The sequence below is a fragment of the Natator depressus genome, chromosome 1 (genome assembly GCF_965152275.1).
Source record: "Natator depressus isolate rNatDep1 chromosome 1, rNatDep2.hap1, whole genome shotgun sequence".
In the NCBI taxonomy this organism is placed as follows: domain Eukaryota; kingdom Metazoa; phylum Chordata; order Testudines; family Cheloniidae; genus Natator; species Natator depressus.
This window is the reverse complement of record NC_134234.1, coordinates 312,307,893-312,452,071: the sequence shown is the minus strand read 5'-3', so window position 1 is coordinate 312,452,071 and position 144,179 is coordinate 312,307,893. Positions and strand designations below refer to the sequence as shown.

Sequence of the window (144,179 nt, the reverse complement as noted above, 5' to 3'; positions counted from 1 at the left end):
ACCTATACCTGTCTCTCCTACTGAAAAACACAAATTAAATGTGGACAGTACTACCTATTGGACTGTCCTTGCACTCCAGTTGCCTCATAGCCATTCCTAAGGTATTCCACTGCTTTTCATGACTATGATAAGGAGATTTGGAGTCCAAATCACAGCTATATTATGAACCCTTAAGGTCATGGCCATATTGTGATAAATATAATTTTTCTGATTTTTCAGAAGTGCTTAGCACCTAGCAGCTCATGATTTTGCTAGACACTCAAAATCATGGATTCATAGCTTATTACAATGATCTGTAACCCACCAACCCTCCTCCTGGTCCTATGACAACAGAGGTGTTAACAGGCCACTTTTCCTTGAATGGTGCCTTAGATTATGTGCTAACTAGTTATGCTAAACCAGTGGTTCTTAACCTTTACTGCAGCCTGCACCCCTTTGGTTCTCAAAATACGTTCTCGCACCCCTTATCAAAAATCGTTGAAGTAGGTCAGTTCTTTAAACCTAGATATATTTTTTGTTTGTATATTACAGTAATCGTTAAAAAATGTATAATGTTAATAAACACATAGGTTTCATGAAACAAAGTAGTTGTACTTACGTGTCTGTGCTTAATTTGTGTTTTCAATGATTTACCTTCTTAAAAAATCTGGCATGTCTCGCACCCCTAAGGGGTGTGTTCACCCCAGGTTAAGAACTACTGTGCTAAACTATCTACTTAGCTGTGAAACTCTGGGCAAGTCTAAAATTTTATTAAGATGATGTTTAAAAAAAAGTGAATGGTACAGAGTTTAAGCATAGAAGTTTCTGGTTATCAGGGAATAATATACAGATTATCAAGGGGTGCGAAGTTCAGTTTAAGATCGGATGGCGGAAGGAATACATAATCTGCAATATCTCCAATTGGGGGTAAAAGGTTAAAAGCTCAAAGTACAGACATTGAGATATGAGGGTATGTTGTTCATATAATGGCTATGTTCAGGTGTGGAGTATAATGAGTGGATATGATGATGAGGATGGATTGACCCTCATTTGGTGAGATTTAACGTTCAATGAGTTTATGGTTCTAGTTCATATGGTCCAACAGACAAAGTCTCTCAGTCCCTTTCTCGTTGTCGATGCACGATGTCGCTTTGGCTCACACCTCCTGGTACTGTTGGTGGCCTGTGATGTGTTCGGTGTAGATGTCCCTGGACCATTGGATGGTGTCTGAGACCATGAGGCACCGCATGAGCCGTGCATAGCATTGACCGATCTCGCAGGTCCGCAGCACACGCTCGTTGCAGGGGTCCCAGGAGCCCAGGGCTCCAACAATCAGGGCGTCCAGCTGCACCTCGTAGCCCTTCGCTCCCAGAGTGTCAGCAAGAGGAGTGTACTTTTTCCATCTTACGAGCTTGGGCTTCGCGAAAGGCCTGGGTCCTGTTCTCAAAGAAGACTGTGACGTTGACGAGGATAATCTTTTTCTGGGCCTCATCAGTGATGATGACGTCAGGTCACAGCTGGCTTTCGGAACTGGGGATGGCGCAGTTCACAGCGACCTCCCCCAGGCACGGTGCGATGGTTTTCACCAGGTGGTTCTGGATGGCGTTGTGGTGCAGTTGCCAGGCTCTGGAGTGGGGCTTGCAGCTTCGCAGGATGTGGGGCAGGGTCTCGTTGGAGTAGCCGCACTTCCTGCAACGCTTGTCTCAGTTTCTGTGGCTGACAGCTCCGTTGAGCGGGATGCTGTTGAGCTGGGCAGTCGGTGAAACAGGTGAGAAAGTGGTTGCTGGCGTCCCACTTGCTGGTCAACTCAAAGGCTTTACCCTGGTCCGGTTTACACTTCAGGGTTTCCATGTACAGCGAGTGGACGGCGGCCTTCAGGGTCCTCTCCAGCATGCCCCGGCGCTCGAGGTGACGATGGTATTGTCGTCGGACCTGATCTGCAGCACCAGGACTCCCAGCTCCTGGCGCTCCTCGCACCACTCCCAGCGGCAGCTGACACACTTCCCCAGGTGACGTGTGGCATTGCAAGCGCAGGAACACAGTGAAGCAATGTCGCCCCGTCCCGTCCGAATTCGCCATCCAGGGAGTCACTCAGGAAGGTGGCGATGTCTTGGTTGGAGGGGGCTCCGCTTCTTTATCACGCCATGCAGGGCATTTGCCACGATGTTCCTTACCATGGCATCGGGACACGTCAGAAAGCGGAAGGCGTGGGTGATCACTGCAATGTCGCACAGGTCGCCCATGCGAGGGATGTTGGCGCTGCCGTGACTGTGGGCGATGTAGACCAGCTCATTGCTGGATCTCTGGGGAAGGAACAGCTGCTTCTTCACTAGCTGAAGGACAGTCTTGTCTGCCTTGTTGAAGGGCACCTTCACAACAGCGGATCCCCTTAGGACAAACGAGATGCGGGGGATCAAGAAGGTGTTCAGGGTATTTATCTTCTGCCACGGTGCCAGCAGGGAGGTGACGATCTTGGTGGCATCCTGTAAGATCTCCTGGATGGTGTCCTTGGGTGTCTGCCAGACATGGAAACCCGTTGGCATGCCAAAGTGCTAATACACCTGCTCCTCTGCTGGGGGATGATGGGCTTGCCCTGGATCTGGAACCCCGTCACCTTCACCAAGTCCCTTTTGCTGCCATCAGTGTGGAGAGTTGCGCACTTCTTTGCATTAAAACCGAGCCCCATCCAGTTGGCAGCTTGACTTATGGTGTCTCGCATACCTTGAAGGCTCTCTCGGTCGTCCGCGGTCAGGACCAGGTTGTCTGCGTAAGCCAGGACACTCACCCTCTCACCGTGGAGGTTGAAGCCATCTGTGCCATTGGAGATCGCTCGCAGCAATGGCTCCATGGCGAGGTTAAAGATGATGGGGCTGAGGGGACAGCCCTGCTTTACTCCACTCCGGATGGGGATCTCAGCGGTCTCTCCTTCAGCCAAGCAGATGGTGGTGCTGCATCCCTCGTAGAGCTCTCGGATCACACGAAGGAAGTTCTCTGGCATCCCGAACTCCTGGAGTGTGGCAAAGATGCAGTGGTAGGGTCGTCCCGCTCGCCCTTCTTGTACACCACCACCATCATGGCCTTCTTCCAGGAGCTGGGAGTCCGGCAGAACTGCTTGCACTGGTTGAAGAGCATGGCGAGGACCAGGCAGCCGGGGTCTCGCTTTTTCAGGAGGCTGTAGGGGACGCCATCTTTCCCAGGAGCTGTGTTTTTTGTTTTTGAGAGTCTGGCCATCACTTCCTTAGGCATAAAGTCAGTCTCCAGGACACCTACGTCGATGACATGGGGCGGGGGCAGAGGCACTCTGGGCGCTATGTGATTGAATACATCATTGATATAGCTGTAGAGACGCTCAGACGGGATCGTGCAGTAGGACGAGGGCCCATCTAGGATCTTCCTTATGACCTTGGAGCGGTTCACACAGTACAGCTTTTGGATCCTGGAAGCCGCTACTGGATCGTAGCGGCGACTGGTGTTTCTGCTTCTGGCTCCCCTGGGGGCGGTGTTGTGGTTTGGAGCAGGCGTTCTGTGCGCAGGTGAGGCGTTCTGGTTCGAACTCCTCCTGGAAGCAATTTCCGCAGACAGCACTCGAGTGACCCTGTCTATGAGGAGGTCGAAGTCGTCAAAGGAAGCTGTCGCTTGTAGCTCCTCGGTCCAGGCGGTCTGCCACAGTGTGGCAGCCCTCACCATCGGCCGCTGGTCCTCAAGGTACTCAACCTCGTCTGGTGCAGGCTTTAAGCCTGCTGCGTAGCCGGCCTGCCGTCTCTCTCATGGGTCAGGATTCTCTTTGGTTGGGTGCTGGGGTAGAATCTCTGGCGGGATGGTGGCGTTGCTGGTGGTCAGAGAGATGCGGTCCGGCTCGGGGGTTTCTGGGACACTGCTGGTCCTTCTATGAGTGAACTGGAGGAGCTAAGGGAAAGAAAGAGGTACATAGATGAGACTTTCCGGGACACAGTAGATCGTCCCACCCCAGGTCTGACAGCCTCTGTGATGTTGAGGAGAAGGAAAGTCTCAGGGAAGAGGAACATCCAACTGGAGCATATGGAAATGATCCCATAGTTGGGAGCCTCCTTCCAGATGATGGTGTGTATCCTCTCGCATGGAGGATACCTCTCCAGAGGAGGGAACTCCAGTTACTAGGAAGAGACAGGTATTAGGGTGATTCGATCATTAGAAACATAGATAGCTCGGTTTGCAATGACCAGGAAAGCCACATGGTGACTTGCCCGCTTGGTGCGAAGGTTGCAGATCTCTCAAGACATCTATATAGACGTCTATGTAGTGCTGGGGAGGAGCCAGTGGTCATGGTACATGTAGGTACCAATGACATAGGGAAGGAGAGAGGTCCTGGAGGCCAAATTTAAGTTGCTAGGAAAGAGATTGAAGTCCAGGACCTTTGTGGTAGCATTCTCTGAAATGCTTCCAGTTGCACATGCAGGCAGTTGCACATGCAGGGCCAGGTAGACAGGCAGAACTGCAAGGTCTCAATGTGTGGATGAGACGTTAGTGTAGGGAGGAGGGGTTTAGATTTATTAGGAACATGGGAACTTTTGGGAAAGGGGGAGCCTATACAGGAAGGATGGGTTCCACCTAAATCAAAATGGAACCAGATTGCTGGCACTTAACATTAAAAAGGTTGTAGAGCAGTTTTTAAACTAAAAGCGTTGGGGGAAAGCTGACAGGTGCGGAGGAGCACGTGGTTTGGACAGAGCAACCCTTGAGGAGGATCTATAATGGAGATTCTCTATGTCCTATAAGGAGGAGAGGATGGGAGATGATAAAATACAGGTAGGATCTGATGAAAAAGAGTCAAATGAAAAAAAATCCCATTCATTTACATCACGTAATGGCAGACAGCTAAAAACTGACAAGTTTTTAAAGTGCTTATATACCAACGCTAGAAGTCTAAATAATACGATGGATGAACTAGAATGCCTTGTATTAAATGAGGATATTCATATAATAGGCATCACAGAAACTTGTTGGAATGAGGATAATCAATGGGACACAGAAATACTGGGGTACAAAATATATCGGAAGGACAGACCAGGTTGTGCTGGTGCGGGAGTGGCACTATATGTGAAAGAAAGCGTAGAATTAAATGAAGTAAAAATCTTAAATGAACCAAACTGTACCATATAATCTCGATGGATAGAAATTCCAGGCTCTAATAATAAGAATATAGCAGTAGCGATATATTACCACCCACCTGACCAGGATGGTGATAGTGACTGTGAAATGCTCAGGAAGATTAGAGAGGCTTTTAAAATAAAAAAACCTCAGTAATAATGGGGGATTTCAGCTATCCCCATATTGATGGGTACATGTCACCTCAGGACGGGAGGCAGAGATAAAGTTTCTTGACACTTAAATGACTGCTTCTTGGAGCAGCTAGTCCTGGAACGCACAAGAGGAGAGGCAACTAATTGATTTAGTCCTAAGTGGAGTACAGGATCTGATCCAAGAGGTGAATATAGCTGGACAGCTTGATAATAGTGACCATAATATAATTAAATGTAATATCCCTGTGGCAGGAAAAACACCACAGCAGCCCAACACTGTAGCATTTAATTTCAGAAAGGGGAACTACACAAAAATGAGAAGGTTCGTTAAACCAAAATTAAAGGGTACAGTGCCAAAAGTGAAATATCTGCAAGCTGCGTGGAAACTTTTAAAGACACCAAAATAGAGGCTCAACTTAAATGTATACCCCACATTAAAAAACATGGTAAGAGAACCAAAAAAGAGCCACCGTGGCTAAACAACAAAGTAAAAGAGGCAGTGAGAGGCAAAAAGGCATCCTTTAAAAAGTGGAAGTTAAATCCTAGTGAGGAAAATAGAAAGGAGCATAAACTCTGGCAAATGAAGTGTAAAAATATAATTAGGAAGGCAAAAAAGAATTTGAAGAACAGCTAGCCAAAGATTCAAAAATAATAGCAAAAAAAATTTAAAATACATCAGAAGCAGGAAGCCTGCTAAACAACCAGTGGGGCCACTGGACGATCAAGATGCTAAAGGAGCACTCAAGGATGATAGGGCCATTGTGGAGAAACTAAATGAATTCTTTGCATCACAGCTCAGGATGTGAGGGAGATTCCCAAACCTGATCCATTCTTTTTAGGTAACAAATCTGAGGAACTGTCCCAGATTGAGGTGTCATTAGAGAAGGTTTTGGAACAAATTGATAAACTAAACAGTAATAAATCACCAGAACCAGATGGTATTCACCCAAGAGTTCTGAAGGAACTCAAATTGAAATTGCAGAACTACTTTTGTAGTCAGTAACCTATCATTTAAATCAGCTTCTGTACCAAATGACTGGAGAATAGCTAATGTGACGCCAATTTTTAAGAAGGGCTCCAGAGGTGATCCTGGCAATTACAGGCCAGTAAGCCTGACTTCAGTACCAAGCAAACTGGTTGAAATTTCAGTAAAGAACAAAATTGTCAGACACATAGATGAACATAATTTGTTGGGGAAAAGTCAACATGTTTTTTGTAAAGGGAAATCATGCCTCACCAATCTGCTAGAATTCTTTGAGGGGGTCAACAAGCATGTGGACAAGGGGGGGTCCAGTAACATAGTATACTTAGATTTTCAGAAAGCCTTTGACAATGTCCCTCACCAAAGCCTCTTAAGCAAAGTAAGCTGTCATGGGCTAAGAAGGAAGGTCCTTTCATGGATTGGTAACTGGTTAAAGATAGGAAACAAAGGATAGGAATAAATGGTCCGTTTTCAGAATGGAGAGGTAAATAGTGGTGTTCCCAGGGGTCTGTACTGGGAATAGTCTTGGGCCTGGTCTACACTATGAGTTTATGTCAGATTTAGCAGCGTTAAATCCGAATTAACCCTGTACCCGTCCACACAACGAAGCCATTTTTTCGACATAAAGGGCTCTTAAAACCGATTTCTGTACTCCTCCCCAACGAGGGGATTAGCGCTGAAATCGACATCGCCATTTCGAATTAGGGTTAGTGTGGACGCAATTCGAAGGTATTGGCCTCCGGGAGCTATCCCACAGTGCACCATTGTGACTGCTCTGGACAGCACTCTGAACTCGGATGCACTGGCCAGGTGTACAGGAAAATCCCCGGGAACTTTTGAATCTCATTTTTTGTTTGGCCAGGCGAGCTCATCAGCACAGGTGACCATGCAGTCCCAGAATTGAAAAAGAGCTCCAGCATGGACCAAACAGGAGGTACTGGATCTGATCGCTGTATGGGGAGAGGAATCCGTGCTATCAGAACTACGTTCCAAAAGACGAAATGCCAAAATATTTCAAAAAATCTCAGAGGCTATGAAGGACAGAGGCTACATCAGGGACGCAACACAGTGCTGCGTGAAACTTAAGGAGCTCAAACAAGTGTACCAGAAAACCAAAGAATCAAACGGATGCTCCGGGACAGAGCCCCAGACATGCCGCTTCTACGCTGAGCTGCATGCAATTCTAGGGGGGGCCGCCACCACTACCCCACCCCTGTCCGTGGACTCTGATGATGGGGTACTCTCCACCATGGCTGAGGATTTTGCAGATGGGGCAGATGATGAGGAGGAGGACAAGCTTGGGGAGAGCACACAGCACACCGTTCTTCCCGACAGCCAGGATCTTTTTATCACCCTGAGTGAAATACCCTCCCAACCCAACGAAGCCGGAGAAGGGACCTCCGGTGAATGTACCTTTTAAAATATAATACATGTTATAAAGCAAGTGTTTTTAATGATTAAGTAGCCCTGAGGACTTGGGATGCATTCGTGGCCAGTACTGCTACTGGAAAAGTCTGTTAACGTGTCTGGGGATGGAGCGGAAATCCTCCAGGGACATCTCCATGAAGCTCTCCTGGAGGTACTCTAAAAGCATTTGCAGAAGGTTTTTGGGGACAGCAGCCTTATTCCGTCCTCCATGGTAGGACGCTTTACAACGCCATGCTAGTAGCAAGTGATCTGGTATCATTGCATGACAAAGCCTGGCAGCGTATGGTCCCGGTGTTTGCTGGCATTCAAGCAACATCCATTCTTTACCTCTCTGTGTTATCCTCAGGAGAGTGATATCGTTCATGATAACCTGGTTGAAATAGGGGAATTTAATTAAGGGGACATTCAGAGGTGCCCGTTCCTACTGGGCTGTTTGCCTGTGGCCGAAAAGAAATCCTCCCCGCAGTTAGCCACGCGGGGGGGTGGGGAGAGGGCATTGACGCTGAGCTGTTCGTGTTTGGCTAGCAGGGATCTTCCCTGATACCAGCCAGGCGGTGGGGGGAGGGGGAAAGCGATCATCCCAGAGAATTGGATGCGGGGGAGGGGGTTAGTTTGGCTTCTGTTGCTGCACGTTAACAGGAAAACATGGCCAACTCAACAGGCTTTGCTTGGTATGGGAAAGGAGGGGATTGCTGTTATGAAGGTTGCAGAAGCCAAAAGACTATGGCTTACCATGGCCGCCTGCAAGCTGAATTCAGTTGCCCAGCCCTGTGTGTGTGATCTCTAACACCAAAGCCACAGGCACTCAATATAAGATGCAAAATGCGACCTTGTACCAAAATCACATGTGCTATGTAATGTGAATAGTGTTGTTCACCGTGAACGAGAATAGCCATTATTCTGTAAAATGTATCTTTTTAAATACATCACTCCCTTTTTTTCCTCAAGCAGCTGCAAATGTTTCAAGCCTCCCTCCTCCATCCCAAAGGCTATCTCAGATAAGGCGGCAAAAAAAACGCACGCGTGATGACATGTTCTCTGAGCTCATGCAGTCGTCCGGCACTGACAGAGCTGTGTGGAGGGACACAATAGCAGAGTACAGGACAGTGGCCGATGAACGTGAGGAGAGGTGGCAGTAGAAAGATCAGAGGAGGCATGAGGCAACGCTGGGGCTACTGCGGGATCAAACGGACATGCTCCGGCGTCTGGTGGAGGTTCATGAATGGCAGCAGGATCACAGACTGCTGCTGCAGCCCCTGCTTAACCACCCTCCGTCCTCCCCAACTTCCATAGCCTCCTCACCCAGACACCCAAGAACACGGGGTGGGAGGCTCCGGGCACCCAACCACTCCACGCCAGTGGACAGCCCAAGCAACAGAAGGCTGGCATTCAACAAGTTTTAAAGTGATCTTTTCCTTCCCTCCTACCCTCCTCCCACACCCCACCCGAGCTACCTTGTGAGTTATCTCCCTATTTTTATAATCAATTAATAAAGAATACATGTTTTTTAAACGATAGTGACTTTATTTCCTTTGCAAGCAAGCTGTGATCGAAGTGGAGAGGGCGGGTGGCTTACAGGGAATTTAGAGGCAACCAAGGGGGCGGGTTTTCATCAAGAAGAAACAAACAGAAGTGTAACACAGTACCCTGGCCAGTCATGAAACTGGTTTTCAAAGCTTCTCTGATGCGCAGCGCTTCCTGCTGTGCTCTTCTAACAGCCCAGTTGTCTGGCTGCGCGTATTCAGTGGCCAGGCGATTTGCCTCAATCTCCCACCCCGCCATAAACGTCTCCCCCTTACTCTCACAGAGATTGTGGAGCACACAGCAAGCAGCAATAACAATGGGAATATTGGTTTCGCTGAGGTCTGAGCAAGTCAGTAAACTGCACCAGCGACCCTTTAAACGTCCAAATGCACACTCTACCACCATTCTGCACTTGCTCAGCCTATAGTTGAACAGCTCCTTACTACTGTCCAGGGTTCCTGTGTACGGCTTCATGAGCCATGGCATTAAGGGATAGGCTGGGTCCCCAAGGATAACTATAGGCATTTCAACATCCCCAACAGTTATTTTCTGGTTTGGGAAGTAAATCCCTTCCTGCAGCCATTTAAACAGACCAGAGTTCCTGAAGACGCGAGCGTCATGAACCTTTCCCGGCCATCCCATGTTGATGTTGTGAAATGTCCCTTGTGATCCACCAGTGCTTGCAGCACCATTGAAAAGTACCCCTTGTGATTTATGTACAGGTTGCCCTGGTGGTCCGGTCCCAAGATAGGGATATGCGTTCCGTCTATCGCCCCACCACAGTTAGGGAATCCCATTGCAGCAAAGCCATCTAGTATGACCTGCACATTTCCCAGAATCACTACCTTTGATAGCAGCAGCTCAATGATTGCGTTGGCTACTTGCATCACAGCAACCCCCACAGTAGATTTGCCCACTCCAAATTGATTACCAACTGACCGGTAGCTGTCTGGAGTTCATAGAATGATAGAATATCAGGGTTGGAAGGGACCTCAGGAGGTCATCTAGTCCAACCCCTGCTCAAAGCAGGACCAATCTCCCATTTTTGTCCCAGATCCCTAAATGGCCCCCTCAAGGATTGAACTCACAACCCTGGGTTTAGCAGGCCAATGCTCAAACCACTGAGCTATCCCTCTCCCCTGTGTAAGTTGCAAGCTTCCACAGGGCTATTGCCACTTGCTTTTGAACTGTGAGGACTGCTCTCATCTTGGTATTCTTGCACTTCAGGGCAGGGGAAAGCAAGTCACAAAGTTCCATGAAAGTGTCCTTATGCATGCGAAAGTTTTGGAGCCACTGGGAATCATCCCAGACCTGCAACACTATGTGGTCCCACCAGTCTGTGCTTGTTTCCTGGGCCCAGAATAGGCGTTCCACGGCATGAGCCTGTCCCATTAACACCATGATCTCCCAGTTGTGGGGGAACGCGGTTTGAGATAAAAGTGTGTTCATGTCCTCATCATCGCGCTGCCGTTGCCTCCTCGCCTGGTTTTTCAGGTGCTGGTTCCACATACACTGCACAATAATGTGTGAGGTGTTTACAATGGTCCTAACTGCTGCAGTGAGCTGAACAGGCTCCATGCTTTCTGTGCTATGGCGTCTGCTCCTGCTCGGGCAATCCAGTGAAAAGGGCGTGAAACGATTGTTTGCCATTGCTCTGACAGAGGGAGGGGTGACTGACAACACGGCTTACAGGGTTGGCTTACAGGGAATCAAAATCAACAAAGGGGGTGGCTTTGCGAGAAACAGAATGGCCCCCTCAAGGATAGAACTCAAAACCTCAAGGATAGAACTCAAAACTGGGTTTAGCAGGCCATTGATTTCACAGAGGGAGGGAGGAGAAAATGAATACAAAACAAATCTGGTCTATTTCTTGTTTTGATCCACTTCATCTATCTTTATACATCTTGCTGGCAGCAGACTGTGCAGTACGACCACTAGCCATCGTCATCTCCTGGGTGCTCGGCAGAAGACGGTGCAGTATGACTGCTGGCCATCGTCTTCTACTGACTGTTGATTAAAAGACAGTGCACTGCCGGTAGGACTGAATTGCCGTGAGACGAAACTTAAAAGGGAAATGACCTGTCTGAGCCACTCCCATGTTTGCCCAGGCGCCCCTGACCTCATCGAGGTCGGTTAAAAGAGCACCCTGGACTACGTCAACAACGGCTACCAGTCATATTGCACTGTCTGCTGCCAAAAGGCAATAAGCTGCTGCTGTGTAGCAATGCAGTACTGCGTCTGCCAGCACCCAGGAGAGACATATGGTGACGGTTAGCTGAGCGGGCTCCATGCTTGCCGTGGTATGGCATCTGCATGGGTAACCCAGAAAAAAAGACGCGAAACGATTGTCTGCCGTTGATTTCACGGAGGAAGAGAGGGAAGGGGGGCCTGATGATATGTACCCAGAACAACCCGCGACAATGTTTTAGCCCCATCAGACTTTGGGATTTCTACCCAGAATTCAAATGGGCGGCGGAGACTGCGGGATCTGTGGGATAGCTACCCATAGTGCAACACTCTGGAAGTCGACGGTTGCCTCGATACTGTGGACACACTCTGCCGACTATATGCACTTAGAGCATTTTTGTGGGGACACACACAAAATCGACTGTATAAAACGCTTTCTACAAAATCGACTTCTATAAATTCGACCTAATTTCGTTGTGTAGACAAGGCCTTATTCAACATATTCATAAATAATCTGGAAAAAGGTAAACAGCGACGTGGCAAAATTTGCAAATGATACAAAATTACTCAAGATAGTTAAGTTCCAGGTAGACAGCGAAGAGCTACAAAAGGATCTCTCAAAACTGGATGACTGGGCAACAAAATGGCAGATGAAATTCAATCTTGATAAATGCAAAGTAATGCACATTGGAAAACATAATCCCAACTATACATATAAAATGATGGGGTCTAAATTAGCTGTTACCACTCAAGAAAGAGATATTGGAGTCATTGTGGATAGTTCTCTGTAAACATCCACTCAATGTGCAGCGGCAGTCAAAAAAGCGAACAGAATGTTGGGAGTCATTAAGAAAGGGATAGACAATAAGAGAGAAAATATCATATTGCCTCTATATAAATCCATGGTATGCCCACATCTTGAATACTTCATGCAGATGTGGTCACCCCATCTCAAAAATATATATTGAAATTGGAAAAGGTTCAGAAAAGGGCAACAAAAATGATCAGGGGTACAGAATGGCTTCCATATGAGGACAGATTAATAAAACTGGGACTTTTCAGCTTGGAAAAGAGACGACTAAGGGGGAATATGACAAAGGTCTATAAAATCATGACTGGTATGGAGAAAGTAAATAAGGAAGTGTTATTTACTCCTCATAACACAAGAACTAGGGGTCACCAAATGAAATTAATAGGCAGCAGGTTTAAAACAAAGAAAAGGAAGTATTTCTTCACACAGCACACAGTCAACCTGTGGAACTCTTTGCCAGAGAATGTTGTAAAGGCCAGGACTATAACGGGTTCAAAAAAGAACTAGATACATTTATGGAGGATAGGTTTATCAATGGCTATTAGTCAGGATGGGAAGGGATGGTGTCCCTGGCCTCTGTATGCCAGAAGCTGGGAATGAGTGACAGGGGATGGATCACTTGATGATTACCTGGTCTGTTCATTCCCTCTGGGACACCTGGCATTGGCCACTTTCGGAAGACAGGATACTTGGCTCGATGGATCTTTGGTCTGACCCAATATGGCTGTTCTTATGTTCATAACACAGACCATACAACTTAATCCAAGACTTTCTCAATATAAGAACGAGTTCTGTGTACTAAATCTTGCCAATAAGTTTTTAATAAACCCCATTTGAAGCAAAGCATTGTTAAGATAAGAGGCAAAAAACAAAACAAAAAACTCTTTAGAATTTTCAAAACATATTTTTTCCAAGTCCCACATCTTAAAATAGCTTGTCTAAATACTGCTTGGAAGTCAAATGGTTTCCCAAAGAGCTGCGTTAAGTTTCTCTCAGTCTTTGCCATAATCAAGGCGCACGGATACTCCACTGAAATCACAGGGGTATGATTCAAAGGGACTCAGGGATTGAAGTACACCTGCTATTAATCTGCAAGGTGAAATTAGGAATGGCATAAACCCAGGCTTGAGTAGCTGAAGTCTGGGTGGTATCTAGGAGCTGACATCCAGCTACCATATGAAAGACTCCCTATAGAGAGGGGGTAACAAGGTGAATCTTAGGCTTTGTCTACAGTAGGAATTAGGTCGGTAGAAAGATGCTCAGGGGTGTGAAAAATCACTGAGTAACACAGTTAAACCAAACTAACCACTCGGGAACATAGTGCTGTTGGCATAGGTATTATCTTCACTAAAGGGCTACAGCCCTGGAGCACCCATGGAATCGGCACCTATGCCAACTGAGGAAGATAGGCATTCAACCACCTGAAGTTGTGTGCAGGGCCCGATTTGGTAGGTGTGCTCAAAAGGCTGCCAACCAGATTGTGTCCCTCAAGTAAGTTCACACAATAGCTGATGAAGGGAGGAGGAGGAGAACAACCACCTCCCTCACAACTTTTAGCGCAGTAGTCAGGATGTTGGAAGACCACTGGTTCAAGTCCCCTGTACTTGATGAAAAGGGATTTGAACAGGAATCTGCTACAATTCAGCAGTGTGCCCTAACCACTAGGCTATAGGATTTTTGATGTGGGGCTCCCTTAATCTTTCCCATTGAATTGTTTTAATAACATAATTGAATAACTAGGTCACAGAAAGTTAGAATGATGCCTTAGCCTAGTGGTTAGAGCTCTCAGTTAAGACATAGCAAATATTTTCTAGTGTAGAGGGGGTGATTTGAACTTGGGTCTCCCACAACCCAGGTATGTACTCTAACCAGTAGGTTATAACAGGCCTCCATCTCACACCTCCTTGCCCTCAGCTGTTTTGTGTGAACTCACCTGAGAGCTCTGATCTCATGGGAGGCCTCTGAGCTCGCCTACTGGATCAGCCCCTGCACATGCTAAGACAGCTGAATTGCCTATCTTCTCCCCCCACCCCCCACCCCCACCTTTTGTGAATCACAAGCAGGGACAGACACCTCTCTGCAGCCTAGACTTAGGTGCCGAATTCTGAGAGAAATGTGGTGCTTAGCACACACCCTTCTGGTCAGGATATCTCACTGGCTAGCTTAGGTGGTGGCTCCTCACCTAGGGTGTTTGCTGGGTGGATTCCATTCTAAGGTACCTATATCTTCCCATAGTATAGGAACCTACCTAACTCAGGCTTTGTGGATCACAGTTTTGTTCCTGTGATTTTCTAAGTGCCTACGCCCCTTTGTAGATCTGGGCCTTTGTCTCTTTACTCACTTGTTTCATTGAAGTTTTTGCAGTGAAATAGGTTTTTAAGACTATTACCAAGTCTTGGTTGCAGTTACAAGTGTTGTGGTTTCTTGTAAAGAATCACCTTTCTTGATCTGCATCACTAACACCTTGCCACCTGGAGCCTATTCTCCACCTTGTAGTTAACTCTTTTGTCTTCCACTACCTGCCAACAAATCGCTGTTTCTTTTTTCTTTGCTTTGTCTTATGAAATTTTTGTGTTGATTTGTGTGTGAGATGACATTTTTTCTCCTCCAGTTGAATGCTAGTCCTGCTCAAGCTCTAGGTCCCAGCTTTCCTCTCAGGCTTTTTATATATTCCTATTAGCTAGGAAAAAAGTTCTAGCCATTTCACCCACTGAGAGATGCAGCTATGTGCTTATTCTCTCTCTCGTTAAGTAGCAGATAATTTAAAGTGATATCCCGTTTCATTGATCTTTAGAAGGATTTCCGCAGTTTGGGTAGGGACAGTAAACAAACAGTAAAGAGAGCACAGAGATGCACCGGAAAGCTGGCATGCACAATAGAAGAACACAGAATGGATTTACAGTCTTACTATAGTACCAGCTCTACTATAGCTAAGTTTGAGAACAGCTTTCTGTTTAAAGGTTGACTTTTCTAAGTGCTCTAAAATCCATACGGTTACTTGGATTGCCTTGAAATTGGGTAGCTCATCATGCGGGTTCCAGGTAGGGTGATCCACAAGGGGTTCCAGATATACAGCCCCCACCCCAATACTTTTCTTAAGGTTGACAGATTCTTTTGCACAGACATAGGGATCAAACCAGGGATTCAAGCATACACAGGGGCCAGTGTGCCTCTATCCTAAAAAAATCTTAGGTTGCCTTTTAAACATTTAATCCAAATGAGTTACCTTTATCACCACAGGAGGGAGAACAAAGTCAAACCAATCTTGGATTTACAGCACAAACAGTTCCAAAACTGCCTCAACTGTCATTTTATACCACACCCTTGAGCGATGTAGTTATACCAACCTAACCTCCCATGTAGACAGTGTTATGTTGACGAGAGACCTTCTCCCACCAATATAGCTACTAACTCTCAGGGAGATGGATTAACTAGGCCTACTGGAGACGCTGTCCCATCTGCGTAGTAGCATCTTCACTAAAGCACTACTGCAGCGCAGCTGCACCGCTGTAGCATTGTATGTGAAGACAAGGCCATGATGTGAATAGCTGGACATTTACCCCAACTAGTGTATTGCACCCATTAAATCTTTCGGGGAGCAACATTGAAAACACTATTCAAACAAGTTTGGCACTCTCAATAGCTGCATGCCTACCTTGCCTAATGCTCAAGTGCCAAACAGATTATACTGCACGTGTATAGATAGATTGCCCAAGAGCTTTGCTACTCAGCCATGACTCACACAAGCTGTGTGGCTCAAGGGGACATCCACTGAATTTCAGCAACATTGAGGCACTGTAAATTCATATCCCACCTTGATCAGAAATCAGGTGGGTGTTGGCATGTTGCTACAATCTGCTTCTGTCAAAATAATTTTAAATTTGGGGAAATATCAGTTGAGTACAGCAGAAAATTCAGAAGCGGGGGGCGGAATGGGAACATCCATGGGGATGGAGTAATTCATATAGTTCAGAGCTATTGTTCTGGGCTCTGTTCATCTCCATGGGGTGTTCTCATTCATTTGAGACCATCACATTGAGATGAATGGGTCATTTCACACTCCTCAGAACCTCCTGTCCTTTCAGGTTTATCCTGTGCTGGGCATCTGGATATAGCAAAGCGGTTGCTGATTAATTTCATACAGTATTACAGCAGGGCACCAATTCTGCTACAGTTGAGGCCCTGCCTACACTGGCAAGTTTCTGTGCAGTAAAGCAACTTTCTGCACTGTAACTCCCGAGGTGTACACAGTGCCAAGCCACTTATTGTGCAGAAACTGTGAAGTTGTAGAGCTGTACAAAAACCACCCCAACGAGAGGCGTACAGCTTTCATTGCCAGGGCTACAGCACTTTGGTGCCAGTGTAGACACCATGGTTGATTACAGCACTGTGATTGGCCTCCGGGAGGTGTCCCACAATGCCTGTTCTCACCTCTCTGGTCATCAGTTTCAACTCTACTGCCCTGCCCTCAGGTTACCAACCGTCATCCCCACCCTATAAATTCCTTTGGAATTTTGAAAGTCACCGTGCTGTTTGCTCGGTGACGCGTGCAGTGGTCTCAGCGCATCTTTCCAGGTGATCATGTCTGCTCCACACACCAGAAGATCCCCTGCTTGGATCAATGCCAAGCTGCTGGACCTCATCAGAATTTGGGGAGAGAAGGCTATCCAGTCCCAGCTGTGCTCCAGCTGTAGGAATTATGATTCCTATGGACAGATTTCATGATGCATGACAGAAAGGGGCCATGACTGGGACACATTGCAGTGCAGGGTCAAAGTGAAGGAGCTGTGGAACACCTACCATAAGGTGCAGGAGGAAAACCGTTGCTCTGGTGCTGCACCCACAAGCTGCCGATTCTACGAAGAGCTGGATGCAAAACTCGATGGCAACCCCACCTCCATTGCGAAGGCCACTGTGGATACTTCGGTGGCTCGCGTGCCCGTTGAAAGTGGATCGAGCCAGGAGGAGAAAATCTTGGAGGAGGATGTGGAGGGGGCAGAGAATGGCGGAGGATGACTCGGAGGTCAGAGATGCATGCAGCCAGGATCTCTTTTCTACCCCAGAGGAGGCTAGCCAGTCACAACTATCAGATGTTGGCGAAGCGCAAACTGGAGAGGAGGTTCCTGGTAAGTGGAATCGCTGAAGCGAGTTGTTGGGTGAAGGAGAGTTGCAGAAAGCAAGCTTGTCTCCCACCACATGCCTAGACTGAGCAGCAGAACAGTTTTGATTGACTCCCTCACTTCACAGGAATCTCCCTCAGAGGTCTCCAGGAAACTCTCGTGGAGATACTGGGCAATTCGCTGCCGCAGGTTCTTCGGTAGAGCTGCTTTGTTTCTTGCCCCATTAACAGTAACTTTCCCGGGCCACTGTGCCGTCACAGGGGGTTGAGGACCATTGCTACACACAGGCAAGCCACACAGGGGCCAGGGCAGAAGCCACAGTCTTGGAGAAGACCCTCCCTTGATTCCCTGCTGACCCTCAGCAGCGAGATGTCTTCCATAATGATCACATCCTATGGAAAGTGTGGGGACAGTAACGATTATCTGGCCCCTCCTAAAGTGCTGGCCCATTTCCCGTGCAACACGGTGCGGGAAGAGTGATTTACTCTTCCCCTGGGGCTACTCACCATTCTGGGGGTCTTGTGGCTCCTGTGTGCTTGCTTGGGGTCAGCCAGTTAGTGACAGGTGGGAGAGTAATGGCTGTGTTTTAAATCACTGAATCAGTGTTCTCTGTGTTGCAAACAATACTACTTCTGTAAAATGTTGTGTTTAAACTTCACAGAGATGACGTTGGGAGCCCAGCCTCCCCCTTTGTTATCGACGGCTGAATGGCTTCACAGAATTAGAAAGTGGCCAAGAAGAACTAAGGAGGACTTTCTGCCTGATGATGTGATGCACTCTGTCATCAAGAAACAGGAATTGAAGGAGCGGTGGGATAGCGAGAAGAGGGACGGAAAGGAGAATGCAACAGTCCAGTATGAAGCCACGGAGCGGTTCTTAAAGGCTATGGAGTGCCAAGCTGACACGCTCCAGGCAATACTAGCTCTTCAAAGCGCGCAGCTCCACGCCCGCCCTCCCCTGCCGCTGTGGCAAAAGTCTTTCCCATGCTTTCCCCTGACACCGCCAACACACTCTTATCAACCTCCTGGCTCCAGCCTATACACGCTGCATTCCACTCCTACTCCCTTACAGTCCAGCACTGTGGACTCCCAATACCCACTGCACTCAACACCCATCCCTCTGCAGTTTGGATCTCCTCCTCCTGGGACCTTCCCTTCCCCTATTCCCCTCACTGCTGATGGGTTTTTTTGGTTTGACTCTCTCCTCCTGCTGTTTTTTTTTTAAGTAAAAGAATTGTGTTGGTTTGAAAGCAATCTTTAATCTATTAATTGAAAGCAAAAAGAGCCCTACAAAGCAACATACAATTATGTTAAACCCACACTCTGCATTGTCTGCACGTATCACCACCTAGCATTCCAAGCACTGCACTCCGAAGCATAGTAACAAATATGAGCGTCTTTCAGCTTCAAATTGCTGCCTCAAAGCATCCCTGATGCTTATGGCCCCGTGCTGCGCCCCTCTAATAGCCCTGGTCTCTGGCTGTTCAAATTCAGCCTCCAGGTGCTGAGCCTTGTTAGGATATAGATATTCAGGCCTGTCTGTAAAGGCCTATACTCTAAGAATGTAGGTTTATGTTTATCATTTAGCTAGTAATAGAGGTATACAAGAAAGAATCTGTGTAAGGGCCTTCTCTCACTGTGACAGTCTGAGGCCCTGTTCTTAGGCTAATGCCTTTGGCTAAGCAGCAGAGGCAGCCATAAGCTGGGAAGCGTACAGTCACATCCTCACATTCCAAACTAATCAATATGGAGCTGTTAGGAAGGTGATCTGATCTATCACCTCCAGAGAAAGGGAAGAGCCTAGAAGATGTAAAAGGAAATTTAGGTTGATAGTTTTTGTTAGGATATAGATATTCAGGCCTGTCTGCAAAGGCCTGTACTTTAAGAATTTAGGTGTATTCTTATCACTTGGCTAGTTCTAGAGGTATAAAAGAGAGAATCAAAATCACTGTCTGCCGGTGTAAGGGCCTTTTCTTACTGTGACAGTCTGAGGCCCTGTGCTTAGGCTAAGGCCTTTGGCTAAGCAGCAAAGGCAGCCATAAGCTAGGAAGCGACTGGTCACATCCTCACATTCCAAACTAGTCACATTGAAAGAAGGTGCTATTGGGCTGTTAGGAATACAATCCTGTCCTGATAATGCCTATCACCTCCAGAGAAAGGGAAGTGCCTAGAAAATGTAAAAAGGAAACAGCATCCTGTTTGGCAAGAACTCACTTATCAATACTGGGATGTGAAATCCTCACTTCTGTATTGTTTTGTCATTATAGTTCCCACTTTGCTATTGTTTGTCTGTATAATCTCTGTCTGGTTCTGTGATTGTTCCTGTCTGCTGTATAATTAATTCTGCTGGGTGTAAACTAATTAAGGTGGTGGGATATAATTGGTTACATAATCATGTTACAATATGTTAGGATTGGTTAGTTAAATTTCAGGAAAATGATTGGTTAAGGTATAGCTAAGCAGAACTCAAGTTTTACTATATAATCTGTAGTCAATGAGGAAGTGAGGGGACGGGGGGGTGCGTGTGTGGGGGAGATGGGAACAGGGAATGGCGGTGGAGAAATTGGAATCATGTTTTGCTAAAGAGGGGAGATGGGAACAGGGAATAGGGGTAAGGAAATTGCAATAATGTTTTGCTAAAGGGGGGAATGGGAACAGGGAATGGGGGTAAGGAAATTGGAATCATATTTTGCTAAGGGCAGGAATGGGAACAGGGACACAGGTGTAAGGCTCTGTGGTGTCAGAGCTAGGAAAGAGGATACTAAGGAAGGAAACTGGAATCATGCTTGCTGGAAGTTCACCCCAATAAACATCGAATTGTTTGCACCTTTGGACTTCGGGTATTGTAGCTCTCTGTTCATGCGAGAAGGACCAGGGAAGTAAGTGGGTGAAGGAATAAGCCCCCTAACAGTTTTGTCTGGTAAGAACTCACCTATCAATAGACACAGCTGGAAAACCCTTATGTCTTTATAGATGTAGTTGTGAAATTCTCACTTCTATATTGTTTTGTCATTATAGTTCCCACTTTGCTATTGTTTATTTGCATGGTCTCTGTCTGGTTCTGTGATTGTTTCTGTCTGCTGTATAATTAATTTTGCTGGGTGTAAACTAATTAAGGTGGTGGGATATAATTGGTTAGCTAATCATGTTACAATATGTTAGGATTGGTTAGTTAAATTTCAGTAGAATGATTGGTTGAGGTATAGCTAAGAATATTACTATATAAATTAGGGGCAAACAGGAAGTAAGTGGGGATTCGAAAATAAGGAAAAAGGAACTTAGATTTAAGCTTGCTGGAAGTTCACCCCAATAAACATCGAATTGTTTGCACCTTTGGACTTCGGGTATTGTTGCTCTCTGTTCATGCGAGAAGGACCAGGGAAGTGGGAGAGTGAAGGAATTAGCTCTCTAACAAGCCTCTGTGGTCCAGCCCTGAGTGAAGCTTTCACTCTTCCCTTCACAAATATTATGGAGCATACAGCACGCGGCTATAAGCATAGGAATATTGTCATTGGCCAGGTCCAGCTTCCCATAGAGGCAATGCCAGCGGACTTTTAAATGGCCAAAAGCACACTCAACAATCATTCTGCATTTGTTCAGCCTGTTGTTGAATCATTCCTTGCTGCTGTCAAGGTGGCTCGCGTGTGGCTTCATAAGCCATGGCATTAAGGGGTAGGCAGGGTCTCCCAGGATCACAATGGACATTTCGACTTCCCCTACGGTGATCTTCTGATCCAGGAAGAAAGTCCCTGCTTGTAGCTTCCTGAACAGGACAGTGTTCCGAAAGATGCGTGCATCATGCACCTTTCTGGACCAGCGTTAATGTTCATGAAATGTCCCTGGTGATCCACAAGTGCCTGGAGAACCACTGAGAAATACCCTTTGCGATTAATGTACTCAGTGGCTAGGTGGTCTGGTCCCAGAATTGGAATATGTGTGGCATCCATTGCCCCTCCGCAGTTAGGGAAGCCCATTTGTGCAAAGCCATCCACAATGTCAGGCATGTTGCGCAGAGTCACAGTCTTTCGGAGCAGGATGCAATTAATGGCCCTGCAGACTTCCGTCAACACGAGTGTAACAGCTGACTTTCCCACTCCGAACTGGTTTGCAACCCATCAGTAGCAGTCTGTCGTAGCCAGCTTCCACAGTGCAATCGTCACGTGCTTCTCCAATGGCACAGCAGCTCTCATTCTTGTGTCCTTGAGCTGCAGGGCTGGGGCAAGCTCATCACACAGTCCCATGAATTTGACTTTCCTCATCCGAAAGTTCTTCAGTCACTGCTCGTCATCCCAGACGTGCATTACGATGTGATCCCACCACTCAGTGCTTGATTCTCGAGCCCAAAAGCGGAGTTCCACTGTGGTCAGCACCTCCGTGAATGCACCAAGCAATCTCGTGTTGTAGCTACTATGTGTGGCGAAATCCATGTCGCTCTCCTCTTGCCTTTATAGACTAAGGAATAACTCCACTGCCACTCGTGATGTGTTGGTCAGAAGGAGCAGCATACTGGTCAACAGTTCGGGATCCATTCCTGCAGCCTGAAGAGGCAGGGCACGCAATACACACACCGTTGAAAGATGGCGCCACATGCGGACGGAAGCACAGGGATTGCTGGGATGCGAAGCAATGTATCACAGGGCACTGGGACAGGGCTCAGGATGCCCCGCAACCCCCTCCACCTTCCCACAACTCTTAGCAGCAGAAGAGAAAGAGGTGCTCTGTGGGATAGCTGCCCAGAGTGCACTGCTCCGAATACCGCTTCAAGTGCCGCAAGTGTGAACACACTAGTGTGCAGGCAGCTTACGGTGTGAACACACAACAGCGGTTTCCCTTCAGTGCTGTCTGAGTGGCGCTGTAACTCCCGGCGCTGTGACTCTGTCAGTGTAAACATGCCCTAAGATTGAGAAGACTTTTCTGATTAAAGGTTGAGTTTTCTAAGTGTTCTGAAATCTGCATGCTTAGTTGTATTGTCTCGAAATTTTCTGTCTAATAGGATTGCTGATATAAATTTGGGATCATTTGAGCGAGAGGTTCCTGAGATAAAAGCTCCCAGAAAAAACAGCTTTTCTTAAAGTTCACAGTTTCTACAAACTTTTTTGTGCACACCTGGCTTCTGAAGATGTAATGTCTTAATGGAACGGAAAGGGGTAGGTGACCTGGAATTGGTGGCGGGGAGGGTGTTATATGTTGCAGGAGATAGTTGCCGGGAGTAGGGGTAGAGCAAAGACAAGAGACACACACACACACCAGACTTCTCTCACGTGCTTAAAGTTAAAGTAACCACCATGTAATAAAACTGTCCAATGTTTTGGGACATAGACCATGTCATCGCCCCCTCCCGCCTGGCCCCCAGTGCCTCCCGCCCACTGGCAGCCCAGCCGATCAGTGCCTCCCCCTCCCTCCCCGCACCTTCCAATCAGCTGTTTCCTGGTGTGCAGGAGGCTCTGGCGGGGGGGGGGAGAGGGAGGAGTGAGGGCTTGGCAGGCTCAGTGGAGGGGGTGGGAAGGGGTGGAGTGGGTGTACGGCCTGTGGCAGAGCCAGGGTTGAGCAGTGAGCACATTGGAAAGTTGGCGCCCTGTAGCTTCAGCGCCCGGAATTGGTGCCTATACAAGGAGCCACATATTAACTTCTGAAGAGCCGCACGTGGCTCCAGAGTACAGCCATTGTCTCTATTCCATTATCACAAAGCATCAGGTGTTGAGCATAGGTGCCAACTTCTCCTGGCACCAGTGGGTGCTCAACCCCTCCCCCCCCGCCCTGACTCCACCCTGCCCCGCCCCCATTCCAACCCATTCCCCAAAGTCCCCGCTCCAACTCCCTGCTCCTATTGGACTTCTTCCCTAAATCCCCACCCCGGCCCTGCCTCCTCCCCTCTCCCTCCCATAGCTTATTATGCTGTGAAACAGCTGTTTTGTTGTGGCAAGCACTGGGAGGAAAAGCGGGGACATGACAAGCTCAGGGGAGGAGGCAGAGGCGAGCTGGGGCAGGGACCTTGGCTACTGGTGGGTGCAGAGCACCCACCAATTTTTCCCCATTGGTGCTCCAGCCCCGGAGCATCCACAGAGTCGGCACCTATGGTGTTGAGTGCATGCAATCTGTTTGTAGATGTCCACAGTTCTATGGCTAGTCCATAACTGTGTTCGCACAGCCTCTTCTCCCCACAGGCCTAAGTGAGTGAATACCTCCTGTGTACTCCTGGCAGGAGCATGTCTAGTATGTGGAGCTGACATGGTCAGTTGCACACAACAAGAGAACACTGCTAGATGAGCTGTCAAGATGTACAATCAAAAAAAGGAATTGCAAAAACACATGGAGGGCTTTAAGCAGAAGTTGGCTTTCAGCCTCTGTGACCCTCAGCAGTGGAGTTTACAGTTGTGACCAGAGCGATCACTGTCATGGAGTGGGACAGATGCTGTGGAGGACTGTCTGGATCAACATAGGTCATGCAGCGCCTATAGTTGCATTGTGTCAATCTCAGAAGGTTGACCATAGTTCCACATTGTTTGGGGAGGTGATTTTACTGAGTTGCCATAATGGAGTGGTTACATCAGCCAGAGACAAATTTGAGTGTAGATACATGCACAGAAAGTCAGCTTGAATTAACTAGGCCTTCCACTTCTTGAAATAAATCTGTTTATTGAGATTTAGCACTAGGGTTGAGGCAGAAACCTTTGTCATCTACACAGATACAGTATCATTTTTTAAATTATTATTTAACAATAACACCATACTGGACATGAGTTTTTTTCTACCCATGGTGATCTGTGAGCCCAAAGTTAAGAAAAGGGGGAAGTCTATAGCTGCCTCTTCAAAGACCAAGATCAAGAGATCAATATAAAAGCCTACCAAATTGTCACAGATTGGCCTGTCAGGACAGCAATTTAGAGCCCTTTGGAATTAGACCGATTGCATTAAAATAGGTGACCTATCAAAACATGTTTACTACCCTGACATGAGAGGTGTACATCAAAATTGAATTCCAGAGAGCAATGACAGGTTCATGATTAGACATCAAAACTTTGTAAAGCTCTCTCCAGGACAGCTGCCAGATGTATTTTGGATTACACCCCAAACACATAGTGAGGGCCTACCCAGAATGGGAGAGTGATGTATTGTAAAAATGCATAGGAAAGCGTTCTTAGTGCCAGCTGAAGATGTGTGTTCTGGAAATCCCCAAATGCTTGGTGAAGGGAGCAAAGTATCACAGTTGAGACTACTAGTCTGAACAAAGAACTCTCCCAAATTAGAGCTAGATTTATTAGGTATTTTACCCCCAAAACATGGTGAGCATAATTATTTTTGGCACACTGTGGATTACATCCGAAAACACATGATTAGATCATATTCAATGTAAGTGAAAAGTGTAGTGAGATCATATTTGTAAGTGAATAGTGAAACCATAACTACGTTGGATAATATGCATATTTGGGGGATGAATATATATGGTGAAGCTCTGTTTGTGGTGGGAGAGCGCGCTACTTGGGATCTGACCATGAACACAGGGCTTTGGCTAGAGTAAGTGATGAACATACCGCAGATTACACCCTAGCCTATGGATGGAGCTGTGCAGAGCGGGAGCCGTGCTCGGGGCCGGATTTAAAGCTCTCGTGAGAAGACACCTGTGAGCGCTCCCTATGCCAGATGCCGTCTGCGGATGAGACCCCGGGCTCAGCGAAGTTCCCCGTCCCCGACACTACAGCGGTGCTCCGGGCGCGTGTCGCCCTTTAGCAACCTCCACACTTGCATGAGGCGGGGAGAGTCAGCGCAGTCAACGGGAGCCCCGCCCAGGCCAGCTCCGTCAGGCGCCCACCGAAGCCCAGGAAACCCCGTAGAGACGGGGCCGCCGTGCGGTCGGTGCCAGCCGCTGCCAGCCAGGGACCTATTCTCACTCACCGCCCTCCTCTGCTAAGGAAGAGGGCGCGGCTCTGCGCAGAGCCTAGTAACCGTTCAGCGCCCCACACGTCCCATGCGCGCTCACGCTAGTGCCAGACCCAGAGACTCCTGAAACGGCCATTTTGCATCGCTTTGCCTGTACGACGACACGTTACGCGCCGTACGTGGTGCCGTTGAGTTTCGTTCCGCTGCGTGCCCCCGCCCCGCCCCCGCCCGTGGCGCCTGCGCGGTGTGCGCTGTGGCGGCCGAGCCGGGGGAGCCGATCAGCGTCGCGGCGGCGGCGGCAGCTGGAGACAAAGCGCCCGACTAATGAATGGGACGGTCCTGCTTGACCCTTCCCTTTAACTCCTTCGGGCCCGGCCAGGCGGCGGTAACTGGTGGCCTCCCGCTTCCGCGGCGGCTGACCGGCGAGGTGAGTGGTCGCGCTGTGGCGTAGGGCGGGGGCTAGAGCGGGGCGATCCGGTTCTCCCGCTCCCGGGGCTCCTACTGCCCCCACCACTGGCTGGCTCTGCCTCAGCGGCGCCAGTTCCCGGGTGCCCGAGCCGCTGGCTCTCGGGACTCCCCGCCGCCCTGTTCCGGTCAGGAGCGCCCACAGGGCAGCGCCGCCAGGCCGGGCAAGGGGCGTGCGGTGGCGAGGCACAGGAAGCGGGGGACTAGGCCCCTGGTGCTCGCTCGCTCCATTGTCTCCGAGGCCCTGGGAGGGGGCTCCGTTGGGGTGGGGGGTGCCCGGTACCGCTTCCTTGGGCGGGGCTCTCCCCAACCCCGGTGTCGGGGGCGCGGGTCTGACCTGCCCGGGGAGCTGCTGTGCTCCCTCCGCGGTATCCGGCAGGCTGGGTGGAGGGCTCCCGACGAGCCCTTTCTGGAGGCCCGGGGCCCGCTTCGCATGCATGGCAGCGCGCGACTTGCATTGTCTCCGTCCGTCGCTGTCCGCCCCGTACAGCGCCAGGCCAGCCCGAACCATTCTGCGCCCTGCCCGCCCAGAGGCCGCGGGAGGAACCGGGCCCTTCACTTGGGGGCGGGAGGAAGAAGTGACCATGTGGCCGGTGTGAACCCGATCTAAGATGGCTAAGAGTGAATAAGAATAGCCCAGGACCCCGCTAGGCAGGCATTGCGGTCTGCAGAGCTGTGATTGCTGTGTCCAGCTTCGTAACGCATGCTGGGGTGTGGGTTTAACGAGTAATGGGGAACTCCCTGCCCGGCGTACTGCATCTAGGTGTAAATGTGTGTAACGTGCTTGCTGAGATGGAAAGTGTGTGCTCAACAAGACACACCCCGCCCCCATGTGTGTGCGCACAAGCTGAGATGGAAAGTACGTCTGGACTCTCATACACAAACATACAATTTACAAACGAGACTGTAGACACCAGATCTAAATAATTGTTTTTGATGTGGACACTGGATTTTAGAGGAAAGAACCTCCATGGCTAGCATCAACAATAATATGGACACTATCTCTACTCCTCCCTCCTTTGAGGGACCCCAGTCCTCAGTTGGTATTCAGACAGAACTGCCCTTGGTTTAAAGAGAGACGTGTCAGTAAAGTCTGCAGAATTTGACTGTCATCTATTCCAATGCAGTTTTTAATATTAACTTTCCATTTTTTAACAACATCTTTAAAATACTTCAATATTTACATGTTTTGGATATTTATTACTTTTTTTAAAATAGCACATTGTAATAGAGTAGCAAACTTCCTTATTGCACACCAGTTCCATTATAATAGATGTGAGATATTTTGAAAAATATAGCATGCATGTGTACTAGATGACCTAAAATTGTGAAAATATTAAAGGTATGCAAGTTAAATTATGAAAGGGTCCTGTTGACACTAATGATAACCTGTAAGTGTTTTTTTAAAAGTTAAGTGCGCATTTCTTGCTGGATTATGATGCATAAAAAGGCCTGATTTTTTTTTTCTCCTTTCTCCCCCCCCCCCCCCCCTCATATTATTTGTACATTAGAAATAACAGGAATGTCAAATCTGGTCTTTCCTTGTTTTGCTAGAGGACTTCTTGGGGACCTCAAAGGTCTTTACCCGTCATGCCTTAACTGAAGGGATATGTTTACCGGATCTTTAATGAAGATATCATTTCAGCCCTCATTAAAACGAACTTTCTAGGCTTCCCTTATGCATTGTTTTAAAAAAAGGAAAAGGGGACACAGTCCCTTACTTTTTCTTTAACAGTGACCTATAATTTGAAGGGTGTGTGTGTGTGGGGGGGGAAATCTGCATCTGAAGAAGTGGGTTTTTTACCCACAAAAGCTTATGCCCAAATAAATCTGTTAGTCTTTAAGGTGTCACTGGACTCCTTGTTGTTTTTGTGGATACAGATTAACACAGCAACACCTCTGATACTTGGAGAATCTCTGTCAGCTCCCTCTTTCCCACCCCAAAAGTCATACCTATAGCCATGAAAATCACCATTTCTTTCAAATATTGCAAGGGTTGGGGGAGGGGAGGGATGTTATAACGGAAATGTAGTACTTTAAAGGTGGATGCAGAGGAAGAATAGAGCCTATATATCTTTTTATTTGTTGCTTCATTATGATGGATAAAGAAGTCCTGAAAGACATTCTTCTCCTCACCCCCCCCACCCACCCACCCAATTGATTTTAAGTTAGAGATAGGAGTCCTGTCTGGATTGGAAGACTGTTCATGGCTACCTCAGAGGGAGCAAGTCTAATTGACTTAGTATTAGAGTCTGAGAACTATCTACATTAGGATTTCTAATATTGCTAACACCCCTGTAGCCAAATAGATGTTGGGAACAGTGGGAGTTTTTCTGTGTAAATTGCATAATGTAAGCAAAACCTAAATTGAATGGAGAATATATGACACTTTGGCCTCACAAAAGACTGTAAGCTGAGCAGTTCAGAGGGGAAAATTTGTTTAAAATTTACTGTTATTAAAAACACCCGTTTAACTTCAATTGCTGACACTTTGGATAAAGGAAGATTTTGTTAGACTCAACATCTTCAATTAGTGTGAGAGCTAAATATATAAAAAATTTTATACTGTGAACTGAGATGACTGTCTACTTTGAAAAACTCACTTGTTTTACCGTTACCTTGTTCTCCCACCTTCTCTAGACCTGTTTTTTTTCCCACATCCACCTGTTCAATCTTGTCACAAATCAAGCTTGCAAGCTATATGGGGTAGGAACTGTATTCTTGTTACTTGTCTGTACAGTACCTAGCAGAATCAGGTCCTGGACCATGATTAGGCTCTGTAGGCAATACTGAAATATAAATATTAATGTATATCTGAAGCATCTAGTCCTCTAGGAAAACCAGAAAAGACCAGAGTTCACACTGCTGGTATTTATAAAATTAAAACAAAAAATAAAATGTCAGGGTCACCTATAGAGAATGAGAGAATCTGAGAAGCCCATTTTATTTAAAAAAAAAAAAAAATCTCTAAGGGTGGTTTGATGTTGTAATGCATGGGATCCTCCAACCAGATTTTCTTAACTAGATACTACATAAAAACCCATAAAAATGCTTAGATTGTTGGGAAATAGCTGATCCTCTTGCCACAGTCCCTCAGCAGGCATGTGTTAATCTCTCTCATTTTTCCATGACCTAACTGAAGACTACCTTTGGGAATCTGTTTCTGGGTAAGGAGGGGTTGGGACTGAGGGACATGAGCTCTCTGTAAATATTCTGTTGTCTCTCCCTGAACACCATACTGCTTCATGCCCCTCATCACAGTCAACACAAAAATGCCAGGGTAAGTCTACAAAGGTCGGGGGAAAAACTCATCGTTTCCATCCCCAGACCAGATAATTTCCATGTAGGGGAAAATTTGGCTTTGAAGTTTTCTTTCATAATTAGAAATTTTCAATATCCCAAAAGAAACATACTTTGTTTTTGGGTTGCCACTGCAGAGTACATTGAAGAGAAATAAAGTAGACTTTCTTTACTTAATTAATTGTATTCACATGATAATTAAGGCAACCAAAGAACTATAAATATTAGATCTTTTTAGACGAAGGGGATTACTATGATCATTAAGTCTGATCTGCATATCACAAACTATAGAACTTCACCCAGTAGGTCAGATACCTTGGTGATGGGTAAGAGATAAAAAACGGAATAGATTATAATAATAATTCAGGCACTGAGCCGAATAACTTTGTAGTATCAATATTTCTTTAAGTAGAGAGATTTCAAGAATATTGTTAGTACTGACATAGACTAGTGAAAACGGCTTTATATGTTTAAAACTCATCTGTCTTAACTGTTTACTTTTGTAGACGTTTGGAAATACATTTTCCATAACAAATGTGTCCTTTTCTGTTTGGCAAAATTGCCCTGCTTTCTGTGCCTCTGTGGCTCTTTGTTCCTGCATTTGCACCAGCATCTTATTGTCAGTAGAAATGTGCACAATTGTGAGAATGTGTTAATTTCAGCTGCTGAACTAACTAACAGGTGGCGTGCATGCTGATTTTGATGACTCAAAAAGCTATTTATGTGGGTTTTAAAGTTGGAGGTTTCAAAATAAATTAGAACATAAAGGTGCCACCAGGTTACAACTAATTAAAAGTTAGATAAACTTTTGACTTAAACTATGTGATAGTATCCTTGTAATGCACTACTACAGTATTGGACAATTTATTATGTTGTGGCCATGCCACATTAAAGTGACATAAGCGGAATAGGATAATATAATCTCGGCATTCTTCTTCTTTTTTATTTGTATCATATTTAATTTAAAAAAAAATAATAATTTGTCCTGAACTCTTGAAAACTTAAAACCATGGTGTTTTTAAAATGTGTTGATCTTTCTGGGATTCATAATGTAATAGTTTCTAGTGGAAGTTGGCACAATAAATGTTACAATATTACTATAGTTTTTATTAAACTAGGAAACAATGCATTCTTGTAAAATTGTATGATAAATTTTTTTTTTCCCAGTAATAATTTTAAGTAGTGTTGCAAGGCTGAACAAGGATTGATTATTCTGTTCAAACTTGTAGAGTTACTCATTTTTATAGCTGACTAGAAGCTCATTGCATTTTGTCAAAAGAAACTATAGCTTTTCCAGACAGTGAAATATGTCTGCTTTTACTAGAGCTGTGCAAAATTCCTTTGTGTATAATTTCAGCCCCCTAAAATTTCATTTTATTTGCTGGGTTGAATTGCAGTGAAAGCACAGATTTTGACTTATTAATACAAAAGCCATGTTTGCATAAATAATGTCTTTTCATAGGCAACAGATCAAGTCTGTGCTTGATTATTGGCTCCTTTTCACTGGAAAATGGACATAGTTTTACATTTTAAGGTTTGTGTCTCAGTGATAATTCTCAAGTATTCTCTCTTTTGAATTTGTAACACAATGTAACTCAATTTCATATAGCTTTGTTTTTTATTGTGAATATTTCATATACTAGTAACTACCCTGTAGATGGTGAGATACCATGGGATAGAGAATGGGAATGTGCCCATAGGGGGCTTAACTCTCTCAACTTTCAATTTCAATATTTCATACTGATTCCCTCCATTACCTTGGGCAAGTCACCTAGTCCCTCCCCTCCTCAGTTTCTCAATATGTTGGTGTTGGAGTTTATTATAAATTAAAGACATAACTCTCTATTTTTGCAGAGTAGTTCTGATTAATGTAATTCTGTGGGGCTGAATTAGCCCACATGTCCCCCATCTCTTCCCCTCTGCACCAGCACACACACTGTACTGACTGCTCCTTACCCCATGTGGATTCTGGAGAACCATGAAGTGGAGGAGGGGAGGGAAGGTGCCAAACTGTTTCCCCTCCACTGCAGAATCCAAGGATTTCTACATGGAAATATGAATGCAAGAGATGATACAGTTTGGAGTTCCTGAGCAGCCTTAGGGGATATCTGTCAGTGGTATCATACCTTCTGCTTGAGTTGTACTTTCAGATGGAGGGGAGGCTGTGGAGCAGTAGATGACCCTACAGGATAGCTCCTGTTGCTGGCTCAAGATATGTGGGACTAGAGGGGCACAGCCTTTAAAATCTGCAGGCTTCCAGCCCAGCTCCTCTCACCAGGAGAGTCAGTTCTTTAAAAATATATATAAAGTGAATGTTAGCATTTTCCTCCTCCAGATTCTCAGTCCCTCCTGTGTATTTTCTGTTTGGAGGGAGTGATTTCTGGCCCCCTGTGATTATTCTCTGATACCTACTTGTTAATTCAAAATACCTGGTTTTGGTGGAACAAATAGAGTGTATAGAACATGTTATATATGAGAGATTCAGTGTATGGTGATCATGTGCTGTATTACATGTTGATTAATACAAGATTCTGTTGGGCTAGGAGCACTGGTGAAGCAGCATATTCAGTTTATGGAGGGAAGGAATAACTTGCTGTCAGATCTTCTGTCTGCAATGTAATAAATTGATAGGCTCTTTTGAGTAAACTGTTTCCAATGTGATGCAAGTCCCGTGTGTCGGGAGAAGTGTGTGGCATGCATTGACTTCATTTTCAGGGAGAAATCAGTATTGCCAACCCCAAGCACCCAATAATAGTGTCAGGTTCCAAAAATGAGTTTGGGTTAAAACCATTAATTTTCTAAAAATTATAATGTCAGGCATGTTGTTTGTCTTATAAGATTCATAGAATTCAGATTTTTCCAGCTTTTGTCCACATCTGAGGCTGGAAATTTATCAATTGAAAGCTGAGTCTCATGTGGTTATGACCCCAGGACCTGGGACTTAAAGCAAAAGAATCCAAACTCAAAATACTGCAAGACTTGGGACAAAATCGTGATAGTTGACAACACTGAAAATTTCTTATGTTTAAAATAACAAATGCTTTTTTCCCTCTCTCAGGTAGACTCCTCAGCATCAATTTGCATAGCGTATACTGAACCTGAAATGAAGCCAATGGAACACAGTGGAGCAGATATGTAAGTCTCTGTCAATAAACTGTTGGACAGCTCTCTTCTTTTTCCAGTTTGTACCTTTTCCCCCTTAATTTAGAACAACACCAGCTGTTGAAGAAGGGACTTGAATCCGTGATCATGAAAGTGACTTAATTTGTGCAGCAATTCATAATTTAGTGTGAGTGAGGGGGGAGGAATTGCATAAGTGCTTATAGAATTTAGAAGCAAGTGTCTCATTTGTGCTCCTAAATCCCTTAGTTACTTTTGAAATCAATACCCTTACTTGCCAAAATAGCTAAGGGTTTTTAGATCCTTATCCTGTGAAAAGACAAGTGCTAGGCCTAAGGTTTCCCTCTGATCAGCAAGCACAGGTCATCAGAAGAGCAGGATACGCTTTATTGCCTGTTTAAAAAATTTTTTAAAAACCCATAGAGCATGAATAAAGTGGGGAAGAGCTGTTCATAATATATTAATGTAGCTTGACAATAAACACTATTTATTCTTGTGTAGGGTTTCAGAATGTGTTTTTTTTCTTTCATAAATCCAATTTAACTTAATTTTTAAAATGGATGCATTCATTGGATCATATGGACAATGACAACAGATGAATGAAATATTTACGGTAGGTAAAATGTTGAGTCTGGAAACATTGATAGGCTCACTTAAACACTATAGTAGCTTCAAATATTTTCTCAAAATTTACCAACAGTTCGAAGAGAATGTAAGATGACAATTCTTTTAGGTCATATGTCTGTAGTAAGCCTGAGAGGTCCTGTTGGGTACTAGTTCTGCGTTGGGATCTTTTCCTTATTTAGAGCATAGGCTGTGTCTACACTACAGCCGGGATCGACACTCTGAGATCAATCCACCGGCAGTTGATTTAGCGGATCTGGTGAAGACCCGCCAAATCGACAGCAGATCGCTCTCCAGTCGACCCCTGTACTCTACCCCTGATGAGAAGAGTAAGGTAAGTCAACAGGAGATGTTTCCTGTTGACCCCCTGCAGTATAGACCCTGCGGTAACTCAACCGAAGATATGTTGACTACAGCTATGTTGTTCATGTAGCTGGAGCTGAGTAGCATAGGTCAACTTACCATGGTAGTGTAGACATAGCCAATTAAGGCTGTCTAAGACAGAATTATAGGAATAGGGATAAAAAAGAGCAGTTTCTCTGTAGTGGCCTTTCTATTCAACTCTATGAAAATAGACAATATTGCTTTCTCCAGAACATGGTAATATGTAATTTTAAATATTATTAAAATATATATTTGTTGCAGGTATTAAAACTGAAATGTAATGTGCACATCAGAGTGAGTTTTTAGTACCTACTTCACATTTCCTTATATGATGTCAAATACGGCAGCTTTTTATAGATGTACCTAAAGCAATTTTCTAATGCAGCTCTCAAGGTTAAAAGCATTAATTGGAAATACGAAAGTATCCACTTTAACTCTACTGTAAATGGGCATCATGTCTCAGCTGTAATTCAAGAAATAATTCTTGAGGATAATCCTAGTCAAAATAACTATTGACTGCAAGCTAAGGTTGCTGCAGTAGATAATGTAATCTTATAAGCAGTTAACTCTAGACATTAAGTAGTATGAACATTTATATAAATATTTCATTTCCTTTACAATTCATACGTTTCCCTCCCCATTCTTTGTCCTGCTCATTCATTGTGTCTTAACTTTAGATTGTAAGCACTTTGGGATAGGGCTTATGTGTAACATGGAGCATGCTTTGGGGCACTATAAAATAGAATATATGCCTATATGAGAGCTGAATGTGTCCTGTTAGTTAGAATTAAGGTTTTTATGGGAGTGTGTAAGGTGAAATTTAACATGTTTTTGGGAGTATGAAATATAAAAAAAAAAAATAGAATCTCTATGTAAATGTTTAAACAATCAGTTTCTTACGTCTTTGTTTGGCTATAATTGTTTTCATATAGGGGTTAAATTTACTGTATCAACTCGCAATAAAAGTCATTTGTCTAGGTATTAAGAAATATTGTATAGTATACTAAGAGTAAATATGAAGTTGCTAAATTTTCATACATATAATGTGTAACTACCAAAATAGACCTCAGCACAAAGCATATTGTGCACAGGTCATTGTGTGCTGGTGCTTGGGATTGCATAGAGTGGCTCTGATCCCATTGTGCACAAGAGCAGCATGAGTGTAGCTTAAGATATGTCAACACTGCAGTGTAAGCCCAGGGTTTGAATTTAGGCTCAAGCCCTAACCCTCCTTACATCTACACATACATTATGCTAACCCAGGGTACAGATCCAAGGCACCAGGATCCCACGGGGTTTAGGAGTTCTAACCTGAGTCAGGCTGGGACTCGGGATTCAATATTGGTTTGCAGTGTAGATGGAACCCCACTGGACTTGTGTTCTGGGAGACCATCAAAAGAATCCGATGGGCCAATGTGTTTTGTCCTCTGGACAGTCAAGTTTGGTGAACAGTCAGGTTTTTCCATACTGCACTATACTCAAAGGGCTAGAGCAACCGCATTATGGAGGGGAGCTAGGAAGTCTGGGATATGCATGATTGGACTTGGGCACACATAATACAGTGTAGATGCTGGATCACCAGGGTGGGACACAGGATTCAGTAGTTCCTAGCCTGGGGTTACAAATGAGTGTAGACCCTCAAGTCCTAGGTTAATACACCCAGGGTCTGCTAACTAAAGTTCTACTAACCCTGTGCTTATGTTGCAATGTATACATACCCTTAGGGTATGTCTACTGAGGAATAAAAGACCCATGGCTGCGGCTGGCCTGGGTCAGCTACTTGGGCTATCTGGGCTTAGCCTGCGGGGTAATAAAATTGCTGTGGGACCCAGAGCCCAAATGTCTACACAGCAGTTTTACAGCCCAGCAGCCCAAGCCCCATGAGCCCAAGTCAGCTGACTTGGGCCAGCCATGAGTGTTAAACTGCTGTGTAAATATACCCTTTAGAGTTTCTGCAGACCTTCGGTTGGGTGTGTCAGTGAAGCTTACCTCCTGTGCAACTGAGAAGATGTGCTATTTGGCAGGTTGCCTGCAGTATGGAACTGCAAGATTCATAGGAGCAGAGATCCTGCTTCTGCAGACCTTTTAGTTCTGCTGGCAGGTACATTCTTTTGTCTCTCAAAAGGGCTGATGTCTAAAGTTTGAAATCTCATAGTGTAAAATTTTAGATACGTTTTATTCATTAGCCTTTAGTCTAAATAGAAACAACTAAAAAAAATTAAAACATCTAGCTTATTCACTAGATTTTGTTTGTGTATTTGCTTAGTATGAATTGTTAAAGCAAGTCTAGTTGCAAGTTAGAGGGATCTAGCAATGTCAGACACGTGCCCTGAAATTTTGAAAATGTCACTTCTAATTTTTAGAACACCTCCTAAACTAGTGGCTCTCCTAATCTTGTTGGAGCCCTCCATTAATTAGGGGATTAGCACACCCTCTGGTCTCTCCCATCATGCACTGGTATAGGTATAGTCATCTACATTTTTTCTGACCACTTTTTCTTTTTTCTTTTCTTTCTATCTTGATTACTTTTGTTCTCTCTCCCCCTGCACTCCTTCACTCTTTAGAAGGCTACAGACCGCCCAAGGAGGGGGGAATGAGAATATGCTAGTGGCTGTTGCATGTGTTCTCACAGTTAAGTAGAAGGAAGAAGTTCGGCAGGTGGGCTAATACCTTGTACGTGCACTGAGGAAGTAGGGATAAAAGGGCAGCTTTCAAGGAGCCACATGCTATGTTAGCCACAGCTTTAGGAGTCTCTTTGCTGTTGGGGGTGTGGAGGGCAGAGGGAGGGAACAAAGTGCCTTTCCTCTCATCTCTGCTCCTCTCCTTTGTTCCATTTATTTTGTTCAGTTCCTCTTCCTCACACCCCAAAAACATTAGGTTTGTTAAAAGGATTTACTTCCAGTTTTCTAGGAAATTAGACCTGTAAGTGATATAAAGAATAAATGGTATCATTTTGCTTAGGGAAAACACTAATTTTCATGCTCTGTGAAGCGATTTAAACTACTTTTAAATAAAAAAAAAAAAAAACACAAACCTCCCTCGATGCAACCTTAACCATTGAGCCACAGATGATACTTTGATAATACTTCTCTGTGTTACAGGGAGTGTTGCATGGATTAAAGTTTGTAAAGCACTTTGAGTATGCAAAATATTATTAAAATTAATTTTTTCATATAAATTAAATTCCTGTCCTAAATTAAATTTCACCTTTTTGAGCAAAACTGTATTTACCCATGCCTGCATCAATAGCACAGTTATCTTTTATGACCAGTTCCTTGGGGAGGAGGAGACTGGGCTTTTGGTGTGCCAGGGAGGAGACGAGTGTCTGTGTCAGAATTCCTTCTTGTACCAAATGCTGCCATGGTGGGAACTATCACCTTTTCCCTTGCTGGTAACAACTGCCTCTTTCTGCTGCAGCAGAAGGCAAGTAAAATGTGCATGCAACAGAGACTAGGATCATCGACTCCTGGCATGGAGCCTAGAGTAGTTGTATGCTGAAGAGCTGGCTGACTGCTGACAAGTGGGCAGAAAAAGCCTCTGTAAAACTATCATAATGGGGTCTAGGAGTGGGCTCATTATTGAAGTTAGAGATGGAACTTACTGTTCTAAAATGGGGTATGGGCCTTATGACGCAGTGGAAGGCTCGGATGCCTGTGGTGAATGTACAGTTTACTTAGGCTTATAAGCACATAATACTTTTTTTGAGTCCTCAAGTTTAAACTTCATTGGGTGATCTGGTCACAGTTGTTCCCATGATAGGCAAGGTAAAGCATTTCTAAAGGTGTGGGTTTTTTTGTTTTTGTTTTTATATATATAATATATATATATATGACTTATAAAAAGTTTCCAAGCTAGCACTTTTGTCCTGGCCCATTGTTAGTTGCAGCAGAAAAGAATCAGAGAAGCATGTTAAGATGAACCCAGGAAAAGACAAGCTCTGTTAAACCCTGTTAACAGAGAAAACCCAGGGGTTTGGAAATATTGGAATTAGGAGGAAAGCCTAGAATAGAGATGAACTAGAGGTTTGTTTGAAGAATCATTTGTAATTTATGGTAACTTTTGGTAGCTATATAAAACTATTCAGAGCTCTTAACCGAATGAACTGTAAAAGAATAGTCAAACTTAGCAGCAAAATAAATATGGAAGATTTTGATTTAGTACTCATTGCCTCACAGAATATACATATTGCTTTTTCAGGGACCCTCTGCCTCAACACATGTATCTATTTTATTAATTCACCTCCATATGAATAATCAGGCTTCCAGTTCCAGCAAACACAGGCTTAGTGTAAATATAGTACCTTGTCTCTATATAAATGTAACATACAGCAGAACCTCAGAGTTAGGAACACCTCAGGAATGGTGATTGTTTGTAACTCTGAACAAGATGCTATCCTGGTTCTCACAAAAGTTTACAACTGAACATTGACTTAATACAGCTTTGAAATTTTACTATGCTGAAGAAAAGTGCTGCTTTTAGCCATCTTAATTTAAATGAAATAAGCAGTTTCTTTACCTTGTCAAATCTTTTTTTAAACTCTTCCTTTATTTTTAGTAGTTCACATTTAACACAGTACTGTACTGTATTTGCTTTTTTGGGGGGGCGGGTCTCTGCTGCTGCCTGATTGTGTATTACAAGTTCCAAATGAGGTGTGTGGTTGACTGGCCAGTTTGTAACTCTGGTGTTCGTAACTCTGAGGTACTACTGCAATAAAATAATGAAAAATCTCCACAGGCTGTAAATAAATCTGTCTTAAAACACTTAATTGTATTCAGTCCATCGAAGTCCAGCTCATATTGATGTCCGTGGGAATTATGTGTAGAGATCAACTGTTCTGGGCAGCCCTTGGGGATTAAAACAGACCTTCCTGGGTGCTGATTCTCATTAATATGAAAGAAAACTGACACATAGTGAAAGTGTCCTAGCAGTTTCATAGTTGGTCTTTCAACTTGAATTTTAAAAAATTGACTAACTTAAAATAAATAAAAATCCAGTTTTGGTTAGAGCACCCTTTAAATCATGTATTATAAATTTTTAAAAATCCTTTAAAATCTGTGTGTTTCTACTACTCTGTTACTATTTATAAGGATATTTTCAGGAAGAGAAACAGTGAAACTGACTAGACACAACACACCAGCTGCCCAGCAAGTCTCTCTCACCTTATGCCTCCACCAGTACTGACTATTTGGCATCCTCTTGAATGACTTGTCATTTTATTCCTTGTTTCAGCAAAATGATTATTCTTACATTGAAAACTTATGAATGTTCTTTTTCCTAGATATAGATTGGAGCAGGATTAAGGGAGACATGTCCCCCACACGCACGCGCACACACACCCACTCCCTCCCCCTCCGCCCTGCCGCGAATGCCTCTTCATTTCTCAGCTGCACTTTCTATGTCCGCTGTGCATACCAGATCATTGACACATTTAGGTCTTTCCGTAGCGCAGGTACAGTAGGGGAACAGAGCAGACTGGGTGTCATGAGGTAGGGAAAGAGCAGGGCTTTGCAGTGTGGCTAATGAGTGGCTCTGTTTGGGGGGAGGGTTGTCTGAGGCGCAGTGTTTATGCTGTGTGAAGGGATGGTTTGGGGGAGAAACAAGATCAGAAAGGAGGTGTGCTCTGAGTTTCGGGTGGCTTTTTAAAAGTTGACCTGGCATTCTCAACCAACAAAACGCAGTTTGTAGTGGGATACATGTTTCTTTTGTCTTAAATTCTTTTTTTCTCATCTGTTTTTCTCTTTCCCTGATATCTCTGATCCCTTTTTACCTTGCTATCACTCTCACCTTTTCATTCTCCACCATATTGTTCTCCTATTCCAGTCCTTTTGTTGCTGATCCCCCAAGAGCTTATTAGCACTAGAATTTAACAGCAGCTTTGATGTCCAGTGCTAAAAAATCCTATGAACAAATGAAACCTAAATAGCAGTTTTTCTGTTGAAAAAGAAACCCTAATATTCAACAAATGACTTTTCATAGTAACATTATCCTAGGTCTTCTAATAATGTTAATAAAATTGCATAACCTGACATGGAAAATGTGTGTATCTAAATAATCAAACCATCAAAATGTCTCTGAGGCAATCTCCCATTGAATTCAGTGGAAGCAGAGTTAGGCCAGCCTTGAGAATTTCCTGCAAATCTTACCCATAGTTACTACACAAAATTCCAAGAAGTTATTACAATATTACTTCGACAAATGGCAAAGAAATTTAAGTCAGAGTTAACACTTGATATTGTGTTCGCTTGTAATAATTTTCTTTTTGGGGTCCATTAGATTTTTGGAATTGGAAAGTTTGGGTTTTTTTGTTTTTTGTTTTTAAATTTAGCAGAGCAACTGTAACTTAAAGTTAATATATATTTTATGATTTTTGTATTAGGGTGTTGTCTGTCAGACTAAAATTAACTGTATTGCTGGGTTAGAACTTGGAAAATGAATAGTGCTTACCCTCAAAACATGCAAAGCAAGAACTACTTTTAGATTGCAATCCTTGGGGTAGGGCTTGTTTATATTTGTTTAGTGCCTAGCACAATGGAGCTCCAGCTTGGTTGAGGCATGTAGGTGCTACAGGAATATAAATGTTCAATAATTTTCGAGTGACTTATGAAAAACAGAGAATGAATGCCAACATTTTCAAAAATAGCCTAAAGTTTGGCTTCTTGTTCATTATTTAGGCACCCTCTTGATTTTCAAAAATGCTGAACAACCAACATCCATTATGGAGGTAATTGGGAACTTTGGATGCTTTGCAGTTTTGAGAATTGGGCGCCTGAATATGGGCTTTAGAGCTAAACTTTCACCAAACATACTACCCATGTGGGCACAATATAATCTTTCTATTGTTTCTCTTCCTAGTTTCATACAAATAGCTAGAACATGTGTAATATTTGAGGAACAAAATCTCCATGTTATGAAGATGCTACATAATGAGTGGAGGGCTAGTGAGAGTAAACAGGCTCTATTATTATGCAGATAAGGACTTGATCAATTCTTTAAATTTAAAATAAGACCGCATTCCTTAGAAGTGCTTTTATTTTAAATTACATGTTTAAATTACAAAATGTCTTTGAGTAAAGTTTTTAAAGGGACTTTATCAATGTAGGAATCATACTTGTATCTGAAATTTCTTTTGGTCAGGAATTTTTTTTCCTTCGGTTCTTGACAGTGATTTGTATAGTCTTTTCATTATTTAATTGCTGGTCTGTTTCACTTCTTGCCTTGTACACTAGCACATCTTCTCTGTGTTCTAAAGGGGGCTCTTTTTCACGTTTCAGGAAATGTATTACAAGTAATACGGTAGCAGAGTTGCTGCTGATTCCAAATTTGAACCCAGAATGCTTGGCCAGAACTAGGAAGAATCAGGAGTTGGGGTGTGCCTCTGTGCGGGGCCTAATACCTATGCAAGCGAGAAGTGCTGGGATCCTGGGGCGTGGAGGGTTGGTTCATGCCCTGCACCCTTTCCAGTGATATAAAGACGACCCGGCAGTGGCCTCTATGGACCTGATGAAGAAGACTGGAGCAGCAAGTTTAAGAAGGGAGAAGGCAATTGTAAAATCACAAATTAGCCAGGGGAAATTGGGGTTGGATCACATTGACTTGAATCCACTTTTGATGTATTTTTTAAGGCTGGCTATATTTCAGCTTGACTGTGTCCTCTTAATTGAAACAGTCACTTCTGAGCTTTCTATTGGTGTCATCTTACTACATTATTTTTTGTGATGGGGGAAGGAGGCTGGGTACCCAAGAGACTGTTAAAGAACAAAAGTGTAACTTCAAATCAACAGTCCTACTCTAATTTTTAATATAAACAAAATGGCTCCTGTTTACACACAGTAAAATTATTTTGTGATTTTATACTGTAGGTAATTGTATTGCTGATTTTCACATTGTAGCATAGTTTCTATCACTAGAGATACAGCTGGAAAAGTCAACCCCCTGCATTTGTTACTAGGACTAAATAACCCAGATAGTGATACTTGTGGCTGCATACTCACATCTTCACACCTGTTATCCCTGACCAAAATTAATTATTGACTTGGTCTCAGTCTTGGACCAGGCACCTAGATATTTTAGTTATGTGGGGAGAGATGAATTGTGTCTGATAAATCAGAGCCCTCCACGGAAAGTGAGAGAACAAGTAAGAGCTCACATACCTTTGTAGCTGGGTTCCTCAGTCCTCCCACTCTGCTCTGTCTGCGGGTTTCTTTTATTTTTCATCATTTTCCACCGTTCATTTTCACTTTCCTCCTCGTGCTTTATCCTGGTCTGTATTGTACTCTCGTTCCTGACTGTTCTGGTTTCCTGCCTTCCCAGGGAAGTGGCTGGGGTGGGGAGAATCAGCTGCTATCCCTGTACTTCAGATGATGCCCGGCCTTTTCCCAACAGCCTGTGTCCAACTGTCACAGAATCTCCACGAATCAGCTGATTCCAACATTCTGTCCCCTATCCTGGTAGAGACATCGCACAAGATTCTGGGCATGTTTCTGCTCACTTACACTGGTATAAAACCTGTGTAACTTCATTGATATTGATTCTCAGCAGTTTGAGGGCAGAAATGGATGCTCTTTTTCTTCTCTGTTGTAATTCAAACAGCTAGCAATGATTTTGTGTGTATTCCAATGTAGAGAGTAGAATATTTCACGATCATAGTCCTTCCTAAAATAAATTTTCTTTTCAAGTGCCAAATCTAGAATATTTTTAAAATACCAAACATAATTTTTTATTCCAATAAGTATTTCAGTAGTGCCTAGAGACCCACTCCAAAAACAGGACCTCGATGTGTTATGCACTGTAGAAACTTATTATAAGACAGTCCTTGCCCTAAGGAGATTACATAATCTAAATAGACAAAGTGTGGGAGAAACATATCTCTGTTTTAAGATTTCCACAAGATTCTGTGGCAGCACTGGGAATTTAATACAGATATCCAGAGTCCTAGCCCAGTGCTTAGTGACAAGATTGTTCTTGTTGTTCCAGTTTGTCACTGTTAAAAGTGAATCAGGTTTAAAAGGAAATTTTAAGAGCATAAACACAAGTAAAACAATTTTTTATAAATCTTTCAATGTTTACAGTTAGGTATTTTTCAGTATTAGTAATCAGGAGTCTCTTAAAAGTGAATTTGTCCCTTTTTTTTCTACCGAATCCTTTTCTTCGTTACTCTTCTGATGACTGTTCTAGATATTACTCTTATTTTGTTTTTGTGGTGAGTGGTGGTGGTAATTTATCCCACTTATTAATTTACACTTCTCTAAATTCTTATCCTATTAAAATTTCTCTAAAATATTCAGATCTTCTTATAATTATTCTCAGGTGCCACTTCTACGTTGATATAATTTACAGACTGTATCAGTATGTACTTTACTCATCTCCTGGAGGATTAACAAAGATAGCGCATATGTCTGGCCCCCAACCATTGTAAACTGTTCCAGTGGTATATAGCAGGTGTAAACATGATGCAGTCAGCTACAGGGAGAACTCCCCCAGCTCAAGAATCACATGATCACTTTGTGTAGCCCTGTACATCTCCACTTGCAACTCCTGGTATAGTTATTGGGGCTAGGAACAGGGGCTGTCTCCATGGTGCTACAGAAATTCTTGGCTGCTGCAGGCTAGGAGACAGCCTATGGGCAGCCCCAGTAAACCATACATTTCTTATTCTTCCCTCAGCTGACCAAAAATTTAGATGGTACAAAAGTGACTTAGTCACAGACCCTCTTTAAGGGCTCTGTTAGCCTTTAAGGTGCCACCGGACTCCTCGTTGTTTTTGTGGATACAGACTAACACGGCTACCCCTCTGATACCTAGACCCTCTTTAGCCGCTTCCCAACCCCAACCCCCCCGGTCATTCTGTGAGGCTCAGCACAGGATCTATTCTTTTAGGTCTCTAAAAGGAACTAAAGTACTAATCCTGCAATTTTATCCACTCTGGCAGATATCTGTGCCTATGCAGAGCTCTTGTTAACTTCAGTAGGACTCTGAGAGTGTAAATCTCTGCCCACATAGGTCTGATTCCAGGAATGGAGCCCTAGTCACTATCTTTTAATATAATCTTATAGTAACTTTCCAACTTTTGTATTTTCCTTTCCAGGCAGGGCTGGATTGAAAGCTTTTGGTATAAAGTCTGTGTAGATAAATTAATTCCACTGCATTCCCAATCTCTTTGTTCAATGAACGTGTAACTTTGTCAAAGGGCGGCTAACAGGTTTATCTGGAATAATTTGTTTTTTTATCAACTTGTGTTGCTTATCATTCACCATGTTATTCTTAGTGGTTGCATATTAATATTTTTTTATTATTTTAATATTGACCTTTTTCACTTCAGTACCAGATAAACATCAGAATAATAATTTCCTAGGTCGTCATCTCCTTTCATAAACTTTGAGTCTTGTTCTATATTTTCTTTTCTTCAAACAAGTTCATTAATTTAAAAAATAAACAGCTTTAGTTCTTTTAAGACTGATATCAGTTAAGCTTGATGTCTGTCGTTTCTTATTGATTACTAATTTACCTGATAGTCTTTCATCTCTTTCCTCACTACCAAAATCTAGCACTGTAGTCCTAATCACAGTCCTACAGATCTCTAATCATATTTAATTTCCTAAATTTTACTTAATGTTTGTACAACACTTGGAAAATATAAAGAGCTAGAGAAGCGTGCGCTAAGTAATAGTCCATAATTTATTTTAAAGTCTGAAATATGACATCAGTTGAGAATGTAAGCCACTCAGAGCCCTGAGTTTCTTTGTTAGAATTGGAGAACACCAATGAGGTCTAGTATCTCCACTAGCCACTGCTGGGTTTTTCCATGTTTTCTAAATCTGTGGACAAGCTAGTAAATTTGACAGCATTTCCAGTTTTCCTGTTAGGGTTTTTCATGGAAAACCCTATGTCTGCTCTCTTTTCTTTAATTGTCTTTATTCTCTCAATCATATTTACAAATTTTGTTTAACTTTTTCCCAAGTATTGAACAATATTTTCTTTCTTATTTCTATCTGAATTTTACTGCTTGCTTGCTTGTAAAACTAGGCAAATATCTAGATGAGTTGATGTACCCCTCCCCCAGGAAGACCTCCGCGTATCCTTGATTGAGAACCACTGCCTTAAAGCAACCATATATGTTGCTAGTTTTATATATGAACTTTTTTTATAACTCAAGCACCTTTTAAAACACTTGTTATAAATGATCACTTGCTGAAGGATTCCCAGGAATATTTAGGTCCACAATTAACAGTAACCTACTAGTATGAAATCCAAATTTTTCTCAACCTCTGGATACCTTATCTGTTTTCAGAAACAAGTTATCTACATATGTGAAAGTATTCTTTGACCCTGTTTTGCTATATGTTACTCAACACATATAGATATTTGTTTGTTTTTTCAGAAATGCTTCTTTTTGGCCTTGATCATAGTAGTAGATTTGAACAGGTGGTTTTTCTTTATTTCTGTTTTCTCGTATCAAAATATTTGGACTTTCATTGCCATTATTACCTTCCTTAATTATCTGTATTTCATTGTTTGTGTATATAAACTAGAGGAGATTTTCAAAGGCACAAATGACTTTCAGTTGGAGTTTGAAAATGTTATGCACTTCAGAATTTTGCTTGGAGTATTTTACAGTAGCTATTTGTAAACTTGCATTTTAATAAATATGACAAAACAGTGTATACTGAAGTAGGCAAGATATTTACATTTAAAATTACATCAAATGTTTTTTCTTAAGATACCAGATGATGATGTGCTCATTGTGACTGAGGCTGAATTTTCTGAATCATTTAATTCCGAATCAATGACAAACATTTCAAACTCTTTTAAAGTTGTTTCCAGTTACACACCATAGTAACCGTGCTATTTCCAGGAGAAAATTAATGTGGAGTTCCATTAGAAAGAAGCATTTGCTCACTTCAGGAGGAAAAACCCTTAAGAGAACATAGCAGTTTTCTTCAAAGCCCAGAAGCATTCAACTGTACAAAAATACATTTAACTATCCATCTTTATCCCCTCCCCATATATTATCAATCTCCGTATTTCACCCAGCATACACTTCATACTTTGTGAGAAGTGGCCATAAGTAAATGGTTTCTAAAACTTGAAATTAGTTTTCATAAGGATTAGCAGACATATTTGTCTTTGGAAAAGCCATAGTATTTATACAGTTTGCATTAAATATGTGCTGTGAGGTATCTCTTTATGCGTCTCTTATATGAAGCAAAAACCTTTTCCTTGAATATCCTGTACTTCTAGAAGTAGCTCTTAAGCTGGAGTAGAGTTTCTGTGCCCAGTGTGCAAGTGTGCATAAATCCTGCAGAGTGGTTATAAGCAGGTTTAGATTTCATTGTATACCACTGTACGTTTTTTTGAAAAATTGAACTGATTGAAATCCTATGAAGAATTGAATAGGGGGAAGGATCATATGTATATGGATGATAAACCACTTAAATACTAATGACAGAACTTCAAAAGTGATTGACTAATGGTTTTGAGTGCTCCAATTTTTAGATGCTCATCTTGTCACCTTAAAGGGATCTGATTATTAGAAGATGAGGGTTGAAGAATTCCTGAAAAAAGGCTGTTAAAGGTTTCTCAAATTGGGAACTAGTCTCTAGCCCCAGAATTCCTGTGTTTATGCACATGTGCATATTTAAGGAATATGCATTAGCTAATTCGCATGCACTCACCATCTGACAAAGATATTATCTTTTCTTCTCCTCCTCCGCTCCTCCCTCCCCCATTTTCTTTGATTTCCTCTTTGAGGACTCCTTGCCCACTCTCTCTGTGTGAGATCATGTGTTACCAACTTTCACAAGTTTGTAGTGAGTGAGGTGACTGAGCGAGAGCTTCTGCAGCGGGAGCCAAAAAGTTCCAAATAAGGTCACATTACACAAATCTGTATTAAATGCTGCCTGATATTGTTGTGTAGGGCTTCGGTCTTCTCTCCAAAACCAAAAATGTCAGTTAATTTTCTTGATTCTCTTCTGCCCCACACAGAGCCCACATCTGCCCCCTTCTGCGGCATCAACAGGGCTCCACCTTCCAAGCCTGGTGATAAGCAGAGGTCCTCTTCTTTCCTTTCTTGGGTGGAAGGAGAAGAGGCAACTGTCACTTTGCACAGGAGGGGAGGGAGCAGAGCTGCTGTGCTCTTTCTGCTGCCCCCTTTCTACATGTGAAAATGATTATAGACTCTTCCTGCTTCTCCCAGGAGGGAGCTCTACCTCTTGCAGCAGCTATGGTAGGCTGTCCTTCCCTAGAAGGTAGGAAAATGCTGAAGCTAACTAAACAAAGGGCCTTTTCTCTGCAGGTCTGAAAGTCATATGAAGGCGGCAGCTTTTGGTGTCCTCCCAAGATTGCCTACAACAGAGGCCAAAAATCAGATTAACTGGGAGAGTTGACAGCTCTGTCAAAGTTGCTTGGTACCACAAACCTTTCCCTGTATCACTACATGTGCCATGTAGATTTGTTACCCTGCCTTGTGTCCGGATAATCTTTGTATCCACCGCATTGCAGAGTCTACAGAGAAGCCACCTGTATATGTGAAACATAGGCAGGGAGAATTAGCAAGGAAATTTTTACAAACATATGTCCAAGCCTGCCTAAAATCTGTGCATTCTGTTGCATTTCTCCCCCACACTGGGTGAATTTTAGCCCCTAAAAATGTCACTTACACAGACAAGAGTGCATTTTATAGTGTTAAGTGTCAGGTTTTGTCATTGGTCGTTTTCTAGCATTGAAATGCTGATCAGTTTAATCAGTGACGTTTACTAGGAGTCAGCCAGGAGCTCTGCTCTCCAGCCTTGCTGCCAATCTCTATTCTTCCCTCACCTTAACCATGTTAGGTAAACCCAGCACCTGAGTCCCAGACTGACAAACTCTCTCAGATGTCGGACCAGAAGTGCTCTGATGAACCACAGGCAGTTAAGTCCGAGGCAACAGCTGCCTTCGTAGCAGAATTTCAAGCTGTGGCCCACTACAACTTCAGCTTCCCCTTCTGTGACCCTCTTGTTACTTTGTCTTAGCCCTTATTAGTAAGAAGGGGCAGGGTGACAGAATTGAAATCCAAGGTGTCAATATGGAAACCTGCAGTTCTGCTAGAAAAGCAGCTGCCTCCTGTTGTATCAGAGAAGGAAGTTGCTGACAGAGCCAAGCAGCTTCATTGGTTTTTGTGGTGTAGTTCAATTATCTTGACTAAACAGTTACTGCATTTAATTAAAAAAAAAAATTCAAAAATGACTTGCATACAAGATATGGGGAGTGATGGAGTGAATTTTTGAGTTTGTGAGGACTGTGGTTGTTCAGCTAGAGGAACCCAAAGAAAGGTTCAAGAAAGCTGGATGCATTTCAAAGGATAAGTATTTCCTCATCAAAACCTAATGTTTCTAAACATATTATATGGAACATTCAGTTGTTCTCTGAAGAATTATAACAAATTTGGAGATTGAATTCAATCACTGAAATATGAAACAAAGCAAAACTAAAATCCCTAAGTGCAAAACTCAAAGCTAAAATAACTAGTTTCCACCTGTGTGCTCGTGAGAGTGAGTGTGAAATAGTCCTTTTTGACAAATACTAAACTGTTAGGTTTTTTTAAGGGGGGGAAATCACATTAAATAAGCCCACTGTTTCTAGAAGTATATCTTAATTTTTCATGTATTATAATCTGAACTGTTTAACATGGTTTTCTTTTTATTTCTAGATGGCGTGAAAGGATCATAATTACCTAATCAACATGAACAGAATGGCTTCCTGGATGAAGAAAACAAACGTTCAGTTCATAGGCTTATGTCTACAACATGAAGTATTTAACAGTAGCTGTCTTTGAGAAATTAATTTGTGACCTGAGATCTCCTGGTCCCGGAAAGAAATTGAGATTTTACAAATTAGAGCTATAATTTTTCAGCACGTTTTTTGTGACTAATGATATTTAAATCTGCACAACAAAAATATAGAATACAAAACCCAAGGGTCATACTGATACATTTTTGTTTGTGCATTACGCAGGATATATCATTTTAAATTAAATTTTTAAATCATCTTTACTTTTATTTATTTCTTAATACATGAAGACTCAGCAAGAATAATTTGTCACCCATGGAAAAAAATAAGGCATATTCCCCAAAAATGGACAGTAATTTTGTGTTAGATAAAATCAACAATTTAAAAGTAGAGCAAGAAGATGATGGCATGAATAATTGTACTTTGGAAAGAATGGATATAAAAAATGAACATGAAGATTTCAAACATACAGACAGTAGCGATGAACAAGAAGACAAAGAAAAACATTTCATTAATAACAATCCTGGCAAATATTTATCTACAGAAAATGAAGATGATTATGGATCTCTGTTTTCTCAGTACAGTAGTACTCTTTATGATGTAGCAATGGAAGCTGTGACACAAAGCCTCCTTTCTAGCAGAAACATAAGCTCCCGGAAAAAATCCCCTGCTTGGAATCATTTTTTTATATCCCCTCGAGACAGCACTAAAGCAATATGTATGTACTGTATGAAAGAATTTAGCAGGGGTAAAAATGAAAAGGACCTAAGTACAAGTTGTCTCATGAGGCATGTGAGGAGAGCTCATCCTACTGTACTTATTCAAGAAAATGGAAGTATGCCGGGTCTAGCTTCTCTTTCTTCGCCTTCATTGTTACTGCCTGCTCAGTCTGCAGATGTTGGAGATTTAAGTGCTGTGTTATCGCCTATAAAACTGGTCAAGAAAATTGCTTCTAAGATACCATCTCCAGATCGAGTAATTGAGGAATCTGTTTCTATAGTCTCTTCTGAAGAAATATCGGACCTTTCAGTTTCTGAAAAGTGCATCAAAGAAGAAATCATGGCCGGGTCATCTCCACCCCTACCCAACAATCAATATGATGAAACTGTGGAGAATGTAGCTGAGAAAACTGTTCCAATTCCAAAGAGTACATCAGGTTCCAGAAGAAGATCTGCTGTCTGGAAACACTTTTATTTGTCTCCTTTAGATAATTCTAAAGCAGTTTGCATCCACTGTATGAATGAATTCAGTAGAGGAAAGAATGGAAAAGATCTTGGAACTAGTTGCTTAATAAGGCACATGTGGAGAGCCCATCGTTCCATCGTTTTGCAGGAGAATGGCGGTGGTACAAGCATACCACCCTTGTACTCTGCTCCTCCAACTTTATTGCCTTCTTTACTGCCTTCTGACGGTGATCTGAATTCTGTGTCGTCCTCTCCAGGAAAACTGCTTAAAGAATCAATGTCTGCTTCTTCTTCTCCAGATAGAATGGCAGAGGAGATCCATTCTACTCTCCCTTCTGGAGATGCTCTGGTGGAAGACTCATCGATGTTGTCATCTGATGATATAGGTGAAGCCTCCTTAGTGTCTTCTCCTGAGAAGCAGTGTGAGGGATTAAGTCCATTGATATTTGAACATAGCTCTGTGTTTCAGCAGAATAAAAGGATTATGAAAAGGCTTAAATCGGAAGTTTGGCACCATTTTTCACTGTCTCCAGTGGACAGTCTAAAAGCTATATGTAGATACTGTAGTTGTATGATAAGTTGTGGGAAAAAAGGAGATGTAGGCACAAACTGCTTGATGAGACATCTATATAGACGCCACCCTGAGGTGATTGGGAACCAGAAGAGTTTTATAGATGCAAGTTTGGCAAATTCTCCTTACGCTACTTTGGCTTCCGCAGAATGTTCCTCTTCAAAATTGATTGACTTACCCACAATGGTTACAAATGGTAATCCGATTATATTTCCTGTCAATAGCAAGAAGACCTCAAAACTGTGGAATCACTTTTCAATTTGTTCTGCAGATTCAACTAAAGTAATATGTATGCACTGTGGACGTACAATAAGCAGGGGGAAAAAGCCAATAAATTTAGGTACAAGTTGCCTTCTAAGACATTTGCAGCGGTTTCATAACAATGTGCTGAAAACTGATGTTTCAGAGACAGTGTTGTCCTCTTCTACGGATAATCACAAGCCACTGAGCACAGAATTATTAGGATCTTCAACCTTTGATGAAACCAATGACAAGTTTTGTGATTCTCACCCAGTTGCCAAAAAAATTACAAGTCTTGTAGCTGAAATGATTGCACTTGACCTTCAGCCATATTCTTTTGTAGACAACATTGGCTTTAACAGGCTGCTTGAATACTTGCAACCTCAGTATTCCTTACCTTCACCATCGTATTTTTCTAGGACAGCAATTCCAGAAATGTATGATAACGTGAAACAAATAATTATTTCACATCTGAAAAAAGCTGAAAGCGGAGTAATACATTTTACATCAGGAATATGGATGAGCAATCAAACACGAGAATATCTAACTCTTACTGCTCACTGGGTAACATTTGAGTCCTCATTTAGACCCCAGTGTGAAGATTACCATTGTACAGCACTTTTAAATGTGTCACAGATTGATTGTGACTACAATGGCATCAGTATTCAAAAGCAGTTAGAATATTGGTGGGAAGCCTGGATAACTTCCATTGGCCTTCAGATTGGGATTACTGTTACTGATAATCAGAGTATTGGAAAAACTTTAAATGAAAGTGATCATTCGAGTGTGCAGTGTTTTGGTCACACTGTTAATCTCATAGTAAATGAGGCTATTAAAAGTCAGAGAATGGTTCAGAATTTGCTTAGTATTGCAAGAAAGATTTGTGAACGTGTTCATCGGTCAGCAAAAGCAAAGGAGAAATTAGCTGAGTTACAAAAAGAATATGAGTTGCCCCAGCATCAGCTTATTCAAGATGTTCCATCCAAATGGAATACATCATTCCATATGCTTGAACGCTTAATTGAACAGAAAAGAGCAATTGATGAAATGTCAATAGAGTGCAGCTTTAGGGAGCTGATAAGTTGTGATCAGTGGGTAGTTATGCAATCTGTGTGTCATGCTCTGAAACCATTTGAAGTTGCGAGTAGAGAGATGAGTACACACATGTCCACTTTAAGCCAGGTGATTCCAATGATTCACATACTTAACAGAAAAATAGAGATGTTGTTTGAGGAAACAATGGGGATTGACACCATGTTAAAATCCTTGAAAGAAGCTATGGCGAGTAGATTGTCTAGCACACTTCATGATCCAAGGTACATTTTTGCTACACTTTTAGACCCCCGCTACAAAACATCCTTATTTACAGAGGAGGAGGCTGAACAGTATAAACTGGACTTAATCAGGGAGCTGGAAATATTGAGTTCTACCTCAGATGATAAACCTGTTTCTAATGGGTGCGATATAGGTTCACCATCTACAAACTCCTGTGGGGAGGATAATCTTTGGTCACTTATGGCTGACATGAAAAAATCAAAAGATCTAAAAGTGAAGGCAAAGTTACCAGAGGATATGGTGCTCTCATACTTGGAGGAAGAAGTGCTTGAGCATAACTGTGACCCACTAACTTACTGGGACTTTAAGAAGTCATCTTGGCCAGTATTGTCAAAATTGGCTGTCAGATTCTTGGGTTGTCCACCAAGTATTGTTCCTTCAGAGCGATTGTTCAATACATCCAATGAAAACAGCAGCTTTAGTCAGTCAAGGCTAATGATTGAACACTTTGAAAAACTTATCTTTTTGAAAGTGAATCTTCCCTTAATATACTTCCAGTATTGAAACTAATGAACAAATTAGACTAAAACTATTGTTGCTCACTGGATATTAAATATTTGGATTGTTAAATTGCTCCAGTAGGGGCCATGTATGACATCTAATCAGTGACTGTAATTCAAAATTTTAGTTTTGTCAGCTTTCATTAAAATGTCTACATGTGCCTTATTCATAGTTCTTCAGGCCAGATATTGTATATATGTTTTTTAAAAGTTCACACTAGAAATAGCCTGTCTTGTCAAATTATACATAATTATGTAGGTTTTAATTCATAATTGTAAATGAACTTAAAGCGCGGTCATTTGTTTTAATAGAATGGCAAAAAAGATGTAAACAGTTCTATTCTGTAGTTTTTTATTCAATTATGTAAAACCCATAAACCAGGTACTGTATTTTAGTTAAACATTGCTTTAATTGCAGCAAAATAGCTTTTGTAGCTGTCAAAAGAAAGCTGTACATAAAAGGTGGAGTTCAAGCCATCTTTTTACCTAGCAGTTTTTAATTGCAAGCCCTAAAGTACTTAAAGGGTTATGAAGAATTATTATGGAAGATGTTTACTATGACAGGAAACTATTGAATTACTCTTTGAAAATGTAACTAAATTTTAGAGGTATTATGGAACATCAGTTATACAGTAATCTGTAATAAAACTTGCCATGTGCTGTTCTCTTATTCAGGTTTTACATTGTTACTGAATTACAGAAATATTCTGAGTATTTATATAAGCTCTTTTTGGAAGTTTTTATCAAAGTTTGTGAATGAATGCTTGTTGTTTAATGCAGTGCATGAAAAGGCAAGAAATTTACAGTGAAAGATCTGATGTTCTAAAACCTTTTTTTAATCTTTAGTGCATCACAATTATAAGGGTTCCCTGGTGTAAAAATTGAACCCTGGTTCCTGACATGATTACAGCCGGCTATAACAAATTGTCTTAAAGTTCTTAGTACAAAAATAACAAACTCTGATTCTGAAGAATAGCCTTATGGATACGGTGCACTGCTTAGAATTTTATGTAGTAGGGTTGATCCATAATTGTTTGGTGTCCATCATGCAAATGAGTGGGTCCCTACCAAATTCATGGTCTATTATAAGATTTTAAAAATCATAAATTTCATGATTTCAGCCATTTAAATCTGAAATTTCACAGTGTTGTAATTGTAGGGGGCCTGACCCAAAAAGGAGTTGTGCAGGGGTTGCAAGTTTATTGTGGAGTGGGGGTGGGGAGGTTCCAGTACTGCTACCCTTCTGCGCTGCTGCTGGTTGCTCCGCCTTCAGAGCTGGGCAGCTGTAGACCGGTGGCTGTTGACTGGGAGCCCATCTCTGAAGACAGAGCCGCCACCAGCAGCACTGTAGAACTAAGGATACCATGATATGGTATCTATTGTCGCCCTTCTACACTGCTGCCTGCAGAGCTGAGCCCTCAGTTGGCAGCTGCTGCTCTCCAGGTACCCAGCTCTGAAGGCAGTGCAGAAGTAAGGGTGGCAATACCACGACCCACCTAAAATAACCTTGTGATCCCCCTGCAACTCCCTTTTCGGTCAGGACCCCCAATTTGAGAAACACTGGTCTCCCCTGTGAAATCTATATAGTATAGGGTAAAAGCACACAAGACCAGATTTCACGGTCCATGACGCATTTTTAATAGCTGTGAATTTCGCAGGACCCTACAAATGAGTTATTGTAGAACCCTCTAAACTTCAAAAATAGAGTAAAAATAGCCAGCATTTAAATTGTAAACAATGTTTTCCATGTTTTTCTCTCAACTACTAAAGAGTCATCTTCCCATTTCATTTTGATTAAATACTTTTGGGAAGCAAGTCATGCATTTGCCTATGACCTTTTAGAAAAATTGTAGTTTTGTTAAAATACTGTACCTATGCTAATCTAATTTTGCATTTACTATGTTTTAGTGTATTTATAAATGGTGAACTCAGTTTCTAAAATTAAACATTTTATTTGCAATTTCTAGTGCTATTGAACACTGCCTTTTTCGTTTCAGATGGAAGTAGAAAAACTGTTTGATGTGAGAATGAAACTGATTAAAATACATACAGAAACTTATATTTTAGCACAGACCATTATATGGAAGGGAGATTAATTGGTATATTTAGCTCTCTGGATTTCAAAGGCTATCTTCTGTAGCCCTTACGTTGAGTAGTGTCTTACTGCAAGTACTTCCATTGATTTCAGTATGCCTACTTGACCTGAGTAAAGGTTGCTGAGACGTTCTCCCAGTGGCTTAATAGTTACTACATGACACTTCCCAAAACATTTTGAAAATAGGCTGTTAATGGAACAATTAAAACTAAATTCTGTTCTCAACGATATGCACAATGACACCACTGAAATATATGGGAATTGTACTTGGCCTGAGACCAGAATTTGTTCTAACCCAGTGCTTTCCCATCTGGCTCTGGTTCTTGTGCCTTCTGCATTTAAGTCCAGGTGGCTTCCTCCTCTACATTGCCTGGGCATCAGCACAGTGGGTCAGTGAGAACATGCAAAAGACTGGGTCTCTGCTCAGTTCTAGTCTGCAACTTCACTCAGGCTGGGAACAAGTCCTGCTGAGCTGTTATACCCCTGGGCTGAAGCATGCTCAGTCACTCTGAGAATGATGCATGCGCAGTCTGGTCAGCACTAGAAGCTGTGAAAGGCTTGAGTATGCTCGGAGTGGACAGAATCTTCAAAGATTTTAGCTGCTAAACACTTACAAGTCTGAGCCTATCTGACCAGTAACTTTTCAAAGACATAACTTGACCAAATTTGGGTGGATTTTCAAAGGGATGGCAAAAATCCCTGCTGTGAAATCGAGCTCCTACCAAATTTCACGTCCTTACTGTGAAGCAAAAAAGACTGCCAGAATTTTTTAGCATAGGTAAAACGTATTTTTCCTTAGTCTCTTTCTTGGAAATGACTGAAAAAACTTTCCAAAATAAAGTTCAGCCTGAGGCAGAAACCCAACATGAAAATTTCAGCCCAACTGGTTAAAGTTTGGCAAAGTAATAAGCAACAGAAAACCACTGTATAATGGAACATGTCAAGCAGTGCTACCAGCTCCACTTATAATAAAAGATTTGAAATTAAAATTTAGAGTACTCAGATTTGATCACTTCATTGTAATTTTATATTAACAAATGTAATGCAATTCAACTATTACACACTGCCACATTAAAAGGATTGGAGCTGGTAGCTCTACTTATAATAAAAGATTCTCTTGTACATTAAAAGGATCAGCACCTACCACTGTAGAGGGAGGGAAACAAATCTCAGGGCAAAACTACTATATTCCTTAGAAAAAACAACTTAGTGTAACTTCTAAGGTTAGGATTCTCATTAATGATGCTTTTATTCCTGCCTCCCCCCGCCCTTTCAACCAGTCACAGTGGCGAACTGCGTTAAAGACAAAGCTGCGACCAGTTGTGTAATCCACTAACAGTGAAAGCTGCGGTCAAACAGTCTTGCTTATATTGATATCATGCTGGTTTGTGGTTTTGTTTTCTTATTGCAGTTTGAAGAATTAAACTCATTTGTGTAGAGGGAATCTAAGCATTCAGAACTACAAGTAAAAGCATGTGGGGGTGGTCGTCTTCTAGTGTTTATAAGTGTGTGCTGTGAAGAGCACTCCTAAATTTTGGGGGAAAGTAGGGTAAAGGTAGCTAACAGTGAGGATTCTCTTGTACAGGCCTCCTGGCTCTGCAGCAGAGGCATCCTCTCCTGAGGCCAATCTGATGGTTTAAAAAAATGGAAATTTCATTCACAAAAAAAGACAATGAAGATAAGGTTGCAGCATTGATGGGTCAGCTAGGTGTATATTTTTCCAAACGATCATCTCTGGCAAGATTTCACTGCATGGGGTTTATGTTCTTTCGTGAACAGAGAGAATATTTTGAAAGAAGACATGGTCTGGTGTTCTTTAGAAGTTAAAATGTTCTGGAAGCATTATGTATTAATTAACAATGATACCTAAAAGTTCAGATTTTACAGAAACTAACCATCACAGTTAACTTTTGAAAGACAACTTTCAGTGTAAAAAATATATATATTTGCAAAAAACCCACAAGGTTTGTGCCTATAAATGTATGGCTGATTCATACATCAAGAAAGCAACACAATGGTGCTATTTCTCCTCTGAGTATATTTCTAAACTTAAGCCTATGTCAGAGGGCTTAAAAGTTTTTATCAAAACCAGCCAACCAAAAAACAAATAAACCAAACCCCATATGTAGCCATTCACAAAAGTTGGAAAATTAGTTCATAAATCAAGACAGCAATGGCCGAGTGCACCACCTATTTACTGACGTCTCACTTAAAGCTATCCAAAGGACCAAAGACTTAAGCCCAACTAAATAAATGGTGCAATACTTCCTACTTCAGTCTGAAAATATATAGTTGCTTCTCTACAGTGGTAGTTAGGGTAATTATTTGTTTCAGTGGCATGTTGTGGTATTGCACCCTTAATCTTTACTTCATTAAAACTTTTTTTTTTTTTGGTGGTGGGGGGGGGGGAGAATATACTGAAATCAAGAGAGTTTTTTGCAAACTAGGAATTAGATTATTTTGTTTATCAATACACCAGAAAACAGGTGATTTTCTTCTAAATGCTGGTGCCTTTGAAGCTGTGTTGCAAAACTTTTAAAACCAAAAAAAATCTGAACTTTGAGATCTGGAAAAATGAACTCACTCAAAACTTTCCTTTGTGTTTTGTAAACTTACATGCTTGCACACTTACTCTTTTCAATACCTCTTATGCTATTTGATGTTTAGGATGGCTCTGGAGGGAATTAGATAAGTCTTTTTTCCCAAAGGGAAAATCAAATAGATGGCACTTCACCAATGGCAATTTCAAGGGAGGCCAAAGACTGGTTTAACAGGTTTTGCAGAATCAGCCTTGCAAGAGTACTGCGTGAGAGAGCCTCAACTGCCACAATGGAGCAGGCTCCACCCAATATTATCAGTTCCTTCCATACATGAGCACTGAATCTTACGTGGGGGCTTCAAAAGAAAACAAAATCCTAGAGTTGTAAACATGCACTTCCATGAATGGGAAGGTGAGCAGCTGCTTCTTTTTCAGTGGGGAAACTTTTTGCTCAGTAAAATATTTTACGTCTTGAATTTTCAGACAATAAGGAAGACTTACATATTCGACTGCTAAACTCCATCACATTTATACTTGTCACTGGCATTGAATTTTCATATGCTGCTGGACCTCTCACCATACCAGATCTAGTATGGTTAAGAAAACAAGATGTCACAATTTAAATTGATACACCACATCCCTTGTTTATTTGAGTAGACTGTGCAGGTTTACTTAGCAGGAATTACTGGTGAGAGGTGGTGGATTCCCAAGGGTGGATTCCCAGTGCTTATTTTGATCATGTATCTGTGTGAAAGCTTATATATAGCTTAAAGTCTAAACTGTGTGAAAGCTGAGTGAATCAGTCTCAAAGTATGATCTCTAAACACAAGGACATATCACCAAACCTATACTATACAGTACATTTGTCTCCTAAATATGCTCTAGCCATATCCCTTTGCAAAGTCTTCCAGGACAACTTAATTCCCTGAAATTTATAGAAATGAATGTTTTTATAGGTACATGTCTATGTTACGTGTCAAGATAGTTTGGTTGTGGAGGAAGGATTATTGAACAAAAGCCTAAATATTTTTGTTTGAAATCTAAGTTGTCCTTTCTCCATGTTCAGTATAAAAATGTGATGAACCCTCTTCTAATTCCCAACTCTGTCTCAAGGTGGTGCTTGCCAAAAAGTACAACTGTTCTTCAAATGGGTTCTTGTAACGTTAATTATTTAACAGCTTACAAAGCACAATTATATATAGTGACAACGCTACAATGAATGTGGCTTTGCTATGATGCAAAATGAGATTATTAAAGTTTCACATAGCAATTTAGTGGGGAAAAAAATCACAATTTATACAGTAGAACCATCAAGCAGTACATCTGTAATGCCCAAGGATTAAATACCACAGAATAGCATACACCTGCTCCATTATATTTTTCATACCAGGCATTTAAAAACATGTATATATTGCATTGGTAAACAGGCCAAAAAAAATCAAATTATTTAGTAATGCTGACCTTGAAAATGTTTCAAAGAAGATACATACAGTTCAATCATGATGTGGATTGGATTTACATAACATTGGAAAGCTTTCTGTAATTTATGTAAGAAACAGCTGTATACGTAAATAAGTTAATCAGTACAAAGATTGTATTATTTCCATAGCTGCTGAATTGCATTGTTAGGCAAATTGCCATTATTTTGGAGATTATCAAGTCATCAGTGAAGTTATGTCAGAAAACTTCCTTATGGTCAAGAAGAGCGAGTAAGCTTTTCCAACAGTATTAATTTTGTTTTTAAGCTTAAAGTAAAAGGAGGTAGTGTGGTAAGGTTCAACCCAATTCTGTTGATGCCTGATATATGTGCAAGTGGCCGATGGGTCATCTTGTAATGAGATACTTGAATGGGATCCATTTCCATTAGAATGTGTGTATAAGATATCATCATCTGGTCCCCAGGTTTAACATCTTCCCTTTTGTCATACCTGTAAGGAGTATGCAGTGGATTTATTTGCATTCTTTTCAGAACATACTAAACTTCTGCTAGTTATCCTGCACAGACATGTACTATCAAAAACAACATAAAAGGAATAAAAAGATTCTCAGTCTAATTCTCATCATACTTCATTATGTGAGCCACAGAAACAAGTGCTAATGTTCAAAGGAAGTCAAACATTGCATTAGCAACTCTTCCTGCTGCTTCTTTGGTAGTCCATAGAGATCTGTGAGCTGCTCATAGCATATTTCCTCTCTGCCCCTCTATTTGAAAGCTGTGGAGAAAAGATTTACTGTGAGGCCTGTGATTTGCAGGGGAGGGGGAGTGGACTGGCTTTCGTTAGGATCTGATTATGTGGGTTTGACTTATTAGGCTGCAGAAGGGGCAGTCCCCCATTGCTGGCAGGCAGTTGCAGTGGGGGTCTAACATCATGATGGTGCTGAGTCATCATCTCTTCTCCCCCCGCCAATAAAACAAGAAGGATTTCCTACTGGTTAGGGCTCTAGTGTAGAACTTGGGAGTCCCTGGGTTCCATTCCCTGTTCTGCCACAGGCTTCTTGTGTGACCGTGGAACCAGAGTTACAAAGGTATTTAGGTGCCTGAAGATGCAGATCGGTACTTGGCATGGTTTATAGAAATGCCTATGCATGCAAAATGCCTAACCTGCCAAGATACTTCTGTAAATTACACTAGGGCCCAGATCTTCAAAGACATTTAGATACCTAACTCTCAGTGAAATCAACAGGAGTTAGGTGCCTACATACTGCCTATCTGCATCTTTAGACACCTAAATACCTTTGGCCATCTGGCCACTTGTTGCTTCGTCCCTTAGTTCCCCATCTGTAAAACAGAGATGACAGCCCAACTGCACAGGGCTATTGGGAAGATAAATACATTAAAGGGGGATAGATAGAAACATAGCATGCCCATGAAAATATAATAGCTCTAAGGGAATGCTATTTTCTTAAGTAAATGAGGTTAAATCATAGCCTTCATGAGACTGTGTACCATGTTGCATTAGGTTCCACGTAGTGGGAAGATAAGAAATATTTATATTTTTACATTATATGTGTATATTTCCATTGTACATAAATGATTCATAAAGATAAATCCTTTTAGCTAATTTCTAAAGTTATGTTTAAGTTATCAATTTGCTTCCCTTCTGTAATTAGAGTTCCCACTTCTATACCTTGCAACAATGGGGCAAGGAAGAAGGAATGAAGAAACTTCCTTACGTGTCATAGAATCATAGAATATCAGGGTTGAAAGGGACCTCAGGAGGTCATCTAGTCCAAACCCCTGCTCAAAGCAGGACCAATCCCCAATTAAATCATCCCAGCCAGGGCTTTGTCAAGCCTGACCTTAAAAACTTCTAAGGAAGGAGATTCTACCACCTCCCTAGGTAACGCATTCTAGTGTTTCACCACCCTCCTAGTGAAAAAGTTTTTCCTAATATCCAACCTAAACCTCCCCCACTGCAACTTCAGACCATTACTCCTTGTCCTGTCATCTTCTACCACTGAGAATAGTCTAGAACCATCCTCTTTGGAACCACCTCTCAGGTAGTTGAGAGTATTACTCAGGTAGTATCAAATCCCCCCTCATTCTTCTCTTCTGCAGACTAAACAATCCCAGTTCCCTCAGCCTCTCCTCATAAGTCATGTGTTCCAGACCCCTAATCATTTTTGTTGCCCTTCGCTGGACTCTCTCCAATTTATCCACATCCTTCTTGTAGTGCGGGGCCCAAAACTGGACACAGTACTCCAGATGAGGCCTCACCAATGTCGAATAGAGGGGAACAATCACGTCCCTCGATCTGCTCGCTATGCCCCTACTTATACATCCCAAAATGCCATTGGCCTTCTTGGCAACAAGGGCACACTGCTGACTCATATCCAGCTTCTCGTCCACTGTAACCCCTAGGTCCTTTTCCGCAGAACTGCTGCCTAGCCATTCGGTCCCTAGTCTGTAGCTGTGCATTGGGTTCTTCCGTCCTAAGTGCAGGACCCTGCACTTATCCTTATTGAACCTCATCAGGTTTCTTTTGGCCCAATCCTCCAATTTTTCTAGGTCCCTCTGTATCCTATCTCTGCCCTCCAGCGTATCTACCACTCCTCCCAGTTTAGTATCATCCGCAAATTTGCTGAGAGTGCAATCCACACCATCCTCCAGATCATTTATGAAGATGTTGAACAAAACCGGCCCCAGGATCGACCCCTGGGGCACTCCACTTGACACCGGCTGCCAACTAGACATGGAGCCATTGATCACTACCCGTTGAGCCCGACAATCTAGCCAACTTTCTACCCACCTTATAGTACATTCATCCAGCCCATACTTCTTTAACTTGCTGACAAGAATACTGTGGGAGACCGTGTCAAAAGCTTTGCTAAAGTCAAGAAACAATACATCCACTGCTTTCCCTTCATCCACAGAATCAGTAATCTCATCATAGAAGGCGATTAGATTAGTCAGGCATGACCTTCCCTTGGTGAATCCATGCTGACTGTTCCTGATCACTTTACTCTCGTGTAAGTGCTACAGGATTGATTCCTTGAGGACCTGCTCCATGATTTTTCCGGGGACTGAGGTGAGGCTGACTGGCCTGTAGTTCCCAGGATCCTCCTTCTTCCCTTTTTTAAAGATTGGCACTACATTAGCCTTTTTCCAGTCATCCAGGACTTCCCCCATTCGCCATGAGTTTTCAAAGATAATGGCCAATGGCTCTGCAATCACATCCGCCAATTCCTTTAGCACTCTCGGATGCAACTCGTCCGGCCCCATGGACTTGTGCACGTCCAGCTTTTCTAAATAGTCCCTAACCACCTCCTTCTCCACAGAGGGCTGGCCATCTACTCCCCATGTTGCGATGCCCAGCGCAGCAGTCTGGGAGCTGTCCTTGTTAGTGAAGACAGAGGCAAAAAAAGCATTGAGCACATTAGCTTTTTCCACATCCTCTGTCACTAGGCTGCCTCCCTCATTCAGTAAGGGGCCCACACTTTCCTTGGCTTTCTTCTTGTTGCCAACATACCTGAAGAAACCCTTCTTGTTACTCTTGACATCTCTTGCTAGCTGCAGCTCCAGGTGCGATTTGGCCCTCCTGATTTCATTCCTACATGCCCGAGCAATATTTTTATACTCTTCCCTGGTCATATGTCCAACCTTCCACTTCTTGTGAGCTTCTTTTTTATGTTTAAGATCCGTTAGGATTTCACCATTAAGCCAAGCTGGTCGCCTGCCATAGTTACTATTCTTTCGACTCATTGGGATGGTTTGTCCCTGTAACCTCAACAGGGATTCCTTGAAATACAGCCAGCTCTCCTGGACTCCTTTCCCCTTCATGTTAGTCCCCCAGGGGATCCTACCCATCCGCTCCCTGAGGGAGTCGAAGTCTGCTTTCCTGAAGTCCAGGGTCCGTATCCTGCTGCTTACCTTTCTTCCCCTTGTCAGGATCCTGAACTCGACCATCTCATGGTCACTGCCTCCCAGATTCCCATCCACTTTTGCTTCCCCCACTAATTCTTCCCTGTTTGTGAGCAGCAGGTCAAGAAAAGCTCCCCCCCTAGTTGGCTCGTCTAGCACTTGCACCAGGAAATTGTCCCCTACGCTTTCCAAAAACTTCCTGGATTGTCTATGCACCGCTGTATTGCTCTCCCAGCAAATATCAGGAAAATTAAAGTCACCCATGAGAACCAGGGCGTGCGATCTAGTAGCTTCTGCGAGTTGCCGGAAGAAAGCCTCATCCACCTCATCCCCCTGGTCCGGTGGTCTATAGCAGACTCCCACCACTACATCACTCTTATTACTCACACTTCTAAACTTAATCCAGAGACTTGTCAACTTGTATGTCCACCAATCCTTCACATCTAAGCAATCCAGAGACTTGTCAACTTGTATGTCCACCAATCCTTCACATCTAAGCAATTTCTTCCCTGGTGGGATCCGAAGGTTACTCTAAAGTTGCCAGCAAGAGGAAGGGCCTTAATTTCAGAACGAAAGCTTCCAAAACTCTTTAACACTAAAACTCAGCTCTGATCAATCTAAGTTAGTTTTGACATGAAATAAACAGCTTCATCTTTGCTGAGGCTGAATCAAATTAATGAACATTGAGCTGATGAGAAAAACTGACAGGAAATACATTTGTCCTCTAGCAACTGCTTGTCCCTCAGTATTCACCTCTGAGATGCAACTCACAGTGATGGAGAAGTCAAGAGGGGCAAGGATAACAAAAGTTAATAGATACAGAACCTTCATTCCAGCAAAATCCCATTAAGAACACTAAGTTCAAAGATGGTGCCACAGCATGAAGCACATTCCGCAGAATCCCAAGAAGCCTGTAAATATACTGTGTAATGGTACACTAATGTATGCAAACTACATATTTATCGTCTCTCCTAAGAAACCACCGTTTCGGGACTAAGCAGTTTAAGGACTATCAGATCCAGCTACCATTTGAGATGGCACATCTGGTCAGGCTGGTGGAGAGAACATGACATCTGGCCAACAGCCTTGCCAGTTCCAATCCCATAGTCTCCCTCTGGGCTAGTAAAGGAGCTATCATTAGGATGCAAGCTTTCCTGAATATTATTACAGTATTTGAAAATAATACCTTTTGCTCATACAGCACCTTTCATCCTGTTTCAAAGAGTTCATGCTAATGGAGGAAAGGCAAACAAGATTATAGACCCATCCAGTTTTAGAATCTACATAAAGTTTCTTTCAGTCGCTCTTTGAAGGCAGATAATGGAATTCCTGCATTTGTCTTGGGGCAAATAGAATATCTGGGCATGCCACTTCAAAACACTTCTAGTTATACACTGCAGTTATCCTGATGAATCATCAGTCTGCTTAGCCACTCCATCCATAAATCTGATTATCCCTTTATGTGTACAGTCTGTGAAGACAGCAAATTATTTTCTACCCATCTGCAGGGCTCTTGCTTCCTCATGCCAGAGGGAAGGTCTGGTACTACCCTGATTCTTTGCATTATTGTGCTGTGTGATGAGAACCTGGTGCCTGTGTGTATGATCGTCAGCTGCTGTTTATCCCTGACCTCTCTTATGTTGATCCTTATGATGAATCAGCCTTTCCTTGAGGCACCTTTCTGATGAGCAAAGATAACAGTGAGTGACAAACTGCCCCTCCATATCAGGCTGCAAGACCACGGAACATCTGTCAGAGTGACAAAATGCTATTACTTTCTTTTTTCCATCACATTACGGCCTCACATTCTATGCTGCACCACCAATGGGAAGCAAAAACTGGTTAAAAGCCATCAAAATTAGGCATCATATACAGAAAATGTAAAATAGTCCAAAGTACGTTCAGTAAAGTAGCTTGCTGAATAAACAAGAATTGGGGCACTCTAGCTATCATATCTGTCTTACCACATTGGGGGGGGGGGGGACACGACATTGTACAATTATTTCTGACAGTTCATGATTTAGAGCTTCCTCCAGATTCCAACATGTGAAGAGCAGTCCGACATGAGAGTTGAACAGTTGTGAGGAAACGTTCCCACTAACTATATTCAGTATTGTAATTAGATTGAGAAAAAGTAGCAACAATAAGTGGTGCCAAACTGGCTAACTTCTGCACTCCTGACAAAAGCTAATTGGTTCTTCCTTCTCATTCTCCCTCTTCCCTGACTCCAAAAACCATGAGTTCTCAGATCACCTCAAGAACTAAATTACAACTCCCGCAGCCCCCCATTAGCTTGGAACGGTGAACCGCGGCCAGTGGCAGCTGCAATCAGCTGAACCTGCGGACGCTGCAGGTAAACAAAGCGTCCCGGCCTGCCAGCAGATTTCCCTACGGGCTGCGTGCCAAAGGTTGCTGATCCCTGCTCTATATGATGGAAGGGATATTCCACATAACTAAGGCTATATTTGAACATGCAAATACCGGAACATTTTGTCACATTTTTTCAATTTAAGATATTTGCCACTGTTCTTAAAAATTAGGATAAAAGGTTATTTACACTCTACTGTCATCAGTTGAAAAGTGATGGACTACTACAACGTGTTTTGAAAGATCCAGTGAAGTAAAGATGGATTTTGAGGGTTATCCAGGACACATTTTTATCCAGTCACACCAAAGGTAGTTGAGTTTAATAAGCTAAGAGATTTTTTGATTTTCCCTCTTGTGTCTTTACATTATCTCTGGTACTTAAACAATAAATGGGCCAAGAAAAACAGAAAACAAAAAGCTTCACAGACGTTCCATGTTTGGTAGAGAATTCTTACAGACTTCACCAAAATTCCCTGAAGATTTGGATTGCCCCTGATCATGACTTAACACACACACTGTGTAAGAATCAGTGTCCATCCGGTTTGCCAGCATGCATGCACACAAGAGGGAAAAACAATGTTTACTGTCTTGACAAAAACCCCTTGCTCATGGCATACCTCCAATTCGAGTTGACTTCCAAAAATCGAGAAACTCCAGTCTGTGCAGCAGCCACATCAATATGGACAGAGACATCTACAACAAAAACAATACTATTTCAAAATGCTTGTAACTACAGTACACCTGTAAGTGACGAATAAGCTACATAACCATAAAGATACGTGTAAATATTCCAAAATAAACAATATCTAATGTATTTATGAGAAATGTACAGCAAAGAATCCTCAAAACTGAAGTTAGATGAACACTACTTAACATTCGAACCAACTTTACATACCTGCTGTTGAAGGCACCAACTCATGTAATTTCTGTATTGCAACTCCTCCAGGGTAGTTGAAATGTGAAACATATAATGATGTTCCTGAATAAGCAGCATTAATTAGGAGATGTGTCATAACCAACAGCGATCCGAGTTTATATAGCCAGGATTTTTTGTAGTTATGCAAACTGTTAAGGGGTAAAAAAAACAGAATGAAAATTCGCTGTTGATCTTGCCTTTACATTCTGTAAGTAGTTATTGGGGCAGAACATTTTAAAAATAAAAGGTTTCACTGTTGGACAAAAGCAAGAGTGAGGATGATTGCATGTTCTATTATATTAACTAAAAAATTATAACACTGTATTTCTTTCCCTCAATTCTAAAGGAATTATTTTGAATGACAAATTAATAGTTACAATTACAACAAATAATAAAATATTCATAATATAACACTTTAACACTTCCGTGTTTTTAACCTTTAGCTATAGAAATAAACATACAATTCTCAAAAGCACTTTGGAATTTCACTTTAATTTGTTTATCTAAACAACTAAATTCAGTTCTTTAAGATAAACATTATAGTTAAATGTACCTAATTAATTAGCACTAAGGAGTTTCCTGAGTAAAGTAATAAACAGTACAGGTATTCACTGGAGTGTGCCCCTTTCTCTTGTGGGTGAATTTAACTGAATTATACCACTACGCTGGGGTACAACTTGCTGCAGATATCTACTTATAACTTTCATTAATTGGAGTCACACATTCATCAAGGAGAACAAAAACCTGTATTTATACAGCATATACAATAAGATTTCTAATAAATCATTTTAATGATAGTCAGACAATAGCGATCCCACTTTATTTATAGTGTTGTAACAGTTCTGGCCTTAACTGATGACTTATTTAATAAATAATCTTTTAACTATCTGGTTACAAGGCTAGGACTATGGGCCAAATTCTGGAACTGTAACAAAGCTTTCCCAAACAGGTGCACATATGTATTGCAAAGAGAGTGCTAAACCAGTGGCTCTCAAACTTTTTTCATTTGCGGACCCCTACAAATTTTCGAATGGAGGTGCAGAACCCTTTGGAAATTTTGAATGGAGGAGAGATCTATTGCCTGTATATATAGTTGAATTCTGTTCCATCAGTTTTCAGTCCAAGTCTTTTGCGGACCCCTTAAACATAGTCCGCAGACCCCCAGGGGTCCACAGACAGCAGGTTGAGAACCATTGTGCTAAACTACTTCCATTTTCTGGCTGGCAGCAAGCAACCCAAAGCACAGCCCTGCCCCCCACCTTACTCCTGCTGGGTGCCCAAATAACATGTTCCTGGGACATTGCTAGGTTAGAAGCCGCATGCTCCTAAAAGAGTGGCCCATGCCCCATAGTCCAATCCTCGTGCACTCCACTGTGACTCTTGCTATGGAGAACCTTCAGAGCTTTGTGCTGAGCTAGTATAGGGCAGCCAACTTCCAACCTATGCTGCCACTGCTGGCCACAGCAGTTCAGGTACAGAATCTGGCCCAACCACCACCTGCGTACGTGCCCTCCTTTGGCTTGCACATTACATTTAATCTCTCTTTCTCCTCTAAGTGATAAAAGAACTGACCAGCATCTTGTAAGCTACTAACAAGTTTGAACTGAGAATAATCTTTTCAAGAAGCATTACTCTGAACTTACATTCGTGTGCAACCTTTGGCAGCCACTATGTTGAAGACGGGGAAAGTGTATATGATAAACCGCAGCTCTTTATGTGGGAGAAAAGAATACAAAAAAATAAAACCCAGCGTTGGTAGAATTAATACCCGAGTCCTTTTGTCTGCTGCACCTAGAGGCACAAATATAATGCTGCATCCCAAAGCACGAGGCAGGGCTGAATAGAAATACCACAAGAAGGGAGAAGTCTTTAAGATGAAAAGGGAGTTAAGGATGTTATTGTTATCAGCAAATGTTTGGGTTAAAGTAACTTTATCCTTTCAGATGTTCTGCAAAACTTTTTTAAGTATGCAATAAATTTATTTAGTTTACAGCTATCACATTGTTCCAAATTACTCATATGTTGAACTTCTAAATAAGACAGTTTAGTCATTTCTGAAGATTTTGTTTTCTTCACTTAAGTTTTGCAGTCATCTACAGAGCTGGTTGAAAAATAGGAAAAAAAAGGGTAATGAAAAATTTTGTAGAAACGTTTTTTCCCAAAATTTTGAGGAACTTGATTTTTTTTTTACCAGCTTCCATGTAAAGAAATAAGCAAATGAAGGCATGTTTCAGTGGTCCATTAATATATCCTTGGAAATGCTATGGGCCTTCATTCCCCTCAAGCATTCGGGTACCAAGACAATGAACATGGTACAAAAACCTATAAAGCAGCATATAGGCATATATTAATGAACCACTGTGCACAAATACACAGCTAAATGCAATTACAACAGGGATCCTGAATTTAAAGTCTTTTTTTAAGGATTATAAGAAAAATAAGAGAAGAAAGGAAGGGTACAGGGAAAAACATTAACTTGGTAATTTGAAAACATCTTTTTTCTTTTTTTTAAAGTTTCCTGGACTTTACAGCTTCCCTTCTCCCTCACCCTTTGTGCTCAGCTGCCCTTGCAATTGCAGTCGGTGACCCACTGGTCTTTTCCCACTCTCTTCCTATTGCAAACACTATGCTGGGAATGTTGAACAGTAAGACAAAGAGAATTAAGAAGTGGGTACCAAGTCAAACTGTTGCCGAAAAAGGGAGCTGGATTCAAGGGGACAGAGAGATAAAATGCACTCTCATGAAAAGCCCTCTTCTCTTTTCAAGGTTAGAGGCAATGAGGTAAGAGAGGAGGAGTCAAGGGCTGATTTTGAAACCGGGCCCTTAGCAGTAAATACAAAAAGGAAAGGGCAAATTGTAGAGGTTTTGTAAAGGAATAACTGCCGGGGTGGTGGTGAGTTGAATATAGCACCAAGGCTGTGACTACATAGGAAAAGTTGTACCCTTAAAATATATATATATCCGGGTTGTTCCACTGGTGCCACCAGCAGCAGAAGCTACAGCGTAGATGGGATTCAGACATTTTTGCAACTGGATCATCTAACCCTACTCTTAGCCACTGCCTGTATTACAGCTGCAACCGCTGTTGCCACCACTGCACTAACGGGGAACGATGAATTCTGTTTTTGCCAGTGTAGATGCAGCACCAAGGCCCTGGTGACAGGGAGGACAGTGGAATTCACAACCAAGAGGGAGAGAAGAGTGAACGATAAGGCAGTGAAGAGACTGAAGGACAATGCAGGATTGCACAAGGAGCTTGATCCTGTGCCCCTGGAAGTCAATAGAAAAGCTTCCTTTGACTTTAATGGGGCAGGAGCAGGCACCAAGAGGAGGACAGGAGAGAGGTATGTCTTGGAACTGGACCCCACAAGGTAAATTTCAACTGAATTCTGTCATTGATGCCAAACATTTCAATCATGTCACAGCTGAGTCCCATGAATAAATCAGTACAAATATTTGGCTTAGCTGACATAAGGCCATGTCTTTATTTTCCTATATATATTTAAAGGATACTCCCCAGTTTGAACTTTTATTTAAAACTGTATTATACCAAAGCACTTTCCCCTCCGGCCATAGAAGATGCCTCCAAAATACGGAGTCCACAGCAACTGTTAGTCCTAGAAGAACAAAAAAAAAATCTAAGACTGAGGAGCTCATCCAAGCTGAACATTTGCATAAGAGATGAACATAGACTGGGACACCCTATGAGCCTGATCTAATGCCAGTTAAACCAATGGGAGCCAGATCAGGCTCTGGGTCTTGTGCTGACATAGAAATGTGACAGGTGATTGCACAGTTTGCATTTCATTGTAGAAATCACAGGCACAATTAGAGAGAGACTCATACTGTGGTCTTCCTCTATGTCCAGTGTGAACAATAGTCTGGACTGTCGATCAGGAAGGATGTGAAGCAGGGAGTGGCTTCTCTCTGTTAGCATCCTCCACCTCACAGTGCCGGAGTAAGTGAATGCTGATGTGCTCAGAATTATCTTCCACTGCTTCTCCTCTCAATGCTTTAACACCCTCCCCCCTGCCCCTAAAAAGCAAATGTATTGATGCAACCACCATCAGGCAGACTCTGAGAGCATGCTTTTTAAGAGAGTCGTGTTGTCCATGAGGAGGCTCAGTGGGTCTACATATGCTCCAGGCCTCCACAGATGGCTTGAGACCCAGGAGATTTCAGTTTTTCTGCAGTGACCAACACCTAATCTATTAAAATTAAAAAAATGAAATAATAAAAGATGGGAACATAGCATGTACCAGGCAACTCAAGTATCCCTAGAACCTGATTTGTGTAAACCTCCCTCCTTCCATCTTCCTCAATATCATCTTGTGTCACATCACATTACATCTCATTCCTGGTCTGAGTTCGCTACTCAGGGTGGCAGATCTCAGGCCATTTGATGGTAATGATGGCCAACCCCCCTGAACGTTGTGAGTGGGAAACTCCATCTCATCTTACCATAATAGTGCACTCTAGGAAACATTGCAAGTTGAAACATGCAGCATTTTCTAGCCCCTACACAAGTTCCTTCTGTGTAGAAGACAATATGGTCCTAAGGTTTTTGCTAAATATCCTGCATTTCTCCCAGAGTAAAATTTCACCAGTTTAATGAATACATTAGCTTTCTTGTGGTGAAAACAGAGGAAATTTATTCTTAATTTTCACTTTTTATTGAGTAAGTTTTACTGCAGGCATATTTTTAAATAAAAGAAGACCTTAGAAAAAAGAAGAAATAGTAGATATTAAATTCAATGAAAAAAAGGAGCACTTACCCAACCAAACAACGCCAGCAGCAACAGCATGGGAAAGCATCTTTAAAATGGAGATTCTTTTACTTAATAATGTCACCAGAAGCATGAGGCCCAAGAAGATACAGAGCTCTGATCTGAAGACAATAATTGCCAGTGCTGAGAACCAAATAAATGGTCCGTGCTTTTGCTGTATCCAAGATGTAAGTGCCAAGAGAACTGTAAAAAGATATAAAAACACTGTATTAACCACCGGACATCTTTAAGGTTTTTTTAATTCAAGTATCTCCTCTATTTTGGGCCCTATTCAGTATTCCTACTGCAGCAAAGCTTTGCCAGAGAAAGGTATGCAGAATAGGGCCCTTTGTAAAGTACTCTAGTTTGATGCACTAGCTAACTAGGAACGGGTGTATCACAAAGGAAAGAGTCTGGAATCCCTCCCCCGGGAGTATATTTAATGAGTGACATGAACAACTCTACTTGTGACAGGGTACTGAAAGCTCTTCTGAATCTAAGTGGTCTGGTTATTACTATTATAATTTATTCTGTGACAGCCACTGTGCTTGTTATTCTCATGACCTGTGTGTACCTTGCATTAATGCTAATGGCACTCAGATCCAAGCATCAAGAAGAAAATGTACCCTGCGTCTCCTAAGAACAAGGAAATATGAACACATTTGGGTGGCTAGTTGCACATGTGTCACATCTCTATATACTATGGGTTCTCTACTTTTTTTCATAGTGTAGGCCACATCCCAACAAAGATCATATTAAGCACCAGTTGCGATCACAAAGCATCCATGTGGAAATTACAGCAATTGCTTATATGAAAGAGTAATAGTAGAAAAGTATTTTAGTAGTCTCAATACCTTGTACAGTGCTTTGAAAAGGTTATCGCTGTGCAACAGTCACTTGATGATTCAATGTGTTTTTATTCTGTTCTATATAGGTTCTTATACTGCCCTCATCTGAGTACCTTCCAGTAGTGCATTAAGGGACACAACTAATATCTGCCACATGTGACTGGTTGTTTCTCCCATCCTCTCTCCAGGGGGAGAATTGTGTGAGCAGTGGAATCTTCTGGTTGGGGGATTTTTTATTTTTCAGATGCATTTAGATCAGGTCAAAGAAGAGCACATTGCACTTAGAGAGGGAAGTGGTGAGGTTTCTGATGGTCCTTATTTCGGAAGGGAGTTCATTGCATAGTCTCAGACTGTCCTCTGAGGTAGCCCTGCACAGACTAGCTTTACCTTTACTACAGATTTTTAAATCGCAAGAATGTCCAGAGGCTGTGCAATGGCCACGTGTTTTATAAATAAAATAAATGTAGTCAAATCTCTACTTAATCAAAGTCACTAATAGGTAAACTCCCTATATATTCAGCTTAAATACAACTTCAGTTTAGCGAATTATTTTAACACATATGATATAAAACATACAACCAGAGTTCTCCAGACTCCTTGCCACACAGTCCAGCCATCAAGCATATATACATTAACTTGGTCTGACTACATTTATTTGTCCATGTGCACTCACTATCAATAACGTTAGAAATAATTTCAAAATGTATATGACATCCTCAAAATAAATGCTTACCAACAGGAAGTGCAAACATATTGGGAAGTGTTCGAGTGCAATAAAACATTAGATGAAACTGAGTAACAGTTATTAGACAGAAGATCGTCGATACAGTTGATCCAAACTGCTTTCTGACTTCTTTCTTTAACTTCCATAGTGCATAAATCACACTAAGCCCCAGACTTCCTCGGACTTTTGTGAAGAAAAAAAATTAAGATAAGAAAGCAATGTCAGGTTGCTTATTGATGTAGGCAACAACAAAGAGGAATGTTAAGAAATATTAAATTACTATTGCACAAATACAAAGAAAATATTAAGTAGTGCAATATTTAAAAGATGGGGTAAGGAGTGTATAAAGAAACAGGCAAATTATGTTACAATACAATATTTTAGATCAGACTTAAAAGAATAAAGTATCCAAGGTAATGTTTTCAGTGCAATCCATCCTTGTTTGGTTGTGACTCAGTATCGCAGGGGCTGAGTTCTCTGAATGATGTTACGTGGGGTGGTGTAGCAGGGTGGTCTGCCCCTTTAAGGGCCTGCGGAGCCAAGGAGCAGCAAGCCCTGGCCAAAGGAGAAGCCCAGAAGACAGGTGCTGAGAATGACCAATCCAGCTAAGAAGCAGCCAATGATTGGCGCTGATTCCCAGCAGGAAGATATAAGTGAGGAGCCAGCTCTGTCAGAGAAGGAGAGCCAGGAGAGACAAACACTTCCCTGGTCCCCAGCCCCAGGGTGTGTGTGTGTATGTGTGTAGGCGTGGCTGACTGTTTTGTCCCCAAGCAGTTAGACAGACCCACCAGACTACTGGTAGATACTAGTATGTCTAAATAAAACACATTGTGTCCATAAAAACTTGGATGTGAATTCTGAATTCCCTTCCACCATCCCCTCAGTTTTCTGTTAGAACTCCGTTACTTTAGTATAACTTTCTTTGTGTTGGTTACCTGGTAAAAAAAGGATGGTGGAACTTTTAAGTTAGCATTAAGTTAAATAACTCAAGTCTTGCAAGTTCACTTGTAAAATAAACATACTACCATATTCTCCAGCATTGATCCAAAACACTATACCTTAGAACAGTGTTACAGACCAGTACTGCAGAATACATCACTATTCAAGATCTCCTTTCAGACCTGATTTAATGTTCATACCTATCAGTTGTGAGTAAAACTTGGACATTTGCAACCTAGACAGCACGAATATAGCTGGGCTGGAAAGTGCAGCAATAAAGACTGGTCCAAGAAACGTTCTTGGGACAACTCCAGGAAACTCATGATGGTCGTACTGCAAAGAAAAGAAAGGCTCAGTATGACAGGCAAGCTAGAAATAATGTCTAAGAACAGATGAATGTAGCAGAACTAGACAAATAATGCTCTTATGCTTCATGTTGCATTTGTGCTGGTCAAGAGAGAGATGGGTTATCTTGGACAGACCATAAATAATAATGTCCTCTTTCCTATTCACCTTCTCCAAGTCCAGTCTGTGGTACACAATGTCATGGATGGCTTGGAGGTTGAAGCTCTCCTCCACTTTTGTAAATGGACAGACAGTTAAATATGCAAAGGCCACAGCAATGATCAGCAACAGCAGGAGTGATTGTCCACTTGAGCTCCTCTTCTCAGCCATGCTGGACATGAAATCCACATATCGTCTATTATCAGAGATCAAAATTGACAGAGGGGAAAAAATGAAATGATATTAACATCATGACAATGTGCCTACAAAGGGAAAAGGAGAGACTAATGCATTTTAATAAAATATGAAGGGAAAGACAATGCTACTGTACATGTAGCCTACTGCATGACTAACAGATCAAGTAATCAATCAGGTTTTCCTATATACTCACAAAGTGAAGTATCTTGCCAAGAGCATACTCAGCCAGTGTTCCATGATTTGCACTGACTGCCTGAAGTTCAAGGTTTTGGCTTTACTCTATAAAGCCTTAATGTCTTATGCTTTACCGTAAAAGACAACATCTCTCCACATAGCATACTACCACCACAAACATAAAAGAGAAGGAGCTGGTGGCACAGTGTTTTCTGTGCGGGTCCCATACCTTTGTAACTCGCCCCTCCCTGTGGTGTGAAATAGCCTGACTTTAATAATTGTATGCAGTGTTGTTGTAGCCATGTCGGTCCTAGGATATTAGAGAGACAAGGTGGGTGAGATCATATCTTTTATTGGACCAACTTCTGTTGGTGACAGAGACAAGCTGATTTCTGAGGCAGTTTCCATAAAAACAGTCCAGATGTTTACAAGAACAAACTTTGGGCAAAACAATATATTTTCCCCATGTTTAAAAAATTCTTACAACTGCAACTCATCCTGGTGCCAGGAATGTGCCTTTTGCTGTTCCCATGAAAATCCACCCAAATTTACCCAAGCTATGCAGCTCTAAAAATCATAATTTACCCACGCTCAGTAGGGAGATGTTAGAGGGTGGTAGTTAAATTCTCTGCAAATTCTGTCGGCAGACATCATGTTCCTCCCCCCAAACACATCCTACGTGCTGGCTAGGCTGCATATGTTCCATCCCCACAGCGCAACTCAGGAACAGTGGCGTAGTGGAGCTGGAATGCACCAGCATGGCGTTCTGGCTCAGTGCACCACCCCTTATAGAGTGGGGGCAGAGTTAGAGCAGCATGAGGCGGGGTTAAAGGATCAGGCTGGTGCGGAGACACGGCAGTTTAGGACTACACCGTTGGTGATGACACTCGGAATGTGAGCGCTGAGCACAACTTTCTTTGTAATTGCTCCCCCTGGTTGCCATGGGCCACTGTGGTGCCATACACTGGAACTGTGAGCAAGGAGTCTCTCTATTATGTGCTCTCAATGCCCCCCCCACCCCGATAGCACCCAGGCAGTATAGAGAAGGAGGTAACTTAACGGGAATGTAGAAGGGTGAAGAGCAGAGGGGAGACCAACACACGAGCCAAAAGGAAGACTGGGACAGGGACCAGACAGAACGAAGGGCAGAAATAGAAGGGATCAGAGGTATAATGGTCTGTAACTACTAGAATATGTACACCTTGAGAACCTAGAGTTGATCCCAGGATTCTTGAGTCTCACCATTCCCCTGCTGTCAGCAAATACCTGTGAAACCCACTGGCAAAGTATGTGTCTCATCTACCTCTACTGTTTGGCCCATGGAGAGAATGACAACCTACTACCAATTACTGTGTTACCCCCAGAGGTCTGTACTGGAAAACTAAAGGTTCCAACACCGTTGATAATACATCCAGACATCAGTTTTGTTTTACAAAAAGGAATTTTTTTCCATTTTTCTTGGTTTGTAACTTTTGGCACTGCCACACATTAGCAACAATGCCCGTCCGAAGCCTGGGTAAAAAAGGAGGGTTCTGCAGTTAGGTTTGCTACCCATTCAGGTAAAACCTTAATGCAACTGAAACAATTCAGTCCAACAGAAATTTGAGTAAGTAGAGATGGAGGTCAAAACCCACGTATGAGAGTTATCAGTGAAAGCCAAAAGAAAGCTGAGATCTCAAGATATTGAATCCTGATAACCAAATCTGTAACCCGAATAGGCATGTATATACTTTATATAGTACAGGAAAGTTGGCACAGGTCACACAAGAAATGAAAAAGTACCATGTGAACACAGTGTCAGTGAGACAAGATGGGCAGGGAGTGGCAAGATAGTGTCTGGAGCTACAATGTTATATTCAGGAAGATGAATGCACAAAAGAGGTGTATAAATTATGCTGAATAACATCACAGTGAAGACCCTCTGGTTTGTGAGCCAGTGAACAACAGATTAACAAAAGCTAGACTATAAATAAAACATAGCAAATGTACAATAATCGAAGTATGCACCAACAAACACAGCAGGTGGCAGTGAAAAGGACCCATTCTATGAGCAGGTGTGTGGTGGGCTGTATAGACCCCACACCAGGGACGGGCAAACTTTTTGGCCTGAGGGCCTCATTGGGTTTCTGAAATTGTACGGAGGGCCAGTTAGGGGAGGCTGTGCCTCCCCAAACAGCCAGGTATGGCTCGGCCCCCGCCCCCTATCCTATGCTTCTCGCCCCCTGATGGCCCTCCCAGGACTCCTGCCCCATCCAACCCACCCTGTTCCCTGATGGCCCCCCAGGGACCCCTGCTCTCTGACGGCCCCCCTGCTCTCTGTCCCCTTAACGCCCCCAGACCCCCAACCCCTAACTGCCCCCCGCCGCCCCATCAACCCCCCCCCTTCCTGACTGCCCCCCAGGGACTCCTGTCCCATCCGACCACCCCTTCTCCCTGACAGCCCCCAGACTCCCACCCCTAACTGCCCCCGCGCCCCATCCAACCCCCCGCCTCCTTCCTGACTGCCCCCCCCAGAACCCCCCTGCCCTATCCAACCACCTCTTCTCCCTGATCGCCCCTGGACCCCCCCCGCCCCTAATTGCCCTCTGCCGCCCCATCCAACCCCCACTCTCCTTCCTGACTCCCCCCCCCCCGGGACTCCTGCCCCATCCCCCACCCCTTGTCCCCTGACTGCCCCCCGCCACCCCATCCAACCCCTCCTCTCCTTCCTGACTGCCCCCTGGGACCCCTGCCCTCATTCAACCCCCCTGTTCCCTGCCCTCTGACTGCACCAACCCCTATCCACGTCCCTGACCACATCTCTGACCACCCCCCGAACTCTCCTGCCCTCTATCCAACCCCCCTGCTCCCTGCCCCCTTACCGCGTTGCCTGGAGCATCGCCGGCTGGTGGTGCGGCTGCACCAGGACAGGCAGCCACGCCATGCAGTACAGAGCACTGGGTCAGGCCGGGCTCTGCAGCTGCGCTGCCCCAGGAGCTCACAGCCCCGTCGCCCAGAGCATTGCACCGGTGGCGCAGTGAGCTGAGGCTGCGGGGGAGGGGAACAGTGGGGGAGGGGCCGGGGACGAGCCTCCCATGCCAGGAGCTCAGGGGCCAGGCAGGACGGTCCCGTAGGCCGGATGTGGCCTGCGGGCCATAGTTTGCCCACCTCTGCCCCACACTGATAAGGAAGGCACACCCTATGTGCAGGATTAACCCCCCCCTCGCCACCCCTGTCAATCCTGAATGATAAGGAGGAGGCCAATACAAAGGAGGAAACTGCAAGCAGCTGTGGGGGTAAGATCATCCTGAACAGAAAACTGCTGGAGCAACTCCTGAAGACACAAGGGGAACTCCCATCCAGGAGATATCCACCCCCAGTTCTAGGGGGAGTACAGTGAACTCTCAGGGTAAGCCTGACAGAGTGATCCTGATTTCAGTAGCCCAGCCAGACGGACTTGTCAAAAACTGCTAAGCAGACTGTCCTGCAATAAGATGGTATTGTCTGCCTTTTTCCCTGTGAGTTGGGTCAGTGAAGAAGATATTCTCGGGTGTACTGCTGAGACATTTAATTTTCATTTTGATCCCCCATCAGAAGAAATTTAAGAAAGCCCACAAAGGGTAGGGTCCCCCTTTGCAAGGATTAGGAAACTGGAACCTGTGTATAAGCCACGCAGCATAGATAACTGGGCATCACCAGGGTCTCCCACCATCTGCAAGCTGCACCAAGTATCGGATGACATGCCTATTCATGACATCAAGCTAATGAAAGGCAACTTCAATGCACAAATCAGCAACACCTGTACTGGATGGAAAGAAGTAATGGGCACAGCAGCGGCAGGCATCCAAACTGATAATGGTGAATGGCTCTTGAATCTCTGTGGCACAAAAACCATAAAAATCTCTTCCAGCAGAAGAGGATTCAAAAGCTCACACTCAGATCATCAGAGAATGCAACTATCAAACAGACAGACCATGTGCGTATATCTAAGAGATGGGCATCTTCCTGGAGGGATGTCAAAGTCAGCAGAGAAGCAGATGTTGGCTCAGATCATTATTTTTGAATGGCCACATTACAACTTAGACTCAAAAACCCCACAAAAATGGAAACAAGAATGTTATAGCAATAAAGAAGTTCCAGGACAAAAAAACAAAGATCAATTTCCAGATTGCACTTAACTGTTCTACTGTTTCAGGACCAGACTGATGAAAGTCTGGAAGACACACTGGAAAAACATGGTAGTTGAGACAACAGAGAAAGTAGCAGGCCAGCGAAGGGGGCAGAAGAAAGATGCCTGGATTACATCTGGAACATAGGAAGCAACTGATGAGCTAAAAGCTCTGAAGGCCAAAAAGGAACAGTGCAAGACACAGGCAGAACTCTTAGAGGTGGATGCAGGAGGAACTAAGGTAAGGTTTGTTTAAAACTTAAGAAATTTACATTGTTTTACCATAGTTGTGTAAAAAGTTGCAAACTTAAGCACTTAAAAGTTAGGAAATGCCAGTATTAAGATTGCTTATGAATCCTAAATTTGCCCCTTCCCCCCCAGATGCATGTGCATTATAATACGGCCTTTAATTACTGATCATACACTACTTTTTTTTCCCCACAGGACACCAAAAACAATGAGGTACACACAATTAGTGACTACCTTTGAAAAGTTTGCTTTAAGTGACCTGCCTGGCATCACATAGGAGCTCTGTGGCAGAGGCAGGGAGAGAATCAAATTATCCAGGGTTCTGTTCAACTGCCTTAATCACGAGACCATCCTTTCTCTTCCTGCAGTCCCCTGCCTTATTCACTACAAGCCTTCCAACTTCTAAAACAAATGAGTCAGTGGTCCTACAGACTTTCATTTACTACGTAACCTTGATTTCTACTCAAAGCACTGTCCACAATGCACTGGATGGGAGCAGAGGTCCTGTAGAAAAAAATAGACAGTGATCATGTAATTAAAGACTGCATACCCATCAGTGACCTGAGTTAGGATTGCCTATACAATCTTAACTTTTGAGTGCTTGGTTTTGCAACATTAAAATTTTAACAAAAAGATTTTCTTTTTTTTTTATTTGACTCTAAGTGCGTTCAGAATTAGGAGGCTGCAAGGAAGATACATCCCTTTGGGATTTGCCACAATAAGGCAAATCCTTAATTCCTTGAGCTGTGTCAGCTGCTTTGACAATGTGTTTTGAAGGTGGCCTTAAAAGTATTTTTAAACTTAGAAGGCCTATACCAGGTTTTTTTTTCCTTCAGGGAGGGGATGGCTTCATTATAAAGTGAGGTGATGTAGTGCACATCATAGTAGTCTTTCTAGGTTTTAACATCTCTTGAGTTCGGGGCAATCAAAGGAAGAAGGCTATAATTCTGGACTGCAAATCTGAGGAGAAAACTTGTTAAGATTTCTATAGACAATGGTGGTAACCAGGTTATCAAAATATTAGGGCTGTTGATTAATCGCAGTTAACTCACACGATTAACTCAAAAATTTAATCACGATTAACTGCACTGTTAAACAACAGAATACCAATTGAAATTTATTAAATATTTTTAAATATATTGATTTCTATTACAACACAGAATACAAGGTGTACAGTTCTCACTTTATATTATCTTTTATTACAAATATTTGCACTGTAAAAAATGATAAAAGAAATAGTATTTTTCAATTCACCTCATACAAGTACTGTAGTGCAATCTCCTTATCGTGAAAGTGTAACTTACAAATGCAGGGTTTTTTTGTTACATAACTTCACTCAAAAACAAAACAATGTAAAACTTTAGAGCCTACAAGTCCACTCAGTCCTACTTCTTGTTCAGCCAGTCCCTAAGACAAACAAGCTTGTTTACATTTACAGGATATACTGTTGCCGGCTTTTTATTAACAATCTCACATGAAAGTGAGAACAGCTATTCGCATGGCACTTTTGTAGCCAGCGTTGCAAGATATTTATATGCCAGCTATGCTAAACGTTCATATGCCCCTTCATGCTTCTGCCACCATTCCAGAGGACATGCTTCCATGCCAATGATGCTCATTAAAAAAATGATGTGTCAATTAAATATGTGACTGAACTCCTTGGGGGAGAATTGTATGACTCCTGTTCTGTTTTACCCACATTCTGCCATATACTGCATGTTATAGCAGTCTCAGATGATGACTCAGCATGTTCTTTTTTAAACACTTTATCAGCAGATTTGACAAAATGCAAAGAAGGTATCAATGTGAGATTTCTAAAAATAGCTACAGGACTCAACCCAAGGTTTAAGAATATGAAGTGCAATCCAAAGTCTGAGAGGGACGAGTTGTGGAGCATGCTTTCAGGTAATAAGGTCCCCTGGGGATGGATCTGGGTGCTATTTTGTCAAGTTATGTGGGGAGTGTCTAACCTGACCTTCCTGATGGTATTGGTGCTTTACCAGCAACTCCGAAATAGACTGGGTAAATTAAAATTGGTATATTTGACCTGGCGGGTTAGGGAACCCCTAGGGTCAAGAGGAGGGACTGAAGGGTTAAAATCCATTGCTGATGTAATAACCTGGTATATGGATTTGTGTACAGGCCCAAAGTCCAGAGTTTGGTCAAGAGGTCAGAGGCCTAGCAAATAGCAATTAGCTAAGAGAAAGTAGAATAACCAAAGATAACTTTGCTTTTGCTAAGATATGCCTGGTCAGCAAAACGCCAGATGTTGGGGGCAATAATTGTGCCTTATTCAAAGTTGCAAATAGAACAAAGCCCTGTTTCTGTTGTGTTAGTTTCTTCTGTAGGAAGATGTTCTTCCCACACATCCAACCTTGAGGTTATGAAAGGTTCAAGCATTTCAGTATAAGATATGGCCTCCTCCCATCTCCCTTTCCCAGGGACCAATGCCTGCCTTAAAACACAAATGAACAACTTGAAAGACAATCTTTATTGCCATATACTTTCACTGTTTCTTTGCTTTTACCCTTGGATATGTATCCGTTGGACAATCAAAGAAGCTACTTCATTCCTACAGACCCCAAATCAGAATTCAATATATATATTTTATACTAATACATTTATTAAAGTACTAATTAAATGTTAAATGTTAATTTGTCAATTTAAGACCATGGGCAGACCATTATGTAACCTTTGACCATTGGTTACTGTGCTATTATGTCTTGCTGCTAGACCTATCTGGGGGTGTGGGACTGCCTACCCTGTCACTTTCCCCTGCCCATGGAAAATCCATTTATTCCATTGTAATCAATTGCTTGACAGTGTCTCTGAGCCTAATAAGCAAGGTGACACTCCGTCAGTGCTGTAAGTAATAAACTCCTGTGCTTGACTTCTACACGGTGTGGATTTATGTCCTTCAGTATCTGACTCAGATGATGAAAATTAACATGCGTTGGTCCACTCTGCTTTGGATAGTTATCGAGCAGAACCCGACATCAGCATGGACGCATGTCCTCTGGAACGGTGGTTGAAGCATGAAGGGACATATGAATCTTCATTTGCAGCTGCCACGTAAATATCTTGTGACGCCAGCTACAACAGTGCCATGAGAACACCTGTTCTCACTGTCAGGTGACATTGTAAACAAGAAGCGAGCAGCATTATCTCCTGCAAATTGTAACCAGACTTGTTTGTCTGAGCAATTGGCTGAAAAAGAATTAGGACTGAGTGGACTTGTAGGCTCTAAAGTTTTACATTGTTTTGTTTTTTAATGCAGTTTATATTTTGTACATAATTCGACATTTGTAAGTTCAACTTTCCCGATAAAGAGACTGCACTACAGTACTTGTATTAGGTGAACTGAAAAATACTATTTCTTTTGTTTTTCACACTGCAAATATTTGCAACCAAAATAAATATAAAGTGAGACTGTACATTTTGCATTGTGTTGTAACAGAAATCAATTTATTTGAAAATGTAGGAAACATCAAAAAATTTAAATAAACGGTATCATGTTATTGTTTAACAGCACGATTAATTGCATGATTAATTTTTTTAATTGCTTGACAGCCCTAAAAAATATCCTGAAATATTTTGTTATTTCTAATAAATGTTAACACAATCCACGATTATTACGTCATTTCATAACCTTTTGGGAACGCTTTCCAGAAGGTGTTAGAGCCAATCAGTGCAGTTTTCCTTTAAAGGAAGGGTGTTTGACAGAATGAATGGCTTCAGAGATATGATTACAAATAGACTGTTTATAGTTTAACGCTATGAGATGCGTGATGTGAATATTTATACCTATGTTGTCAAAAGACAAACTTTTGTCAAATTTTTACCCTGGTTTAATTTTAAACGCATGGCCTGTAGCCAGGGCTGGTGCAACCACTAGGCGAACTAGGCAGTTGCCTAGGGCGCCAAATGGTTAGGGGTGCCAAAAAGCGGTGCCCTGGCTCGGCAGGGAGGAGCTGCCTTCTGGAGGCACTGGAGAGCCAGAGCGTCGGCTTGTGGGGGCTGCGAGCCCCAGCCATGGAGGAGCCGGCGCGGCGCAGGGGGGCAGCAGCCCTGCAAACGCGGTGGCGCCACTAGCAGGGAGTATCCGTGTCCCCCACCCCTCCTGCCCAGGCTGCGGCCCAGCGCCCGCTCTTCCTCAGGGGGCACCTGCAGGCTACAGCAGATGCTTACGGGTGGCGGCCCCCGGGCATCCCCCGTCACCACACTCGGGCTCTGCGGCTCCCGGGAGTGTGAGCCACTGCCCCTCCCACTGCCTCAGCACTCTGTGGGGGAGAGGCTGTGCGCGGCAGCGTGTTCTGCCTCCACGTGGAGCCGTGTCTGACCGGCATGGGCATGGTAAGGGGAGTCCCAGCCGGGGGGCAGTCAGGGAGCAGGGGGAAGGTTGGATGAGCCGGGAGTTCGGGGGGCGGGTGGGGGCTCGGAGCAGACAGGGGACAGGGAGTAGGGGGGTTTAGATGGGTCGGGAGTTCTGGGGGCATGTCAGGGGGCGGGAAGTGGTTGGATGTGGCATGGGAGTTCCAGGGGTCTGTCTGGGTACGGGGCTGTGGATAAGGGTTGGGGCAGTCAGGGGACAGGTAGGGGGTAGAGTCCTAGGGGGGCAGTTAGGGTGGGCGGGGGTATCAGGAGGGGGCAGTCAGGGGACAAGGAACAGGGAGGCTTAGGTAGGGGGTGGGGTTCTGGGGAGCAGTTAGGGGCAGGGATCCCAGGAGGGGGCAGTCAGGGGACAAGAAGCAGTGGAGGGGTGTTGGGGGTTCTGAGGGGGGTAGGAAGTGGGAGGGAGTGGATGGGGGTGGGGCTAGGGCAGGGCTCTCCCCCCCGTCCTCTTTTTTGGTTGTTGAAATATGGTAACCCTAGGTGAGAGGGGAACCGGGGGCGCATGGGGGCTGGTGCCCTCATGCATCTGCTGCAGCCTGCAGGAGCCCCCCGGAGGAGTGGGGTGCCGGGCCGCAGCCTGGCCAGGAGGAGCGGGGGGGCAGCTGCGCCGCCGCCTTTGCAGGGCTGCTGCACCCCCGTGCCGCGCCCAGTGATGAGCTGCCAAAATCTTAACAATCGGTTCCCTCCTCATCCCACGAGGGGGTCGTTGCCCACCCCCGCCTCCTGGGACCCCTATCCCATCCACCCCCCTCCCCTGTCCCCTGACTGCCCCCAGAACCGGGCAGGAGGGTCTCGTGGGCTACCGAAGCGGATGTCCACCCCACCCCTAAGAGCCAGAGGGACCTGCCGGTGGGTGAGGTAGGGAGTTCCGGCGGTGCTTACCTGGGGCAGCTCCCAGGAAGCATCCAGCAGGTCCCTCTGGCTCCTAGGGGCAGGGTAGCCTAGCTAGGGGGGAAGCAGGGGGAGCGGCCACTCCCCCCACTGATCACATCAAAAGTGGTGCCTTAGGCGCCGACTCCGTGGGTGCTCTGGGGCTGGAGGACCCATGGGGAAAATTTGGTGGGTGCAGAGCACCCACCGGCAGCTCCCCACCCCACACCCGGCCCCAGCTAACCTCACCTCACCTCCGCTCCACCTCCTCCCGCCCCCGGCTTCCTGTGAATCGGCTGTTCGGCAGCAAGCCTGGGAGGGCTGAGAAGCAAGTGGCGGCTTCGCGCTCAGAGCCAGGGTGGCGGAGGTGAGCTGGGGTGGGGAGCGGTTCCCTCAGCGCCCCCCGGGTTACCTGCTGCGGCGTGGGCGGCCCTCCTCATGTCCGTTCCCCCCGCCCCAGCTCACCTCCGCCTCCCTGGGCCTGAGTGCGAAGCCGCCACTTGCTTCTCAGCCCGCCCCAGCTTCCCACGCGAACAGCTAATTCGCGGAAAGCCTAGGGAGGGGCGGAGAAGCAGAATAGGGCGGTGTGTTCAGGGGAGGAGGTGGAGCAGAGGTAAGATGGGGCTGGGGGCAGGGAGCTTCCAGTGGGTGCTCTGCACCCACCAAATTTTCCCCTTGGGTGCTCCATCCCTGGAGCACCCATGGAGTTGGCATCTAAGGCGCCACTTTTGGCCAGTTGTTAAATTTAGAAGCCCTCCCTCACAGAACAACCAGTTCTAAAAGGGCTTCTAAATTTAACAACTGGTTGCAGCGAACCGGCTCCAGCTCACCACTGGCTGCGCCGGCTCCTCCATCACTAGGGCTCGCCGCCGCCACAAGCGGGATGCTCTGGCTCTCCAGTGCCTCCGGAAGGCAGCTCCTCCCTGCCGAGCTGCTGCAGCGGCCCAAGCCGGCAAAGCCAGTGAGTGGACTCGGGGCTGGGGCCGCCGGGGTGGGGTGGGGAGGGGAGGGCTCGTGGGGGGGCTATACAGGGGGTGGGAGGGGGGGTTCAGGGAGTGAGGAGAGAGAAACCTGGTCTGGGGAGCAGCCCCTGGGCACGGCCGGCCCCTAGGGTCTGTAAGGGCTCGTTGGGATTTGCCCATCAATGAACCAATGTGTGGTGGTGGGAGGCCGGGGGGGGGGGGGGGAGGGCAAAGGTAGAAGTTTCGCCTAGGGCGCAAAATATCCTTGCACCAGCCCTGCCTTTAGCTTAGATTCCCTACACTCTCCGCCCAGCTTCCTCAATGACCCAGTTCAGTCGCGCTCCCAGCTGGCAGGGGTGAGACATGTCCAGATGGGCCCCCCTCCCTGCACATTATTATTCCGGTGTGTGCATTCCTCCAGCAGCCAGTGCTGTCGTACGGGAGCCCTGGCCTCTTCCACGCATTAGTGAAAACCTCACCCTGCTTCCACTGGGCAGCCCCAGCTCTCCCCGTGGGCACCTCGCGAGCCGGGCAGCTCCGCTCAGTCCACTGCACAGCGCTGTGGGTAGGGGAGTCGGCGGGGCTCGCGCAGTGTCCCACAGCGACGTGCCTGCCACACGGTCACGCGAGGGCCGGTCACGCGTGGATAGGACAAGTCAAAGGAATCCCCCTCATCCTCCCTGAGTCCCCTCCCGCCTCCCCTGGAGGCGCCGGCGCCCCGCGCGACGGGGCACCCCCGGGGGAGAAGACTGAGGTGTGGAAGGGGTTGCAGGCTGGCCAGCCGCCCCTCACACTCCACCCCTAGCAGCCAGGGGCCAACCTGCCTCCGCAGCCGCCTGAACTCACCAGCTACAGCCCGTCAGCCACGTGGCCGCCTCCCACAGGGCGCAGGTGACCGCCTCAGATCACCTGACCGTACAAGAGGCTCCAGGCGACCATGTTGGATTCGGGCAACGCACCCACAGCAGGCATACGAGCCCCTGGACGCGCAGCTTCTAACAGAAATGGGCGCCAGGTACGAGGTCGCTGCCTGGCTCCCGGCTGCCCGGACTCAAAATGGCCGCTGAGCGTGCGGCCGGCCCGCCCCTTGCTCTTTCTCCTGCAGCTTCCTGCCTATCTCCGCCCCGGGCCTACACGTCCGTTCTCATTGGCCCCGAGCGTGGCGAGCTCTGATTGGGCCACGTTCCCACGGGCTCGCTGTCTGCTCCAATGGGCGCCGGGGGTTGGAGTATGCGTGGGGCTGACGCGGAAATCCGAATGGGGGCAGGGGCTGGGCCCGGCCGGCCGGTGTGGCTCGGCTCGGTTAGCGGCTTGTGAGGGTAGCTCGTGGGGCGCCGCCGGTGGCCGGCTCCTGAGCGAGGGGCGGCTGTGGCCCGCTTCCCCCTGCCCCCGCGCCATGAAACCCGGCCCGCGTCGCGGCTGTGCGCCGGTGGCCGCGGCGCTGGTGCTGTGCGCCGCCTTGCTGCCGCCCCCCGCCCGGGGCGCCGGGCCGCGGCCCCGCCAGGCCTGCGCCACCTGCCGGGGCATCGCGGACCGCTTCAACCAGGTGGGCACGGCCGGGGGAGCCGCGCGTCACAGGGACACGGGGGGCCCACGGAGATGGAACCCCGGCGTCCGGGGCCCCGAGAGCGGGGCAGGCGCCCAGCCTGGTGTGCCCTTCTAGAGCGGAGCCTCGCCCCAGGGGTCCGGGGCTGCTGGCGGGGCAGGGGCGGTCCGTGCCTCACTGTGTGCTGGGGCGAGAGGCTCCCTTCGCATCTCTTCTTGGGGCTGCTGAGGTAATGGGGTTTGAGACTTCAGCACATCGGGCAGTGGTTCATTCTCCGCCCGGTGTGACGCGCCGGCTGCGGGAGCGACTCTGCTCCGGCTCTTTGTTGTCACCTTGGCTCTTCTGTTCTACGGATGCGTGTGTATGTGTGTGTGTGTGAGACGCTACCTGTGGGAACGTTCATCCGAGTATTGGGGTAAAATCCCGGCCCCATTGAACTCCATGGCAAAACTTCCAGTGACTTCAGTGAGGCTGGGACTTCACTCACATTCCCATAGGGCAGCCGGGAAATCAATCTTAATAAAGACTATTCCAGAACCTTATTATGCAAATGACAATCTAGGCACCAGGTACTATTGTAACTTACCTTTTTTTTTTTTTTATCTCTCTTCTAACCCCCCTCCCTGCCCCCATTGCCTTTCATCGCATTGTCTCATATAACATTTGATGGTAAGCTTCAAAATCTTGTTTGTTAGGCACCTATCACAACTTTGCATGTTGTGAAAGTTATAAATATTGCTTTTTTTCCCCTATTACACTTAAAATGTGATTACCTTTTTAATAGTAAAGGTCTACACGGATAATTATTTCAATAAAACTTTATTTTTAAAAAGTATTTTGCTTTCTGTAGGGATTGGCGGATACAGCAAAAAAGAATTTTGGTGGTGGGAACACTGCTTGGGAAGAGAAAACACTATCCAAGTATGAATCCAGGTACAGTATATCTATGAACTTTTACTTCATGACCAAGCCATGCTTCTCATCTGCCATAATGTTATAGCAGTCTGTACAAAAGCATAAATATTGAACATATTTTTTGTAGAATAATAAAATAAAGCTATGTGTTCTTAATGACTTCTGATCAAATACAACCAATTTGATACTTCCAGGGATATTAGCAGTTTTTGGTGAAGACTACAGTCCAGTGTTTTAACCCTCTATCTGATTTTTACCAACACCACCAAAAACTAGGCTCCATTATCTCACGCTGTTGAAAATCTTGTGAGGTTATTTAGCCATTTATTGAGTAGTTTGTTTGTTTGTTTGTTTTTTCTCTGTCAGAGCTATCATAGGCTTGATCTTAATCCCAAGATGTGGTCGTATTTGTTGCATTAGAGTTTGTTAAATAATCGGTCCCTAAATGCCTGCACTATTGTAGAATGTGGTGTTGTTTTAGCAGTGTTGGTCCCCGGATATTGGAGAGATAAAGAGGGTGAGGTAATACTGTTTATTGGACCAACTTTGACAGACAGCAATCCAAAGGTCCAGACTTTCTCCCTGTTTCAATGCTAGAATAGTTTATGCTTTACCTTCCTATTTCTTGCATATGCAGGATAAAAAAACCTGCCAGTTTGAATTGCATTCTTCTCCCAATCTGCAAATTCAGTATTGAATTTGGTCTCTGAGTAATAAGATGCTAGCATGAAACTTCTAGATTTGAGTAACTACCAAAGCTGTGGATTTATATTGCTTGCCCGTATCTGATTTTACTGATAAATATAAGTATCTGATAATTTTTAAAAATATTGTGGTTGAAAATTATTTCTTTTTTCCTTTGCAACCCACTATCATCTATAAATATAACTGGTAAAATTAGTGGTTCTTGTGATTTTGTTCTTCACTGGTGCTGGCTGCTTAGTTGATGATGCAATATTAGCTAACTCTTAATGCTTCTGCAAGAGTTGTTTTGTTTTGATGCTATATTTGGGAAGTAGCCCAAATCACACCACAAAGTGATCATGTAATAAAAGTTAAGAGGTTGGAGTCTAGATACTCAGTGATCACATACCATTCTTAAATTAATTTTAAACTTGTAACTTTTTCCCCTTCTAGCGAAATCCGTCTTGTAGAGATCATAGAGAACCTGTGTGACAGCAGTAACTTTGAATGCAACAACATGGTAGAAGAGCATGAAGAACATATAGAGAACTGGTGGTTCAAACTGTAGGTAACAAAATCTCTAGTGAGGTCTTTATTTGTGGATAAATATCTAAGAGGACAGTCCATCTTTACCAAATCCTCTGTCTGATCAATAAGAACAGCTCAGCCTCACTTTTTTCCCCCTTCACGCTACAATAACTCAGTAAGAAGCTACTATTTCTTTCTCTGTGTGGTCACTGATCAATTAAGATTATGGAATCAGGGTAAACTGTGGAGAAAGTGCATAGTGTAGCTATGAAATTATTCTGAGGTTATTTTATATTTATACTGCACCTCTCATTCCAAAGGCTCTAAAAGCACTTTATTACCTCTATACACAAAGTATTATGAAATGCAGCAATCTCTGGACTGAACGGTAGTACCCAGTTGGCATGCGGTACAGCAATGAGGAAAGGTAGACATTTAGCTAAGACACCCTGGCAAACCTTTTTTCTTATTAAAAGTATCTTGAGATCTCTGTTCAAGTACCTTGAGAAAAAAGACCTAGCTCTTCTTAAATTTTGAAAGATTATTCACAATAAATGGCATATTGTTCTATTTACCTTTGTATGGATCAGTTGCTAGATCTATGAGCCTGTGGAGTTTCTTGTTGTTTGTCCTATATGAACATTACCTTAAAGACACAGGCAGTGTGTACATACTGCCTCTTTTTCGTTGTTTTCCTGGCTTACTAACTCACTGTATAGAAGGTTGATGCTAATGTGAGTCCAGGGATTTGATCCCTTGTGAATTTGTAGCATTTTTCTAATAGCCTTTGGTGCAATCCCATGGTTTGTTACTGTTCCCATCCTGATCAATGGTTAAGACTTCTACGTACTACTGTAATATAAATAAATAAAGATCATACTCAGTGAGGATGGCTTTGTAGGATTCCATATCTCTTCCATAATTCCAGATATTTTCTCAGTTTACAGGTAAAAAAGTAGCCCCTCTAACTGCCAGTTCTGCCAAATTAACCTGGGATTAGTAGGGCCAATTATGCTTGTATTACTTCATCATGTGCTCCAGCACGTCCCTACAGCCCGCCACTTCCTGCAGCTCCCATTGGCTGGGAACGGTGAACCGCGGCCACTGGGAGCTGCAGGGGGCTGTGCCTGCAGAAGGTCAATGTTGGCAAAATGTCTCGTGGCCCACAATCAGCTTACCCTGATGTGCCGCAGGTTGCCCAGGTTTATACTATATTCCATACCTTAAGAAAAAAATTAGCTGGTTGGACTGTTGCCTCACTGTTTACCTTTCCCTGTATTTTTTAAAGTCAGGGGATATGAAATGAGAGCTACAAAAACTCTTTAAATAATGAAAGGTGTGTAATAAACAGAAAAGGTTTAAAGTAATTTGGTTTTGGAATACCATGAGATTCTGGAAGGCTTCCAGAATTAAGGCGTCACTGAATTAAGATACCTCTTTCCATTTAGAAAAGGAGTACTTGTGGCACCTTAGAGACTAACCAATTTATTAGAGCATAAGCTTTCGTGAGCTGCAGCTCACTTCATCGGATGCATCCGATGAACATCCGATGAAGTGAGCTGTAGCTCACGAAAGCTTATGCTCTAATAAATTGGTTAGTCTCTAAGGTGCCAGAAGTACTCCTTTTCTTTTTGCGAATACAGACTAACACGGCTGCTACTCTGAAATCTTTTCATTTAGGAATCCAATTAAGATAGCTCTTTCTGGAAGGCGTCACTGAATTAAGATAGCTCTTTCCATTGTTGACAGAAAAAAATTGTGATACATTTTAAAATTATTTAATCCATATGTTTTGATTTATTTTTGTTCTGTCCTCCAAAACTACCCTTCACTTTTTTTATAATAGTGTCAGCCAAGGTGAGACGTTTGCCCATGCACTACTCTTGAGAATTGTGTTAAACATGTATATTTCAAACAGTAGAGTTTTGTTGAGTTGTGTGATGAGCTAGATACAGGACTCTTTACTCCTTTTAAGAAATTTAATGTCTATTCTACAGAAAGAAGAAGTATCCTGACTTGTTTAAATGGTTTTGTATAGAAACTACTGAAGTTTGCTGCCCTGCTGGAACATATGGACCAGACTGCCTTGGTATTTCTTTAAATTAAAAAATATTAGTCATTTTAAACCCATGAGTATGCTGGCTCTGTTTTATCCAGTCATCTAATGCTTGTCTATCCTGAACCACTTTGTAAAAATAGAACTTTGCTGGAGACTCCATCTGACTTAATGGGGGTCCAGATCAAAAGAGGTGAGAGGGAAGTGGTATCTTGAAGTGGGGCTGAGCAGGCAGAATCATAACAATGAGGGTTAGTGTCCAGATACCATGGTGATCTATATACAATAGTAGTATAGTAAATAGCAGGAAGCGTGTGCACATATGGCAGTAGCTAGTGTAGCTGAAGATGGAACAGCAGTTGAGAGGCCAGAGACAGCGAAGTATCCTGGAGGCTGCTGGGGAAGACACAGGCAAATCCGCAGTTGAGGATCAGGTGGAATGGAGATAGGAGAAATGGGAGGGAGGCAGCTGGAGAGGTTTAGGAGCAGCAGCAGAGGAAGCACAGTCGCTAGGTGATTCTGGGAAAAGAGTAGGAGAAGTGGGTGGGAAGAGGAGTGGATTAGATCAAAAATTGACCTCTCCTATAAGTAGTGCCATTAATACCTGTCTGCAGTTTCAATCTGATCACTCTTCGCAATCCGACTGTCTTTTTGTTAATTGCTAAATAGATGAAGCCTAACTAAATGAATTCCAAAGTACATGAAATTTGTCTTCCTGAAACACATATTCATTTAAGACGTGGAATTAACTTAGTCAAAACTCCAGTAAGCAGATAGCACAGACATAGCTATTTCATACTGGCGCTGGTTGGAGTTAGAACATTTGGATGTGTATGTGCAAGTGAGGAAAGGGTAGGGTCATTCCTCAATCTAAGCCTCTTTGCTACCTTTTTTTCAGCAAATCTATTTTCTTACATCTGTTTTTCAAGAAATGATCTAAAAAGAAATTCAGCACAACAGGTAAATTCCAGATAACTCCAAAATTCTTATGAAAACCAGTCTTTATCTGAAACACATTATTTTAATTTCAGATGTCCCTGAGACATTGATTATTGGCATTGACCTGTATACTGACGTACAAAAGTAAGACCCTGTCATGGGACTCTTTTTTGGTTTCAAGAGTAGAACACAACTTATGAGGAGGTTCTGCACATGATGTGATCTTCTAGTGTGAAAAATAAATTCCCCCCCTCACTTTTTATTGGCTAATTTGGGAATGGGTGGAAGGAGATAGAAAATACTCCTGTTTAGAATGTCAAGGTTTTTTTACCCCATAGTAATGAAAAGTTTTAAGTTATAATGTTTTAACTCTCTTTGTAGCATGTCATGGTGGATCAGAAAGGCCTTGTCATGGAAATGGTCACTGTGATGGAGATGGCACTAGAGGTGGGGATGGATCATGCAGTTGTAACAGGGAGTACACAGGAGAGTTTTGTCTAGACTGCGCTGATGGTTATTACAGCATCCTGAAAAATGATACACATTCAGTTTGTGCAGGTAACTAGCATTTGCTTTCATCTTTGTATAACCCTTTGTTAGTAGTTAAGAATTCTAATATATTAAATAAAATATCTTAGAAAATCGTGCAAGTAGAGGATATGAGCTGACAACAAATGAGAGGGGGGAAAAAATCAGAATGGTTAAATTACTGTGTCTTAACAGTGAGACGTATCAGTCATGCACATGTTCCATGGTGGTGGAGGATCTGGCAAATCGTTCTTCTGAACGGTCTTTGTTTTTTGTTAATCTCTTCTGACAATAATCTTTAAGTAACTTTGTAGCAGAATTCAATTTTTAAATGTAACTATTGATTTTAATGGCAGAAGATAATACATTAAAATATGTAGCAAATATCCTATGAAATTTTGACCGTAGGTTACCATATAATGGTCTATATTATAGCCTGTGTAATAGCCTGTCCTGGTCACTTAAATGGATTTTGGCTGAAAATACTTTCAAGTTCCATCTAAAACATAAAAAACCTCACAGTCTAATTTTGCAATTCAGTGCAGAGCAGACTAATTTAGTAGCTTAAAAAACATGATTGTAGGATTTAACTAAAAATGTTACTTAATGTTAACTGAACTATTAGTAGCACAATTTGGCAGTGTTATAACGCAGTTATTAAGCACTTTTTTTCCATCTGACTTGCTTCATATTATGATCTAAAGAAATGTTATCCAGTAGTATCAAATCCTAATGCTGGATGCATAGCATGTTTCACCAAGCCTTTTGAGGCCAGTACCATCTCAGGTTGTTGGATCCTAAAGCAAAATTATGTGCTAAGAAAAGTGAAGTTTGCTGATTCAGTAGGTAACACTGCTCTGGGTTAGTACTAAACTAGTGCCCCAACACTGTGCTAGTGAACAAAGGGTTGCAGGAGTTGCTATATTTCTGATGAGGTGAAATTTGGTTCTAACCACTTCTAGTGATCAAATAATCTCATGGCTCTCCTCTCAACACAAGGGTGCCAACCTCTCTGTACTTACTAAGTTTTAATGTGGGTCACTACATTCTGTCCCACCTCTTCATTACACTTATGCAAAATACAAAAACAAAAAACCCAGCTAGTTGTATAGTGTTGCTAGTTAAAATGCTTGCTCTCTTCCACTCTGTAGGTGGTCAGATTTTGGTAGTGTGTGTGGTTAAAACTAAAATAATATATATGATCAGAATAAATCTGAGTTTTTTATAAAGAATCATATTTATACGTTAATGTGATCAGGTAATTTCTGGTCAATCCTAGTATTTGGTTGCCTGAAGACTTACAGTTTGAAAGAAAATCTAATTTGTTTAAAGCATAAGTTAATGTAGCTCTAACCGCTCAAAATCTTTTCCTAGCTTGCCATGATGCTTGTAAAACTTGCACTGGCTCAACTGACAAAGACTGCAAAGATTGTAAAGAGGGCTGGATCAAAAATGAGGAAGAAACCTGTGTGGGTAAGCAAGGTCTTGTCCATGCTAACACAAAGTTAAACACATTTTAAAAAATAGTTGAAGTGAACATCAATAAGCTTAGACCACATCAATCTGAAACCATTCCACTATAAGAGCATTTATGGTATCCTTCTGAAAACTAGCTCAGATGTGTTCTGTGATTTATGGTGGTCTCTTGATTCCTGACTTGTAACATAATGCATGGCAATACCGGAAGGATATCTTCCTTTTTCTCAATAAAATGCTTTTCAACAGCATAACAAATGTTCAGTCTGAGATATACCAAGTAATCTGAACTGAAAGCTTGCATCTGCAATCCACTGAACCACAAATGCAGATATATCAAATATCGCGTTGCTGATAAACGTGGGTACATTTGAATACTAAATATTTTTAATTAGTGCTTTAGAAATACCTTGAATGGCATCATACTATGTATTGTGGGATTGCCTAAGAGAACTTATAGCAGGTCCGCAGATAGTTCCCTCTAAGGTGTGCACCTGGGTGGCCGGACATGAGAGAATGAAGGGCCACCCACCTAATTAGTGGAGCCACGCAGGCGTGGCTTCGCTACTTAAGTGCCTGGACCCTGGAAAAGACGCACATGTAAGGTGAGGTGGTCGCCCTGGCGGAGAATAGAGGGTAGGTGGGAGGGGGAAGTGGGGTGAGAAGAGGTGTGTGGGGGAGGGGGGGAATTTGGGATGCGAAGGCTGTGGCAGCCAGAGAAAGAGGTGACTTTCCCCAGCTCCAGGGCTGTGGCTGCCGGGGAAAGACCCTCTCCTTCCCAGCCACAGCTCAGGGGCTGCCGTGGCAGGGGAGAGAGGGCACATCCGTTGCATTAAAAAGGTAAGACTACTGATATTAAAAATATGAGTGTGCTTTTATTTATAGAACAAAAAAATTGTTTTTTTATTTTTAATAGCGCTTTTATCCAAATTGCTTTACAATAGTTAGCTAACAGTACAAATGACAGTTGGAAAGATCGTTAAGTGGTCCACCGAGACCCTCAGAAATTTAGCAGTAGTAAGTGGATCAGATACAATTTGGACAAAAAAACAAAGAAAACTTGTGTGGACATGGCCCCTTTAGAAGTGACTGGCATGAAAACTAATATACAATCAACAGAATTACAGCTATTGTCTATACTTGTGTAGGTAAGTGTAGAACACTGTAGGAAAAGAATCTGTACAAGTTACATCAAGGAAATAATAGTTATGATGTAAGCAGCAGCAGGAAGAAGTGGGCAGCAAGGATGACCCAAGTAGCCTTACTCTGTCTGTCTGATTTTTAGTTGAGTGGATTTGCACCCTTTCCTTGAATTTACAACCAAAATGAGCATGTACTTGGCTTCCTAAAGTGGCATTAATGTTCAACATGGCTTGTTAATCAAACTTAATTTCTTTTCCAATCCTGTGTTGTACTTTCCTCTTCAATCTTGTATCTTTAACAACACCTAGAGCACTTTGCTGGCTTAGTAACATGGGAGCAGCAAATGCAGAAGTGTTCGAGTGAGGTAGAAGTGACTGTCTGAATATTGCAAGTCTGAATATTGCAAGTTACATACAGTAGAACCTCAGGAATGGAGGTTGTTCAAAACTTAATGTTTGTAACTCTGAACAAAATATTATGGTTCTCCTTTCAAAAGTTTACTACTGAACACATTGACTTAATACAGCTTTGAAACTTTACTATGTACTATGAAACTTCATTAGTATTTGAGTGTCAAATATACTTTTTCAAGTTGGGCAAATTAATACTGGGCACTGACTACTTTTTGCTTTCAGGACATTGTGGGCCTGATGCAAACCTATTGGTTGGGAGTCTTTCTATTGACTTCAGAGGACTTGGATCATGACCTGTATAAAGTAGTTCTTACAGGATGTTGAAGATTAACACTTAAACATTATGCTAACTTAACCACATTCCACAGTTGTAGATAAGCTGTGTCATTTCTTATGTTTCAGATGTGGATGAATGTGCTGTAGAAGCTTCTCCTTGCAAAGATGATCAGTACTGTCTAAACACAAATGGATCTTTTATATGCAAAGGTTTCCTTTCAATTACCTTAACATTTAGAATAATATTTGATCTATATAGAATGGAACAAATTCTGTTACTTTCTTCCGCTAGACAAGCGTGACTAATACTGTTGCTTCAAAAATACCCTTTTTTAATTTAACTATAATTTTTTTCTGTCCTAACCACAAGTTAGAATAAGAGAATTTGCTGTTTGTGCCCTCTTCCTTTTTTCATATTTCATTTGAGGGATGTTTGTATAATTGACATCATCTGTAGAGTGTCTTGAAGTTTGTTGCTGGTGTTCAGAATCTGAATGTATTAGTAATGACACATACTGCAATTTTTTTACAACCTTGTGTACGTCACCATTATAAATCAACTTTGTTTATAAAACACTTAAAGCCTCTTATACTATTTGCAGCACTAAATGATGATATAGTTACACCTAGAATACCATTAATTGTTTTCAGCTTTTCCTTGCTCTTAGCTTTCTGAAACTTTCTTTATTGACCAAACTTTCTGTGCTTGGTTTCAACTTAAAGTGGACTTTTCTGGAATGCTTGAAGAAAACTAAATATATTTTTTTCCATTTCAAAGTCCTCACAATGTAAACTAATGTATTGTTGCCATGTTAAACCCTCACTGCAGAAAACTGTCTGGCTAAATAGTAGAAACTATTCAGCTTAATAATGGGTACCCTCCACTGCCCACAAGGAATGTTTAAATGTTAATATTAACCAGAACAGGCAGTTTCTTTTCATGTTCTTTGTTTCGTTTTCAAATCAAGGAAGCTGAATAACCCTCCTCCCCAAAATCCAAATTAAAGATTACAAAATTAAATGCACAACAGTGAAGAAACTAACTGAACAATAGGACAGCCCCTGATGAGCTCCAAATTAAACATCCTTATAATAGTGCCCAGTCCTGATTAGGGGGAGATGGGGAGGGGCCTACAGGTAGTTCCATGTTGAACATGTGAACAAGTTAGTATTATTTTGGGAACTATAATTTCTTTCACATTTTTCCCTCTCTTTCTTATGTAAATTTGTGAGCTTAAGTTCAAGATACAATCTTTTCTGTTTACATCTCATCTGCATTCCAGTATTCATTAATGGTGTTTTTGTTTTAGCATGCGATGCTAGCTGTGTAGGCTGCACAGGAGAAGGTTCTGGCAAATGTAAAAACTGCTTGTCTGGATACACAATAGAAGATGAAAAGTGTACAGGTTAGCTGGATTTTTGAGTTACTCTTAATGTACTGTAGTGCACTTGCTGGATCAACATATGTTCCAAAAGCTGGAATACAAGATGGTTTATTGCTGAGTGTCTCTCTTTTTAAATGTTAGTCTGTTAGAGCTTCAGCTCTTGTAAATGCTCAAAACGTTTCATAAAATAAAAAGCTCAGCACTCCACTGGTTTTATGTAAAAATAAAGATCCCTTCTAATATGCAGGCACTCTGCATATGGCTAAACTGATCTACAGCAAGGCCTAAAAAGACTAGACACTCCTACACAGGGGAAAAAGGTATTGCATTTAACACTTAAAAGTTTTTTCCTGGTATATCCTATATAGTGACAAGATAACTCATTCAGGAGAGTCAAACATATGGCCTCATGATTTCTGACCTGAATTACTATACATGCTCATGTTATGTAGACTCTAAGCTTTAATTTTTATTAAAAGCAAACTTGCAAATGTGAACAGTGTAGTTTGTCATGTCTGCCAGAGTTAGCAGGCAGCCTGAAACAATGCAGCAGACGTGTACTCTCTCTCCTGTTAATCTCATCAGAGTGGCAACTCTGAAGCCCCAGGATGATACTTCGGTGTCTACATTTAATTATTTCATTGGTTGTTACTTTAGCATTGGGAAAAGAGGTGGAGTGAACCCCTCAAGGGGTGGAAATGGGAGTTGCTGTGGAGAAGGAAATTTGGAGAGAAGAACAGAGGACATACAAAGAGGGAGCAAAACAGTGAAGGGAAGATGGGGAGGGAAGATTAAAACAGGCAGACGTATCGATGGCCTAAAGAGGAGCATTTTCTTATTGAATGTGACCATATGGTACTGAAAAAATAGTTTACTACACAAAGCCTCTGATCTCCCCTTGATGTCTGTGCAAATCTTCTGCTGACATCTCTGAGATTTGCTGTATATTGAGATGAGTACAAAGTCCTGAACTTGTCCCACCCCATGATCTACAATCAAACATGGAATCAGCACACGCCTCCCAATGAGTTTGACATCTCTGTCTGAAGTCAGCAGAATCAAGACAGGTCAGAATCAAGCTCATTCTTGAGACAGAATTCAAAACTATGGGCAAGATTTCTGCCTTCTTCAGTACTGAGGAGAGCAGTAAATGAATATACTAGAAGTGCCTTGACATCCACAGAGGAAGAGAGCAATGTTTGTCTTCCCTTGTTGAAATTAAATGTCTTGAAAGTTCTTTGCAAACCCCCTATGTATCTGATTGTTGGACACTTTCGTAGAACTGGGTGCTAGCAGTTTTCACTATAAATTAAACAGTTGTTTGTTTTAAAGCAGTTAACTTTTTTTTTTTAGATATTGATGAGTGTAACCTTGCTGAAAAAGTGTGTGTAAGAGAAAATGAAGACTGTATTAATACCCCAGGCAGTTACACGTGTGTCTGTTCAGAAAGCTTTGAAGAAAAAGATGGTATTTGTGTTCAGACTGTAAAAGCAGGTGAGTGTCTTAAAAAAGGCCCTGAAACTAAATGTACTTTAGTACAGCATGCCTAACATATCAGGCTTACAAGGTGTGAATACTCTACAGCTTTGACACTATATTTGTTCTGAGAGTATCCAGTCACTTCCATTTTCTCATCTGTGGGTGCATGTTATACACATCCATCAGCCCTTAATCTGGGCTTCCTGTTCTACTATCTTTAATATTAAATTGTTTGTGGGTAGAGAAGGCATTCCCAGATAGGAAGTATCAGTATTTAATCTTATTGTCCTACTGGTCCGCTTTCTATTTGATAGTACCTTTCCTTCTACTGCTTTTTATTTTTGTCCTCCCCTTGGGAGAGAGCCCCTCTTGTGTAAGGGGTCAAAAAAATCCAAACCAGGGTCTATCTTATTGTTAAACTGGAGGAGATTCAGAAAAGAGCTACAAGAATTTGTGGTCTGGAGAAAACATCTTATAATGAGAGACTTAAGGAGATCAAGCCATGAAGTTCAAAGAGAAGGCTCTGAGGGAACTTAATCAGAGTCTGGAAATTCCTACACAAGGAGAAGATCTCTGAGAGCTCTTTATTTTGGCAGACAAAGGCATAAATAGATCCAGTGGTTGGAAGTTGAAGCTAGAAAATGCAAATTTGAAATAGGATGCACATTTTTAGGTCAGGGAAATTAACCATTGTAACAGATCACTAATGGATGTGACAGATTTTCTGTCACTTGAAATAGTGGTTCTCAGCAAGGGTTACCTGTACCCCTGGGGGTACACAGAGGTCTTCTAGTGGGTACATCAACTCATCTCAATATTTTTGTCTAGTTATACCACAGGCTACATAAAAAGCACTAGTGAAATCGGTACAAATTGAAATTTCATACAATGAGTCATTTATACTGCTGTATATATGATACACTGAAATATAAGTACAATATTTTCTTCCAGTTGATTTATTTATAATATGGTAAAAATGAGACAGTAAGCAATTTTTCAGTAATAGTGTGCTGTGGCACTTTTTTGTATTTTTTGTCTGATTTTTGTAAGTAAGTAGCTTTTAATTGAGGTGAAACTTGGGGTATGCAAGAAATCAGACTCCTGAAAGGGGTACAATAGTCTGGAAAGGTTGAGAGCCATTGAAAAGATGCTTTAATCTGACCAAGTTATTGAGCTTGATGCTTGCATTACTGGGTGGAAATCTATGACCAGTGATATGGGGGAGCTGACAGTCACAGTAGGTGGTGATGGTCCCTTTTGATTTTTAATCCGTTAGTCCAGGTGAGCCATACTGTGCTGAAGCCCTCCTTAACTCCTTCACCCTTCCTAAGGTCATGAAGGATTGAGCTATGCTTGCCTTCAGTATAATTTTCACTAAATAGCTAAGTTAGCCACACGTGTGCAGTCTTCCTTAGCTGTGTTCTATGGGTCCAACCCACAGCCCACTAAAATCAGCATAAATATTCCCATTTACTTTAGTGGGCTTTGGATCAGGCATTTTGAGTCTAACGCAGAATAGAGATGTATTGCATGTTCACAATGTGAATTAATTGGGTTATAACTCTGCATGTCACCAGAATGTTCAAAAGGCACTTCTCCTTATTTCCCTGCTAAGTGTTAGTCTCCTACACAGCTGTTTGGGATATAGGTACATTAAGAGTCTTTTATTTTAATTGGAAGAGGGTGTCTCTCCTTCTTATCAAAATGCCTAAATTGTTTGTTCTTAAACTTAAGTCAAAATTATAATACAGTGAAAACAAAGGCTTAAAATGGAAAAAGCTATGCTGCTGGTATTAGAGTAGCAGCCGGGTTAGTCTGTATCTGCAAAAAGAACAGGAGTACTTGTGGCACCTTAGAGACTAACCAATTTATTTGAGCATAAGCTTTCGGGAGCTACAGCTCACTTCATCGGATGCATACAGCGTGAGCTATAGCTCACGAAAGCTTATGCTCAAATAAATTGGTTAGTCTCTAAGGTGCCACAAATACTCCTTTTCTTTTTGCTGCTGGTATTGTGATTGCTTCTGCTATAAGTGTATTCTAATTAAGTCCTCTGGAACTTATGATATAGAAACAGTGGCTCAAGTAAGCACAGGCTCTGTAGGCTGGAACCAATTTATAAAGCTAAGACAGGAGACTAATGCAAGCAGGCATCTCCCCAGTATGACTTGACACATGTTGCTGGTTCTTTCTTGATGGATACTCTTGAGTAGTTTCTCTTAACACAGTGAGTTCCCAGAGTCAAAAGGTGACACATATGGTGGTACTTATTCTAAAATATAATTAGAGGCTTTATTCTAACTGAGACACTTTTTACAGGAGAAGAAGTAGAGACATTGGCAACTGCACCTCCATCTGCTGGACATGAGGATTTATGATCTGCATTCCAAAGGAAGACATTAATATCTACACTTTAAATTATTGGACTAAAGTGCTGTTTACCTGATGTACTGTGGAAATGGTGGTGTTGAATATGCAGGTTGCCAGTATGATTATTTTGGAAACTGATAGTGATTAATTGCCCTCCCAGCTGCATTTCTTCATTCACTTAAATAAATGCCACTTTTATACAGGTTTAATAAAACCCTCAAACTACGAACCTCACTCTAGATGGATGAAGTATAGAATTTGTTTGAATTGGTATATTTGATTTAAAAACAGTTTATTCTTAAGCAAACTGCCTATTTCTCATTCTAGCATCTGTTAGGACTGATAATCCTTTTTGAGGGGCTTAAGTTTATCCTGAACTTCATAATTCAAACAAAATGGACTGACCATCTGGGGACTTCTGACGTGAATATTTTTTCTATAGTAGAATTTGGCTTTTAGAAACTGTAAAAGGGAGTCTTTTTGGAAAACTCTTGTCTTAAATGAAAGCTGAATGCCTAATATTGCATTCAATAAAGATTTATTTTGACTGGTGTGTGTCTCAAGTTGCAGACTATCTCCATGCTCTGCCTTAAATGTAAGTTACAGGGGAAAGTAGACGAAAGCAGAAAGATTCCTTTGCAGTTTCAGTATTGGGAGAAAAGTGCTCTCACTATCTGAGCAAACTTAGTGGCATGTTTCTTCAGAAAGTTATCTACAAAACTAGATGCGTTCAAATTTCTCCTAAATAAAGCGGTTACATTTAAATGTTTGCATTGTACTAGGTGTTGTATCTACCCAAGGCATGGTCCCTGCACTAAAGAGCTCATAGTTGTAAGCAGCTGCCTCTTTGAAGTTGCTAGAAATGTATGTTTTCACTAGATACTACATAGGCACACCAGTAACTACTTTGCTGGTGTGTATACAGTGCACAGTATATTAGTATCTTGCCAATGACAAAGCAATGGGTCATATTGAAACTAATATTACTATTTGAATTAATTCTTTAGTGAATTGTACCAGGTACAGTTTTAGTATGTAAGTATCTGACCTTTTCCATGTGCCAATTGATGTAAAAACTATCTTTAACAATGAGCTTGACAGTGCTAGCATTTTCAAAAATAGTGGTATGAGTTTATATGCCAACATTCAGCACTTGGTAGCTCAAGTGTTTGAAAATTAAACTCATGTTACTTTACGTTTTGGTGGGGAAGAGGGGAGGTTACACTTCAGTGAAGTTTTTTAAATGAGGTAGTGCATACCCTTGACTGCTCTTGGGGGGAAAAAACAGTTCAACTACTGGATTTCTAGAGTATCAGAACCCCTTTTCCCCTGAGTCCTAGAAAAGCATCAATGACTGTCTCTTCCTATTGACAAAATAAAATAAGTTGCATTCTTAGGAGGGAACAGTGGGGAAAAACTGATTGGAAAAAGTAAAGGTAGAACTGGACCATAAACTAGACTTAGATTTTGAGCTCACCTTATGTTTGCAACGTGCCCCAGAAACTGCCACCTTGCAAAACTTGATAAATTGGACAAAAGCAAGAAGAATGATTAGAGCAATGACCAAGGAAGATAACCTTAGGAGCTATACTCATGCAGTCTGAGAAGCAAGGTCATGTTTAGGTCAGTCTGAGAAGCAAGGGGGGAGGGATAGCACAGTGATTTGAGCGTTGGCCTGCTAAACCCAGGGTTGAGAGTTCAAACCTCAAAAGGGCCATTTAGGGATCTGGGGCAAAAATTGGGGATTGGTCCTGCTTTGAGGAGGGAGTTGGACTAGATGCCCTCCTGAGGCCTTTTCCAACCCTGTTATTCTATGTTTACAGTAAGCAAACTGGGAGAGAATTAGAGCTTCAATAGGAGCACTACCTGCAGCAACAGAAGGAAAAAGGATCTTAGGCCTTGTCTATTCTGCAGAGTTTTATTGCCAAAATCAGCTTTTGGCAACCAAACGAGTACACATGACAGTGCCACTTTTGGCAACAAAATAAAACTAACAGTGAGAGGCATAAAGTTTTTTTCAGCAAACTTAAAGTAACAAAGCATCCATGTAGACATGGCTGTTCTTTATATCACCACAGCTAGCCTCCCCTAGTATCTCACAATGCCTACCGTGACCACTCTGCTCACTGTTTTGAACTCAGCTGCCCTATAGTCACGCACCTCTCCTCTTTCAAAGCTCCATGAATTTCTAATAGCTGAGCAAATCATGAATGTGGAATTCCTGCACTATGAACACTGGGGCAGGTGTGTGTGTGAGAGAGAGAGACTGCTGTGCTGTGCAAAGTGAGGGAGCCAGGGGCTGATGTTGGGGGTGTCCCTCTCCCCCAACTCAGGACTAGTTGCTTCTGGCTGCTGTCTGAACTTGATGATTACCTGTTCTGTTCATTCCCTCTGAAGCAGCTGGTGTTGGCCAGGATACTGTTGGAAGACAGGATACTGGGCTGGATGGACCATTGGTCTGACCCAGTATGGCTGTGCTTATGTTCTTATAAAAATGGACAACGGGCTGGATGACAGCATGCTGACACACTCGTCCCCCAACACACACACACGGTCACTGTCACACCCTCTCTTGCCCTACATGCTTCAATTGAAAAGCAGCTGACAGTAGGATGCCCATGGAATGATGGGATTGAGAAACCTGCATCATGTGACTTTACTTGCCCCATGAGGCATTGCAAACCCTTCCCAGAGCACCCTGTGATCAATTGCACAGTGGGATAGCTACCCACAGTGCATGGCCCTCTGTGCACTGCAAGAGCTGCTAGTGTGGATGCGCTCTGCCGACACAAGAAGAATAGTGTGTCAATATGCAACAGTGGTTTTATTAAAGCAGCTTAACTTTTGGCGACAAAACTCTGCCGTGTAGACATAGCCACAGAAACATGAAGGAAAAGTGATAGTAGTAGACATTGCCTGCTTTTGGGGGAAGTAGGGTGGGAGAGAACTAAAGATGACCCAACCTATGGGCTTTATTTCAGGCAGGATAGAGGATTGTCAACAGTGATAAAGAAGGTTAGAGGGTTTGGGAGGGAAAATGCCACAGCCAAATTCTATGTTAAGTTCAAGGTTATGTCAGATAAACTGAGGTGGGATTGAATGGAGGGAGACAAGTCAGTGTTAGACTAATTTGTGCAGAGACAGAAGCTGAAGCCAGGGCACCCAGAAACAGTATAAAGGAAGGAGAGGGGGTGAAGATCAGAGCCTTGTAGGACCTCCCCGGACAAAGGGGGTAAAACCCACTAAAAGATGGTGGAAGGGAAAGCTGAAAGGAGGGGTTTGAGTGTGGCAGAGAGAGGTCACAGACAGCCTGAAAGGTTGGTGGAGGCGAAAATGATGAGAGTGGTATTGCAAAAGATCAGGTGGTGGAATGAATAAACTACTTTGAGTGATTAGCATCCTCTAAAACAGCGGTTCTCAACTTTTGTATTGGTGACCCCTTTTCCACAGCAAGCCTTTGAGTGTGAGCCCCCCCCCCCAATAAATTTATATATATATATATAACACTATTATAAATGCTGTAGGTGAAGCAGGTTTGGGGGTGGAGGCTGATAGCTCGTGACCCCCCCCCAAGTAATAACCTCATGACTCCACAAGGGGGTCTCAAGCTGCAGTTTGAGAACCCCTGCTCTAAAACATCTAACCATGTTACTGCAGCTATCAAATGCACTGTTTCAAAAACCTGTCTTTGTTCAAACTTAACAGTGAACTTGCTCTCAATCTGTGAAGTGATTGCCCTCTTGTGGTAAGCGACTCCTCACCGCACAGCTCTGTCAATAAATGGCTGTTCATCAGTTACATACATTGTATGTGCTCTTGCTCTCTTTGTTCTTTGTAAAAAACTAGCAACTGACTTATTGACCTGAATATTTTTTCTTTATGCTGGAGCAGTACAGACAAAGCAGCACTCATTTCTTTTAAATCAAGGTACTTCCCATTAACTAGTATTTTAGAAGCCAGTGTTCGCTTCCTCCTGTGAGACTGAAACCCTCTGTTTAGCCACAGCACAGGCAGCAGTAGTTAATTCTTTGACATTCTTCCTACCATAAGTATCAAGTTAGTCTTGAAGGGCCCATCTGGAAGGGGATGGAGTTGTCTGTCATTCCGTCAGTGTCTGTATGGAGACTTGGTAAGGCTATGCGAAGGTGGTTTTTGGACACCTTAGTTAGCATCTCCTTAGAATGCCATCTTGCTTTCAAAAGACAAGATGGGTGAGGTGCTGAGGGTGCCGAGAATGGTGCCAGAGCAGAGAAGCCATCGCCAACATCACCAGAGTTGGTTTCCCCCTGGTTGGTACTGGAGGATCTGGTGCTGTATAGGAGTTGGCGGCAACATGCTCCCTTCTGCTTGACATCCTCATCAGTGCTGGATATTGCCCCGCCAGAGTAAGTGGTACCAGAAATGCCATGAGGTCCCTGGCCCTGGTGAATGCCTCCAGGGTGGGCAGCACTATGATCCCACTGGTGCCACAATGTCCCCCCCGGGGGTATGTGGTTGGTTCTACACTGGACTCAAGGACACCTGCAAGCATGGAATCGACGGTGCCACTTGTGGGGCGAGGGCAGAGGAGTGGCCCAACTCTCCATGCTTGTTCTTCCTTGGATCCAGGGAATGTCCCCTCTTGGATCATTGCTTTTTTGTGCTTCTTCCTCTGCACCCGTGAAGAGGAATGGTGCCAAGAGACACGTGCCACTAGAAGAGCACTCGGCACCGACATCGGTCTGAGTGCAGCTTCCATCAGGATGGACCTTAGCCTAGCCTCCCTGCATGCCTATCATTATGGGTGGTAAGAAGGAACTGAGAAGGATGGCCGGCCCCCTTTATACCAGTGCCTGAGCACCTGGCCCCAGAGGGCGCTAGAGCTAGCCCAAAGGATACCACTGAGGGAAAAATCTCCGGTGACTGCGCACATGGTGCACGCTCACCTGACGTGGAATGGCCATGAGCAACACATCTTGAAGAACAATTACGGAAGAACAGTTTTTTTTGAGACCCAAAGGAGAGAACAGGAAAAGGAGAAATGGGAAAGGAGGAAAGAACATCCTGCAGCCCGACTTAACAACCCAGATCCGCCCCGTCCATTGGGAAATATCTGCCCCAACTGTGACAAGGTCTGTGGATCCCAGGTAGATCTCATTAGTCTCCTGTGGATCCATCAGCGATAATCAGCTATCTTTTTATTGGGAGACAATCATCCTCGAACTCCGAGGGATCGCTGACGAAGACTAATGGGTGCTGTGAGACTAATTTCGTTTGTTTGTCATACCCTTTGAGATCCTTGGATGGAAGGCTCCAGTGCGAACTGGCTCAAGTGGAGTTTTGTACTAGTCTAGTTCTGAGATGAAAGATTAAATTGGGTTTACTAGCTGTCACTGGGTTCAGGGTGCAAGTCAGACCAGTGAGGAGTCGTCACTACTTGCCCTGCTGGTGCCCTACAATGCTTTGCTATTTTAGTTCCCAGTCTGGAATGCTCACTGCAAGCCTAGAAGCATTCAGGTCACATCCTGTGTGGCAGACAGTGCTGGTTCAGCAACTCTGACCCCAGCAGTCTGACTACAGCTCCACTCTGCCTTCTGCCAGCCTTGGGTACAAACTGCAAAGTGTCCCCAGCACACTCCCTGTTCCATGTTTCCCCTAAACTATGTGCTCTGCAATGTTCAGCCCTCTCCTGGACCTCACAGAGGAATAATAAGGTTTGTTTGTTTCTTTAAAGAGACAAAAGCATATCCCAGACCTAAAAGTCACAATATTACAACAAAAAAACTTCAAAAACAGACTCCAATGAGAGACTGCTGAATTGGAATTAATTTGCAAACTGGACACCATTAAATTAGGCTTGAATAAAGACTAGGAGTGGATGTGTCATTACACAAAGTGAAACTATTTTCCCACTGTTCCTCACACATTCTTGTCAACTGCTGGAAATGGCCCACCTTGATTATCGCTACAAAAGGTTTTTTTTCTCTCCTGCTGGTAATAGCTCACCTTACCTGATCACTCTCGTTACAGTGTGTATGGTAACACCCATTGTTTCATGTTTTCTGTGTATATAAAATCTCCCTCCCGTATTTTCCACTGCATGCATCCGATGAAGTGAGCTGTAGCTCACGAAAGCTTATGCTCAAATAAATTGGTTAGTCTCTAATGTGCCACAAGTACTCTTTTTCTTTTTGCAGATACAGACTAACACAGCTGCTACTCTGAAACCTGTTTCTGCTAGAGAATCATAGAATCATAGAATCATAGAATATCAGGGTTGGAAGGGACCCCAGAAGGTCATCTAGTCCAACCCCCTGCTCGAAGCAGGACCAATTCCCAGTTAAATCATCCCAGCCAGGGCTTTGTCAAGCCTGACCTTAAAAACCTCTAAGGAAGGAGATTCTACCACCTCCCTAGGTAACGCATTCCAGTGTTTCACCACCCTCTTAGTGAAAAAGTTTTTCCTAATATCCAATCTAAACCTCCCCCATTGCAACTTGAGACCATTACTCCTCGTTCTGTCATCTGCTACCATTGAGAACAGTCTAGAGCCATCCTCTTTGGAACCCCCTTTCAGGTAGTTGAAAGCAGCTATCAAATCCCCCCTCATTCTTCTCTTCCGCAGACTAAACAATCCCAGCTCCCTCACCCTCTCTTCATAAGTTATGTGCTCTAGACCCCTAATCATTTTTGTTGCCCTTCGCTGGACTCTCTCCAATTTATCCACATCCTTCTTGTAGTGTGGGGCCCAAAACTGGACACAGTACTCCAGATGAGGCCTCACCAGTGTCGAATAGAGGGGAACGATCACGTCCCTCGATCTGCTCGCTATGCCCCTACTTATACATCCCAAAATGCCATTGGCCTTCTTGGCAACAAGGGCACACTGTTGACTCATATCCAGCTTCTCGTCCACTGTCACCCCTAGGTCCTTTTCCGCAGAACTGCTGCCTAGCCATTCGGTCCCTAGTCTGTAGCGGTGCATTGGATTCTTCCATCCTAAGTGCAGGACCCTGCACTTATCCTTATTGAACCTCATCAGGTTTCTTTTGGCCCAATCCTCCAATTTGTCTAGGTCCTTCTGTATCCTATCCCTCCCCTCCAGCGTAGGAGTTCTCTTTCCTTCCTCAAAAAGAATTTCATAGTTATCATACCATTATAACACTTGTCCTGTAAACTTCTTTTTCAAATACCACCTGGGTGAGTAGCTCTGACAAAGTAGTATTTGTTTTAGATGGAATGCTGTCTGTAGTCACCTTGGGTTTGAACAGTATGCAGTAAATTGTTAAATTAATTGTTTTTGTGCTGAAAGCTGGAACATTTTCTGTTTTAATTGCCTCTTTTTAGTGTATCTCTGCACTTTATGAGTTGATTGATCACCTTTTTCCCCTCTCTATATCACATACCAAAACCAAATCTTTAGTTTCAGCTTCATGGTAACATGTGGGCATGCTGGAGAAAGTACAGGAGATTGTTTCAACGTTAGGCAAATCATACGATGACAGTGTATATATAGCTGTGGAGAACCATCTTTGTTACTATATTATGCCCTAAGCCTGCAGATACGCCTGTAAGTTGTTCTTAAGAACTCCCTCTAGACCAGTGGAGGGCAACCTGTGACCTGTGGGCCGCATGCAGCCCATCAGGGTAAGCTGATTGCGGGCTGTGAGACATTTTGCGGATGTTGACCATCTGCAGGCACAGCCCCCTACAGCTCCCAGTGGCTGCGATTCACAGTCACTGGCCACTGGGAGCTGCGGGAAGCAGTGGCCAGCACGTCTCTGCAACCCACAGCTCCCATTGGCCGGGAATGGTGAACTGCGGCCAGTGGGAGCTGCGGGGGGCCATACCTGCGGACGGTCAATGTCCACAAAACGTCTCACAGCCTGCAATCAGCTTGCCCTGATGGGCCGCATGTGGCCCGGGGGCCACAGGTTGCCCACTTCTGCTCTAGACTGACAATAAGGATGGAGCTGAAACTTCCAAGATAGTTGCTACGCTTCATATTCCTTACACTGGATGCACCAAGATGGCTACTATCTTTTATATTCCCTAAATTGGATGCACCTGGCTGGCTATCTGGTATTGCAATTGCCTGGCCTGATGTCCCGTGGAACATTCAGGGCTTGGATAGATTGTTTTTGGATAATGGCTTCCATGCTTTCCTACCTATGACAACTACTGTGCATGCTCATTTGCTACCTGGGCTCCTTCTCCTGGGGTACTGGTATGTGTACAAATGCCAAAGCACACAGGCCCTGCTAAGGTCCCCCACAGGAACACTAAATTTAAAATAGACAGTTTTCTTCAAACGCTTAAAAAAATCCTCTGGGGGAGATCAAACTCAGAAAACTTCAGCTCAGCAGGAGAACTTTCTGAAAGCAAATGAATGAGTGAACAACGTGAGGTTATCGCTAAAACCATTTTAAAACTTCAGCTTAGCACTTCAGTGTTGCAATAAGGGGTGTTTTCCTTAAAGCCTCAACTGCTGCAGTCATGTAATAGGTGAGAATTTCAGCTCTCTGTTCAAATCCCCTCTCCATAGCAGGCAGAGTGGGGAATTGAACCTAGGCGCCCCATATTCTGGTGAGTGTGCTAGATGCGGGGTTAAAGGTTATAAGTGAGGCTACTGCCAATGTACCTCACAGGAACCTGCTTATATACCTATGTCTAGGAGAGGGCTTATGGCTGAGAATCCCAAATGAAGACAGACAACCCTGCTTCTGGCTGGACTTAAGTATCTAAGTCCCTTTGAGGGGTGGGGCCTACTTCCCCACCTTCCAAAAATACTTTTAAGCTGCTCAGAGTCTTTTTTTTTTTGTTATGTGGTGGTGAGTGGGTTGTTTGTAGGGAGTTTTTTTTGTTTTTGTTTTTTTCCAATTTACTATTAACCAAAAACCCTCAAAATAAGATATTTCTTATTCTTATGTATCTTCACTACTGCTAGAAGCAGGAGCGGGAAATGTCTTCTTTACTTATCCATACCATAGTTAAGTACAATGAGGTTTGATTCTTGATTGAGTTCCTAGATACTCCTGTAACACAAATAATAAAATAAAATAAACAAAAGATACCATTTTTGCTGCTGCCGCAAGATAAATGTGCTTGATTGGGGCATCCTGTCTCTGAATATAGATACAGAGGGTACCAAAGGATAAACTGATATTGCACAAACTGTGTAGTAATAGCAGAAAAGAGCCCTGTATATCACAGCAGGAAGGTTTGTATAACATGACACTCAATCACAAGCAACATGTTTTTCTTTATTTACTGAACATGTAGAGGAATCCTGATGATGTCACCCTGATATAATTAAAGGTAGGTATTTTAGGACTTGGCTAATGTGATCATAAGAGCATCCCAGTGCCAGAGGGCAAGGGGCTCATTAGTATTAGGTCCGCGTTTCCCAAACTTTTTTGGCCACGGAACACTTTTTAGCATCCTACGGAACACTTATAATATTATTTTGTAGTCATTTGGTTTTCAAATAAAAAATTGTGTTATTTATGCTCAAATATATTTTATTTTGTAAAACAAAGCAAAAATACAAATTTAAAATAACTTGAACTAACAATTTCTAACTGGAAAGCGCGTACAAAGTAGTACAAAAATCAAGTGCAAGAGTCAAAATTAAATTCTAGATTCTTTCATGGAACACCTATTCACATCGTGCGGAACACGGTTTGGGAAACACATTATTAGGTAATGAGTTTCAGCTGGCCTGACCACTTCAGTGTACCCCAGCTCACGAGGGTTATAATCTGTATCAAAATGGTATTGTGCAATAAGTTATTGGAAAACTAATAATTCACTGATCATTAATGTTTTTGTGTGATGTCTGTACACTGTGTGCATTAAGAGTTATGGATATATGCAGAATGATAACTAAAATGTGTTTAAGCCAGGCATGTCAGGGGGAATTGGTAAACCGGTCTGCCCTAGACAAAGGAATGTGTTTGCTTCTTTGACCAGCCAGGTCATCATGCAGACACAATGAAGGTCCATTTACATGTTAGGTAAAGATAGTACTCATACTGACAAGTGGGGGAGGAGCCACCATGGTGTCTATGTCATGCTGTCTAGAGCAGCTCATGACTGTGAGTTCAACCTCAGGACAGACTGTCAAAAAGCAGGGCAGGCACCCCAAACTGGTGGTATATACTATAATTAGATTTCACCAATCCACTATCAAATGTGAACTCCTGAAGTACTATAACAGTCTTACCATAGAGTCACAAACTGGCCCCTTGGGCACTCCAGTTCATCTTGCCTCTGGGTCAAGCTCAACCACTCCCAGTCTCTATTCAAGCTTAAGTTAATTGTATCCAATTTGCAAATTAATTCCAATTCAGCAGTCTCTCGTTGGAGTCTGTTTTCGAAGTTTTTTTGTTGAAGAATAGTCACTTTTAGATCAGAAATCGAATGACCAGAGAGATTGAAGTGTTCTCCGACTGGTTTATGAATGTTATAATTCTTGACATCTGATTTATGTCCATTTATTCTTTTACGTAGAGACTGTCCAGTTTGGCCAATGTACATGGCAGAGGGGCATTGCTGGCATATGATGGCATATATCACATTGGTAGATGTGCAGGTGAACGAGCCTCTGACAGTGTGGCTGATGTGATTAGGCCCTATGATGGTGTCCCCTGAATAGACATGTGGGCACAGTTGGCAACGGGCTTTGTTGCAAGGATAGGTTCCTGGGTTAATGGTTCTGTTGTGTGGTGTGTGGTTGCTGGTGAATATTTGCTTCAGGTTGGGGGGCTGTCTGTAAGCAAGGACTGCCCTGTCTCCCAAGATTTGTGAGAGTGATGGGTTGTCCTTCAGGATAGGTTGTAGATCCTTGATAATGCGTTGGAGAGGTTTTAGTTGGGGGCTGAAGGTGACGGCTAGTGGCGTTCTGTTATTTTCTTTGTTAGGCCTGTCCTGTAGTAGGTGACTTCTGGGTACTCTTCTGGCTCCGTCAGTCTGTTTCTTCACTTCAGCAGGTGGGTATAGTAGTTGTAAGAATGCTTGATAGAGATCTTGTAGGTGTTTGTCTCTGTCCGAGGGGTTGGAGCAAATGCGGTTGTATCAAAGAGCTTGGCTGTAGACAATGGATCGTGTGTCGTGGTCTGGGTGAAAGCTGGAGGCATGTAGGTAGGAATAGGTTTCCGGTATAGGGTGGTGTTTATGTGACCATCACTTATTAGCACTGCAGTGTCCAGGAAGTGGATCTCTTGTGTGGACTGGTCCAGGCTGAGGTTGATGGTGAGATGGAAATTGTTGAAATCATGGTGGAATTCCTCAAGGGCTTCTTTTCCATGGGTCCAGATGATGAAGATGTCATCAATATAGCGCAAGTAGAGTAGGGGCATTAGGGGACGAGAGCTGAGGAAGCGTTGTTCTAAGTCAGCCATAAAAATGTTGGCATACGGTGGGGCCATGTGGGTACTCATAGCAGTGCTGCTGATTTGAAGGTATACATTGTCCCCAAATGTGAAATAGTTATGGGTGAGGACAAAGTCACAAAGTAGTCAGATTACTCTCAAGCCCCAAGGGACCAGTCACTTACCCCAGATCAATTTGAACCTTAGATCTCACACCAAAGACAACACCTGTAGCCAATGCTCTAGTAATTTAACTAAAGATTTATTAACTAGGAAAAAGAAATGAAAGAGTTATTTACTGGTTAAAGCAGGCAACATATACACACAAATGAGTTACAGGTCTATGGTTCCAAAAAGTGACAGAGCTGTAGTAGTCTGTCAGTGCTGAAATAAAAGGAGTACTTGTGGCACCTTAGAGACTAACCAATTTATTTGAGCATGAGCTTTCGTGAGCTACAGCTCACTTCATCCGATGAAGTGAGCTGTAGCTCACGAAAGCTTATGCTCAAATAAATTGGTTAGTCTCTAAGGTGCCACAAGTACTCCTTTTCTTTTTGCGAATACAGACTAACACGGCTGTTACTCTGAAACCTGTCAGTGCTGAATGTCCTTTAGGGCTAACCCAGGCTGACCCTTGGGATCTCTGCTTTGTTTCTTAGATGTAGCCCTGGGAGAGTTCAAACATCAAAGAGAGAACTATTTCTTCTTCTGAGCATCTTTATATGCCTTTCCCCCAGAGTTCAAACTGATGGGATGAGGCAGAGCTCCTGCACCTAACTTCTTCAAAGGTGGATGGAGTAATCAACAAAGTTTTTGTCCTACAATGGTCCATTTAGTTTTGAAAGACCTTCTTGATGGGTGGGGGAACCACTCCTCCTGCCTGAGTTCACAAGTTCAGAGCAGGCATTTTTACAATTGTAAAGCAAAATTTTCATATTACCTTATAGCATGGGATATAGATATTACAAATAAATAAGATTAATGCATGCAAAAAGTTACAAGCATTTTATAGAGACTAAACACTTTCTTACAAGTCTAACACTTATCTTGAACAATACCAAATATATAGGTGAGCTTGTCTGGCTCCCTGCTAAAAATTTATCAGTGCTCAGCTGATACCTGCAGACTTGGGAAGAGCTGGCACTTTGTCTACCAGCATCACAGTCTACACCCAGCAGGACAGAGAATCTTGGTCTGGGTTTTTCTTTTCAAAGAATGCATTGCAAAGTTTAACTAGACTTTAAAGACAGGGGAGCTGAACCTGATAAGCAATTGAATCAACTGATTGTATATAATATTACTGTATTATACAAGTTTAGTGCGTGAAGTGTTTTATGAAAGCCTATGACACATTGGTGATTAATAGTAGTCAAATGTATGTATGAACACATATAAGGAATTATCGATACTCAGTGTTATACTTATAAGAAGCACACAGGATCTTTATAGGGAAGAAGGCAGCACGCCACATTTATTGAGAATACAACAGTTAGCATAGGCTTTTCAATCTCTCTCTCTCACACACACAGTCCTGCCAGTTGATGTTTATAGTTTCCAGTTCAGAGTCTGGATCAATCTAGTGGCCAGCCAGATTGCAGAGGGGAGCAGGGCTCTGTCGGTCGTGATCCAATGCTCCTGGAGTGTGGCAAGATGAACCCAAAGTCCCATGGCAAAGCACCCTGTTCTTATAGTCCTTTTTCTCTGTTGAAGTCTATAGATTTTGCTGTGTCAGTTTCTGACCGATTACTCCTTGATTGGTGTTAACATTCCAAAACACCTCTGAGAGGGTCATCCTGTCCTAGTTTTGATGTAATCAATTGTCTTTAGGGGAGCCAGCCTTCTCCTCAGAGTTGTCAATTTGCCCTTCCTCAATCATGGATACGCACTGATGGTTCTTTGGCATCAACAAATCTCGATAAGTGTCTTCGCTCCTCCTTTCTTGACCATCTGGTTAACAATGGCCTTCACACCTATCTTTTCCTGATGCATGCATTCCTCATTCACACAAGCAGTCTCTTACAGATCTCAAAGTCTCTGTAAAAGACTGTTTGGTAATACAATCAGTAGTATTTTATATTGAGCAAACAGGCATTGCAAATTAAACCTTGCTAAGTTTTACAATCAATAACCAAGACAATTTACATTGAGACCCAGGCCTTCAATGTTCCTCTAATCTACTTAACATAGACACAATACAGAATCCTGTCTCTTACTAACTAGACCTTAAAACAAAGAACTAAAGAGGGCCCAATTTGTAATGCATATGGGAAAACAGAATCTCATAGTCCCAGAGGGTCATTCCTTTCTGCTATTCAAATGGGGTGGCTAGCAGGATGAAATCAAATTATACATTCATTCTTATAGTGCAATTCTAAAATCCTGCCCCTACATTAATATTAAGGTTTCAGAGTGGTAGCCGTGTTAGTCTGTATCAGCAAAACAATGAGGCGTCCTTGTGGCACCTTAGAGACTAACAAATTTGCCCAAATAAATTTGTTAGTCTCTAAAGTGCCACAAGGACTCATCGTTTTTATTAATATTAAGCTTCACAATCTGTGTCCAAACAATGGAAGAAACAGGTCTCTCCCTGTCAGAAGGGAATGTCACAGCTTTCTACCTGTCTCCAATAAATTAAGCAAGGTGTGACCCAAAACATTGGAAGCCCCAGTTACATTCAAATCAGCAGGGGAATGGGAAGCCCACAGGAAGGAAAAAACAGCATGAGGTCATCCTGCCTCTTGCAACAAGGTCACTGAACTTTGGAAGACATAAGCAAAGACAGAAGCCATCTTTGGCATCCATCACTAGACAGTGACAAGGGAACAGAGCTCTTGCAAGCTGAGAAAGGTGGATCCTTCAACCCAGGAGTTGAAGTTTTTGGAAACTGAATATAGGTGAAAAACCTACTTACGGAAAGATCTTTCACCTAGGAAGACAAGGGAAGTCAATATCTTGTACTTCTGTGGAAAGAAGAATGATCAGTGGGAGAAAGCATCTTGAACAAAGCCTGTACCCTGCTAGATCAAGTTTTAGATTTTTAGATGCATTTTCACTTCTATTTGCTTGTAACCATTTCTATTTTATTTATTCCTTTTACTTGGCCTCACTTCAAATAGGTTTTTAATAAATGTTTTGTTTTATTTTTTCTATAAACCAATGCAGTGAGGTGTTTGCAGGAAAGGGTATATTTACCCCAGTTAAGTTAGGATTCTGGAATATGCTTTTGTCTCTTTAAAGAAACAAACAAACCTTATTATTTCTCTGTGAGGTCCAGGAGAGGGCTGAACATTGCAGAGCACATAGTTTGGGGGAAACCTGTAACAGGGAGTGTGTTGGGGATACTTTGCAGTTTGTACCCAAGGCTGGCAGAAGGCAGAGTGGAGCTGTAGTCAGACTGCTGGGGTCAGAGCTGCTGAACCAGCACTGTCTGCCACACAGACACTCAGGGTGTGACCTGAATGCTTCTAGGCTTGCTGTGAGCATTCCAGACTGGGAACTAAAATAGCAAAGCATTGTAGGGCACCAGCAGGGCAAGTAGTGACGACTCCTCACTGGTCTGACTTGCACCCTGAACCCAGTGACAGCTAGTAAACCCAATTTAATCTTTCATCTCAGAACTAGACTAGTACAAAACTCCACTTGAGCCAGTTCGCACTGGAGCCTTCCATCCAAGGATCTCAAAGGGTATGACAAACAAATGAAATTAGTCTCACAGCACCCATTAGTCATCGTCAGCGATCCCTCGGAGTTCGAGGATGATTGTCTCCCAATAAAAAGATAGCTGATTATCGCTGATGGATCCACAGGAGACTAATGAGATCTACCTGGGATCCACAGACCTTGTCACAGTTGGGGCAGATATTTCCCAATGGACGGGGCGGATCTGGGTTGTTAAGTCGGGCTGCAGGATGTTCTTTCCTCCTTTCCCATTTCTCCTTTTCTGTTCTCTCCTTTGGGTCTCAAAAAAACTGTTCTTCCGTAATTGTTCTTCAAGATGTGTTGCTCATGGCCATTCCACGTCAGGTGAGCGTGCACCATGTGCGCAGTCACCGGAGATTTTTCCCTCAGTGGTATCCTTTGGGCTAGCTCTAGCGCCCTCTGGGGCCAGGTGCTCAGGCACTGGTATAAAGGGGGCCGGCCATCCTTCTCAGTTCCTTCTTACCACCCATAATGATAGGCATGCAGGGAGGCTAGGCTAAGGTCCATCCTGATGGAAGCTGCACTCAGACCGATGTCGGTGCCGAGTGCTCTTCTAGTGGCACGTGTCTCTTGGCACCATTCCTCTTCACGGGTGCAGAGGAAGAAGCACAAAAAAGCAATGATCCAAGAGGGGACATTCCCTGGATCCAAGGAAGAACAAGCATGGAGAGTTGGGCCACTCCTCTGCCCTCGCCCCACAAGTGGCACCGTCGATTCCATGCTTGCAGGTGTCCTTGAGTCCAGTGTAGAACCAACCACATACCCCCGGGGGGGACATTGTGGCACCAGTGGGATCATAGTGCTGCCCACCCTGGAGGCATTCACCAGGGCCAGGGACCTCATGGCATTTCTGGTACCACTTACTCTGGCGGGGCAATATCCAGCACTGATGAGGATGTCAAGCAGAAGGGAGCATGTTGCCGCCAACTCCTATACAGCACCAGATCCTCCAGTACCAACCAGGGGGAAACCAACTCTGGTGATGTTGGCGATGGCTTCTCTGCTCTGGCACCATTCTCGGCACCCTCAGCACCTCACCCATCTTGTCTCTTGAAAGCAAGATGGCATTCTTAGGAGATGCTAACTAAGGTATCCAAAAACCACCTTCGCATAGCCTTACCAAGTCTCCATACAGACACTGACGGAATGACAGACAACTCCATCCCCTTCCAGATGGGCCCTTCAAGACTAACTTGATACTTATGGTAGGAAGAATGTCAAAAAATTAACTGCTGCTGCCTGTGCTGTGGCTAAACAGAGGGTTTCAGTCTCACACGAGGAAGCGAACACTGGCTTCTAAAATACTAGTTAATGGGAAGTACCTTGATTTAAAAGAAATGAGTGCTGCTTTGTCTGTACTGCTCCAGCATAAAGAAAAAATATTCAGGTCAATAAGTCAGTTGCTAGTTTTTTACAAAGGGGTTTTGTAAAGGAACAAAAGGTTTTAGTTGGGGCTGAAGGTGATGGCTAGTGGCGTTCTGTTATTTTCTTTGTTGGGCCTGTCCTGTAGTAGGTGATTTCTGGGTACTCTTCTGGCTCTGTCAATCTGTTTTTTCACTTCAGCAGGTGGGTATTGTAGTTGAAAGAATGCTTGATAGAGATCTTGTAGGTGTTTGTCTCTGTCTGAGAGGTTGGAGCAAATGCGGTTGTATCGCAGAGCTTGGCTGTAGACAATGGATCGTGTGGTGCGCTCTGGATGAAAGCTGGAGGCATGTTGGTAAGCATAGCGGTCAGTAGGTTTCTGGTATAGGGTGGTGTTTATGTGATCATCACTTATTAGCACTGTAGTGTCCAGGAAATGGATTTCTTATGTGGACTGGTCCAGGCTGAGGTTGATGGTGGGATTGAAAATTGTTGAAAAAACACTAACCCAGGAACCTATTCTTGCAACAAAGCCCGTTGCCAACTGTGTCCACATATCTATTCAGGGGACACCATCACAGGGCCTAATCACATCAGCCACACTATCAGAGGCTCGTTTACCTGCACATCTACCAATGTGATATATGCCATCATGTGCCAGCAATGCCCCTCTGCCATGTACATTGGCCAAACCGGACAGTCTCTACGTAAAAGAATAAATGGACACAAATCAGATGTAAAGAATTATAACATTCATAAACCAGTTGGAGAACATGTCAATCTCTCTTGTCACTCGATTACAGACCTAAAAGTCGCAATATTACAACAAAAAAACTTCAGAAACAGACTCCAACGAGAGACTGCTGAATTGGAATTAATTTGCAAACTGGACACCATTAAATTAGGCTTGAATAAAGACTGGGAGTGGATGTGTCATTACACAAAGTAAAACTATTTTCCCACTGTTCCTCACACATTCTTGTCAACTGCTGGAAATGGCCCACCTTGATTATCACTACAAAAGGTTTTTTTTCTCTCCTGCTGGTAATAGCTCACCTTACCTGATCACTCTCGTTACAGTGTGTATGGTAACACCCATTGTTTCATGTTTTCTGTGTATATAAAATCTCCCTCCTGTATTTTCTACTGCATGCATCCGATGAAGTGAGCTCTAGCTCACGAAAGCTTATGCTCAAATAAATTGGTTAGTCTCTAAGGTGCCACAAGTAATCCTGTTCTAGCAGAAGCAGGAATAGTCTGATGTTGCTGTAGGCATTCCCTTGTTCTTTGTAGATGGTAACTGTGACTACATAACAATTTCTCCCTATCTAGAAATGTACGACTATGCTCCAACTGTAGGGGGGGAAGCATATAATGCATTTGTTGTTGTAGGAGACTGTACTGTAACAGACTTTCTCTGCTTTCATTTTAAACCAGTAGAGGGTACTCTTAAACTGCTACAACCACAATTAAGGGTTGTATTCCTGCTGACGAGCCAGTGTTTGAAATGCAAACAATATTACTGGAGGAAGGGTGAGAAGGATTATTTTGAACTTCTAATGCCAATCTATGGGAGCGATCCCTCACAGTAAGGTAAAACTAACATTTAGTATATTAAAAAATTCCTAAACTCAGAATACTAACAGTCTACCTCAGTCATCAAATAAGATACCATGGTGGCAGATTCTGGGACAGCAAACGCTTATGCTTCACTTTACATATGTGAGAAGTCTCATTAAAGTCAATACAGCACTATTCATCTGCATAAAGTGAAGCATGAGCGTAAGTGTTTGCAGGATTGGTGCTATAGATTACTATACATTTATATTCCTGCCAATTAACTAATATAGTTCTTAGCATGAACTGATTTAAGTCTATGGAATTCAGTAGATGATAAAACCACATGACCTCATAGAAATGTAGGGCTAGAAGGGACCTAAAGAAATCATAAAGTCCATCTCCACTATGCTGAGACAGGACTAAGTATACCTAATTTACATACCTCTTACTCTCCATTCCCATACAAGCTCAAGTCAGTACCAAAAACATACAATTCACTTATCTTAGTAACATTTTGTCAACACAAGTGTAAATAAAACATTGGTTCTTAATATATCACGTTTTTCCATGCAGCTAGTACTTTTACACTGCTTCTTGTCTGTATAACTACATGTTATTGTATTAAACATATGAACTATTTGCCCTCCATGCTCCTCTACCTTTCCAAGTCTCAGCCTCTGTCAGCCAATTGTACCCAACGTCAAGTCCATTCTTATTGCTCACAGATGTTTCGTCTCTACAAATTGGCAGAGAAGCAAAGGGTGAGGTAACAAGCAACACCTGGGACCAATTCATGATTCTTATTGGCACATCTGGAGCTCCCAGAATGATTAAAGTGCTAAGACTAATGGAACCACTTTTATGGTCAATTTGCAGTCCACACTACCTGTGCCAGATGTAGTATAATGAACGCTGACGGCTCATTAAGAACAGAATAACATTGTTTTCTACTGTAGCTCTTGCCTTGACATTGCAGCTCATTAGTTCTCCATTTTTTCCCTTCAAAACTTTCTACAGATGAGACTGTGGAGGGACAAAAAGTATTATTGTTACATTGTGAGTGGCATATTTTGTTTTAGTGCCCTGTTTTAAGGATCTGATGGTTAAAAAAGATCAGGGAATTAGAGGCTGGAATTCAGACAAGGCTGTCAACATTCTTGTTGCACGGGAAAGGTGAGATAACTCTCTTGTTACTTAGCAGGTATTTTATTTTCCAAACATGTTCATTTTAAACATATCTGTATAATAGGATTTCTTAATCTTGCCTGTTCCATTTCTCTGGATGCCCTGAACCATACTATAGAAATGCAAAGTATCATCATTATTATTTATTATGACAAACTCCATTCAAATGCAGTTCAGCGTAGGGGAGAAATATTGTTTAAAATTTGAAATCTCTATGCTTTCTTTTTATATTGACTTCACCTGTCCTGTGTGTTATCTGTCAGAAGGTAAAAACATGCTTACATCTATCCCTGTTCAGCAAAGCACTTAAGTTCATGATTAATTTTAGGCACGTGCTTCAATCTAATTCCCCAGAAGCTAATGTGATTTAAGCATGGGCTTAAGTGCTTTGCTGAATCAGATAGCAGAGCTGCAGTAGCCAATAGCTTGCGGATTCATATGTACCAAGCTATGGCCTTCTGCAAACAGTAACACAGATGCTTAACTTTAAGACTGTGAATAGTTTCAGTGGCTTCAATGGGACTAACAAAGTTAAGCACATGTACAAATGCTTGTAATATGAGGACCTAAATTACCAGTGTGACAGGTTCCCTCCAGGGTGACACCTGGAATTGGGGTACCAGTGAGCCCCCTGACCCACCAGCCTGGGCTCCCGCTAACACTGTACTGCTGTGACAAACTACAAGGTCTTCCAGCCTGCACTTTCACCAGCATACATACAGGTAGTAACTGCAGCTGGGTGTGTTCCAAGCAGGCTCTCTGACCAGCCCCTGTTTGGGAAAGCTGCTCCCAGCTCCGCAGGCATGCACCCCTTCTGGAGTATAAACCCAAAATTATATCGTCTTGTACTGCACAGGGAACTGTACAGCGTAAGCTCATAAAATTCTCCCCCTCAATGTGGAGAGGAATATGCAACAGCCTTTTGTCCCTGACTTATGATTCCTGCACACTGGTTTGGATAAAGCAAAAACAAGTTTATTAACTACAAGAGATAGATTTTAAGTGATAACAAACAGATCAAAGCAGGTTAGTTAGAAAATAAACAAAAAAACCCAAACTAAACTTAATATACTAAATAGGTTGAATATAAATAGCAGATTCTCACCCTAAGAGATGATACAAGCAGGCTGCAGATTCTTAAGGGGCAAGCTCCACTTGCTTACAGCTTGGAATCCCCAGGTGTTCCATTCACAGACTAGAAATCCCTTTAGCCTGGGTCTAGCACTTCCCCCAGTTCAGTCTTTGTTCCTCAGGTGTTTCCAGGAGTCTTCTTGTGTGGGGAGCGAAGAACACCAGTTGATATCACTCCCTGCCTTATATAGCTTTTGCATATGGTGGGAACCCTTTGTTTCAAAGCTTGGTTCTCAGACCGATCTATGGAAAAACACTGACATCCCAAGATGGAGTCACCATCCCAAGGTGGGAGATAAGCTTCTCCTAAGGCCTATAGTTTTTCCTAATGGCTCTGTCATAAATATAAAGGGAAGGGTAACTACCTTCCTGTATACAGTACTATAAAATCCCTCCTGGCCAGAAGCACAATATCCTTTTACCTGTAAAGGGTTAAGATGCTCAAGTAACCTGGCTGGCACCTGACGAAAAGGACCAATAAGGGGACAAGATACTTTCAAATCTGCGGGGGTGTGGGGGAGAAAGGCTTTTGTCTGTCTGTTCTGTGTGCTTGCCAATGAGAGATCAAGAAAGCAAGCAATCCAACTCCATTAGAATTAGTAAGTACTAGCAAGGAAATGCATTAGTTTACTTTTGTTTTGGTTTGTGACTTTCTCTGTGCTGAGAGGGAGGTGTATTCCTGGTTTTCTTTTTGTAACTTTAAAGTTTTTGCCCAGAGGGAAATCCTCTGTGTTTTAAATCTGATTGCCCTGTGAGATTAGCTTCCCTTCTAATTTTACAGAGGTGCTTCTTTTACCTTTTTTCTTTCTAATAAAGTTTCTTTTAAGAGCCTGACTGATTCTCTATGGTTCTAAGACCCAGGGGTTTGGATCTGTGATCACTTTGTAACCAATTGGTTAGGATATTATTCTCAAGCCTCCCCACGAAAGGGGATGAAAGGGTTTGGGGGATCTTTTGGGGGAACAGGAACTCCAAGTGGTCCTTTCCCTGATTCTTTGTTAAATCACTTGGTGGTGGCAGCGTACCCTCCAAGGGCAAAGAGTTTGTGCCTTGGGGAAGTTTTACCCTAAGCTTGTAGAAATAAGCTTAGGGGGTCTTTCATGAGGGTCCCCACATCTGTACCCTAGAGTTCAGAGTGGGGAAGGAACCCTGGCAAACTCATTGCCCTGAATAGGCCCTTCCCCACTCAGCTGTCTAGACTGAGAGCATCTTGTCTAGTGGGCATTACCCAGGTGTAATTACCTTTGAAATACAGATATATAGTCAATAGCCATAACTTCAGATACAAAAAGATATAAGCATACAAATAGGATAACCATATTCAGCAAATCATAACCTTTTCAATGACATTTCACATGACCCATCTTGCATAAAATGCATCATAATTATGCTACAATCATATCATAATATCACTGTGAAGAATATGGTCTGCAGTGTCACAATCAGCAGTGTTGGGTTTCTCACAGTGATGTTAAAGGGACACTCCATTGCATGCTGGTTGAAGTGGTTCAATCTAGGACAACACATATCCATGGGAAAGTTCCCCTGTTATTGAATCCAACTATCTCAGAGCACATGCTCCAAATCCAGAACAAGGCATGAACTTATGTGATTGTTAATAGCAATGAAAAAGGTTGCCTGTTTCATAGTAGTCAGTCTATAAACAAAAAAATGGACTACTTTTGAAGAGTTATCTTCTCTTACTCTGAAAATAGCATAGATATTTACCAGGGAAGTCATCATCAATCATATGGCAATCTGGCTATTCGCTTCAGCTCTATAGTGATAATATTTGGACTTTACATAATGTAAAATAAGAACACAGTGTTTAGATGAGTAAGGAGTACAGTATTGGAAAGATTCAATTACATGAGTTAATGTTCCTTGAATAGCACTTGAATAAACTTCCATGGGAAATTTGTTTATTTCTGAACATAGTTAAATGGTTCCAGGAAATACTCACGCTATGAAAAACTCTGCCTATTCCCTTGGGAAGGAGAGGTATTTATCAGAGGATTGGGATATTCTGTCTTGGCCAGTGGTTAAATGGAAATGCCATACTTTATTCTTAGTCTCTGTGTTTACAAGTAGAAAGAAAGAGAATGCACAATGTTGGAAACTCAATTCGGCTGCTGTTTCCAAGGTCCTGGGAAAACCTCAAAAGTCTTCCAGTTCTTAGTAGCAAATTGAGTGATGCAGAGAAGCAGCATTAATACAATAGTAAGAAGGGGCCAGCATTGAGTCTGTGTAATCACAAAGACCCAGCTCCACAAAGGGATTGAGGCACCACTGTGACCCACCAAACACCCGCTGGGCTTCTCAACTCACTTGGCACCTACATGTCTATTGTAAAACCTCCATTGGCACCTACATTTCTGGATCTGGGCATGCGCATTGCTGCTTCAGTGTAGGTGGCTGGAGGCCTATCTCCTGCCTAAACCTCACCATAATCCATGGAAAGATAAGTGTTCACCCACCTATTTTACCTACAGGGCCCAATCTGGTACACACACTCATAGGATGCTTATCAGATCAGGCCCGATCTAAGATCTGGTAGTAGAAGTTGAGGGGGTGGTGGCGCTGCCACCATTATTACATTTAGCCCAGTGATTAGAGCACTCACCAGGGATGTGGGAGACCTGGGTTTAAATTCCCCTCTTTGCCTGAGGGGGAAAAAAGATTTAAACATTCCAACACCCCAGTGAGTGTCCTAATGTCTGGGCAATGAGATATTCTAATAAGAGAGTCCCCGAATCTCGCCAGTTGAAGCTGTTACACTTTGGATAAATACTTGATAGTCACTGCACCAGAGAGTGAGAATAATTTTATAGCCTGGGGGTTATGGTGCCCACCTGGGATGTGGCAGATCCAGGGTCCAGTCCCCCTACTCTGGTGACTTTTTAATTATTTATCCAAACTGGAACTTCAACAGGAGAGACTGAGGGAGACCTACATCAGATTGTTCTATAGCTCAACCGTTAAGTCACTCTCCTAAGAGGTTGGAGATCTCTGTTCAGATAGTTTCTTCCCATCAACATCAAACATATATGGTCTACTGAGGACTGTTGCACCAGCCAGCCAGAGTGACTGTAGTTGACAGTATTGCAGCACGTGTTGTGTAATGAAGTTCCCTCATCTGGCTGAATCCATGAGTCTTGGGGGCAGCCCTGTGGGCAGCAGCAGTTAGGGGTAGGGAATGTGCCCCTTTGTGCATCCATGGAGAACTTGAGAGCTGGGTGTGCTGAAGTGTTTTTTGGACATGTAATGCCACTTTTGAATATAATGAGCGATTGAAGGGAGGCCACATCTCTGAAAGATTGTGACATTTTGCACAAGGTCAAACCACTTTATGCTCAGGGCTTTGGTGATGAAATTGCATATGGAATGCCTCCAGCCACTCCAAGTTTTGCTGTAAGAAGGTCCAGGTTTCTGACTCATATAACAGTGCAGGTAGTACACAGGTTTGATAGATCCTGAACTTGGTCCCAGTGCAAAGACATTTTCCTGTCCATAAGTGAGATATGGACTACATGCAGGAGGTGGCGAGACCTATTAGTTAAAGAACATTCAGTTTGCTGTGACCGTTTGAACTCTGCATGCAGCCTAGGTAGGTGAACTCATCAGTGTTCTCCATGATACTCAACCCCACCTGCACCAAGGGTTTTGATGGCCCAGATCCAAGATTCTGGACTTTGGTTTTCTGCCATGAGACATTCAACTCCATAGTGCAGATGGCATCTTGGAGAGTTGGCGCTGATATTCTCTGACTTCTCCACAAGCAAGGCCGTGTTGTTAACATAGTCTTGGTCAGTGGCAGGAAAGGGTCTTGGTGTGTGGCAGGGATGCATTCTCACCCCGGCTTTATTCTGTCGAGCTATCGGCTGGCTATTAGGACTTAATACTATACATGTCAGAATCAAGGTCGATCAAGATGTGTTTACTGACACTTAAACTCAAACACATCAGACAGAGAGAGGAGAATTGAACCGTGGTCTTCTGCACCCCAGCTAAGTGCACTAACCACTGGCCTAAAAATTATAAGATGGGTGCTGCCTCCTACTGCCATCACCATCATTTTGTGTGCAGTGAGGCAGGCATCTAACTCCCATCTCACAAGACACAGTTTAGGTGCCTAAGCCTCCTGACTCCAGGAGAGGGGTTCCCAGTTGTGGATCACAAGCAGAGATAGGCGCATAACTCCATGAGTGGGGAGGGGCTTCGAAGAAACCCGTCTTCTCAGCATCTCCCAATTGCTGGCATTTCTTCTTCAAGGGGAGTTGCTTTCTGAATAGGCAAGAATTATGAGAGTTTACTCAATACACTGGTACAGCCTCCATGCTGATTTACACATAGACCCCTGAAGTCAGTGGGACTGCATGGGGAAGAGGATCATCTTGCAGCAGAGCCACAAGGGTGGGAGTCAGAGATCTGGATTCTACTAGCTCTGCCATAAACTCCTGTGTGACTTTGAAGCACAGAGAGGTGAAGTGACTAACCCAGATTCCCTGGTCCAAACTCTCCAGTTAGGAAAGGGCCAGTGGTGTAGCTGGCCATGATAGGATCAGCTCAGGATAGAGGGGGTGTTCCAGTGATAGCTAGTGAAATGGTTCCTATACTACCCACTCGGTGTGAGGGCATGGTCTGGGAAAGGGGAGCCTTCTGCTCTGACAATCCTCAGCTGCCATAATGACCAGTGGGGCAACTGACAACTGTAACTTAGAGCAGCCCTCATGTATCTCTTAATTGCACTGGGGAACCCACCAGCAATCTTGTAGCCCCAGGACTGGCGGAACACAAAGGTGCCTTAAAGCCACCTTGGCACCCCCCTCCTGGGTTGGGCTGTGTACCCCTGTGCCAGACCCATGGATCCCTGTGTGAAAGCATGGACAATAGTTTTTTTTCTAAGTCATAGTGAAGTTTAATTCACTAATATTTGTGAGGAATGCTCAAATGCAACAGTGGCAATGCCATAGAAATGCCTATGACGAGTGAAATAAGCACTGAATTTGGCAGATTGTATGCATATAATGAGGGTCTAGATCTGATATGAGTTCAACCCGAACTGAGGAGTAATGTGGATTTTTTAAGAACATGTGATTGGGGGTTTTGGCAAGAACTTGAGCAAATGCAGGTATGGAGAAATAGTTCCTTTTGATTATACAAGGACTGATCATATTTTCATAGCTGGAGCGTATGAAGGGAATTTACAATTTGCTGCATTCCCACAACAGTAATAAAATAGCTCCACAGCAGAGATGACAAAGTACAACATGAGAAACATGCACAGTCCACTCCCCTCTTCTCTCCCCTCCCCAATGGAAACTCTTCATGTTTCCTTTTTCCCCAAAACAAAGCATGTTAGAAAAAGGCATTAGCAGCAGAACAAAATGTCCTTTCTTCTTAGCAAAAGTCTATTTTTTATCTTAAGAAGATGTGTAAAGAAATACCAACCTTCACAAAGTTTATTTAATCTCATGCTTTGATGAATGTTGTGATGACAAGCATTAGAACCTGCAGGGGCTGGAAGCAGAAGGTTGGGGGCTGCTGACGCCACTGCATCATGGGAGGATCCTGTGAGGCTGGGGTTGGCAGGAAGTACCGCCCAGCAGGACCAGAGTGGCAGCTCCTCACAGCCCTCGATTGGCCAATACCAGTATATAAACCAGGAAACCATAAAGGGGAGCATTCTGAGCAAAAATACAGACCTCCTGTTTGTCTCTGCTACAGACTCTACTGGTGATAGACCCTGGTTTGTCTTGAACTTTGCTGTTTGATTGCTATCTGTAACCTGGTGCTGGACCCTGATCTCCTGGTAACCTGATCCTGCCTGATGCCTGTCTCAGTTCACCCTCTGGCCTGTCTCGGGCTCTGACTTCCTGGTACCTGACTTGGCCCGACTCCTGCTCTGACCACTACGTCTGGCTGTCCTTGTCTTCCCCCTAGAGATTTAATTCTCTTTCTTCTTTTGGGTTTTTTCTTTTTTTGTTTTGGGTGGTATGAGTGTGAGAGAATAAGATAAGAATGGAATGTGAAAGAGAGGCATGGGCAGTGGGTAGCATAGGCAGGGGAAGGCTGTGCCTCCCCAAACAGCCTTGCATGGCCCCGCCCATGCTCTGTCCCAATGTCCCCTCCTGCCTACTTCCAGTTCCCCTCCCTAAATCTGAATCAGGCAGAGCAGTGTTTTGCACTTGGGTCTCCCACATAGCAGGTCAGTGTCCACAGGGTATGTCTACACGGCAGCTGCAGCATTCATACTGCTATTTGTAATGTGCTGGTTTGAGCCCCCCTAACTCAAGTCTGTCTACCCAGGCAGGGAGGGTTGTTGCCAGCTGCAGTGTAGACAGACCCTTAAGGGCTTGGTTTTATTCTGCTGCAGAATAAAAAACTAAAATAAAATCTCAGCATTTGTGGTGACCAGAATTATTTTCTGGCCTTTCCTAGGTACCAACATGGTCAAACTGAACAGCATTTTAGAATTCAAAGGAATGTTCTGGACACAGTTTTTTACATCATTCTACCAGGTCTCTGGGCTTGATCCTGCTCGGTGTTGAACATGCCTGCACAGTACTGAGCTCCCTGTGTGCAATGGGGGTTGAGAGCACTCAGCTGTATGTGGACAATACTGCCTACTTCACCAGGGTATTGCGAGGCTTAATTCATTAGTGTATGTTAAGCACGCTGAGATCCTTGGATGAAGGAAGTGCTCAGTAATATTGAACTGAATGGACAAAAGGCTTCAACATTTTAGCCAAGAAGTGGTACTTTCTGCTGAGCTATATAAAAAGTAACAGTAGAGAACAATATCTATTAAACTGTCTGCCATCTAAAGCATCGCTAATATTATTGAATGGGAAGGCTACTTTCTGTCGGTGGATAAAATACTGATTTTGCTATCCTTAACTTTAATGATGATTTGCTTAAGCTTTGTATAACCATGGCTTAAAGGAGCCCAAATATTCTATACTGATGAAGCTGAGAGAGCATGCTAAATAGACCCTAGCAAGTAAAATGGTAGTTGCTCCAAACTTAATAATTTAAAGCCTTTGTCTCATACATATTAAAGCCTGAATTGGCCTCCACTCTTAACAGAAATAATGCCACAATGGATGTGCAATGGCATAAATCAGGCTTGCCAGTTGTGTGCTGCACCACTTTTGAATAGAGGCCGTGACAGGGGAAAAGTACAAATGGGCTGGATACAGAGCAGGTGAAATCTAAGCATGAATATACATTTTCCAAGCAGATCTGTGTTGCAGTTTCACCACTGAAAGAAGAGCAAATCAGGTCTCTCTTCTTCCTCTTGGCAATAATTCTTTTGCCAGACTGAACCATTGTATGGCAGTGGATAACACCCTCGTTTTATATTCCTGTTCATATGTCCATGTGAACTGGAGGGGAAGGTTTTAATTATTGACTTATTTTCTTCTTTTTAAATACACCAAACCCTCTTTTGTAACCCGCTTAGAAGCCAAAGAAGCTGAGCATGAAAGAGAGATACTGCTACAAAAAAGAATGATAAGGATTAGTGACTTACTCTGAATTTTTTACTGTATGTTTATCCTCTCTTAGCCTGCAGATATTTTGTGTGGCTCAATAAATGTCTGTTCTGTCCTTTGGACACTGCAAATACTAGCAATATTTTGGATAGCGTAGGGGAAGGAGTTTGGTGTTTGTACACAAGTCTAAGATTTCCAGTGACGATCATGGAGTGGGGAGAAGTTTCTTCTATTTTTGTGACCATGTAAAATAAAGGTGTAAATTCCAGCTTGTGATGATTAGTATATGGTACTACACTCTGCTACTGTATATGATTAAGCATTGTTTGTCCACTTAATTTTTGATGAATTATTTCAATGTGGCAAATCAGAGGCTAACTTGGCAACTCTGGCAGCGGTAAAGGGCTACATATCCACATTTGGCATCAAGTGCTCGATGACAACCAGAAATTAAACAGAACAGAATAAACTGAAAGTGGGATTGGCTGACTGATCCATTGCATGGCACCCACTCATTAAGCCCCTATCTTTCTTTCACCTTCTACCCAGAGGAATTTTTTATGCACTTAGAAGTGGTCAGGACCTCTTGAGTTGTATGTTACAAACTGGATCCTACCATGACTGTTTAGATACCAAGGTGACTGGGGTCTTAAAACAGCCTTCAGTGGATAAATGTATAGATGGGATTCCCTAGACCTCACTCAGATTTTAAGTGGAACTATCAGAATGAGTACATTATTATTATTATTATTATTTTATTTTGTTTTGCTTTCAAATCAGTCAATTTTTTAATTGCTGCATAAAAAAAGGGGATAATTTTTTGGCAATTTCCTTTGCAATACGGTAAGCCACTCCCATCTCCACAACTCCATCCTAATTTGCATATAAACCTAGCACTATCTCTCACTTTGTCAGCAGAGATTAAATAGATAAAGACTGGAGTAGGGTCTCATATAAATAGATTTTGTAATTTTTACAAAATCTCCTATAGAAATTTCCATAGTTTCCAACAGACAGTATCAGTAATTAAAAATATACAGGACTTCCAGAATATTAGTTGACCAAGGGAGAAATTTTCAAAATAATGTATTGTGTGCAAATTGTACACGCTTCCATCTGAATCTCAGAGGCTGGCTTTGCAGCTCTCAGCTGATTCTCCACCAGTTTGCAAGATGTGTAGCCATTACAGCTGTACCAAGTGAGTGTAAACTGCTGCTATTCTGATTATAATAGCATTTTATACCCACTTTGTACAGGAGTAAAGGACAACACACAATGCCAAGCAGGATGCACTGGGAAAGGGAGAAGTCAGGAGGATACAGTGGCAGGTGTGACAGACTTCCCCGGGTTGCAACCTGGAACTGAGGTACTGCTGAGCCCTCTGGCATACCAGTCTGGGCCCCCTTTCACACTGTGATGCTGTGACGAGCTGCAGATCGCTCCCGGTCCTGCACTCACACACACATTTACACAGACAGTGACACACCTAGCTGCAGTTACATGAATGCTTCTCCTCAGCCACTCATGAACTAACAATAGAGAGGCTCCAGCCAGCTCCCCACCAGCTCCATAGCCTAGGACCCCAGAGCTGTACTGTCCTGTCCTCGTCAAAAACCTGACCAGTGTAAGATTAATTCCTAGTCTGCCCCTCCCTCAATGTGGAGAGGACATGTACCAGTTTTTGTTCACTGAGTAGATCTCCCATGCCCTTCAAGCAGCACACTGTTTTAGGTAAAAAAAAACAACACAAATTTATTAACTACAGAAAGATCGATTTTAAGTGATTATAAGTAAGGCTATGCTTTAGTCACAGGTATTTTTGGTAAAAGTCATGGACAGGTCATGGGCAGTAAACAAAAATTCACTGCCCGACACCTGTCCATGACTTGTACTATATACCCCGATTAAATCTTGGGTGCTCTGGGGCAGGAGGCCACCCAGGGGCACCGCAGGTGCACTGTGGGGGTAGGGAGGAGGGGCACTGCTGGTGCTCTGCGGGGGTGGCCCAGAACCCCCACTGGTGCTGGGAGTAGGGGGTGCGCAGCGGCCCAGGACCCCTGCTGCTGCTGGGAGTGGGGGTGGGGGTGTTGGCGGGGCTGGCAGGCTTCCTACCTGGCTCCGCGGAAGTGGCAACATATACCTGGGCTCCTAGGCAGAGGTGTGGATGGGGGGCTCCACATGCTGCCCCCGCCCCAAGCGCCAGCTCTGCAGCTCCCATTGGCTGGAAACCACAGCCAATGGGAGCTGCAGAATGGTGCCTGTGGGCAGAGACAGTGCACAGAGCCACCTGGCCATGCCTCCGCCTAGGAACCGAGGGATATGTCATGCTTCCAGGGAGCCCCCCCGAGCTGCAATCGGCTGAACCTGTGGATGCTGCAGGTAAACAAACCGTCCCGGCCCGCCAGCGGATTTCCCTGATGGGCCGCTTGCCAAAGGTTGCCAATCCCTGATCTATAGCAAGGGAGATTTAAATTAGATATTAGGAAAAACTTTCTAACTATAAGGCTAGTTAAATACTAGAATAGGTTACCAAGGGAGGTTGTGTCCCTTCCTTGGAGGATTTTAAGCACAAGTAAGATAAACACTGTCAGGGATGGATTAGGTATACTTGGTCCTGCCTCTGTACAGCAGGTTGGATTAGATGACCTCTTGAGGTCCCTTCCAGTGCTACATTTCTAGGACTCTATGATTTGTTGGAGCTTTCATCACAAGTCTTCTCATTCCGTACATGTCAGTCAAACTTCTTAAGAGGCCATTACACATAGAAGCCAATATGAGCCATGTGGATGCATCTGAGGTCAGAAATAGGCCTATGTATTCTAGGTTGGATTTATTTGTTTTTACAGTTTAGGAATAGCTCATGTAAATGAGAAACACGTGTGATGCATTAGTGACACACAAGTTATGACTAATCAGAACAGGAAATTACTTTCTGCCGTGGTTATGCTCCTCTTTCTCCTGCACTTACTACTAAGTGAAACTATATGAAATGATCCCGTTCGTGAGAAAAGAATTTGGTGAAAATATGCAAAGAGAGAAGCAGGCTCACGGCATTTTTAGACTTCAGAGTAATTAACCTACACTGGACGATTGCTCTCAGTGTTAATCTAATCCAGTGCTCGCTGAGAGTTCATAAGAAGAAACAGCTTCCAGAAGACAATCTTGTGTAGTGAGTTTACCAACTTGTTAAATAAACTCACAATGATAACTGAAACCACCTGCTACTGCTTCCTGTATAACAGGCATCTTAGTGGAGACAATGCATTTAAAAATGGTGCTCAGTGTTTTACAATCTATTATTCATGTAAGTAATTCACTGCAGAATAGAGTTATTGAAAACTTACTTCACAGGAGGGTTGTGTATCCCGACTTTTTCTAAGGTTCGTTCGGGTGTTTGCATCCACTGAGTTTTGCATAGTTTCAGTCCCCAAGAACACAGAACTTGCCAGCTTGACGAGCAACTTGGCCCAGGATTGTCAGCTTTGAACTTGGCCTGACACTCAGGTTTGTCCCAAACAGTAAATTAAGTGAACTTTGTCTGGTTTTGAGTCTAATGACAGAAGTTTTACATATCCCTATTGAAGAACATGAAATAGCTCCAGTAATTGTTCCTGGGAAGGAAATAGTGAAAGCTAAAATTGCAATAACTGCCATAGCACTGTATCCTTTGCTAATAACCTAGGATATCAGAATCTTGATGTTTCTCACGCTGAATAGCACTTAATTACATTAGTGGTCCATTGATTCATATTGACTTCAGTTGCACCACTCATGGAGTAAATTGTAATATTGGCCTCTTAATACCACATTATGCTGTAACTTTTACCTTACTGACCTGGATCGCTGGAGAGTTTGCAGAATGGTTTTGAATGTTACTTTTCTCCTCTCCCCCACCCCCCCAAAAATGCAATAGCAAACTATTACAGGTATTGAATAGCTAGCACTCATTGTCATCAATTCCCTTACTGAGACAATCCAAATGTTCATTCTTTGGAAATGCCTGGGTGTTGCTTTGTTTTACTTTGTGAATAGCATTAGTTGAATTGTATTTTAATTTGCTTTATACTCTACAGTTAACTTCTAATTTGTTATCTGAACTGTTAGACTGTATTTTCAGTGTTAAATATCGTTTTGGAAAAATCATGATTTAATTGAAATCTAACTTTTCTGTTTTTTTTTTAGTTAGTTAGTTAGTTAAACCTAATGAAAATATCCTCTTCTCCCCCGCAACTATAATCATCATGGTTCAGATCCTCGGCTGTTGTAAAGTGGCTCATCTCCATTGATTTCTGTGGAGTTACACTGAGTTACCCAGCTGAGGATTTGGCCTAATATGAATTTTTCAGACTCTAATCGAGATAAATTCTGTCTCAGAGGCTCCGGATGGACAGCAGTTTGCATGTAATGATTTGCCATGAAATTGCTGCTAATTGATCATTAAACAAAGCAGTGGTTAATCATTAAGGAAACATTGTGTCTATTACACACTTTCACTTTTTGATCTTCCCTTCAGATGCAATTGTAGAATCCTGTCCTAGTTCAGGTAGGAGGACAGTTCTGTTGTCAACACTTACTCCACAGCATGCAAGGCTAAGCAGTAAACTTGGTTTTGCTGCCTGTTCGAAAGCCATGTTACCCACCCTGCTTCATTAATGCAGCACTGGCCTTGAAGTAAAAGATTCAGGACCTTGTTGTGTTAGATGATGAAATAATTTTGTTTGATTTAATTTCCCAATGATTTCCCTTTAATCTTCTAGTATTAGAAAAGAGAATCATGAATGTTGTTAGCCAATGCACCTATGCCGAGTGTATCCATTTGGTAGTTCTTTCAGGATCTATCCAACTTTTTTCCTGAGGGGACAATGCAGTTTAGGAACAATAGTGACATGATATGTTTGAACAAGGAGGACATGGCATCTGCAAAACTTCTATCTTCAAAAGCTTGGCAGTATATCATGTGGGAATTAGGGATACAAGCAACAGATGTAATTTATTCAGGCACCTGGATAAAGAAATGAAACACTAAAAACTACATCTATAACTTTAACAAAGCAAAATGGTGAAACTTAAACTTGTTTATGAAGTCACATCCCATTCAAGTAAGGTGTTATTTGTTTTTAAATGGAAATTTGGCTTGGCATGACATGAGAAAAGTGTAAAGCACTTGAGGTCATATTACAGCTGGGTCAGATATATTTGATGTTCTTGCTTTGATCTCATGTGTTTTCAGCTTAGATCTTGAATACACATCTCTTGTAAACACGGACAGTTCCCAGACCTTTTGATCCGCAAAAAGTGACTCATTCTTCCACAATTCCACAGTAGGTTGAACTCATCCTTGTAGTACCCACGTGCTTCCTGAGTAAATGAGATGGGGATAGCAAGGGCACTACTGGACCTCATGGTGGCTTCTTCTCCCTTCTTATAGGAGAAGGCTTTGCTTGGGGTCTGTATAGGAAGTTTGACTGAAATATTGCAAATTCCTCAGGAAGGAGCTCTCTTTTGAAAGTACTGCAAACAATCAGCTCAATTAAGAGCCAAACAGAATAGCTGGTGTGGCAATATAGGAAAAAGGAGTTAATAGATATTAATTCTCCTTCCAAAGTAACCAAAATAAAATGGGGAATCACCCCAATATCACCTGTTCTATACAAAAGAGAGTATGAGAACACCTCAGCCGCGTTTACAGCATAGACAAAAATGTAGAGTAACTTGTTACAGATTCTTCCATTTTCAATGAAATGCAAGTGACCATTTACTTCCTTGTGCCTGCCCCAGAATTGTTTGCTGTGCTTGGCAGAAAGGTATTTTATGTTACATATTTCTTCAAATTCAGATGCTAATAGCACTAAAGGAGATTGGTGCTCAAATGTACTAGTGCCTGTGTCAGCAGCTTTTCCAGCAGTGAGAAGACCTCACAACGATGGCCACTGAAGTGTCATTACACATTTCAAAGGATATTTCTTTCCTACACAAGTGATTGTGTGAGTGAGATGTATTAGGGCTTGTCTATTCTTAAAATGCTACAACTGCACAGATACGCTGCTGCAGTGCTTCAGTGTAGACGCTAACTACGCCGATGGGAGAACCCCTCCTGTTGGCGTGGGTAATCCATCTTCCTGAGACAGGTGGTAGCTAGGTCAATGGAATAATTCTGCCATAGACCTCGTGCTGTCTATGTGGGGATTTGGGTCAGTTTAACAATATTGTTCAGGGGTGTGGATTTTTCACAACCCTGACCAACATAGTTAAACCAACCTAATTTTCTAGTGTAGACCAGGCCTTCTTAAGGTTGCCTGACCCTTTCCATTATATGAACCTGTTTTCAGTGGCTTATAACTTTGCCAAATTGTAACAGTTTGAGCTAAAATTTTCCATGCCAGATGTCTGCCTCGGGCTTCTAATTAATTTAAATGAAAATGGTTCAGCTGTTTCAGAAAACAGACTAGGGAAAAACGTGTTGTTTTGCTGATGTTGCAAAATTCAGGATACCTGTTCTTTAAAAAGCTCTAGCACCCCCATGCTTTGGAGCAGAGACTTGAGGTGTGTGTTTGGGGGGGGGAGGTCAGGGTGGGGGCGGGGGTTGACCTTTGTGTCAGAGATGTGCCTTTTGCTGTTCTCAAAAAGTGGGTGAACTTTGGCCAAATTATAAGCTTTTGAGAAATCACAGTTTGCACATGCTTAGTAGAACCTTCTTAGATTTGCGCAGCTACATTCCCTGAAGATTCTGTCTTCACTGAGAATGCTGCAGCCCAGGGCTGAGCAGGATTTTCCCTGCAGTTTCAGCTCTGGGCCGCAGAGGGCTGTGTTGAGCCCAGGTCTGGGCATCTGAAATAAGAGCAAGGAGTCTGTCGTCCCTGTGCTCTCAATGACACCACTGTGCCCAGGCAGCAGGGAGGAGGAAGCTGCCTGATTCAAATGCAGAGGGGACAAGGGGTGGGGGAGTAGGTTGGGAAAGGAGCCTAGGGGATGGGGAGTGTGGGATTGGAAGCTAGAGGGGCGAAAGGGAAACTGGGACTTGGGGGGAGACTAGGACTGGTTGGGCAAGGAGCCTTGGACTGGATGCTGGGAAGGGAAAAGGAGCCGGGGGGGGGGGATTTGGAACTAGTAGATGAGGAGGAGACTAAGATTGGTTGAGGAGCAGAGGGAGACTTGCACTGTCTGGGCAGAGAGATTGGGACTGAGAACTAGGGAGTCTGGGGAAGAAGCTGGGAGGGGAGGGAAGACAGCTACAATGAGGAGATGTTGAGAATTGGGACTGGCTGCACAGAGAGCTGGGACAAGGATCTGGGGGTGGGAGGGAGATGGGACACTGAGATTGAATGAGGAACATGGGGAGGCAGATTGGGACTGGCAGCTAGTGGGGATGGGGAACCTGAGCAATGGGGAAGAGAGAGAGATGGGATGAGGAGCTGGGAAAAGGGAACTGCAGCTGGGCTTGGGGTAGGGGAGACTGTACTGTGATAGGCAGGAGGGGAATAGGACTTAGTGGGCAAAGAGACGGGGACTGGGATGAGCAGTCTGAGAAGTGGAGATGGGGACTGGCTAGGTGAAGAGAATGGGACTGGGAGAAGGAGTTGGGGTGGAGAAGAGACAGGCTTGAGACAGGGCTGAAGGCATCAAGCTTGGGGGAAACAGGCAGAAGAGTCTCTTTCCACTGGTACACACTCCCATCCAGAATGGAAACCAAGATTCCTGACTCTCACCATTCTCTGCTGTCAGCAAATATCTGTGAAATCTACTGACACCCCCCCACCCGCACTACTGCTGGTCGAGGTAGATGATGACAACCTCCTACTGCTATTGGTTACTCGGTTAGCTCCAGTGGCAGAAGTCTGTGCTGTGGATCAAAGGTTCCAACCCTGGTGATGACCCAACTGGGTGTCAATATGATGCCACATAATGGAATTTGTTTTTTTCACTTTGTGTCTTTAAAAATTGAGAAAACGATAAACAAACTATTATTAAGGTTGCAAAAGTCAAACATTCAAAAGTTAACAAATGCCAGAACTAGGGTTGCCTGTGCAATCTTAATTTGGCTCCGTGCCATATGCATTATAACGGTCTTTAATTGCGTGATGGCAGATTGTTTTTTCCACAGGATCCCTTTCTCATTGAGTGCACAGGATGGATGGTGCTCAATTAATGACAGCTATTCAATATTTATTTCTCCTCATTGCTCAGTGTGTGACCCTAGGTCTTATTTGCTGCACACTATTTAAATCCTTCTCTGAAGACAGCATTATTGATTTTTTGGACTTTTTTACGGTGCTCATCACTGCAGATGTGAGTGCTTCGCAAACATTAATTAATTTTCACAACACCATGTAAGGTAAGGAAATGCTATTATCTCCATTTTACAGATGGGGAACTAAGACACAGAGAGAGTAAGGTCAAAAGTATCCACTATTTTTGGGTGTCCAATATGAGATGGCTACAACCAGATTTTTCAGAGTACTTAGAAATTGAAGAGCAATTCATATGTTCAGCCACAGCTCCTATTGTCTTCAGATACAGCTATCAGTGCTCAGTGCTTCCATGGTTCTCACCCCAGGGGGTCTCAAGTTGAGCACCCGGAAAATGAGGAACACTACAATTAGTGACCACCTGTAAAAAGTTTGGAGTAAGTGACTTGCCTAGTATTACACAGGAACTCTGTGGCAGAAGCAGGGATAGAATCCAGTTCTGCAGGGCAGCATTCAGCTGCCTTAATCATGAGATCATCCTTTCTCTTCCTGCAACCCCTGCCTCATTCACTACCCACCTTCCAACTTCTGCAACAAATGAGGCAGGGCTCCCACAGACAACAGCCTCCTTTATTACACAACTCTGATTCATCCCCAGAGCAGGTGCCATCCTGTGCACTGACTAAGAGTATGTCTACACTATGGAGGCTATACCAGCATGGCTATGTTGACATAGTTATGCTAGCATACATGGGCAGTGCATGACTCCTCCATCTGGGGAAGCTGCATGTGCCCAGACTGTGGCCTTGACCTGAGGCCCACCCCACTTGGCTTCCTCCCCCCGAAGTCCCGCCCACACTCCACCCCGGCCTCTCCTGCCCCTGCCCCTGAGGCCCCTCCTGCCTGCTTCTCGCACCGCTTCCCTGTGACCCCCCCCACCCGCTGGTCTCGACTCTTCACCCCCTCCCCCAAGGCCCTTCCACCTGGCCGCTCACCACTTGCGTGTGCCTCTTCCTCTCCTCCCCTGAGGCCCCCAGGCAGGCGGAATGGGGACGGGAAGAAGCCGAGCAAGGACAGGGCCTCAGGGGGAAGCGGAAGAGTGAGGCCTCGGTGTGGAGCACGAGCGGGGACACGGCCCAGGGACCCTTTTGACAGAGGCGCACTCCAAAGGCAGAAGGCTGGCTGTTTGGGGAGGCTTAGCCTCCTCTGGCCTCTTATACCAGTCGCCCATAGGTTTATAGTGCAGATGCCACCTACGCTGATGGAAGGGGTTTTTTGATTGGTGTAGGAACACCACCTCTCTGAATGAAGTTAGCTATTTCGATGGAAGCCCCCTTCTATCAACAAACCTGTATCTACATGAGGCTGTGTTGGTCGGGGTGTGGTTTTTTCACACTCCTGGCTGATGTAGCTATGCCAATATAACTTTTCAGTGTACACCAGGCCTGGGCAGGGATCCTGTGGAAAAATAGTATATGATTGTGTAATTAAAGGCTGTTACACTGCTTGCACACACCGTTTGAGATTTCACAAGCAGCCTTAATTCTGGCATTTCCTAACTTTTGGGTGCTTGACTTGGGAACCTTAATAATTTTCTTGTAAGGTAGTTTTTTGTGTTTTTTATATATATATATGTTTCAAATGAACCTGTTGAGATGACATATGCAGCTAGCTGCTAGATGAAACTTCTTAATGTGTTTTGTTTCTAGTTGCCTATACTCTTGTGTAAGTTTTGTGTATTGCTCTGAGTGTTTCACTGTGCATTAGTCGTGAGCTATATTTTATGTATATAAAATACACCAGCAATATGGTGACATTTTAAAATTTGAGGGAGAGTTCTGCATCACACATCAGATATAAAAAATATAGCTCACAAATAATACACAACAAAACAACCTCTGTGCAGCAATACACAAAACCTCTGGAGAGTGCAGGCAAACAGAAAACTGACAAGTTTCAGCTACCAGCTTGCTGCAATCTGTCATCTAAAAGTTTAGAAGAAATCCTCTGCACAGGAGCAATTGGGCCTCTACTTTCACATCTGTTTTCCAATTAAATTAATTATTTTTTAAAAATCCTATCTCAGGGAAAGAGAGTCCCTGTTTTCCCCCTCACTGACTCATTTTAGCTTTAGATAGGTTTTGTCTTAAAACAGTATGAATCTGTCATCTAATATGCTGCTACAGTGCTCCTTGATATATATCATCACCTGACTCTATCAGACTCTGCATGTTGAGTTCAAAGAGATTTTAAAATTCCAAGTAGAAAAGATTTTTTTCTTGGCATCTCTCTGTCATCATTCACAAAGATATGCTTAAAATAAAAGATACAGGCCCCTATCCTAATCACCTTCAGTGCCATTTCCCTTATTAAAAGCATGGCTACCTCATCATGTCACTTTTGACTAGGGAACAGAGCTGTGTTTTCTGAAGTGACTTGGGAGTTTCCCTGGCACTTTCCTTTGGGATCTGTCTACATCCTGTTATTGGAATGTTATTCCTCTTCCTCTTGCTAAGAGAGAGATGTCCGGGTGTATGATGTTTATCCTTTCCAAAATCTCTCCGGCTCGTGTCTGGCGACAGACGGCAGATGACTGAATAGAAAAGGAAGTTTTAACCGGACGTTTGTGCTTTTAAAAAAAAAACCCAACACATTTGCTTAGTGCTCTTTTTCACAAGTTTAAAGGGAACAACCACTTTACATGGGTACCTTATATTTTTTATATTACATTCTGTGCTGAACTACCTCCCCTTCTACCCAAAAACTTTCTCTGCTCATGAATTTAGTGAAAGTGACTTAAAATTACTTGAGAGACAAGGTGAGTGAGGTAATATTTTTTATTGGACCATCTTCCGTTGATGAGAGAGACACAAGCTTTTGAGCTTACACAGAACTCTTCCACATGTCTGGGAAATGTACTCAGAGTGTCACAGCTAAATACAAGAGGGAACAGATTGTTTAGCATATGTAGTTTCAAGGGACCATTCAAGGTGAAGTGGCCAGTTAACACCTCTCCAGTCATAGGTGGAAAAGGAGAGGGGGGGAAAAAAGACACTGAGGGGAACCAACACAACTACAGCAGTACTACATACTTGCTTTTAAAATTATTTGTGATGTTCTCACTGTAAGAACAGCCACTAGAGGGAACTAATATGCTGTGCTAAATAAACTGGATGGTGCTGGAATAGATGGCAACTCCTGAGTCTGGGCTTATTGTTATAATACATGTGTGCCTTATGCTTTGTTCCCCTGTCTTGTCTGTATCTCAGATAAGTCTCTCATGATATACAGGAAAGTTGTGTATAGAGTTTCTTCCTTTCATTGCTCAGAGGTTATAAGAATAAACATCATGTTGCTAGTCTGGGAATGTGTCTGTCAGTGCGATGCTGTTTCCTGCTGTTCTAACTGTTTTAGAGGCGGGGGGATGGAAATAATCTGCTTGGAGTAGACATCCTGGTGTATGGTGTGCAGAGCAACTGACCTGTATCTGCTGCCTGAGGGTGTGTCTACACTGCAGCTGAGAGGGTGCTGCCATTTCCCCCACACTCTGCACAGCAAGCAGGAGGGTCTTGGGAGCAGCTGGCCAGGGGCTCCAAGGCAGAGGGCAGGAGCAATGCAGCTGGGGGAGGGGGCACCTGAACACATGCTGCTGTATGTGCGAGGCTCTGCTAATGAAGAGCTTGATTCACTCCTGGACAGCCATGCGGCCGCGCAGCTTAAAGGGAACACAGGTTGCCAGCCACAAAGTGCAGAATCATTACAGACAGCAGCAACACCAAGGGTGCCAAGTCCAAGGAGACGCGGCCTGGAGTTAGTCTTTTAAAGGGCAGTGACATGGGCGTAGTGCTAGGAAATCCCACAAATTGTAGCTCAGTGTGAAACTACAGACAAAAGACAGGAAGGCAATGGGCCAGCAGTAGCAGGAGGAGGCAGCATTTTTGTGAATTTATGTGACACCAGTGGGGATTTGTGGAGCAACTGAATGTTTTTAAACACCAGGCTCGGATCATGACCTACAGGCACCTCTTCTAGGGTTGAGAGGATCGTAAAAGCTTCATGCCCACACATGGACACATTCTGCTTCCACTGAAGTCTATGGGAGCTTTGTCATTGGCTTCAATTGTAGCAAGGCCAGGCTATCGCTCCGAATTCTCCCTATGGAGAATGCCCCAAAGGCTGCCAGTTGGTGCTGGGGTAGAGGTGGCTTTTGTGCTCTAGACACTTGCCCATTGGAAGCTGGGCTCAGAACGCCAATAGGATATCGAATAGCCAGCTGATAGTAAATAATAATAATAACTCGCTACCTGACAGTTTAGGTTTGAATAGGTGATCTAGAGATGAATTGTTCTGTGTTCCAGCCCCTAAGTCACCCTGTCCTGCCATGCAAATACTATACAATATTCACCAACTATTTTTTAATTTAGTTATTTACCTTTGTGTGTGTTGTTGTGTATTCTCTGCTGCTTGGTTACAGATTTATTATTTAGAATCAAGAATAATTGCTTTTTATTGGTAGTTGGCTTCTCTCCCATTTGGGATGGCTCTTCCGTTTGTTATTACTGTAAACAATTAAAACGTCCATCTGAGCATAACACAGAAATGAAAGTGAAGATGACTTTTTATTCCTTGACTTTCAGTCAGTGGTTGACTCAGTTCTGTCAGGAAGCGTCAACCATCACTGTTTAAAAAGAATTTTTTTCTTTTGCAATCACCCTTCACCAGTACACAGAGAGTGATGTTGAGTCTGTAATACACTGTTTACGTGTTCATATAATGACTTTGGGCTCAGTCCTAGAGGCTACTGAGTGCCTTCTGCAAGCTACAGGGTGCCATCATATCCTATGCTCTGCATGCGCCCTTCAGTTTAAGAATTAAATCTCTGAAGAATGTTAAAGTGTTACGCATCTTTTACACCGTAGCAGAAATCTACTTTATCATTCAAACATTCTCCATAAGCATGCCTTTGATGACTCGTCTACCTCACACAAGTGATTAAATGGTTAATGTGGGTGTGAGAGGCCAATTAACGCACTTGGATTGAGTTTGGAGGGTTGGCCAGGCCTAGTTAAAAATTAGTCTCAGCTAGGGGAGGAACTGAGTGGTTTCTATAAAGGGAAGAAGACCAGAGTAGAAGTGGGCTGCAGGGAGAGAAGGGAAGAACCTTGTAGTCCCTCTCTGGATAGAAGAGAACAGAGGCTCTTCAGGAGGGAGTTCAGACCCTGGCCTGATGAGAGAGGTTAGCAGGGGAGAACAAGACAGTTGATGTGAGAAAAGGCCAGCCTGCAGGCAGAAAGCCTTCTGTGGAAAAACGAAGAGGTGAAGAGGACTCAGGATGATTTAGAAGCTCAAGCCCTGGGAGGGACCAAAGACCAAAACTTTCGGAGTGAGGTGTGTAAAATTTCTACAGGAAACAGAGTCCAGATTTACTAAGCTTCCAGGAACAATACAACCTCCCCCACAATTTTTGTCATGGGCAATTGAGAAGGGGCTGGATTAATGGGTAGAAAAGCTATATGCAGGGCTTAATGTGAGAGTTTTGTGTGGCAGTCCTATTAATAAATTTTGTGTGATGAATAGGATTGGCTCAATTCACATAACAAGAGAGTAGGAGTGGCAATGATTTTCAGGGTTAATATGTTCCAAACAGCAAATCTACGTTGTGTATGAAGGTCCAAAAATCGTTAATCCATCATTCAATGAGGGGGTCTGTCCCAGGTTTCAGTTCAATTAATGTTTTGTGTGCAGGTCATAGCAACAAAAAAGCCTTTGCTGGTCCCCCACCAGCAGCAGGTGATTTGGGTGTGCCAGTTAGCCAGACCTGCACCACCTTCATCATGTTATGAACAAGGGTCTCAGGCATTGGACAACCAGACTCCAATGTCTTCCCAAGTGACTCAACACCATCTCAGGTGGCTTGTTCATCTGCTCCATATGCTGGAGGCCATGCCAGCCTGCCAGTTTTATGTTTGATCCAACAAAATCTGGATGGAGAAAACTTCATGGATGCCCTTGCACATGTTGGAGGGATATCGTTGCTTCCAACCTCACCTGCTTCAGCCTTTATATAGAACAGGCCGCAACGCTGGCAGGAGACCAGGCTCTGGAAGAAGATGATTTGAAGCATGCACGCTATGCTCCATGAGCAGGAGAACTAATGATTGAATTAACTGAATAGCATGGTTAGCATTTGTGCATTGGATGCTGTTGTTTTAATTATCTAAAGCAGCAGGGATATGGGATTTGATGCTATCCAATCCAAATGAATTAAATATTGGACAAAATCCTGTTTCCCTTATTTACTTACGTAGCACTGATTTCAGAGGGACTATGTCCGTCAATAAGGAGAGTAGGATTTGGTTCGTTGTGACTGATTCCTCATTGTAAGAAACTGAGGCTATGTCTACACTACCATGGTAAGTTGACCTACACTACTCAACTCCAGCTATGTGAATAACATAGCTGGAGCTGACGTATCTTCGGTCGAGTTATCACGGGGTCTACACCATGAGGGGTCGACAGGAGAAACTCTCCCGTCAACTTACCTTACCCTTCTTGTTGGGGGCAGAGTACAGGGGTTGACTGAAGAGCGATCTGCTGTCGATTTGGCGGGTCTTCACTAGACCCACTAAATCGACTGCCGGTAGATTGATCTCAGAGCACAGATCCCAGTTGTAGTGTAGATGTAGCCTAAGTAAATTGGTGTGAAGCATGAGAGGAGACTCTTGCAGTAAAGGGTCAGTAGTTAATATTACATTGCAATGTATTTTCTAAGGCATAATGGTTGAGATTTTCAAAGCTGTCCAGGGCATTTAGATACAGATCATTCATAAATTTTAATGGAAAACATGTATCTAAATCCCTTAGACAGCTTTGAAAATCTCAGCCAGTATATCTGTACTGATAACCAAATAATGTACCAATGGTTCATTGAAGACAGTAATAAAGATATGCCACTCATTTTCAAGTGCTTTGGGAAGGAGGGTGGTTTCAAGTGCTTTTGGGGGGCATCTTTGATTCATACACTTTAAAAGAATGAAGGAATGAAAGTTGTTTGCGAGAAAGCTTGAGGGGAAAGAGAGTCCTATGACTATTTGGAAATTAAAAAATATTGTTTTGGAAATGGTGGCCAGAATGGTGCTCAACATTATCACACATAATAAGCTATCATCACTCACTGTAAGCTTCTCTGGTTCTAAACTGAGAGCTGGAAATGTTGACATGGTCTGTCCCGGAGGCTGTTTTATTGATTTAATGGAACAGTTCATCCAGCCATAATGCAAAGTCTCCTTGAGCTGCGAGTTTGGTCAGTAAATGTCAGTTTGTGTCGGAAAGATGAAGTTTGAAATTCCTTCCTGGGAATGAGAACAGCTATTCTTGTCTTGGAGATGGTTAAGGGGAATGCCCTCTACCAAGCAAGATTAATATGAGTAAGAGACTTGCAGGGTGAATTAACTGTGATCCTGATCTTTCCAGCAGAATGCCTACTCCACAGCCTCATGGATCAGCCCACCGATATTTTGCATAACCAAAATAAGCAAAGTTTGCCTTAGAAATTCAAAATTGGAATGGTCTTCTAGTCTCGATGCAAAGTGGGGCTGTTTCTTAGGTTTGGTGGGTGTGAGCACAGGAGGAATAGATGAAGCTACTAATGGCATTTGACATGCTTCATAAAGTCTGGATAGCTTGAATAATAAAGCCTGTATGGCCCAGAGATAGGCAGCCATGATGGGTTTTTGTGAGGCAGGAAATTACACTGAACGGTAGGTCTACACCAAGGAGCAGAGGAGGCAAAGGTGGGTTGCCAGGTGCAGGGGCTATTGCTGTGCAGCTTGAAATTTGGTGCATAGATTACCTGGCTTCTTTGAGCAGTTTGTTCCATTTTGCTACACACTGTTTCATTTTACCTTAATTTACATTGTCAGATTTTCAGGGCAGGCATTCTCTATTCCTATAGTTTGTACAGCACCTCCCATTAAGGGACCCCAGTCCTGACTGTGATCTCTATCTGCATGATCTGGTCATATGGTCAAATATAAGCAATAGTTTTTAAAGAGGCTGCCGCGGATTTTTATGTGCTGCCTGTCCATGCTCCCCTTCAAAACTCTAATGGTCTAGGCCAGCATGTGGACCTGGAATAGGCCTAAGTGACAGATGGACATGTGCTTTGGAAGCATATGATTCCACATAAATGCCATGATGTCTCAAGTAAGAAGGGAGTGCTATGAGACCCTTTATATCCCAAAGCCATACAGATGCAAGCCTGTGGGTACCAGCTGTATGTGATGACCTTGATGATTTCCAATTTCCTTGGCGGTGCCTTGATGCCGACATACTGTGACTAGGTTTATCTGTCTACGAATTAAGACTATTTCTGTCCTCCGTTGCTATTGAATGTCCCTTGCACTTATTTTGAATCTCTTAAAAAATTCTAATGGAAATACTTAAGCACATTGTGTACGGGAGACACTTTGAAATGTTTATTAACTTGTGATTTCCATTTCTATTGCATTGTTTGAAGGATGGTGGTTCAAGTCCTTAGGTCTGATGAGAACCTTTTTTGGAAGCATGCCTATTTTTTCCACTGACATACTCCCCTTTCACACATAAACACTCATCAAGACTCAGTGGATCAAGAGATCTGCCATCTGGGAATAGCCAGATCATAGCAATGCTTCATGCTATCATCAGGTCGTACCAAACATATTGCTGAAAGAATACGGCAGGTTGTACTAAACATATTGCTGAA

General features: G+C 43.2%; 3 protein-coding genes across 8 annotated transcripts; 2 read left to right on the top strand and 1 right to left on the bottom strand.

Annotated features, from left to right (window-relative positions):
* The first annotated feature begins 25,419 nt into the window (after positions 1-25,419).
* On the top strand, positions 25,420-53,662 carry ZBED4 (zinc finger BED-type containing 4). The gene is made up of 3 exons (XM_074942384.1): positions 25,420-25,614; positions 32,011-32,087; positions 47,764-53,662. The coding sequence occupies exon 3, from the start codon at positions 48,159-48,161 to the stop codon at positions 51,675-51,677; it is 3,519 nt and encodes a 1,172-aa protein (XP_074798485.1). The 5' UTR covers positions 25,420-25,614; positions 32,011-32,087; positions 47,764-48,158; the 3' UTR covers positions 51,678-53,662.
* A 2,489-nt stretch (positions 53,663-56,151) lies between these two features.
* Positions 56,152-84,813, bottom strand: ALG12 (ALG12 alpha-1,6-mannosyltransferase). Of its 4 annotated transcripts, none has more exons than XM_074942385.1 (11): positions 84,572-84,813; positions 73,335-73,415; positions 72,743-72,929; positions 72,430-72,562; positions 71,300-71,473; positions 69,728-69,922; positions 68,466-68,569; positions 66,596-66,819; positions 64,932-65,101; positions 64,654-64,729; positions 56,152-58,235 (listed from the first exon to the last, which is right to left on the bottom strand). In XM_074942385.1, exons 2-11 carry the CDS (start codon positions 73,406-73,408, stop codon positions 58,004-58,006), a joined length of 1,569 nt encoding a protein of 522 aa, XP_074798486.1. In that variant the 5' UTR covers positions 73,409-73,415; positions 84,572-84,813; the 3' UTR covers positions 56,152-58,003. The 4 variants fall into 4 exon arrangements, with proteins under 4 accessions (XP_074798486.1, XP_074798487.1, XP_074798490.1 ...); XM_074942386.1 differs by lacking the exon at positions 84,572-84,813 and adding an exon at positions 84,205-84,400; XM_074942389.1 differs by lacking the exons at positions 73,335-73,415; positions 84,572-84,813 and adding an exon at positions 84,205-84,400.
* Positions 83,608-100,167, top strand: CRELD2 (CRELD disulfide isomerase 2). Of its 3 annotated transcripts, none has more exons than XM_074942391.1 (10): positions 83,608-83,724; positions 86,122-86,204; positions 87,324-87,434; positions 89,396-89,487; positions 90,775-90,951; positions 92,296-92,394; positions 94,356-94,439; positions 95,540-95,635; positions 96,968-97,108; positions 99,413-100,157. In XM_074942391.1, exons 1-10 carry the CDS (start codon positions 83,647-83,649, stop codon positions 99,469-99,471), a joined length of 1,020 nt encoding a protein of 339 aa, XP_074798492.1. In that variant the 5' UTR covers positions 83,608-83,646; the 3' UTR covers positions 99,472-100,157. The 3 variants fall into 3 exon arrangements, with proteins under 3 accessions (XP_074798492.1, XP_074798493.1, XP_074798491.1); XM_074942390.1 differs by lacking the exon at positions 83,608-83,724 and adding an exon at positions 85,122-85,271 and having other exon boundaries at positions 99,413-100,160; XM_074942392.1 differs by lacking the exon at positions 94,356-94,439 and having other exon boundaries at positions 99,413-100,167.
* The last annotated feature ends 44,012 nt before the right edge of the window (positions 100,168-144,179 follow it).

What these genes read in the sequence shown, in the direction of transcription:
- ALG12 (XM_074942385.1), bottom strand. Translation starts at nt 73,408, where the DNA reads ATGGCTACAACAACACTGCATACAATTATTAAAGTCAGGCTATTTCAC. An exon ending in GGGAGGGGCGAGTTACAAAG is followed by an intron (nt 72,930 to 73,334) that starts GTATGGGACCCG and finishes CTCTGATAATAG; the next exon opens with ACGATATGTGGATTTCATGT. An exon ending in GCCAAAGGTTGCACACGAAT is followed by an intron (nt 65,102 to 66,595) that starts GTAAGTTCAGAG and finishes ACCCCTTAACAG; the next exon opens with TTTGCATAACTACAAAAAAT.
- ZBED4 (XM_074942384.1), top strand. Translation starts at nt 48,159, where the DNA reads ATGGAAAAAAATAAGGCATATTCCCCAAAAATGGACAGTAATTTTGTG.
- CRELD2 (XM_074942390.1), top strand. Translation starts at nt 85,122, where the DNA reads ATGAAACCCGGCCCGCGTCGCGGCTGTGCGCCGGTGGCCGCGGCGCTG. An exon ending in TCGCGGACCGCTTCAACCAG is followed by an intron (nt 85,272 to 86,121) that starts GTGGGCACGGCC and finishes TGCTTTCTGTAG; the next exon opens with GGATTGGCGGATACAGCAAA. An exon ending in TACACATTCAGTTTGTGCAG is followed by an intron (nt 90,952 to 92,295) that starts GTAACTAGCATT and finishes ATCTTTTCCTAG; the next exon opens with CTTGCCATGATGCTTGTAAA.